The sequence below is a fragment of the Rhipicephalus microplus genome, chromosome 3, assembly GCF_043290135.1.
Source record: "Rhipicephalus microplus isolate Deutch F79 chromosome 3, USDA_Rmic, whole genome shotgun sequence".
Classification (NCBI taxonomy): Eukaryota; Metazoa; Arthropoda; class Arachnida; order Ixodida; family Ixodidae; genus Rhipicephalus; species Rhipicephalus microplus.
Window position 1 is genome coordinate 138,954,917 of NC_134702.1, and position 144,179 is coordinate 139,099,095.

At 47.0% G+C, this 144,179-nt stretch overlaps 1 protein-coding gene across 1 annotated transcript; it reads left to right on the plus strand.

Moving 5' to 3' along the window:
• Positions 1-2,489: 2,489 nt before the first annotated feature.
• LOC142802972 (uncharacterized) lies at positions 2,490-71,982 on the plus strand. Its single transcript, XM_075888062.1, has 22 exons — positions 2,490-2,590; positions 6,365-6,556; positions 7,762-7,886; positions 16,586-16,660; positions 18,793-18,981; positions 21,313-21,396; positions 23,752-23,915; positions 25,378-25,545; positions 28,430-28,489; positions 42,733-42,863; positions 46,050-46,290; positions 48,466-48,558; positions 51,660-51,752; positions 57,053-57,159; positions 58,706-58,767; positions 60,742-60,805; positions 63,177-63,244; positions 64,160-64,269; positions 64,597-64,665; positions 65,852-65,971; positions 66,373-66,449; positions 71,798-71,982. Exons 1-22 carry the CDS (start codon positions 2,490-2,492, stop codon positions 71,901-71,903), a joined length of 2,499 nt encoding a protein of 832 aa, XP_075744177.1. The 3' UTR covers positions 71,904-71,982.
• The last annotated feature ends 72,197 nt before the right edge of the window (positions 71,983-144,179 follow it).

The following is a 144,179-nucleotide window of genomic DNA, read 5'->3' on the forward strand; positions in this document are numbered from 1 at the left end:
CAACATACGGACAGACCTCCAATGCTGTCATCAAGGCTGTATTGGAGGTTAGTTTCCGTTCGTGGGCAAGGAATCGAGACATCCGTGGGCTTTGGCAGAGGGAAGTGGTAGCAAGGGAGCCCCTTGCCCCCCCCAAACCCCACGAAATCTCGCTTCCCGCACCATAATGTAACACGAGTTTGCCCTCCTCAAGACCAAATGCTGCCGACACCCTTGTATTGAGGTTGAACGCAGAGACAGTATTTTGCAGTTCTTGCGTGACGTCGTACTACTTCGAAGGCCTGCTAGACATCTCGCGAGGATTGTGTTGCAAGACAACTGGCACACAGGGTTGGCCTGGTTGTCGCCCGCAAAGTGCCAGGGTGTGTCTCGCTGAACCACAATAAATTTAAAGTGATTTCAATCAGTGAGTCAATCAATCAATCAAGCTGTACCTTAAATTTTAAAAATGCCATGTATAATGACATTTGTACACAAGCATAGGTGCTGGTGAACCCTGAAGAGCGTTGCTTGATTGCTGATTGTATGAACGTCGCCAATCATCTGAAAGCAATTGGATGGGCCGCCAGTTTATTCTTTTTTATATGTTGTTTGCTGGACCATATCAGATTGAGTGTTCAGGAAATAGAACCAGTATTCTACTCGTTTTCGGTATTTATTCTATCTAGATGCTTTTTACATAAAACATTTTAGAAAAATTGGCCGTGTATCTGCGTGCTTCACTGTAAATATCGAAACGCGATATTTGCCTGCGGGACTACTTTCGTGCATAGCGTCGCAATTGCAGTGGAGCTTAAGAAACACTAGGGCTTTTTGAATTACACATCTGTGTATTTTCTAGTTATGTATTGATGTTGTGCCTCGGATATGCATAATATTCGCCTTTTGATCGACAATGTTCACAAGTATGAACGCAGCCACCAGTTCGAGATGGCTGGGCACTCAGCAAGTGTTTAACTTCGACCAAGTGACTGAATCGTGTGGCAAACAGACAAACCAAAATCTCTCCGTTAAGAAAGACCATCGTCTTTATAAATTTAAAATATGCCTTATTTGTAGTCACCTGAGAGGGCAGGTTCCACCGTATTTACTGTCTCTGTTATTATCACCACCCCAACCATACAACCATAGCTGTTATCCAACTACTCATTTTTTGGCCACTTTACCAGAGTGGGTGTGAGCCATGCACTTAAGCCATCATCATCATCGTTCAGAGAAGAAGAATCTTGAATGGTGGCACGGACTGTTCTACTGCAGCTTCCAGAGAAGATTAATCGTTTTTCAGGTTAGTACCATGCCGAGACTGCAGAAAGCTACCGTTCAGGTGTTTTTCTGTTCGAAAATTTGCCAAATGAGCAGTATATTTAGTAGGTGCAGGGTACCTACTCGTCATTCGTAAGCATATATACTAGAACGAATGTGACACAGTGTTGCTAAAGTGTGTCTGAATGTAACAAGCGTCATGCATAGACCTCAGGGAAGCGGACTTCTTGTTCATTTCAAAGTGAGTTTCATTCGTAGAAGATATCTTTTCGTGCATAGCGAAAGGGTTGCCATCTGGAGGTTCTAATACATTGTAAATATCGTAGTAAAATGTGCCTATCACAAGCAGTTTATCGCGCCTAGCAAAGCATTGTCATCAGGAGGTTCCTGTATATCATGTCGCATAAAACTGTTGCCATCTGAACTTTATATTATGAGGCTAATAGATGTACATTGTCCTACTTTTCTGCTAAAACTTCAGGGCCTGTCTGTGTAAACACTTAAATAACCTTTATCTTCTAAAGGCAATGAAGTCGGTCATGGATATGGCTGTACTTAATGACTTCTCCCTGTGTATGGTGATCCTAATAATAAAGAAAATACCGCTAACGAGCACGTGCATTGTGACCAGCGTGCAGTATAGGTGGACAAGTTTGGTTATCCTACGGGGAGCGGGCCTTGATTCCACAGCTCTGCTATTGCCGTTCTTGGTGAGCAAGGGATTCGGAAATTTGGATGATGTGCCAAAAGACGTGAACATTACACTACACTTCGCATGGACATAGTGTGAAAGTGCCGGTAAAAAATACAGACGGGGTTTCCTGCTGAAACTGACAGCGCTTACAATTATAACATCTTGCGCGAGGTACATGGTTCAGTCGCGTAGGAGAATGTGACGGAACTGAACATTTTGGCTAAACGAAATGAACGCACGTCGTTCCAATTTAAAGAAATGATATACCGGCTTTCACAATTTCGTCTGGGAACGACCATAATGAAATCATCGTTTTGTCAGTCAATGCACGCAGTACCGAATCGAAAAACTACAGTGATTGGTGTACGCTAGTGTGTGTAGAGGTAGCACGACGCGTATACAATAGAAGCGTGCGTAGCGAAGTATTAAAATTCGTCAAATCTAGTGTTCATTCTACGGCTTGGTGCGACATTTAAGCTCGATACATTCGGAATTGTGGTCAGACAGAAGACCAAGGCGCACCCGGCCAACCATGAGCATCGCAACGAGCGCGTCCCGCAAGGGCATGCATTCAGGTCCGCCTGCCACGGCTCCACCGGGAAAGCTGTACGACGCAGCATTCGGAGAACGTGGGTGAGTGTTTCATTCTAAAGGCCTGACCACAGAACACCTACCACTTTGGCCTGACCACACGCACCCGCTGCAGCGCGTCGGTGCGTTGATTTTTGACTCGGCGTCAGGCCCTCTCTCTACGGAGAGTGAGGGCGGGTGGCTAATCGAAGCTGCTCGCCCTCTCTCTCTATCATAGAGGTCGCGGCACCGCGTAAAAAAAGAAAAACAATGCACTAACGCTCTACAACGGGTACATGGTCAGGTCTTAAATGGACACTAAAGGCAAGTATTAAGTCGACGTTGATTGTTGAAATAGTGGTCCAGATACCTTGTAATGTTACTTTAGTGCCAAAAAGGACCTATTTTGAAATAAAATTATTTTTTGGTTGTCCGCATCGGGTTAGTGCACTTCAAATTACCCGCCTCAAGAAGCGGACTGACCGGGCCAACTCGCATCACTGTTGCTGTACAAGAATCACTGTTTCCTACTGGAACATGCCAATAGCTGCAAATGGGCAATGAGAGACTGAAGACTCCGATTAGACACACGGGCCCACAGTCCGATTTCAGTTGACGCGCACACTGCGAATTTTTATTGTTCAACGACGAACAAGAGAAATCTCCCACTGACACTACTTTGGAGGTCAACACCCAGTGCATATATTTATGGGGGGGGGGGCAGTGAACAGTTGTGCAGCGTGAGCAGCAGGTTTTATTGCGATATCAAATATATGGAGACTCTCAGCTGGGTTTTGTCGCTGGCGTCAGTGTTGCCGTCAGCCACCGTATATGTATTGGTTTTTAAATATATATATGAAAACGCAAGAAAGAAAAATAATCCAGAAAAAGACTCCGGCGCGCCGAAACGAACGTCAGACCTCTTGCTTGTGAGTTTGAGGTGTTAGCCACTGAGCCTCGAAGGAGCACCTCCTTTAACGTTGAAACGTCAAGCTATTTATATCGACCACTTACCACAGGCAATTGCCTTCTCGGGAGAACCTGTTTTAGCATTACCAGCGAGATGGCGCTATGAGCGCGCGTCGCCAGATCACGACGCGGTGGCGTGCGCTCTCATCTCGCACGCGTACTTAGCCCCGCGGAGAAGAGGATGGACGCTCACGCGTGCGCGTGCTTATCTCGCCGTGGTAGTAATCGTATGCCTTGGGTTTTCACCAGAATCATTCTGTTGTAGTTACCGGGTGCACAAAGGTCACTGCACTGGCTGCACGGTCTCCGTTTACGGCGCGCTTTTCAGACACAGCAAAGTAACAACTGAAATGCTTTTTCGCGTTCATCTATACCTGTGAGTACGTTCTATGCCTCATTTGTGCGTGAGAAACGCTGGGCGCATTTCGATCTGCTTGCCATTCTTCGAGTCATCTTCCAATCTGTTGCTATCGCGTTTTTGCTTCACCTTTGCACCAAAGCTGTGACTTTCTTTCAACCAAGAAACTCGCTAGCAGACGCTGCCTGCGTCGGCGTTGTGAGGCGAGAGAAGGGGGAGCGTAGAAGACGAGGGAAAGAGGCACGCATGCGCAATGGTGGTGCAAGCGCCGCGGCGAGGGATGCTTAGAGGAGAGAGGGAGAGTGAGCGTAGACTAGCAGATGGTGGCTGCGTCGACGTTGCGAGGCGAGAGTAAGCGCATGCGTAGTGGAGTGTGGACGACACCGGATCAAGCTTGCTCATAAGATACTTCGCATCCTATAGATGCACCGAAGACAACGGAGCCGTATGAGCGAGTTCTATATCCAATACGCAGAATAGAAGATGGACTTCATTTTCCTGGGCCACTGAGGTGGCATAGATCACCACAGACTAAACACTACAAAAGTGCAGCTTTTGTGCGCTTGAGGCCACTCATATGTAATGAAAAAGCAGAGCTATACAATAACCACACAATATTCGAGGCAATAACACAATTTATGCAGACAAGGTTACGTTAAAAGAAAATAGCTTTTGAAGGAATAAAAGTTTACATCTCCAGCTTTAAAGAGTTCTAGCGTCTCAACATGGTAAAACAAGGTCCGAAATTTTCGCGCACATGTTGCAATAAATGAACTATTCAGGCTTTCTATCGTGAACAAAAAGGGCCACCTAAATACATGACAAAAATCTTTGCGATTCCCATAATCTGCAAGGTAAATATAAAGGCCCGTTTACATTGACCCGACGAGGGCGCGTTGAGTCGAAATAAACAGGTTTTCTGGACTCGCCCTCCCCATGTATAAGCGGACGCGTCGGGGCGGAGAGTCGTCGCGGCGAGTCCCGTCGACCCGGAGACAGGGGGTAGGTTCACCGAACTCGCCGCGCTCAGAAAGGGCATGTATAACCGGTCGCGCTGAGTTGACGGCTCGTGACCTCTCCCGCCCGTCGTGGTCTCCGCTTCCCCTGTCCCCATCACTTCGACGTTGCTCTTTCTCTGTCGGCCGGTACGCGCGCGCTAGGCACGATGACATCCTCGCGGACTCCACGCACCATGTGGACAGATGATGAAATAACGACGTTGCTAGCTTTAGTCAACGAGAAAAAAACTGAGTGATTTGCTCGATAGCAAGCGGCAAAAAAATAAGGACATATTCATGGAACTGGAAAGATGTTTGAAGGAACAGGGCCTGACGTGGACGTGGGAGAAAATAAGGACCTGTTGGAAGAATTAAAAGAAACGCTTATGTAAGCCGATAGAAATTTTACTCAAAAATGTATATTGCATTCCAATTGAAATTACAAGCCCTAAGTTTAAAAATTCATCGTGTAAGGATCTCACTGTCCAGTCCAAAAGCCACAGAAATCAGATTAGCCAAACAGGGTGAGCGTATGAGGCAAAAGGAACACGGTGCACTTAATTGTGGTGGAACTGTACACCTTGTTCCAACAATTGATGAGAGTCTTTAGTCATTTTCATTTAAAAACTGCTTATTGCTTTCAATTTAAAATTTTCAACGAGGTTCAGGGCACCGCCTAATTCGTATTAGCGACAAGCCACAACAAGCGACAAGACACCAACACAACCATAAAGTACAGCTAGTGCAAACTGAGAAAAAATACTAAGACAGCCATCGCAGTGGCGGAGCGACAACTGCGTAAACAACCGCAGCCCACAGCGGCGAGAGCGCAGGCTTGGAGGAGCGGAAACAGGTACCGGAAGACGGGCTTTCGGCTCGCCTCGACGCAAAACGTCGCTGCGATCACCGCTCACCTCAACTCGTTCGTGCGAGTTCATATAAACTCGGGCGCATCGAGGTAAGCTGAACCCGCCACTCAACTCAGCCCGCCCCCGTCGCGTCCATGTACACGGGCCTTAAGATACGTCCGTTTATTTAAACGAGTTTGACGGGTTCAGTAGCAAGAAATACAAAGATTTATTGCTGCTATTCATTCTCGTTCGAGGAACGGACCTGTCCTATTTCTGAGTATGATCATCGTATGAATAATTTAATGCTTCAAAGCATACGAAAGCAACCAGTTTGGAGGCATCTATTATTGTGTGTGGCGAAAATGTAGTGTTATAAAAAAACTGACATTCAAATGTACTGGAACCTAGTATAAGCGATATTACACAAAATCGAAAAAAGCATTCTACTCTTTTCTATAACCAATAACAGCAGTATGCTTAATCACCGATGCCCTGCAGCGTTAATAATCGTAAGACTATAGACACACCATAGGTCTCGCAGGTCTCCCAGGTTGCCATCGTTATATGTGCTTAGGAAACGGCAAAAGTTTACTGCGTATCGGACGACGCAATTCTAATTTACGTGCCTACAGCGACAACCGTATCATGCTTCCTTGAGCAGGGGCCAAGAGCTGAGACAGCGGCGCGTCAGCGGTGCTCCTAGCTCAGCGGACACTAGAAGTGGTGCCTCTAGCCCTTCAGAGCTCAGCGGTGCGGCCAGCCCCGTACGTGCCAGTGGTTCGCGAAGCGCAGCAGTGTTTGGCGATAGACGCAGTCCCGTCACTGAAGTCGAAGAGAAAGTCGTTGTGTCTGAGTGAGTATACGCAGTGTTCTACGCAGTGATCTTATATTATGCGTGAATACTACCCAAGGTGACGCATTGGTCTACCCCGCTGCGTTTGGCTTTGTTTTATTGTGGTAGTGAACTTAATTACGTCGTAAGGTTTTCTTTATTTCATAAAGATTTTTCTGAAAGAGATTATCCGTCAATATTATTTCTTGGCTGTTTATTATCTCTACCGTAAGAACTTTCGTAATTCGTCAGTTAGTGTATGAGTGTCACTAGATCACTGTCTGCATTGGCGTAACCAGGCACAGAAAGAGCTGTGCATATAAACAATGCCTAGCTTTTCCGCGGAATGACCAACAATGACATAATAATGTCATTCTACTGTTTTTGCGCTGTTTCTTGAAAAGGCGCAACAAAGAGCCCAACCAAACGCACCTTTAGATCCCCAAGGGTATTTTAAACACCCTCTAGAAAGTCTGCTCCACCAGCTTTCACTGCGACATGTAATTCTCTCCCTCTCTTTTTTAGAAGACACTTTACATGGGCGAGACGGCTAAAAATCAGTCATTTACTGCGTTAAATGAACACTAAAGTGAAACAACGACTTGTTTAGATTGACAAACTTCACACTGCCGAACTCAAAGGCCACATGCTTCACTATCATAAATTCATTATTAGCGGAGAACACACACACACACACACACACACACGCACGCACACGCACACACACACACACACACACACACACACACACACGCACGCGCACGCGCACGCACGCACACACACACACACACACACACGCACGCACACACACACACACACACGCGCGCGCGCACGCGCACGCACGCACACGCACACGCACGCGCACGCGCGCGGGGGGGGGGGTAGGGGCGGTACGAAAAATGCGGTTTGTTTTTGTAGCACATCGGCCACTGCACTGTATACCAGGAGCCGTTCAATCGACTGTAAAATGAGCAGATGACCTTGGCTGAAATAGCGGCAGCCCAAAAGAAAGAGAGTCGAGAAAGGAAAAGAGACTGCGACAAGAAGGATACTGATATGCTACCGACATAAATTATGCTGCTGGTATTTTCACCAAGACTATGTGCCAACTTGCCCAACAAGCCATCCTAACGAGCAAATCATGTTGGAATATGGGCAATTGAACTATTTTCTGTGCTGTGTAACCTTATAAGTGAATTTTACTCTGTGTCATGCATACCGTGCAGGGTTCGGTGCGAGATGAGCCGGCGTGTGTACGAGATGTGCATCTTCGTCTCATCAGCCGCCATCATCCTCGTGTTCATCGGAATGCTGCTCTTTGTGGTCGCCTTCAAAGAGGAGATCATCAAGGGTGCGCACTCTTTATGTAGCTTGTCAGGGTTTTCTGATGTAGGTCTCGTCTACATGATCTTCACAGGCAGCAGATAATAATGTTTGTCATCCGAAAATTCTTATTATTCAGGGGAAGCTTCAAAAAAAAAAAGAATATAAATGTCTGCGTACTCCGTGACAAGCTCAATAAAACATGTTCATGTGCCTTCCTAATCAATTGTCCCGCGCGGACTACCCCACTCCCCCTAATGACGAGAACTCCCTTGAGGTGATCCTCAGGAAGAAGTTCAAGCGTGCCCTCGATCTCCCAATAACAACGTCCAACCAGCGCCTTATACGCCTGGGGATGCTAAACACTTTCGCAGAGCTCCGGGAGGCACACTTGATTAACCAATACACGAGACTTTCGAACACTCTGTCGGGGCGCTGCCTATTAGCCCGACTACACATCCACCACCCAACAGAAACGGAAGAGCGTGTACGCATACTAGAAGTCCGGAGATGGGTGGATGGATGGATTGATATGGCTGTACCCTTTAGATCGGGCGGTGGCCAAGACCACCAAGGCTAATACTTTGTGAACCAAAAACTAGATTTATTATTTCCCTTTAAACAGCGAGGTTGAGGACTGGTATTTTGCAGTGAAGGGTTTAATTTTCAATCGTGCCTTGATTTCAGCCACCAATCAAATAACCTCCTTCTGGTTAATTCTACCCGCTTAAAGTCTATTTTCTCCTTCCTGTCCCTAAACCCCAGTGCTTTGAAAAACTCTGCGCCATCATTCTGGGCTATAGGGTGAAGCCCTTTACGGAACATTATCAAGTATTAGGCACTTTCCTCTTCCTCTCCACAGGCACTGCATACCGTGTCTGCCCTTTCGCATTTGACCCTATATGTCTTGGTTTGCAATACTCCCGTCCTGGCCTCAAACAGTAGAGAACTACCCAGAGTATTATCATTGATCCTTTCCTTGGCAATTACCTGCTTAAATATATCTCTAGTGCAGACTTCTTAATCAGGCCAATTCTCCAAATATCGGTCTCAGCTTCCTTCACCTTCTTAACCGACAATTCTTTTTGGTTTGGCTTCCTGCTGTTTTCTAAATATTTACCGGTCAATTTTCTGGTTTGATTCCGCCATTTTGTATCGACATTCTTCATGTACAAGTAGCTGAATACCTTCCTAGCACAACGATCCTCCCCCATTTCTCTCAATCGCTTCTCAAATTTTATCTTGCTGCTAGCTTCCCTGCACTCAATTGATGTCCATCCCATATCACCTTGTACTCCCTAATTTGGTGTATTCCCGTGAGCTCCTAAGGCAAGCCTACCGATTTCACGTTGCTTAATTTCTAATCTTGCTTCAACTTCTGATCTTATGCACAAGACCGCATTGCTGAACGTCAGACCAGGAACTGTGACACCTTTCCATATTCCTCTCACAACATTATACCTATTGTAATGCTACAGTGCCCTGTTTTTCATCACCGCTGCATTCCTGTTACTTTTATTCGTCACGTACATTTCGTGTTCCCTTAGGTACTCGGTCCCATTGCTTATCCATACGCCCAGATATTTATATTTATCTGTTACCTCTAGCGTGACCTCCTGTATTCTAAGCTCACTACCTTCATTACAATTAAAATCATGACTGCTGATTTTTCCTTACTGAATCTGCAAATCTTCTTTGTTCTCGGCCATCAGCACTAAATCATCTGCGTACATCAATGCTGGTAGTGCCTGTTCAATGAGTTTTCCTTGTTTGACGAAAGAGAGGTTGAAGTTCAGTCCACTTCCCTCTAATTTGGCCTCTAATCCTTGTAGGTACATCGTGAATAACAAGGGTGACAGAGGACACCCCTGCATAAGCCCCCGTTTAGCTCTGCAGGCTTGGATACCTGTTTTTCCCACTTTATAACAGTCTTGTTACCTTTATAGACATCCTTTAAAAGATTAGTGACTTCATCTTCTACACCTAGTGGCCCCGCCGCGGTGGTGTAGTGGCTAAGGTACTCGGCTGCTGACCCACAGGTCGCGGAATCGAATCCCGGCTGCGGCGGCTGCATTTCCGATGGAGGTGGAAATGGTGTAGGCCCGTGTGCTCAGATTTGGGTGCACGTTAAAGAACCCCAGATGGTCAAAATTTCCGGAGCCCTCCACTACGGCGTCTCTCATAATCATATGGTGGTTTTGGGACGTTAAACCCCACATATCAATCAATTAGTCCACACCTAGTGTGCCCAGTATTCCCCTCAAGTCCTCTTGAACCGCGCTATCGTACGCTCCCTTGATATTCAAAAATGCTAGCCACAGGTACCTGTGTTCCTTTTCTACTATTTCGATGCACTGGGTCAGTGAGAACAGATTGTCTTCCAACCTCTGTTTCCAAAACCCATTCTGCAGTTCCCCCAGCACCCCTTCATCCTCTATCCATGCCTACAGTCTTTCCTTTATATTCTGCATCGCCAACCTGTAGACCACTGATGTCACTGTTATAGGACGGTAGTTGTTTATGTCAGCTTTGTCTCCTTTCCTTTATAGATCATGCTCATCCTGCTAAGTTTCCATTCATCGTGGACTTCACCAGTGATTATTATTTTGCTCAGTGCCTCACTTAAAGCCTGCTTAGACTTTGGACCTTTGGTCTTTATCAGGGAGATCTGGGAGATCTTTAACGAGGAGATACGCCCTGCATGGGCGCCCTCTTTCGGCCAAAATGACACGTGACGACCACTGTGGCGGCGCCTTGCGCGGGCGGAAGCACTGGCCCGCCACTAGACACTTATAGAGGACTAACGAGCCCACGTAAGCAGCACGGCCACGGGAGAGAACTGCGCATGTGCAGTACGTATCACATCGATTCCAGAGATGCGCGCGTACGCCTGAAACAAGACGCAGCGTACATAACGCAACTGTTACTACGTTACGCTCTCGCGAGACCTCGAAGAAACCAAAACGAGAGTATATGGTGGCAGCAGTGGCGTTCGACGCAGACAGAAACAGCGGACCTGATGCTATAGGCATGTGTACTTCACAATAAAAGTCGATGTTTTTCATGTCAGACAAGGTAAATTCAAGTGGCGCGTTCCGGCATCCTGTTGGTTGAGAATAAATCGCTTGGCGTCTCACTGAAATCCACAAGAATCGCATTCGATAGGTTGTGTGCGGGAACACGTCCTTTTCTGCCAAGCCTCTCGGCGAATGAGCCTATAAGTAAAACGGCAGCTTGGTACGTACTATCCATGGTGCAACATAACACGCCTTGGACGTTCTGCGAGGTTTCACTCCCTAAATAGTCCGGTAGTAATCGTAAGACCATGAATACCTGGAACTTGACCACTTGCTTCAGGGTACGCTAAGCCTCATCCGCAGCAGCGCTGGATAGAACGCTGGGGTTAAACCAGTGTTACCGTGCCGGATCAGACGCATTGCGCAGCCAAGTTCAAAATAACAAAGGTGCACGTGCACATTCAATTAATCCATAGGAACGATGCCAAAAATCTACACAGCGAACGCCTTGACCTGGCTTGTACACTGGTGGCCCTTACCCTGGCCGTCAGGATGTCTTTCGCGCATATCACAGAGGTCATAGTACGTTATTACTGGGACCTATAGCATACTTCTAGCGTGGGTGGCGCTGATAAACATTCCAAACCCTTGCACCTCGAATCTGACTTATCTAGTTGAGTGAAATGCATCAAGGTACGTTAAACTGAAAGTGTCGTTTCACGACACTTTCAATTCGCTCCATGTTATTCCTCCATGTTATACCTTCTCCAATTCGCTCCATGTGTTCAATTCACTCCATGTTATACCTTCTTACATAGACGTAAGGTATGCGATGTAAGAAGGTATAACATGGAGCGAATTGAACCCGCTCTGAAAAACGGAGGAAGTGTCAAAGCATTGAAGAGGAAACTTGGGATAGGCAAAAGTCGGATGTATGCACTAAGGGACAAAGAAGGCAAAATAACTACCAATATGGATAGGATAGTTAAAATAGCGGAGGAGTTTTACAGAGATCTGTATAGTAGCCGAGACAACCACGACCTTAATACTATAAGAACCTGCAGTAACCCAGATTACACCCCACCAGTAATGATAGAAGAAGTCAGAAAAGCTTTGGAGAGCATGCAAAGGGGCAAAACTGCTGGTGAGGATCAGGTAAGATCAGATCAGCTGAAAGATGGAGGACAGATTCTGTTAGAAAAACTAGCCACCCTGTTCACGAGGTGTCTCCTGACGGGAAGAGTACCAGAGTCTTGGAAGAACGCTAACATCATCTTAATACATAAGAAAGGAGATGACAAGGACTTGAAGAATTACAGGCCGATCAGCTTGCTCTCTGTAGTATACAAGCTATTTACAAAGGTAATTGCTAACAGAGTAAAGAAAACATTAGAATTCAATCAACCAAAGGAACAAGCAGGATTTCGAACAGGCTACTCAACAATTGACCACATTCATACTATCAATCAGGTAATAGAGAAATGCTCAAAGTATAACCAACCACTATACATAGCCTTCATAGATTTCGAGAAGGCGTTTGATTCAGTAGAAATATCAGCCGTCATGCAAACACTGCGGAATCAGGGCGTAGATGAAGTATACATAAATATTCTGGAAGAAATCTACAGGGGATCAACTGCTACCATAGTGCTTCATAAAGAAAGCAACAGAATACCAATCAAGAAGGGTGTAAGGCAGGGGGACACAATTTCCCCAATGCTATTTACCGCGTGCTTACAGGAGGTTTTCAGAAGCCTAGAATGGGAACAGTTAGGGATAAGAGTCAATGGAGAATACCTTAGTAACCTGCGCTTCGCCGATGACATTGCATTGCTGAGTAACTCGGGGGACGAATTGCAACTCATGATTACGGAGTTAGACGAGGAGAGCAGAAAGGTGGGTCTTAAAGTTAATCTACAGAAAACGAAAGTAATGTACAACAACCTCGGCGAGGAGCAGCACTTCGAGATAGGTAATAGTGCACTTGAAGTTGTAAAAGACTATGTCTACTTAGGGCAGGTAATAACCGCAGAGCCGAACCACGAGATTGAAGTAACTGGAAGAATAAGAATGGGGTGGAGCACATTCGGCAAGCACTCTCAAATTATGACAGGTAGATTGCCACTATCCCTCAAGAGGAAGGTATATAACAGCTGTATCTTGCCGGTACTTAGCTACGGAGCAGAAACCTGGAGACTTACAAAGAGGGTTCAGCTTAAATTGAGGACGACGCAGCAAGCAATGGAAAGAAAAATGGTAGGCGTAACCTTAAGAGACAAGAAGAGAGCAGAGTGGATTAGGGAACAAACGGGGGTTAAGGATATCATAGCTGAAATCAAGAAGAAGAAATGGACATGGGCAGGGCATGTAGCGCGTAGACAGGATAACCGCTGGTCATTAAGGGTAACTGACTGGATTCCCAGAGAAGGGAAGCGGGTTAGGGGGAGACAGAAGGTTAGGTGCGCAGATGAGATTAAGAAGTTTGCGGGTTTAAATTGGCAGCAGCAAGCACAGGACCGGGTTAACTGGCGGAACATGGGAGAGGCCTTTGTCCTGCAGTGGACGTAGTCAGGCTGATAATGATGATGATGTCGTTTCACGCTTCACTAGCAGCGTACGCATCTTCCCCGTACACCCATCTAAAAGTGTCTACTACCGGAACAAACACGGCATCTTTTATGTGGATGCCTGCGGCCCTCACCGGGGGGGAGGGGGGGGTGGTACACGGCTGCAGTCGTCCACGAAAAGATTCCGGTAATAGTCTCACGTTCAGAGCACATGACATAACATGTCTGAATGAAGTAGCCATCGCGCTAGCTGTCGCAGAGCAGTACTCGCGCGTCATCATTACAGACTCGAGAAGGGCCTGCAGAAATATCCAACGCGGGCACGTCCCGTACATAGCATACCGCATCTTACACAATAGTAATTACGTCGGGGCCCCCGCGTCCCGTAGCATCATACGGGCTCCAGCTCACACGGGCCTCGAAGGCAATGAAACGGCTGACGCCTCAGCTCGCGCGCTCATTCTCCGGGTAACGCCTTCAGATCTATCCGAAATGGATTCCAAACCTATTTATATAATCCGGCCCAAAAATTTCGAGAAATTACTGAATTCTATCGATTCAGCTACGCAATTTATCATAAACACTGTAAGGGCCTTACAAAGCACGAGAAACGCTTACTCTTTCGCCTTTACGCCAAAACACTGCTGTGCCCGGCAGTTAAAAAGAAAGGCAGATCCCACGTACAGTGGAAATCGATGATATGTGAGGCACGAATGAGAAAGGTTGATATGTCACTTTAAAATAAGCACAACGTTACAAGGTAGAGGTAAATGATGGCGTACATGAATTCCGTGTCATGATTATCATGTTTGGATGTGTCGTTTATCTTCGTCATCTATTCACTTCACGTGATACCAAATTTTGTATATGTGGAGCTAACGAAACGCCCGCGAGCAGGCTATGAGCGATGTATGTTGTCGTGTTTTTACATGACACGCGTATCCGGACTATCATGTTTGCACCAGTCGTTTATTAAGTCATCCATTCATGTCACGTAACACCAAATTTGATTTATGTGGATCTAGCAAAACGGCCGCGAGCGCATCATGAAGGGCCCAATATACTCCAATGTAGTGCTTATGCGCGCGCACGCTGGGCACTGCGACGCTACGCTAGCAAAACGCGAGCACTATATATATATATAGGCTGACGCCAGGCGCAACCGGCGCGACCAGCGTCCGTCGCAACCAGCGCGACATGCGACATGCTGCACTTCGTGCCGATGCGTTACCCAGAAAACACGGCGTCTCCCTCTTTTCGTGACGGAGTGATGCCGGATGCGCTAACGCGCATGAGTCAAAGCATGCGCATCGCTGCGCGCGCCTGCGAGTATATCGCAGGACCAGCGCCTGGTTCGGCAACGCGGGCGTGACGCAACGAAATGAATACCGGCGAGCACGCGCAGCGTGTCATGTCGAGATGTATTGGTGCCTTGACTGTGGCATGTAGTCAAGTTCTCACATGACACGCGTCTCATGATTATCATGTTTGCACCAGTCACATACCTTCGTCATCCATTGACGTCACGTAATACCTAATTGGGCATATGTGAAGCTAGCGAAACGGCCGCGAGCGCATCATGATCATGGCATGTAGTGATGTTGTTACATGACACACATGCCATGATATTCATGTTAAGGTCTCTCGCTTGTGTTCGCCATGCAATCATGTCACACCATACCATTTTTGGAACATGCCATGAGAACGAAACCACCGCAAGAGCTGCAGGACCATGAAATGTAAATCGTGACATTCATGACATGTCATGATTTTCATTTTATGACTAGTCAAACATGTTCTTCATACAGTCATGTTATGTCATACCAAGTTTGGTATCGATATCATTATCGAAACGGCTAGGAGAGCTAAAAGACTTAGGCGGCTAGATAGATAGATAGATAGATAGATAGATAGATAGATAGATAGATAGATAGATAGATAGATAGATAGATAGATAGATAGATAGATAGATAGATAGATAGATAGATAGATAGATAGATAGATAGATGGATTCGCTAAGAAGTTATTCGCATTTAAACTCGATCCTGCCTGTGCAAGAAAATGCCCGCACTATGCGGAGAAGTCTTCCGACATCTTCCACATTGTCTGTGCACGCCAATAAACTCCGCGCCTTCTGGCTCGTCAGGTCGGAACAGCCCTGCTTGGCTGTCGCGACCTGGCTAGCCAGAAGACCCTGGTGTTGCCCTGGTAAACCGACCTCGTGTCGCGTTGGCTGCCAATGGGCTTCTGCAACGAGGTGCCCACCTAGTGTCTGGGAGGAGGGGGGGGGGGGCTGCACTGGGCCATCTTGCTCTCGCTCCATGTATATACACCAATAATAAAGCTTTTTTTCCTCTCTCCCTAATGAGAATTTCACTGCGCTGCAGCTGCAGACATTGGGTGGCTGTGAGTGCACAACACGTTGTTCGTGGGTCATCTATATTGAACGCTCTAGAAACACTATATAGCTAGCCCACTTGCGTATTTGAATCACTGATACCTGTAAGATAGTAGTAGACAGCATAACTTTTACCACAGCCGAAGGTTGTGGGTTCTGAACCCACTGTGGAGAGGGTTCTTTTTCATCCATGTTATGTCCTTTCAATGTAGGTCATACTCATTACACTGCCGCTAAAACAACAAAGGCTTTTCCTGACTCTCTCTCTCTCTCTCTCTCTCTCTATATATATATATATATATATATATATATATATATATATATAGAGAGAGAGAGAGAGAGAGAGAGAGAGTCAGGAAACGGCCACTGACTCTCTCTGACTCTCTCTCTCTCTCTCTCTCTCTCTCTCTCTCTCTCTCTCTCTCTCTCTCTCTATATATATATATATATATATATATATATATATATATATATATATATATATATATATATATATATATATAATATCCACAAGCAACTTCACGCGCTGAACCGAAAGTATAGCTGCAGGTACCTAATCTTGCCGCGAGCGTATCGTATATGCTATCAGATATTTTATAATTTTATTACTCTTTGCATGACGGGATTGTTGAAAGCGGATAAGAAGGAGTAATGGTCCTTAACAACTGAAGAAGTTCTTCACGATGTGCCAGTGAAGCACTTACTGCCAATTGTAAAGCGCATAACGGGCCTCTCTCTATTTCAGTGATCCAGACGCCGATCGATCTAAAGCCGATACTGAAGGACCTCTACTGCAAAACCAAGCTCTGCAGATCGTTCAGTAAGCGGTATACGTTTGGAACGTGTTGCCACACACCCTTGCATGTTTATGTTGCCAGTGCATTACACGTGTAGTGCTTATGCGCGCGCACGCTGGGCACTGCGACGCTACGCTAGCAAAACGCGAGCACTATATATATATAGTCTTACGCCAGGCGCAACCGGCGCGACCAGCGTCCGTCGCAACCAGCGCGACATGCGACATGCGACATGCACTGCCGTGCCAGAATGTCTGAGAGCATTCCACATAGTTTTCGGATCAGCTGTACGGCTTGAGCACTCAAACGCGAACAGCTGAGTTTATTCTGGAACAATCTATAAATGCCGACGTGCGTTGCCGCGGATCAGATTTTCGATAGTCGACGCTCTGTTTACCGTTATTAGTGTACAGCGCGTATTTCTTGCTGTAGCTTCAGTTTGATTTCCCGGCCACAAGTAGGGCCAAATAAGGAGTTTAATTTTGGACATGCCGTTGCACGCCGTCTCTGCTTTCGGCACTGTCCCGACGACGTGCCAGTATAGTTTTCGCGTATTTAATGCGGTGATTGTTTGTGAATTATGGGCAGTACTGGAAAGTTTTACTTGGCACAATGTGCGCTGAAGGCACAGTTGTATCAGAGGAAGCTAAAAACTAATATATCTTTTTAATTGCGTGGTCGCCAAAATAGTGCGGCAATAATGCAACATGATAGCGTTTAATGCACACAGCCCGGTGCCGATTCGCAGTGATATCGAACTTTGCTTAAACAAAGGGATTGACGAGAAGAACAAAACGACCCCGGTAGTGCGCTTTCAGTGTGTTCATACACCGATTTTCGGAACATCTCACATTTGAGCATGCGTTCTTCATTGGTTCCTTGATAGCGGTTCTAAGGGGCCATGACATCCAATTTTCAATCGTAATCTGTGTTACGTAGATTATTACTTGCGCGTTTACAAATAAAGCTGCCGAAGTTTCAGCTCATTCGGTCGAGGACTTCATTAAATATTGAATATTTTATAAGCACATGAGTGATTTGAGAGTCGGGCAACACTAACGGGTTCATGAGCCGTGACGTAACAAGTAGCTTGCTGTGCGTGCGTCTGAATTTCGGGGTCAGCTGGGCGTGAAATCAAGACGTTTTAGCTTTCTTCAGCTCGGAAGTGAAATTGAACGTCGACAGCGGCTTAAACTCTTTAGACGGCTCCGCACGATGCAGCGCATGATGTCACAGACGCCATGGAGAAGTGCCGTTCGCCGGTGGTAGGCGGTGTTTACTGCCAGCGACTTCTAGGGCTTGTATTGCACTAGAATATGCTTATACGGGCCAGTTTTCATACCTGTATAGGCAAATAGACCATCTGCTTCCATTTTCGCGGAAAACCACAAAATGTTGAGTGAGCATGTCATGGTCACATTAAATGCAGTTCCTTCTAGTGACAGCGACTCATAACATTTTAGTGTAATTTTAATGGATTGCCACTAGATTAATGAAGTAAGAGAGAAAGAACAAAAGATTCATGTCACCGCATGTGATGAGCTGATCTCTGCTTAAAGTGGTATACAGAGTTCGAAAGAAATTAGCACTGCTGAAGAATTGCGGAACAAGCACCAGTGCTAAAAATGCGAGCAAAGGATCTAGCCTTACATGCCTTTTGTTTCGCTTGTTGCACTGTCCAGTGACAAAATAATATCTATCTATCTATCTATCTATCTATCTCTCTATCTATCTATCTATCTATCTATCTATCTATCTATCTATCTATCTATCTATCTATCTATCTATCTATCTATCTATCTATCTATCTATCTATCTATCTATCTATCTATCTATCTATCTATCTATCTATCTATCTATCTATCTATCTATCTATCTATCTATCTATCTATCTATCTGTCTGTCTGTCTGTCTGTCTGTCTGTCTGTCTGTCTGTCTGTCTGTCTGTCTGTCTGTCTGTCTGTCTGTCTGTCTGTCTGTCCGTCCGTCCGTCCGTCTGTCTGTCTGTCTGTCTGTCTGTCTGTCTGTCTGTCTGACTGTCTGTCTGTCCGTCCGTCCGTCCGTCCGTCCGTCCGTCCGTCCGTCCGTCCGTCCGTCCGTCTGTCTGTTTGTCTAATCATTGGCCCCCAAATGTGTCTGCCCAACGGCCACGCAGCGCGCGAGGTGATCTCGTACATCAACTTCAGCCGGGACCCGTGCAATGAGTTTTACGAGTACGTCTGCGAAGGCTACTTGCAGGAGGCGCTGAACGACCGCTTCAAGTGGGCTGAACCAGGCTTCGATTATGCGCGCCTAAATAGCGTCCTCGACGGCATCTACCGACGCAACGTCTCCGACGGGCCCGGTGAGTATATATGGACTTCCACGATGGCTACGTATAAGCGTAGCCCGTGTGACATGTGCCTACCTTAAGACAGCAATTATGATAATTGTGTGTGTTTAACGTCCCAATACCAAGATATGATTATGACAGACGCCGCAGTGGCTCCGAATATTTCGACCACATTGCGTTCTTTAACATGCACCTAAATTCAAGCATACGGCCCTCAAGCATCTTCAGTCCATCGAAAATGCAGCCGCCGCTGCCGCGATTCGATCCTGCTACCTACGGGCCAGTAGACAAATGCCTTAGCCACCAGACCATCATGGCGCGTGTTCAGACCTCAACTGACCTCTTTTATATCGAACACAGGTGCGCGGGGCGTTACGTCGCGACACGTAGGTGACCGCGCGTTTGAACATTTGAAAGAGGCGCGCGTGCGTATATATATATTGGTTACTGGACCTACCGACGAGCGCGAAGCGCGGCAAAGTGTTCGCAGTGATTTTCCACAGCGACATCACATTGATGCTTAGGCGAACAATCACGCCATGTATTTTTATTGCTGTAAAAGATACGTATCTGGTCTTGAAACGTAATATTACAGAATTTATTAATAATGTAATTAGTGTGCATCATAACGGCAAGTCCACTACGGGCATTTAGGTGTACCTATTTTCTCACTTGTATTAAGGCGAAAACCTCAGATGCCTCGTTAAACGTGAAACATCGTCATCATGCGATGATGTCACCATATAAGATCATGATGACGTCACAAATGAGGGAAATATTTGACGCGACTCGCTGACGTCATCGCATGACACTTTATCATGATCAAAGCTGGTTAATCTTGGAGGTAATGCGAAACCAGCTGAGGATGCCTCCGATCTTGGAGGCAGTGCAAAACCATGGTAGCTGCAGAAAGCTTTCGAAGGGTTGCGGGGCAGCATCAGTACGTCAACTGAGAAGAAGAAGAATAAGCAGACGGCCTTGGCCTTCGAGGCGTCTTAAAAGGGACACTGAAGAAAAGCAATGAATTGGCTTAGATTGAAAAACTGCACTCTCAGGACTACAATAGTTCACTATTCGCAGAAACAATCAAGGTTGAAGTTTCATTTTAAACTTTTCCACCGAAATCTTCGCGCGTGACGTCAGAAGTTTCGAAATGTATTTTTCGTATTTTCACGACATTAGCTCAATGAAAATTTTTGAAACTTCCTAAGCTAGATCAATGGCACCCGCAGATGACAATGTACTTCATTTTCATTGATTTATAGCCATGAATGGCCTAGTAGACGCCTTCGAAATCGATGACACCTAGGTGTTTTGTGCGGGAATCGGAAGATGGCATCTCTACCAGCACTTACTTTCCACGCATTTTTTCACTTACCTTTTACCTCTTGTCGGGGTAAAAGAGGTGTTTTCGGAATCGTGGAATTGTACTTTCCCCGTAAGTGAAAAAAATAGTTTTGCTCTTTAGCCTCTTTTTAAGTGAATGTACGAAGGGACTGCAAGTTTTTTTTTGTATTTTATGCCTTGTAGTGCAGTGGCATTACTCCTGCCAGAAGGCAGCCCGCTGCCGCAAACCTTAAAAAAAACTTAGCGATCATTCCTGCAAAAAAAAAAAAAACTGTCATCATGTGCGTGGCATGCAATAAAAGCTTCATCGCTGATATCCATGAGAGAATATTAAAATCAGGTTTACACCCTTTCTCATGATACCCAAGAATGAGTAACTCTAAGTAGATTGAACGTGTTCGCCAGGAAGGTAAACTGAGTAGCGTGGTAATTGGTACAAAGAAGAGACAAATAAAAAATTAAACCAACCAACAAACAAATACGTCACTGCCTTTGCCAGATTCACACGTTTACTTTTCACATTCGTTGGCGTTGGGATACATCCTTTGGACTTGGGGTTGTGTTTTTGAAAGTAGACGTGTTTCTGAATGAGAAAGAGATGTTCCACATACAACAAAGCATAAAATTTCATTGTTAAATTTAAAAAAAATAATATAGTAGGTGCGTATACACTAAGATCTGCTGTCTGTTAGTGTTAATAAATTGTTAAAATAATCCAAATTTTCGCACTACAGTGGGACTTCAAACGAAACTATGGGTTTGGTACGTGAAGCTTAAGATACTTAAAAAATTCTTGTTTTTTATACTTCTTTTGGTGTAAGTCTATCTGGTGCGCACACACAAACACGCACAAACACACACGCACTACTACACACACACATACACCCTCACTCACTCACTCACTCACTCACTCACTCACTCACTCACTCACTCACTCACGCCTGTTGCCTCATTCAATAAAAACAGCCCGTCCTATAGTTTCTTTTTCGATTGCAGTGTGGGAACGGAAGTTGATGGCGAACAATCTGTGGGAACTGGCCTCTCCCTTGTACGAGCGGTGTATGCAGGGCGACGCCGCCGGTGAGTCGATCATTCGCCGCAATACGTTTTTGCATGCTAAAATATAAGTAGTGCCAACCAGCACTAGCCACCAAGCTGTTGCTTTGCATAGCTGCAGGGCAAATAATATAGAGGGGAGTAGATAGAAGCGAAACGGGTTACGCCAACAAACCCGAGGTAATAAAGCTAGACAATAAGTATACAACAATAAAATACACCAAGGTGTACGATGCTAGATATGACGTTCTCGAATAATTTTCAATTAGCCACGTGAAATGTCTATGTAGGAGGGCGATTCCCCTCATTGGAAGTACGTGGAACCCAAAGTTTAAGAGCGAATTCCGACCTTACGAAGATCATCGATAGTCGGGGTGATACACACAGAGGCGGAGAGGTGAGGGTGTCACGTAACAGTGAGTGATGAAAAACATGGAAAAAGGCACAAGGAAATGTTTTGAAATGTAATATCAGTGCAGGTAAGTTATGGCTAGATGTCATGGCACTGATGCTCACAATTCAGCTTTATCTATAGAAAGAACGAAATCAGCAGAGTTATTTTCAACCATTTCAAATGACTGCGTTAGGTTTAACTGACCTGGTTCACAGACTGACGCAGTTTACTCAAGTTTGGATTATGCGATGTGGAGCGCTGAAGACTGAAAATGCAAGAGCTTGAGAGATACGTCACAAAGTAATACTTTTTTTTTATTGCGTACTTGAGGCACTGAAAATATTTCTTTTTCAGTATGCTCGATAGCAATCGCCGTGGTCAGAAATCGAACCCTCGACCTCCGCGCTGATTTCTACATTTTGTTTATTTCTACAATCTGATGAAAAGTTGCGATAGTTGTAATACTGACGTGTTTCGTGTAGCGCTGAAAGAGGTGCAGAGTACAGGAATATCACTGTCTCGCTATTGGGTGATTTTCGATAAGACGGACAGAACACAAATTACGGCAGCTCCGCCCTATAGTGGTGCAAAACCTCAAGGAAAAAGTGGACCTAGGTGGCTTTCCTTGTTCTTTTTAATTTTTTTTTTATTTCTTCAATCTTTCTCTTCGTTTCTTGTGCGTGTTTTTCGTACCTGCTGTTTCGCATTACTTTCTTTCGAGATGTATTTTTTACAATTTCTCGCTTTTTGCCCCATTTCTTTCTGCCTCAGTTTGTTGATGTTATTTCTCTCTTTCTTTTCTTATCTGGCTCCCTGTTTTTTGTGTCTTTTTTTATTGTCTGTTTCTTTCTGTCATTGCTCTCATTTTCTGTTTGCCTTCGGTTATATTAATTTCTCTCTTTCTTTTTTTCTGACATTTTTCGATCGTTCCAACTGTTGTTTTTCCCCCTTTCTCTACTTACGTTCTTTTTTGTACGTCTATCCTTTTGCCTTCATTCTCGTTATTGCTGTCCATCTTTTCTTTCATCTTTTTATTTTTTTATCTCACTTTCTATTTGACGTGCTTCACGTGCTCATCTTCACCGAGTGCATTTTTCGATTAAGATAGTGTGGGGTAAAGTGCGGCGAAAAAGTTAAAGTAGTAAGTATTTGTTTGTCTTTCAGTTATTACAATGAAATGTCAACGACGAAAAAGTTTAAATAGTAACTATTTTTTGTCTTTGACTCATTACAATTAAACGTCAACGACGAAAAAGTTTAAATAGTAAGTATTTATGTCTTTCACTTATTACTGTAGCGGGCGATGACGCCGTAGATTGAGATAATTTTATTTGTGTGCACAAAGCAATTCGTATGCCGAGGCGCACGGCGCAGACGCGGCCAACATGCCTCACGTTATCTCCGGAGGGCCGCGGAAGATACGCAGTCACGCCCCTTTTGGTTGTCGTTTTCGGAGCCTGTTTTTCTTGGAAAATAAACTAGTCTTGTCCCAAACTTCAAGGAGTGTAGGTGCCTTCTTTTCGCGCCTCCGTGGGGCTAGTACGCTACATTACAATTAATCAAGAATGCAGACATTTTTCTTTAGGTACAAGGTATGCGCTACATAAATATTGTCATGTTGCTACCGTTCAAATGATGATGATGATATGTGGGGTTTAACGTCCCAAAACCACCACATGATTATGCTCATATTTTCGGACGCCCCTGCCAGAGTGCGTCCGCCTCTCACGCAGTGCCATATCTGACGCGGATGAGACTGGGTCTCATGCATAACGGCCGCAAGAAGACTTGTATTTTGACGACGTTTACAGTGAAGCGCGCAGATACGTGACCATTTTTTTTCAGGATAAATCTTAGAGTTGCGAGACAGCGCTCGTCTAGTACTTTCGGCTTCTTCGTCTTTCAGCGCTGCGTCTAACATGACGTTCATTTCTCGTCTCCTGGCCATTCGCGCTGGGCCTGATTCGTTATGCTTCATTTCACAGCCGTCGACTTGCCCAGGGACCTGGACGATTACTTTGAGTACGCCAACTCCACTCTGTCCGAGACTCTCGTGAAGGCGTACGAGCTCATTCCCCTCGTCGACCTCGTGGTGACCACGGCATTCCCTTGGTTAAGCGACGCCAACCGAAGCCTCCCAACGATGGAGGTGGGCATAGGCAGGGACGGGGGTAAGGGGGCGCAGAAAGGGTATGATCACTCTTCTAAATCACCTGAGGGGGGCGCGAAGTCTGCCCCATACTTTGACTCAAACTTGCCCCGCCATTGCTTAAAGAGCAGAGAGTTTTGGCCACGCAGTCCCTGGTGATGCATGGCAAGAACCACTTTTCTTAACTTTACTGCCGGAAAGCTAAGAATCTAAGAAAGGCAATTGTGAGGAGCAAGTCCTCGCTTCATTGTCATTTGTAATTCTATGGTAAAGTAACTGCTTCTATTATTATTATTATTATTATTATTATTATTATTATTATTATTATTATTATTATTATTAATATTATCATTATTATTATTATTATTATTATTATTATTATTATTATTATTATTATTATTATTATTATTATTATTATTATTATTATCTGGCGTTTTACGTCCCAAAACAAGGAGATGTTTACGAGAGATGCCGCGGGGAGAGCTCCGGATATTTTGACTATCTGATGTTTTTAAAGGCCAACTCAGGCAATTTTCGAGGTTAATATGTATCTCAATAAACATGACTGGGTACAATGCTTTGCTCATTTCTGTCATTCATGCCAAATTGCAGGCTTGAGAGATGCGCTGATTCTTTGCAAATGAATTTTAAAAGTTGCCTCGAAAAGCTGACGTCGCTTGCCAGAATTATTGACAACAATGTCTGTGTGACGTCATGTTTGACATGTAAACAGAAGTGACGCAACCGATGGTATCGCTATTTTGGCCGCTACAGTGTTTATTGTGCTGGTCACAAGGTGACAATAGCGGTGTTTGGCACGGGTATAGCACGGGAAAGCTTTCTTCCTTCCTCTGTGGTGTTTGGCCAGTGCTTCTCCGGTCTGACTTTCACAGTTTTCATACTTCGCGTCGGCGGAACCAGTATAGGGCCTCCGGTTCTTACCAAATAGTACGTCATACGCAGACAGGGCGCCCCATTGGGTTTCAGTTTCGGTATTGCACTTGTTTGTTTATTATAAATTGTTTTCAAATTTCCTGACCATTTCAGCTATTGGGCTCGTGACCAAAGTGTCTGTGGAACATAGAAACACCATTACCTTGGCATGGTAGAAAAATCGCCGGAGTTGGCCTTTAAACGTGCGCTGACATCGCACAGGCCTTCACTATTGCGCCTCCATTAAAATGGGAACGACGCGGCCGGGATCAAACCCGCGACTTTTGGGTCAGCAGCCCAGTGACGTAGCCACTGTTCCACCAACGCGGACCTTTCGTTCAGTGTTAGGCACGTTTTCTTTTGAGCTCCACCAATGAGGGATGAGTGGGGAAGATGAGATAAAACATGGCCGCCCAATGGGGAAGCCCATCAGGACGTGGGCGTGCCTGTATCGATGGCCGCCAATTCGCCCCTGCTAGAGTTCACTAATTGGTTCCTGTGGTAACGACCGTTTCTCCGCGGATCGCAGATTTCTCGGCTCAGGCCTCTCATGGATACTTCCTACGTGGGAGCGCCCTCGAGCTTGGCGTACATGTCTGGCCTCATTCGGGAGATCTGGAACGGCATCACTCCAAACAACAGCATCGGCAGAGACGATGCGACAAACCTGGCGTACATAGAAGCTAGCATCGCGGAGGTACCACATGCTTCTCACCCGATTATGGGCTCGTGTAGACAAGTCAGTAACGAACTACGATTTAGCGTTGTTCAGATATCCAAATTTTTGCGATTTGACAGAAAGAAATGATAGCACCTTCGCGCTTCTCTCTCTCACTTTCACTGTTTTGTTTGTTTCTCACTATTTTTCTCTTTCTTTTCCTGCCTTGCTGTCAGTCTTTTTTGTTTCCTTTTTCGCGACTGTTTCATTTCTATCGATGTTTCTGTCTTTTTGTGAACGCTTTTGTTTGTGTTCATTTTTTTCTTTTTTCTCTTCCTGTAGCTTTCTACCTCTCTCTCTCTCTCTTTCACGTGTTTCACGTGCTCAAATTCGATCGTGGAACGGAGTTACCATTGAACGCTTGCACCTGCTGTACTCGGTAGCGGGGCTCACCCAATGCTAGTGGTGCATAACCACCTGTATTTTTTTGCAACGCTGCGCAAACTACAGCAACCTTGCGATTAATATTGCAATCAATATGTGGCCACCTCAGCAGAACAAGTTTTCACGCATGTAACGTAGATGTTTCGGAGCACCAATAACGAACCAATCTTCATAAATTAAAATTCCCAAACACGTTACACTGTCTGGAACACAAAACCTGCTTCACACTTAGTACTTATACAATCGGCTATCAGTGTTCGTGTAAGACGTAAGGAACTACAGAGTAAGAGATTTACACAAAAATACCCTGCTTCTGCCTAGTTCTTATTTAGTGTCCCACCTGTTCTTGAATCGTACTGTTTGTAGCGTGAAGCTCGAAAAGCCCAAGTGGTATAGACAGGAGTGGAAACTACTGCTACACTCCTGCCTGCCTTCGCGCGGGAGTATCCACTAGAGTTACTCTATATGCTACCTTTAGATATGCTACCTAAAGGTAGCATATACAGTTACTTTAGTATCCACGGGCATGGAGCGCCGCCCTGTTGAGCGTGGCCGGAAACATTCGGACGTACAAACAATTGTTAGCGTGTACCATGGCACCGTGCGTGATGACCGGAGAAAGAAAAAAAAGCTTCGAGACCGGCGTTATCGTATTCATGAATGTCATAACCACAGAAAGTTTTTAGTAACAGGAAAAATAATCTGCATGCAGGCATACTTGACTCCCTCCAGCGTCGATTTCCACCAATGTACAGGGGTTAGTGCTCTCGAAAATATCACGAGTCTTTAAAAACTTGCCTTGGAAACGTTCAAGAAATCACACGAAAACTTGGGTTGCATAGGCTTCGTGTCGCATATTACACGCACCGTATTTATTAGATTGTAACACGACCACATTTCATTACGTCTAGGAAGAAAAAAAATACAATTTCGGTACTCGGTACCCGAGGGTTGACTTTAGCAGCAAAAATAAAAAATACCTCGTGTCACATTTGTGTAAATACGGTATTATATCTGACTGTCGCGAGCACAGTCCGAGACTGGTTAGAATACGATGACTGCTGGAAAAAGCGTGATGATATACGCATGTTGCATAACTGACCACACTCTGCATGTCAACCACAGAACCACTATGGAAGGTCATTTACAACCAGCTTGTTCAAAAGCATTCTTTTTAAGTATCAAGCTTAGACGATGACCGACGGCAAGCTTGCGAATGGTCTGCAGACGACTGCGAGTCGACTTCGTTAAAGTACGACCGTTGCGACATGTTTGCATTTCCGCTAACACCTCTAATCTCCACTTTACAGTGACCTTCTATGTGAAGGTTGCCATGGGCATTCTTTTCACGATTAACCGTCAGCCACGAAAACTTACTTTAAACACTGCGACACGAGCATTTTGTGGGCTCACGCTTGTCGTTGAACATACTATAAAAGAAAGCGCGTATGGCGAAACAACTTCTATAATACATAGTGCAAGAGCTGTGACTACCAACTACGTAAATGTGATGTTCTCACTCAAAACAGCTGTCAGGGCCGAATTCGGCTTCAGTGCTGCCTTAGAAACTACCAATTTTACTTCGAAGTGGGCGCATAACGAGCAACGTGCTTACTACGTCGAGCTTCGCAAGCGCTGTTTGAACACACTTATCTGTAAGTTTACGCCGTAAAATGCTTGGCACTACTTCGAAAGGTCACACTGTTTCTTCCGCGTCATAGACGTACTTCACTTCGGACAGCGTCCGCTCTTTTCGACAACACAGTCTGGCGAAAGTACCCGACTACCCACACCACATCGCTGAAACCGTGGTGGAGATTAATTGCTGGCATCGCTGTTCACCCGCTGCGTCGCTGTTTTCAGTGAAGTGTGCTATTCTTTGTTGTTCTTGCGCGTTCCAAAGTACCTACAGCACGACGCACATTGGGCAACGTGCGACGTGCACGAGGACACGTTAAAACATTCCCGTAGACCTCGCGATGGCCCAGTCCTACTAGCTTGTTTTATGCCAGCCCGCCAGGACGGCGCATCGTGTAAATTCTATGCCCTCATGGAGGAAGGGTATGCGCGCCGCCTGGGCAGCGCTGGCTTCCCTTGCAACCGCCTTGTACAAATTTAAAAAAATTTTAACGTTAGCGTTTGCTCTTTCGGATTGTGCGATACGTACGCAAACTTTCAAGCTCCATGGCCAGCAGAAGCATATGCTATAGACTGTAGACGACAAACGCTCGTTCATATTGAACAAATTTCTTACGATCTGCACGAATTAACCTGCTGAAAATTTTTGTAAGGAAATATTTCAGCCAATCATGACGTGACGTGTATCATCAGCTGATCAGCGGGTAAACACACTTGCGAAAGTCAAAATTTTGGAATTCGTCCCTTTTCTCTCTCTCTTTCTTTGAGAAAAGTGCCTCGCCCTGACCCGATTATACTCAATGCCTTTTCTCTTCTATACCCCCCCCCCCCCCCCTCGCAGCACGTTCCCCGTGTGATGCATAAGGTACCCTGGTCATTGCAGGAAGTAGCGGTGGGCACAGTAAGTGTTGTCTTTTCTTTTTCATTTAAAAACGGTTGTCAGTTACAACATAGAAGAAAAAGGTGGCCTCGCATCTGCATGTTCGACTGCAAATGTCGTAGAAATATGATAGTCTTCCGTCTGGAGAGAGTGAATAGAATAGAACATTTATTTTATTTTTGCGCGAAAAAATCGGTGAATGGAATTCTGCAGGCCCTATGTGCGACGTGAGTGCCATCTGACGGTAATCTCAAAAAACGAAAGGATGGCCTCCGTTATATAGCGAGCGTGCGCCGTGCGTGCACAATTTTGGAGGCCATATTTTGTAGATTTCAATGCACGTGGCAGCACCATATCGTTTTAGCTACAGTTACTGTGTATACTACCTTTAGATAGCAGAGAGCAAAAGGCGTTCATGTCATGCAGGAAAGCCACCCCTTCTGTCAGCAGCACTCGCATTCACACGGCTGAGTTCATCGGCAACATCTCGGCGTCCGTACAAGAAACGCCACACGAGCCGAGAGCGCGTCTGCTCTCTGTGGCCATGCAGTGTTGATTCGACTAACATTAAAAAATTGGCAGATCCCACGTACAGTGGGAATTGAAATGCGAAGCACACAAGAGGAATGTTGAAATGTCACTTAAAAATCAGCACAACGTTACGCGGTGGAGGGAAATGATGCCGTACATGACAGTGCGTGTCATGATTATCATGTCTGGATGTGTCGTTTAGCTTCGTCATCTATTCACGTCACATGATATCAAATGTATATGCGGAGCTAGCAAAATGGCCACGAGCACGCTATGAGCATGGTATGTTGTCATGTTCTTACATGACGAGCGTGTCAGGCTTTGTCATGTGTGCACCAGTCGTATATTTCGTCAACCATTGACGTCATGTAACACCTGATTTGATATATGTGGAGCTAGCAAAACGACCGCGAGCGCATCATGAAGGGCCCAATATATATATATACTCCAATGTAGCGTTGACGCGCGCGCATGCTGGGTACAGTGACGCTACGTTACCAAAACGTGAGCACTCTATAGTCTGACGCCAGGCGTGACCAGCGTCCGCCGGCGCGGCCCGACGGCAACCAGTGCGAAATGCGACGTGCTGCAGTTCGCGCCGATGCGTTACTCAAAAAACACTGCGTCTCCCTCTTTTCGTGACGGAGGGGTGCCGGACGCGCTGAAACGCGCACGCGTCAGAGCAACGCAGCGAGGCGCGCGCCTGCGAGTAAATGGCAGGCAGATCAGCGTCTGGCGTGGCAACACCGGCGTGACGCGACGAAATGAACGAGGGTGAGCACGCGCACCACGTCACGTTGAAATATGTTGGCGCCTTGACTGTGGCATGTAGTCATGTTCTCACATCACACACATCTCATGATTGTCATGTTTGCACCAGTCACATACCTTCGTCATCCATTGGCGTCACGTAATACTAAATTTGACATATGTGAAGCTAGCGAAATGGCCACGAGCGCATCATCAGTGTGGCATGTAGTCATGTTGTTACATGACAAGCATGTCATGATTATCGTGTTTGGATGTTTCATTTACCTATGTCGTCCGTTCGCGTCACTGAATAGCGAGTTTGGTACATGTGTAGCTAGTGAAACGGCCGCGAGCGCATGATGAACGTAGCATGCAGTCGTGTTGTTACATGACACGCATCTCATGTTTATTATGTTCGCACCAGCATCATATCTGCTTCATCCATTCACGTCCCGTAATACCGAATTTGGTATAAGCAAAGCTAGCAAAACGGCCACCAGCGCACCATGAGCGTGGCATGTAGTCATGTTGTTACATTACACGCATCTCATGATTATCATGTTTGCACCAGTCACATAACTTCGTCATCCATTCATGTACTGCGATACCGCATTTTGTACATGTGATGCTAGCGAAACGCCCGCGAGCGCATCATGAGCGTGGCATGTATTCATGCTGTTACATGACACGCATGTCATGATTTTCATGTTAGGGTCTGTCGCTTGTGTTCGTCATGCAATCATGCCACACACTACCAGTTTTGCATCATTTGCCATGTGAACGAAACCACCGCAAGAGCTGCAGGATCATGAAATGTAAATCATGACATTCATGACATGCATGACATGATTTTCATGTTCTGACTAGTCAATTATGTTCTTCATACAGTCATGTTATACCATACCAAGTTTGGTAATGATACCATTATCGAAACAGCCAGGAGAGCTAAGAGTCGTAGGCGGCTAGATAGATAGATAGATAGATAGATAGATAGATAGATAGATAGATAGATAGATAGATAGATAGATAGATAGATAGATAGATAGATAGATAGATAGATAGATAGATAGATAGATAGATGCGCTTAAAGTCGCCGACGTTGCTTAAGAAATGCGTCACAATTATTTGAGAGAGAAAAGCCCTCGCACTCGCAGCAGATGACCGTTCATGGCGGTGGCTTCCGGGACGCCAACCGCGCGTGCTCGAAGCGCCATGCAGCTCCCGCTAGTAGAGATCAGTGGCTTCAACGCGAGGCGTTTGTGACGCGACCGGCGTCCGTTGGCGCGTATAAGCGTCACCCCCGGAAGCTTTTCAGGCCTGCGCGTCACGTGACGTGACGTCGACGACGTCACATCGCGCCGGCCGGCCGGCCGCCCTTCGCTGGGTGGCTGCGCCAGCCGCGAGCGCCCTTCACGCCTACCGACTCGGGCGAGGTTCCTTGACAACATGTCCGCACGATTTATCAAGGTATCCATTGATTGTATGGTTTAACGCGCCGACGCAACGCAGGCGATGAAGCGCGCCGTAGGGGAGAGCTCAGGATCAAGTTTTAATACCTGGGAATCTTTATTGTGTGCCGAAATCTCGTACACACGGGCGTTTTTGCTTTTCGCCTCCATCAGAAATGCGGCCGCCGCAGCCGGGTATCGAAACTGCGCCCTAGTGCTCAGCAGCGCTACGCCTTAGCCACTGAGCCACCGTTGCGGGGGAACTTATCAAGGTATCAAGAAATAATGAATATCGTGAATGGAATAATGCGTATTTATTTATCACAGCCAGACGCCGTCTGTACAAATATCACAGTGCACATTGTTCTCGGTCCAGGCAGACGACAGGCAACACAAGATGTTGCCCTTAATGCTGAAAATATGCCAAAAGTACAAAACACAATATCTTGCCACATAAAACTCAGAAAACAAAACAGATTGTAACAGCAAAAACATCCCCGAGCTTTGGAACAGAAAAAGCACACTTTCATTTAAATTGTAGGTTAGAGGAAAACATACCATTCGTTTATCATAGTAGCAGTAGCAACACAAGGTATCAGGTTCAAACACTTGCCAAAAAATACAATACAAAAGAACACTGGTGACTAAATTGTGGTCCACAGCATGATAAATGACAGAAAGAAAAGTAATTGTACTGCCACAGGTAGGTGCATGTCCTAGGGAAAAAATCAAACAAAAATCTAAGAAAAAAACAAATCACAGTGCACAACATGTCTGTACACAGAGTGCACAAGGAAAGTGTACACAGCTTAGGTACCAAAACGGACTGTACAACTGCTACAGTGGGCACCGAGGCAGTTCGAGTTAAAAAAAAAAGAAAAAAGTACAGCACCTTTAAAAGCTAACAACTTGTAAAGAGATACAAAACTGGAAACAAGGCTCAAACAAGGGAATGTATTGCTTGAGCCAGGTGGCAATAAGTGCAGCGCTCCTCAGACAGCATCGACAGGTTGTTCAAAATTTCCAACAAGGAACTTACTTTTTGAACTGAGTCTGGTACAACAGCGCTACCAAGGTTCTTGATTGGTGAACCTTGATAGCAGGCAAAGACTTCAAGGTTTGCAAACACGGTCAATGACGCATTCAAACAAGGTTCACGATAGTCGATAATGTTCAAAAACATGGAGCACTCTTCTTTATGAATCACAGTCCACTTTGGAGACACTGACACCCCTTGCAGGCGAGCCCTTAGTTCTTCGAGGGACGAAAACCAGTCTCGTTTTTGCTCCGCTTCATATGACGCCAGCGACTTTTCTACAGCACGGGCGAGTTGGGAGGCTTCTTGTCGGCTCCTCTTGGCGTCAGGGGTTTCTCTCGTGCTCTGGTCTCGTACTGATAGGTAGGACGGACAGCCGGAAAATACCGTTGGGACAGATCCAGGACGCAACCGTGGTACTGGGAGTGCAACTTCAATAACTCTCCCTGTCCTTGGATCCGTCTACGATGTCGTCTTCTCAATGCATGAAGCGTCGAAATGATTCGCGCACACCTGCAAAAACGTTTCAAGAACGTCTGAGACGCCACTTCTCAAAAGAAAAAAATGTGCTCCCGTTTGCATGACCGCGTTTACAGTCCGTGTAGCTAAAACAAAGTCTACCTACGTTTCGCAAGCATCTAAATAAAAGCGCTGCGCTAAGCGGTACAAGCAACATGAAAGGAAACACGGGAGCGTGATGTCACCGCACTCCACGAAGCGCTTCCACCGAGAGCTTGCAAGAATGGACGACACCACGGCACTGTTAGTGAACAAAGCGCAGCTGACCATCCTTGCTGCGAACGCTGCTGGCGTCAGCGCTTCGCGAGGCCCGGCGGCCACACGCTCAAGTATTTCCCATCATAGGTGATTTCTACCCGAACAAGCAACGACAAGCTAAGAACAGGAGCATCTCAAATTCTTACCTTAGTGCACGAAGTCGGCACGAAGTCCTTCCTAGGAATGGCGCGTAGCCATTGTTTGAGAGCGTCGGCGTCTTTAGGGAAGGAAAACACTTGTATCTTCTTTCCTGTTTTGTAGTTGCCGGTGCATCCGGGTACACAACACTTATTCGGCATTGTCGCATCACTCCAGCATCACGCACGGAAACGAAATTGCCGCAAAACAACAACGGAAAGCAACAAACGTGAAACACCGTCAACACCACGCCGCCGAACCGTCACCACCTACGCCCGCGCTGCGCTCGCTGCCGCTGCGGCTTCCCCGAGAGTCGGCCGGCCGGAAATGACGTCAAATTGCTGGGCGCAGGCCTGAAAAGATTTTCCGGGGGTGACGGTATAAGGCTGGTGTTGTTTCAAGGCACGGGGCGTTTGCAACTTCCGGTCGAATCCACTGATTTTTGTGGGGCAGGAAAAGCTGCTCCATGTAGTAGATGTCGCGACGGTGCTGCTCTACATTTGTCAACGGAACATACAGGGAGCACTTTCAGTCCACTAATGTAATAGACTTGCTCTCCATGGAGCAGAAGAAAGTATTACCAGAAGTGCTTCGAATCTGCCTATGGATGGCACCATTACTTACCTAAACTGTTTTTATATGCTGAAACTAGGTACCTTTGCATGCCCTAAGCTTTGCTCCTTGGTTGCTTCCTTTTAAATGCGAATGCATTTCTTTGTTGGGCTATGTCAGGCATCCAGCGTTGTCCGCAGTGGTGTCAGGGCGCCGGCAGGTGTCATCACTTTGCTCTCACTCCCTCTCCCACGGCAACAGCTGTGGGTGCATGCTTATGCCCACCTTTAGCAATCGGAGGATGTAGTGCGAGAGAGTGTAAGAGAGGGCGGGTGCAGTGCTCAGGCGCTCCCTCTCTCGCCGTTCGCTCTCTGTCTTCCCTGCGCCCCACTCTCCCGCCCGCTCGCGCCTTACTCTCGACTGTTTTTTCCCTAGCTGTTTTCTTCCACACGCTGGGTATAGGACACTCAGCCCAGCTTCTGGGTTTTCGGGCCCCAAGCGTCCCGCAGGAGACATATACACCACGGTACCGTGCACAATGCCTTTCCAACCTCCGTTAACGAGGAACTAGAAATGTCAATCTACGTTTCTACGTCAATAGGTGACCAGTAAAAGAGCGAGGAATTGTGGGGTGCGTCATCTGCTACAGGCTTCCGGTTCGAGAAGAGTAGGCGACGGCGAACCGGTTCACCGCAAGCCTCCGAGTGTTCGGGATATGCGCACGTGGTCGCCCGTTTATCTTCGTTCCGATAAACCATGATCGGTTGTTCAGCCGTTTGCTGCTCCAACTCGTGCATGAAATGCCAACGGCGTGTATCGATTCCCATGGAACGAAGAAGGAAAATGAGGTAGGCCGCGGCTGTGAAGAGAGCCACAGTGACAGGTAGCCTTGGAATACGGAAAGTTGAAGCCACAGTGTTCAAAAACCATTTTATCACAGATACGTGTGTCATCATCATCATCAGCCTGACTACGTCCACTGCAGGACAAAGGCCTCTCCCATGTTCCGCCAGTTAACCCGGTCCTGTGCTTGCTGCTGCCAATTTATACCCGCAAACTTCTTAATCTCATCTGCCCACCTAACCTTCTGTCTCCCCCTAACCCGCTTCCCTTCTCTGGGAATCCAGTCAGTTACCTTTAATGACCAGCGGTTATCCTGTCTACGCGCTACATGCCCTGCCCATGTCCATTTCTTCTTCTTGATTTCAGCTATGATATCCTTAACCCCCGTTTGTTCCCTAATCCACTCTGCTCTCTTCTTGTCTCTTAAGGTTACACCTACCATTTTTCTTTCCATTGCTCGCTGCGTCGTCCTCAATTTAAGCTGAACCCTCTTTGTAAGTCTCCAGGTTTCTGCTCCGTAGCTAAGTACCGGCAAGATACAGCTGTTATATACCCTCCTCTTGAGGGATAGTGGCAATCTACCTGTCATAATTTGAGAGTGCTTGCCGAATGTGCTCCACCCCATTCTTATTCTTCTAGTTACTTCAATCTCGTGGTTCGGCTCTGTGGTTATTACCTGCCCTAAGTAGACGTAGTCTTTTACAACTTCAAGTGCACTATTACCTATCTCGAAGCGCTGCTCCTTGCCGAGGTTGTTGTACGTTACTTTCGTTTTCTGCAAATTAATTTTAAGACCCACCTTTCTGCTCTCCTTGTCTAACTCCGTAATCATGAGTTGCAATTCGTCCCCCGAGTTACTCAGCAATGCAATGTCATCGGCGAAGCGCAGGTTACTAAGGTATTCTCCATTGACTCTTATCCCTAACTGTTCCCATTCTAGACCTTTGAAAACCTCCTGTAAGCACGCGGTAAATAGCATTGGGGAAATTGTGTCCCCCTGCCTTACACCCTTCTTGATTGGTATTCTGTTGCTTTCTTTATGAAGCACTATGGTAGCAGTTGATCCGCTGTAGATTTCTTCGAGAATGTTTATGTATACTTCATCTACGCCCTGATTCCGCAGTGTTTGCATGACGGCTGATATTTCTACTGAATCAAATGCCTTCTCGTAATCTATGAAGGCTATGTATAGGGGTTGGTTATACTCTGAGCATTTCTCTATTACCTGATTGATAATATGAATGTGGTCAATTGTTGAGTAGCCTGTTCGAAATCCTGCTTGTTCCTTTGGTTGATTGAATTCTAATGTTTTCTTTACTCTGTTAGTAATTACCTTTGTAAATAGCTTGTATACTACAGAGAGCAAGCTGATCGGCCTGTAATTCTTCAAGTCCTTGTCATCTCCTCTCTTATGTATTAAGATGATGTTAGCGTTCTTCCAAGACTCTGGTACTTTTCCCGTCAGGAGACACCTCGTAAACAGGGTGGCTAGTTTTTCTAACACAATCTGTCCTCCATCTTTCAGCAGATCTGATGTTACCTGATCCTCACCAGTAGCTTTGCCCCTTTTCATGCTCTCCAAAGCTTTTCTGACTTCTTCTATCATTACTGGTGGGGTGTAATCTGGGTTACTGCTAGTTCTTATAGTATTAAGGTCGTGGTTGTCTCGACTACTGTACAGATCTCTGTAAAACTCCTCCGCTATTTTAACTATCCTATTCATATTGGTAGTTATTTTGCCTTCTTTGTCCCTTAGTGCATACATCCGACTTTTGCCTATCCCAAGTTTCCTCTTCAATGCTTTGACACTTCCTCCGTTTTTCAGAGCGTGTTCAATTCTCTCCATGTTATACCTTCTTACATCGCATACCTTACGTCTATTAATCAACTTCGAAAGCTCTGCCAGTTCTATTTTGTCTGTTGTACTTGACACTTTCATGATTTGACGCTTCTTAATTAGGTTCTTCGATACGTGTGTATTCCACACTAAAAAAAGCTTACGCATGAATTAGCTGCGAATATTATATTAAGAAATAAATTGTGACGCAAACGCCTAGCAAATATATTGTTGCGTACATGCACGAAGATAAAGAAGCGTATACGCTTAACGCACTTGTCGCCCAGAGCGAGAGACGAAGAAGAGGATCAGGAGGATCTTTAACCACTCGGCCGCTTCTGAGCTGCCCCTCACGACCTAATAAACGGCCCCTTTCAACGTCTACCAGTCTCTTTCAAACGTAACAGAGTGGTGGAGGAGCTGGGTAAGTGCTTCAACTACGGAACGATCACTGCCACAGCTTCGACGAAGCCGTCGACTTGCCGGTCTCCCACCATCTGCCGTGAGTGACTTCGACATGCCCGAAGAAGCAGCCGTTTCCAGGACGGCACCATCTGGCCCGCTTCCGTACTACCGAGTTCCACCGCCCTTCGGAGGAAAAGCCGAAGAAGGTGTCGACGCCTGGCTCACCAAGTACAAACGTGTGGGCAAGTCCAACAGTTGGGATACAGCCACTATGCTGCCAACGTAGTGTTCTTCCTGACAGACACCGCACTGGTATGGTACGAGAACCACTAGGACGCACTCACGACGTGGGATCTTTTTGTTGAAGAGCTCAGGGCATGTTTTGGCGACTCGGTTGCTAGAAAGAAGCGGGCTGAGCAAACACTGTCGCAACGGGCACAGCTATCAGGTGAGACATGCACCACTTACATAGAAGAAGTGTTAAGGCTGTACAAGGTGGTCTGTGCTACCATGTCGGAAGAGGACAAAGTTGGGCATCTGCTCAAAGGGATTGCTAAGGACGTGTATAATTTTTAATTGGAAAAGAAAGCCTCAGTTCTGTGTCCGACGTCATTCAGCATTGCCGAACGTTTGAAACGCTCCAGATGCATCGAATTGCGCCCAAGTTTGATCGGCTGGCTAACGTTACAACTGTCGCCAGTGTGGACACAAATCCTGGCCTCGACCTTTTTTCTACCATTCGACAGATTGTTCGTGAGGAACTGTCCCACCGAGAAACATCGTGTTCGACAGCTGACCATCGCGAGTTGTCTGCCACGTGAGGCTATGGATGTGTCTTCTTTGACCCCATGGCAACCGACGATGAGCGCGGCAACTGTGGAGTACAGCCCAGCCCCACAATCAAGGATGACAACCAGATTTCCCGCGTCGCAGTATGACCGACGCTCTCAGCGCATTCCTCCTCGACACCCGACGTCTCGGTACGACGCACCCGACCAGTACATCCGTCATACAAGAGCAAATGATGACGCTCTATTCATCGACGAGCGACCGACGTTTCGACCTCGGCTGGTGTGCTATTACTGCGGTGTGCCAGGCCACATATCGCGATTTTGCAACCGTCGGGTGACTCCTCGGTATACACAACCATCCGACTCTTCACGACCCTTCGAACAGCCTCATGGTGTCCGGCGGCCGGCCCACATACCACCTGATGACAACTATTAGCCCAGCAACTTCCGCAACCACTCCCCGGCATCTGACAGGAGTTTAACGCCCCAACCGCGACCTCGTGCTCATCGTTCTCCTTCACCGCTGCGTCGCAAAGTGCCCTCTTCGCCACCGGAAAACTAGCCAGCGCGGCCAATGGGGGTGAGGTCACTGGAAACGTGCTACTGAGAGAAATACCTCCTGTGTGTATGTTTAAAAACAAAGTGCGTGTTTTGGTGGATTATGTGCCTGTGATGGCCTTGGTGGACACAGGTGCAACGATTTACGTGATGAGTGCTTCCTTTAAAGACGTGTTAGGGCGGAAAGTTGTTTTTACCTGGGATGAAAGTTTGACGTTCTGTGGAGTGAGTGGAGAGCCATTGCGCCCTATTGGTGTGTGTAGTGCTGAGGTATTTTTGTTAGACCTTATGATAACGACATAGTTTGCGATTATTCTTAGGTCGACACATGATGTCATTCTCGGCATGAACTTCTTGCGAGAATGCGGTGCCACTGTAGACTGTCGCACGGGGAAAGTCTTTGTAAGTGGCCAGATGCCTTCAGAACTTCTGCAAACTCCAGCGAATGACCAAACTACGCTGTGCGTCTGTGGCGATACGTTCATACCTGCGTTGTTTACCGTACGTGTTCCTGTTGTTTGTCGCGACGCGGATTCTGACAGCTTCGATGCGAGCGTAGAATCAATGCACATAAACTGCGTGAAGAAGAATGTGTTGGTTCCCCATTGTGTGGTGTCGATTGATGGCGGACGAACTGGCTTATGGACTGTAAACTGTTCCTCTGAGCCCGTGACACTACCCAATGGTTTGAAATTAGCTTCGGTCAGCAAAGAACACGTGACATTATCAGTGGTTGAGCTCACAGACGTGCCGGAAGAACGTGACGGAACTGGTTGTCACAATTTGGACGGGGCGCTTATGGCAACGATAAATAAGTCGCTTAGCTCAAGCGAGCGCCGAACTTTAATGAATGTGCTGTTGAAGCACGTTTTGGTATTAGACTTTGCGCAGAAGGGCAAAGTAGTCCCTATCCCCCTGTCTTGAACGCGCCATACCATCAACACTGGTGCGGGAAGTCCGATTCGCCAAAAACCATATCGTGTTTCCCCGTCAGAAAGACAAATTATCAACGACCAAGTGCAGAAAATGATGCAAAAGGCAGTGGTACAAAAGTCAGCCAGTCCGTGGGCAGCACCGGTAATCCTTGTTAAGAAGAAAGATGGATCTTGGAAGATTTTTCGTCGACTATCGCCGACTGAATGCCGTTACTAAAAAAGACGTATACCCGCTGCCCCGTATAGAGGACGCAATAGACTGCTTACATTCGGCCTCTTATTTTTCCTCCGTAGACTTACGATCCAGTTATTGGCAAATTCCGATGCACCCAGAGGACAAGGAAAAGACTGCCTTTGTAACCCCTGATGGGCTCTTTGAATTCAACGTGATGCCATTTGGACTATGCAATGCACCGGCAACGTTCGAGAGGTTTATGGACACCATTCTGCGTGGCTTGAAGTGGAACATCTGCATGTGCTACCTCGACGACGTCGTCATCTTTGGCCGCACGTTCAGTGAACACAACTCTCGTCTGGATACTGTTTTCAACTGCATCCGAGACGCCGGCCTAATTTTAAACTCGAAGAAATGCCACTTCGGAGACCGCCAGACGCTTGTGCTCGGGCATCTCGTTGTCAAGGATGGCATCCACCCTGACCCCCAGAAGACAGCAGCAGTTGAGGCGTTCAATGCGCCGCGTTCCGTCAAGGAGCTTCGTAGTTTCCTGGTGCTTTGTTCGTACTTCCGCCGCTTTATTCCGAAGTTTGCCGACGTTGCGTATCCTCTCACATGCCTCTTTCGAAAGGACAATTCCTTTGAGAGGACTCCGGAATGCGATTCTTCATTCCGTCAATTGAAGTTTTCACTGACGTCATGACCCGTCCTTCAGCACTTCAGTCCTTCTGCTCCGACAGAGCTTCATACGAATGCTAGCGGCATAGGTATTGGAGCCGTCCTAGTACAACGTTACGGCGACCGCGAACACGTCATCGCATACGCAAGTCGCTCCCTAAGCAGGCCGGAACAAAACGTTACGGAACAAGAATGCCTGGTGGTATTATTTGCAATTCAGTGGTTTAGGTCTTACCTGTACGGACGCCCATTCCCAGTCGTAACAGACCACCACTCGTTGTGTTGGCTTGTCAACCTTCGTGACCCTTGTGGTCGCCTTGCGCGCTTGGCACTCCGGCTACAAGAATAACGTTTTACCGTCGCTTACAAGAGTGGTCGTCGACAGGCTGACGCGGACTGTCTTTCACGTATGCCACTTAGCACAACAGACTATGAATCCGATGACCTTGACCAGCTTGTAGTGTCTGTGTCGTCTACGTTCCCGGACAATCCCAGTTTCAGAGCAGAACAGCGGAAGGACGCTAAACTAGCACCACTATTCGCTGCTGCATCCGCTTCCACTAGTGCACGCCGTTTCAGTATGCGTGATGGACTGTCGTTCAAAAGGAACCTCTCCAGCAGTGGCGCGCGTTTCCTTCTAGTGTTCCCAGAGAGCCTGCGAACAGTTATTCTGAGTGTCATGCACGACGACCCTACATCTGGACATTTAGGTTTGGCGCGGACGCTTCACCGGACTAAAAAGTGCTTTTATTGGCCTGGTATGCAGAGGTCTGTTGAGAGTTATGTGGCAAGCTGCATGCAATTTCAGCGTCACAAACGCCCATCAACTGGTCCAGCTGGTCTTCTACAGCCGATTCCTACTCCAAGTGCACCTTTTGAACAAGTGGGCATTGACTTTCTGGGCCCCTTCCCAAAATCAGCTAAGGGCAACCGATGGATAATTGTTTGCGTCGACTACCACACACGCTACTGCAAGACGGCGGCCGTCCCCTCCGCAACTGCCAGTGAAGTCTCGTCGTTTTTGTTACAGTACGTCATCCTCCGACATGGCCCACCTCGCCTGATTATCGGTGATCGTGGTCGACAATTCACAGCGGATGTCGTGGAAGAGCTACTCCGTTTATGCGAATCCCGCCTGCGTCACTCGACACCATACCACCCCCAAACTAATGGGCTGACGGAGCGTACCAACCGCACCATTATCAACATGTTGTCTATGTATGTCTCATGAGACCACAAGAACTGGGATGACGTACTCCCGTTCATTACTTACGCTTTCAACACCGCGAAGCATGAGATTATAGTCTATAGCCCTTTCTTTTTGCTTTATGCATGTTCGCCCCGGCACACAATCGACACAATATTGCCTTTATGTGACCACGGCAACGTCACTGTCACCGAGACTCTCTGCCTTGCCGAAGAGGCGCGTCGCATAGCTCAAATACGAACATTGGCATCGCAAGACAAAGCGAAGGCACGCTATGACATTCACCATCGATCAGTGATTTATCGCCGTGGTGATCTGGTGTGGTTGTGGACTCCGATGCGCAAGCGCGGGTTATGCCAAAAGTTTTTGGCCACTTACGATGGACCTTTTGTCATTGCCGACAGACACTCAGAGGTCAACTATGTAATAGCTCGTTTCACGGCGAGTGGTCGACGAGCTGCCAAAACTCAAGTGGTTCATGTTGCCCGCCTGAAACTGTACACGCCACGACAACTCGACTGACTCGTCCGGTGGCCTTCGTCTGCGCGGAGAGGAATGTTGCGTACATGCACGAAGACAAAGCGCATACGCTGAACGCACTTGTCGACCAAAGCGAGAGAGGAAGAAGAGGATCAGGAGGATCTTTAACCAGTCGGCCGCTTCTGAGCTGCCCCTCACGACCTAATATACGGCCCCTTTCAACGTCGACCAGTCTCTTTCAAACGTAACAATATTATGGGAACGCGCGGGTGAAACCAACTTGTCATACGAGATGAGCGCCGGCCTTTGCACTCATATATATGACCAAAAACGCAAAATCTTCACTCAAGAATAAGTTTACACGAAGCGCTGGACGAGTTCACTTGCGTTATCTTGGTGAAACTGTGTGCCAGGGAAGCAAGTGCGTTAAAAAAGTGTAGGGTTTTGATTATTCCACGCCGTCTACGTCTGACTTTATTGTTTATGTGCCGCCGTGCCGCGCAGCTTGATCAAGATCACCGTTTAAATAAGCATCTAACTTCGGCTAAGAAATACATCTTATAGCGCACTGAAGGCTAGGAAAAAAAAGATATCTAAACGCACTCAATAAGTGCTGTGCTTCATGCCGACCGACTGACGATGTCGGCCGAAGCAGCAATCCCGAAATGAACTCTTAGCACACTGCTACAGTCATCCCCATCCCCTGAGATCTTTAAAATGGTGATTTTTTATCAGCAGTAACGTATCATACAATGAAAACTGTTTTCTGCATCGACTCATCTGCTAGCCAAACTGACAGTACCCCCGAACAGCATGAAGGCATTGCAGATCATTTTAGTGCGATAAAAGTTTCCTTGTCGTTCATGGCTTTCGTAGCTTGTCATCATCACAGTCAGGGTTAGCAAAAACAAAAAAAAACTTCTACAGCACTTAAATTGCACGGAGAGGTGTTTTTTTTCAACGGAGCTGCACAAAAATGCACGCGTGCCGCTGCTAACCCGCGTGGTGCGTCGAACTGGAAGCCGTCGTATCCCACAGTTCCCTGCGATTGCCCATTTTACCAGTCACCTATAGTCTCTTTGTGGAAGCACAGCCCGCAATCCATGTTTGCTTCCGCTTCCAGGAAGCCTTCGAATGGGAAATTGCTGCCTATTTACAAAACTACGGGCGCTACACTGATCAAGGAAAGGTGCGCGTCATGTTCCCGGATGGTCTGACAGCGCTGCAAAAGATCATCGGAAAGAACTCGAAGGAGTAAGTGAAGTATATGCATTCTTCCCGCACGCATCACTAGCTTACTCTAACGACGTGGTCTTGGTCCACCTTCGATTAACGGCTGTTCTCAGTGATCATTCATGTTGAAATTTTCATGAAGTGCGTGCGTGTGCTTGCATGTAAGAAAAAAAAAAAAGCATGACTGATACCTCCATCATAGGAATCGGTTTATCACGAATGCAAAGAGTGTATTTGCAAAAGTAGTTCATATTTATAAAAATTGATATATGCAGATTTCACAATGTCCTAATTTTTGAAAGATATAGCACCGCTTGGTGTAAACGCACCCACGTTTACGCCTAAAGGCACATCTGTATCCCGACGACTGATTTAGCTGTTGTAGTGGCTGAAGTTGTTAACATTACACGGACAATACATGTGGTGAATCCAGTGCGAAAATGGCATTGACACGCACATAATGAACACTGGTACTCGATATGCACGTTCTCGCAGCGTTGTAACACGCGAGGAGAGATGACATGCATCGTGTCCCTTCATTCCCGACCATTTTTTTCTCACTGGTTGAGTGCGGAACATGGTGCGACAGCCATTCGAGCGTCAGAGATACGTTTTTTTTTCATGATAAACAGGAGGGCGCGGACATTGGACATGAACCAACACTAACTAGCCCAACCTTTGTGCGGGTGCTATCACCCCTGTAAAGTTGTTTGCGCCTCGAGCACACGTGTTTCGCGCATAGAACGCATTTCAAGTTCACGACTACCGAGCGCTAGGTGGCGTTGTGCTCGCGAGCGTTTATCACCACCCCCATCGTCAAGATTGTTAGACCGTAGCGGTGGCGCTTGGCGGCAAGCTTTGGTGTTGGCAGAGGAGAGATGAGTGTCTCTGTGCCGGGTGGCAGTTTGCCCGAATGGTTGTCTCTTGCGGTGGGTTCCCGGAGCGCGGCACCGCGGGTTGCGCGCCGGGGGCCCTCGTGGTAAGTCGAGCGTTGGCGAAGTCGCCTTGAGTGTGTTCTTGGGTTTATGTTGCTGAGTGTTGTGTAAAATAGTGTAAGGTTGTTTAGCATGTGTATAAGAATTGATGTATAATAATTCCGCATGACGATATGGTCGTTTTAAAAACAGTTAAATACATGAGTGTTGTTTGGTTTGTTTTGACCACGTCTGCTGTGTCCGTTCACTTCAAGAGCGTGGTGACGCTCCCCACATCAAGACCGCATACCTTTAAATTTAATGATATATTTTACAGCGAAAGCTGTTATGAGATCAAAACTCGGGTCACGCGTGGCGCCATAGTTGTCCGCCGCCACCGGTAACTATAACCACGTTGCACGAAATAGAAAAAAAAAACTCCTAGTACACAAGACACAGTGGGGCCAGAACCCTGGTCCGCTGAGTGCCAGCCCAGTATTATACCACTGAGCCACGCCGGTGCTTGGGACTTGTTGGCAAGCTTGCCTTAGGCAGGCTTGATGTCGGGAAAGCAATCGTGTTAATACGACTTGTAAAGCATTTCAAAACAGCGAAACAACCTGTCGTCGCACAATACGAATAGATTAACGAGTGGGTGGTCCAACGCTCCAACTCAACACAAAAGTTTGTTTTTTTTCTCCCATTAACTGAGGCGCATACCTTCTTCCGGCATAATTCTTCGGGGTTGTCAGCCGCTGCACGAACAATTGACACCAAATTCTTTGCAAGTGATTAGCGCATACCACGCTTCTAAGTAGAATGACGAAAAATAGCATAACGAATACCGGCCTACTACCCTAAATCTTTTGTTTTTAATGCTGTAGAGGATGTCAAGCAAGTGTGATTGCTGCAGCTACCGTTTAAAGAACGCTCTGAAAGGCCGCTGTTCTAGCTTTCGCTGTAACTGTTGAGCGCATTCCGCGCGGGCCTGGCTTTTTTTTTGTTTTTGTAGCGTAAGCTGTACTGGCTGAGGTTGAGCAGTTTCGAGTAGCTTGTCGAGTGTCGTGCAGCGCATGGCCATGGAGTAGTGACGTCACACGGTGTACAGTTGGCGCACCGGAAGCATGTAAGATCCTGGATTGACGTGTCACTAGTGGGCTGGCGCGCGCACTTTACTACCGTGAGCTTGCCAGCTAGGCCGTCTGTCTGTCTGTCTGTCTGTCTGTCTGTCTGTCTGTCTGTCTGTCTGTCTGTCTGTCTGTCTGTCTGTCTGTCTGTCTGTCTGTCTGTCTGTCTGTCTGTCTGTCTGTCTGTCTGTCTGTCTGTCTGTCTGTCTGTCTGTCTGTCTGTCTGTCTGTCTGTCTGTCTGTCTGTCTGTCTGTCTGTCTGTCTGTCTGTCTGTCTGTCTGTCTGTCTGTCTGTCTGTCTGTCTGTCTGTCTGTCTGTCTGTCTGTCTGTCTGTCTGTCTGTCTGTCTGTCTGTCTGTCTGTCTGTCTGTCTGTCTGTCTGTATCCGTCCATCCATCTGTCTGTTTGTAGTGCGCGCTACACGTATATCCTGGCATAGCCAAGCTGAGCCACAGCTATTTTTTTTGTATGGACAGTTATTACACGTCAAATACATGAAGAAGAGCGCTGGAATAGGACGGACACGTGTTTGCGTCTTCTCGTCTCCGTCTTAAGCGTTGTTATTTCACTCAAACCCCGTCAGCAAACTTCTTTAACCATTTCCGAATATTTACTGTTATCCGATCTGTTTTATTCTCTCCTTATTCCTTCCGCGTGACGTGCAATTGGCTCCGTAATATGGTTTCTCACGTGTTTGACAGTGTCCTAATGGGTTAAATATCAATCAGTAGTCGTCGCGTATCAAAAGGTCGTTGGATCGACCCCTGCCAACGTAAGTTTTTCTTCTAGCCTTCTTATTTGCTACTTGATCGTATTCATGGGAGTCTCCGTGGATCCCGACATAAGGCATTGCCGTGTTAAAAAAAAAAAAAAAGACTGTTCGAACACCCCTCCCCTTTCCTAAGGTCAGGTGGATATGCAACCAACCTACGCCTCAAGAAGAAAGCGATGATGCTCACACAAACTCGCGCCTGGTCATTATGCATGTTTAGTTCTGCCCCCACCCCCCTCCACAAATTATCCTCGTGTCTCATGTGTATAAATGGCTACCCTTCTAAAGAAAGAGGACGCCCACTTCATTCGTACAAATACGTTTTCGCTAACCATGACATATTTTTGGGGTCGTTTCAAGAGTTACCGACGAGCCCATGCCATTAAATTTTCAGCCTCATGCTCGTGGAGAAAAATAAGCGAAGGCTCGAATGGCTGCGCGTGGCAGCTCGGCTCGCCCTGGCGTCGGGTTCTGAGCCTGCGGCCAGCGCGGCGGTGACCCTCATGACTGGAGTGCTGGGCAAGGCGCACAGCGAGCGTCGCTGCATGACGCTCTTCGACACAGAGGTGCGGCCCTTTGCCTTCGACCGCGTGCGAGCGATGGTTCACACAGACGAGACACCCGCACGGGTGAAGGTGAGTTTAGAGAAGGAAATTCAAAAGCCCTTCATGAGGGCCGAGAAAAGCGTGGCGGTGTGCGTGGCGCATATCTGCTCAATATGGGCCTCAAGAATTTTCACCTCTATCAGAAACTCAGCCGCCACGTCCGGGATTTCTCTTTCTTCCTTTCTTTCTTCCTTTCTTTCTTTACTTCTTTCTTTCTTTTTTTTCTTTCTTTCTTTCTTTCTTCCTTTCTTTCTTTCTTCCTTTCTTTTTTCTTTCTTTCTTTCTTTCTTGCTGTGATCAAGGGTCACATACATTTGCGTTTGCGGTCGCCAGGTCTCTCTCTGTCTCTTTCGCAATCTGGCCTTCAATGCCGCCAACCTTCGTAGGCACTGCGCCGTGCTCCCGACCGGGTTGCAGAAATTAGGTGCCTTTTTTCATCTTCTAACCACTACCACCACCACCCTCGTAAGCCCCTCTCCCCCCCCCCCCCTCCCCCAACGAAAGCGTTGCCTGAAAAAACAATTTTCGTAGTTTTTACTTGGTGAAAAAAGGACGACGTGATAATCACCGCAGTGTGGGCAACTTATATGCATTAAAACGACCACCCAAGTTTTTAAAACTATGCACACCTTCAGGGGCCTCATTGCGATTTTTCATTTTTTTAATAATACATGCGAGCGTTGACACTGGGATGGGGCACTGTTGAGTATTGTTGACATGTAACCGGGCTATCAATCAGGCGATGAGCCCCACACTAGTTTTCTCGACACGTGATTGCGTAGATAACGCTCATAGCCTGGATCTATGTATAACAAACAGCATAGCGGATGGTTGTCGCACGTGGTTCGGCTTCGTGCATTTGCGCATCCTATCAGATCTTGCTACTTATCGACATCTTTTGTAGGTGCTACCGTGTCTTTTATTTCCAATTATACTCCCATCAGAATGCGGTGGCCATGGCCGGAAATGGAACATGCGTCGTTGCGCTCACCAGCCAACTACCTCGAAATCCATCACGGAGAGAAAGTTCGGTGGTCGGCACGTAGTTTCGCACGGCGTCTGTATGCGCCACCAGGCTGGTGCTCACCACTATCGAAAAGATGCCAATGCATAGGTTCCCTTTTCGCCTAGTTTGAGGACTTAAAATTGAAAAAGAAAGAAATACATCAGAGGTGTTAGATGATGCAATTGAACCAGGACTCGCATCACATAATGCCCTATGTTGTAGACGTGATCAATGTAGCCTTAGTGGGCACGCTATGTCGCTCAGCCTGAAAAGCGAGGAAGTTTTTGTTCCTGCATTCCCGCAGCATCTAGTGCTTTGATGTGCTATATTCACTAAATTGCACTGTGTCACGAGGTTACGACCCTTTAGGAGGCGACAATCAGACTGCTGAAGGCAAAACCCTTCATTTCACGAACTTTTGCTTTGCAAAAATAACATTCCCTGTACAAGCGAGTAGCGCTTATGATACAGCCATTTTGGCCAATATGATCGTCCATCGTCCAACAATTTGAACTCATCGGCTGTTATACTTGCAAGATTCAAGACTTTAGCGTTATCGCTGGTGGGTGCATTAATTTTAGAATAATGTTGACCACTCACGTTGCGCACGCAATCTTATCAGAAAAGTCTAGAACAATCGAAAAGGTTCCGAGACATACCTGCCCAGCTTGCGCCGAGCGGAAACGATTGTTTCATGCAGGCGTCTATACCAAAACTTCAGTGACATATTTTCGCCTCAGAAATACGTCAAAAAATGCTCACGATCAGAAGAAAAAAAACAAACATTGCTTCTACCGCGTCCAAGGACCTGTCACCTGAGGCACCGCCTTCGTCATTGGTGAAGGGTGGGATTCGACATGGGTCTCTTTTCTCCGCCTCGCCGGAAGGTACTTTTAATAAAGTTTATTCATTCATCCAACAGGAAGTGAGCTACGGCCTCTCACTCGGCGGCAACAGATGCAGGCACACCATTCATGATGCCATAGTAACACACGTTGCGAGCGTTTTTATCGTTCTTCCAACGCATGAGGCTTTTGTGAATTCCAGCCAATTCTATATACGCACATCAGCAGCGCAGACCACTATAATTTATTTATACGACCTTTTCACTCTCCGATATATACGCATGTTCAACATCAACGCATAATGCGATTTCATCCAGCCTTCTTTAACCTTCATTATTTCCTTCATACCCGCAGAAACTGGACGCCCAGTTCCGGGAGTACGCCCGAAAGCTCGCTGACAACGCAACCTTCGGAGGCACCCCGCTACAAAAAAGGATCCAGACCAGGGTCTGTATACTGTTATGGGGTCGCGACGTACACAAAGACAACTGTCGACGTATGCAAGAAGAAACTCTTTATTTGGCCAAGCTTGTGCACACGAAATGGGAACTCATATTACAGCCAGCAGTGCACGCAGTACACTGATATCGGCGCACAAAGCGTCGGTCATCGGCAAAGCTGGTCATCGTTGGGGCACGCTGTCTTTTACGCATCATGCGTCGAACTTTCCAGCCTCATCTCTGGTGGTCGCGCAAGCTCTAGAATGAGCTGGAGCGTTCGCGTCTTGCACGCAATCTTGACGAAACAATCTTACGATCGTGAAGCTTTCTGAACGTTGAGGCACGGTTAGCGCCGAGCATTGCTGATAGGCTTTGTGGGCCTATCAAGCAACAAACGTATATGTTGTCATTATTCTTTGACAAGTTGCAAAAAGAAACTGTGTCACAAATATACTGACATTTGTGAAACCGAACCAGAACCTAAAAAAGCCCTTAAACCACCAGTGCTCTTCTCCGCGCCTCTCCGCTATCCGCTACGGCCGTGGTGACGTCACCTGCTCGATTAGGTGTTACTGTTGGACTTTGAGGAACGGCAATCTGAGGGGAGGACAGATGAGCCGATGAACTCAGCGTAACGATGGAAAGGACGAAACGAGGATTTAGAAAACGTGTGTACGGTCCGCTCCGATCCGTACAGTCCGCTCCGCTCCGTTCGCTCTAGACTCGTGCACAACTACGGCACCGCAACCAAACTTAGTATTAAGAAGGTATTGGTTCGAGCCCATCCGTGTCTGCTTTGTCAGTTGCCTATAAGCAATATTGCACAACAACTGGTTGATAAATGTAGACCCCTATGCATGGCTTAGGGGCCCTCTTAAGGTATCTTGCTTTTAGGAAGCTATTCTCACCATTAAAGAGCCCCTAAACAACCTCTGACTTTACTAAGAACGATTGCGTTATTCTTTTCTGTCCTTAGATTTTTCGCTTTTACTTGAGTACCAACAACTTACGTCTCTCTAGGCCCTCTCTCACTCACAGCTGTCATCAGCCACCATTTTCTTCTTAATTTACAAAATTCACACAGCCGCATACATCTAAGAATGGCCACATCTTTCAGCGGACAGTATGCTAACGCGACGGGCCTTTCTCCTCTTGTCAGTCACTTGTCATTAGTAAGTGGGAACGTCTATCACCGAGTACTGGAAAAGGGTTAGGAAGAATATGGCTGCTGAAAACGACAGTTAGCCAACGAGATTCGGCGGTGGCACGTCAATGCTTTTCGGTGCTTAAGAAAAAAGAAACATCTAGACACAAGGTGTTTCCAGCCTTTTAGGCACAATTCTTGACGCCACCAATCCGCCCCCGTGACGTCATAATCAAATAAGTACACATGCAATGTCAGTCGCCAATCGTCGCGTACCAAGCTTTGCAATGAAGTTGAATGACCATTTTGCCCTGTGCAGCACAAACTGTCGGGCGTGTTTAACTGATTTCTCTTAGTCTTGTGCTATCGACGGCGCCAGTGACATAGCATATCGTAGAGACGAAAAGTGCGGAATCCTGGTGAACTCGACTTCTAGAGTTGACACTGTCCACGTGTTCTTTAAAGAAAAAAGGGTGAAGGTAACAGATTCAGGAACACGCATAGTTGGCGAGTTGGTGAGGGTTCGTGGTTAAAAACGGCGCGAGAACATGTGACGCAAATGAAGCATACACAAGGACTGAATGAGTTGCGAGTCCGGTGTCCGTCTTTGTGTAGTCTTCGTTTGTGTCTCGTGTTCTTGCGCCATTTTTACCCACGAAGGTAACACAGCACCTGTAGGAAGCGTATCGTGAAGGCATGCAAGAAAGAAATCGCTCTCTCGTCTTTCAACTCTATGTGCATGGTTTAGGGTTTCTTAAATGAGTGAAGTGTTTGGAGACACGTGATTGATTAGAACGCAACTTCACAAGGCACACGGGGGCCCATCAAATCGATTGATTGATATGTGGGGTTTAACGTTCCAAAACCACCATATGATTATGAGAGACGCCGTAGTGGAGGGCTCCGGAAATTTCGACCACCTGGGGTTCTTTAACGTGCACCCAAATCTGAGCACACGGGCCTACAACATTTCCGCCTCCATCGGAAATGCAGCCGCCGCTGCCGAGATGGGCCCATCAAGATGACCGAATCACGGCCACCGATGGTGTGTATACACGACTGAAGAAATAGTCTCGCTATTGCCTGCGGCAATGTTCTCCGAAGGCAGGGTCCCCGGTCATCCAACTCGTGACGTCATTCTGGAGTGCGAACCTAACGGCATGGGCTCGAGTGCGCCAACCTTTGAGGTGGACACGCCGCGGACATTGAAAGCTCTACCCGAACGTAGATGCAGTGAAAATACTTAGGCACCATATGTTGCTTCACTGCAGAACGCTGTAGCGAGTGAGGCTGTTAACCAACATACATGTTAGTGGCAGTATTGGTGGTCATACACCGGACCTGTAGCTAGGAAGAGTGCCCTAGCCTCCACCCTCCCCCCTCCCCCCGGAATTCTTCATGAACGAGTGCGTTTTAAAGAAAATAAGAGTTGTTTTTCCAAGAGAGTTAAAGTACTCAATAAATGCGCCCCCCACCCACCCTCGAAAAAGATTTCTCGCTAAGGGTCTATCATACACATGAGCCAACACAGTGCTCATTGTTGTTAACGGATTGAGTGATTAAGTGCGAGGCGACAAAGGTGACCGAAAACGAAGAATGTCTTTTCCAAAGTGCTCGTTGTTCAATTAAAGACGCTCTAAGAAAAATATTCATTTCAAACGTGTTTCTTTGTGGAGTGACGCTAATTAGCTATGTGGTGAATAAACCCTAGCAAGTGAGCTCATACAGTATACGATGCGTTATCTGCAGTTTTATGTTCTTCAACAAATACGCTTCAAATGAAAAATTACACATGACTATTTTACTTTCCCTGCTTTCATTATATGGTGGCTTGATGTGGGCGTATGTGTCAGAACCTATATCCCGTCGATGTAATCTCTTACTTTTGTTCACGTGGTTAATTCCTACTTCGGTTTTTCGAACACGTAAATGACGACGTTGCCCGTTCTCTTGTGATCTGACAGGTGGACTCAATAACGGTGCTGTACATGTACCCGTTCAGCGACTACACAGACAGCGAGGTTGGCCAGTATCCTCTCACCAGACTGGTCTACACGGTGAGTGACCTGCTCATGAAACAGGGGGTGTTTCGGTATCTATACTGCCTAATGAAACACCATGAGTGGGCGGGATTTGATCGGATGTTTTGTGTGTTTCGTGCCGCTTGTGCTCGAGTCCGCGTCCCTTACGCGCAAGGCCATACCGACTAACGGCATACCAATAGGCCCATCGGTCGCCACGGTGGATCATCAGTCGCTATACGGTTCTCTGCTGCTGACTAGACTGTCGCAGGATTCATTCGGATTTTGGTGGAGACGAAATGATTGAAACCCGTGTGCTGCGCCATATCAGTGCACGTTGAAAAGCACCAAATTACAACCAGATGATGAAAATTTCCGAAGCTCTTCACTACGCCGTCTCTGATTATCACATCGAGGTTTTGGGACGTAAAATGCCAGATATTGTAATAATAATAATAATAATAATAATAATAATAATAATAATAATAATAATAATAATAATAATAATAATAATAATAATAATAATAATAATAATAATAATAATAATAATAATAATAATAATAATAATAATAATAATAATAATAATAATAATAATAATTCAGCGTTTCTTTGTCACGTGGCCCCGCCGCGGTGGTCTAGTGGCTAAGGTACTCGGCTGCTGACCCGCAGGTCGCAGGATCAAATCCCGGCTGCGGCGGCTGCATTTCCGATGGAGGCGGAAACGTTGTAGGCCCGTGGGCTCACATTTGGGTGCACGTTAAAGAACCCCAGGTGGTCAAAATTTTCGGAGCCCTCCATTATGGCGTCTCTCATAATTATATGGTGGTTTTGGGACGTTAAATTCTACATATCAATCAATCAATTCTTGATCACGTGCACTAATGAAGATAATCTATTTCGTGTAGTAAGTCGGAGCGCACCTTCAGACAATAATGCCAAGCCATATAAAGAGGAGGGGAGCGGGGGTTACAGTCCATCATGAACTAGCGCGGGACAAACTGGGACAAAGAGCATAAGTATACACAAGCGCCAACTTTCAACAGTGGTTGTGTTCGTCTTGTACTTTTTTTTGGTCCCACTGCATTTCTGTGCTATCCTAGAAGCTAGTTTAAGATGAAGCAAGAAACACACTTTGGTACCTATGCCGAATATATGATGGACTCGCTTTGCCTTCAACTGCCAAACAGGCTTATATCAGGATTCTTAGACGGGTACTGACACCAATATTTGAAGCTGAGTTTATGCCATACAAATTTGTATACATAGACGGCCGTGAATAAGTGGGATGCAATGTAAATGAGGATATTTTATTTTGACGCTGTGGCTGATTTTCTCATGAGGCGCCTGCTGACATAGACGTTATCGTGAGCTCCGGTTTAACTATTAATTCTAGTGACTACGCGAGCCGTTATGGTGGTAACGTTAATGACGTATTGATAACGAAAAAAAAAAACTGGCTTTAATCTGCATGTTACGCTGCAAATGTCATCCAAAGCCGTCTTGCGTTTGGAGAGAGTGAACAAAACGTTTACTTGATGTTCTGTGCAAGAAAATCGGTGAATGGTATTCTGTAGGCGCTGCATTAGAGTGCGTCGAGCGTGTAGCGGAGGCGAACGAGCGCATCGAGGCACGTCAGACACAAGTGCCATCTGGCAGTTATCTTCAAAAACGAAGGCGTGCGCGTCCGCGGAGAAAGATGCGCGCCAGTCTCGAAGGTGATAAGATGGGCAGGTGCAACCACCACGACGTCATAGCAAAGCGTTGAAAACACCCATTTTGAGCATCGCATTGCACTGTCAGCGCAGCGCGATAAACGCTACAGTGCTTAGAGCTACTTGTGTGTGCCTCTTCTAGCATAAAGGCAGACATAAACTTCGAAGTGTTGTTATGGCGCCTCAGATATGCGCAGTAATTGCTTTTTAATTGACAATTGCACAACTATGAACGCTAAACCTTGAGCATTATTGGTGGACGCTGCAGATGAGGTTGGCCGTTTGGTGCTGTTTAAGGTATCGTTAAGGGCGGACAAACAGACAAATGTACAGATAGATAGACTGAAAGACCAAAATTTTTTCTTCGAAGGTCCCAAGAAAGACTATCGTCTTTAGAAATACATACAAGGCGGTCATTTAAGGCAGGATTTGTACGCCGCAATTGTACTGCGTCTCCAAAAACGCCAAGAACGGCCTCTTGTGCGTCACCAACGCAACCATGAAGTGAAGCGGCTGCGGCAACGTCACGAAGCCTTGCGCGACACGTGGCAAGAAGCTCGTACGGTACCGAAAAGAAAACAACACAGAAAAAGGTGCACAAGAAGTACAAAAACACAAACAGCGCTGACACAGGAGTATTCGTCAGCACCACACGATGTATTGTGACCTAGTCATGGCGTAGACGAATCGAGGAGACTGCAAGGTCGAATATTGAATTGTGTATTTGGGCCGAATTCGTGGCCATGTAAAATGAAAGATTACAGCAAGACATTGGTACCTATAGCTGCGAGCAGAGCGTCGGCCGTCGATCAACTGACAAGCGATGAAGGGCTTCGGAAGCTTTACACGTGGCGCCGAACTAGTGTTATTGTTAGCGGCCGCGTAGGTTCCAGAATAATCTGTAATGTCTTCGAAGTGGGCGTAATCTTAAAACAATCTACTATAATCGGGAACCTTCTAAAACAATCAGGCGCAGTTTGCACGGAGCATTCTAGATAGGGTTTGTAGTCGAAAACTGAATGAAACTTGTGTAAATAAGTAACGACAGTGGCAATATGATTGCACAGTCTGAAAAGAAAGAAAGAAGAAACCACAATAAACGAATATGCTCTGAGCATCACCTTTGTAAACCATGCAGATCAAGTTGCTTGTGTAAGACTATTTTTTGTTATCTTTGTGCGTTTTTTTAGCTGTGGTATGCAAACACACCCAAGCTTCTACTTTAGGTCATACTGTGTCGTGACGTCAGGGTATAAGGAAACGAATCTAGTTGTCTGAAACGTGGAGTAATGAATTATTCAGGGGCATTTACGCTTGTCAGTACATTCCTTGGCCTATTTAGGGCATCCTTTTTTTTGATGCACTTTGTAAGTCGTGAGGAGTCATATCCAGGCTAAGTCGCTTAGCCCCCACTTCGGAGTGTCAAGATTGGCTTTATTCAATAACTGCCTGCCCATCTTTACTTATTATTGCACCTCATGTATTAGACGCTTGCATTTTAAAACTTACCCAAAAAACTTCCCACTTTTACAGCTGCCCAAAGTAAGTATAAGTTGCTTGTGTATTTTATTGCTGATATATTATATTGTACTATTGTGGTGCACCGAGTCGCCTAGAATGTCGTGGACGTGACGAAATGATCAATCATACACCGTGATCCCTGATGCCACTAGTCAAATTGTTCGCTTCTTTCAGTGCCTGCCTTGCTCACCGAAGGCGCTTTCCGGAACATTCACAGCGTATTCAAGACTCTTTGCGCACCAGTAATGTTGATCCTACGAACTTTTAAACCAAAAATGTCACAGTTTCGCCGCAAGGTCGAAGCGCAATGCCATAGCAGGAAATGTAAATGTTATACGTAGTAACTCCAACAGCTAATTCTACCAACAGCTAATTCTACAGGATTATTCACACTGGAGTAACTCAACGGAACACCGGATGAAAAGAACACGATCGCTCCTGCGAACGGGGTGACCTTTGTGCTGTCTTATCACTTCATCGGAAGTGGTAAGACCGGCACGCACAAACGTACAACTCGTCTGATAAGTCGTCTTTTGGAGTAGTAGTCTGCCTCGGTGGAACAGTGGCTAAGGTGCTCGGCTGCTGACCCGAAGGTCGCGGGTTCGATCCAGGCAGCGGCGGTCACGTTTCGGGTGAAAGCGGAGGCCTAACTAAGTATGCTGTGTGAAGCCAGTGCGCGTTGAAAAACACCAGGTGGTCGACATTTCTGGAGCCTTCCGCTATGCCGTCTCTCACAATCATATCTGGTTTTGCGACGTTAAGTCCCAGATATTAGTATTATAATAGTTGTCTTGCAAATGTAAGCGTGCGCGACGACGCCCGTCTGCGCAAAGGGCAGAGCCGTGCAACCGTATAACTCCGAGCCATTTGACCTTCGCGCGAGAAGAAAACGTCCGGCGCCTTATCTCTGCGTTAACAAGCGTTCATTGCCTGCGCTCGCGCATCAAAACATTCGACGCGCGTGGCGATGTTATCGATTTAGGCTTTATGGGGAACAATACGATGACCGCGACGACGACAATGCGCCTGGAGCGTCCATATATAAGTGTTATCACGATCAAACTTAGTATCATAATTCATCACGCAAGAAATTAGTGATGCTGCCTAGCACATCGAAGGAAACGGTAGCATAAAACAAAGGGCTAATCGTTTCTTTGATCAACAGGCTGTATAGAGCTTCGGTTAAGGCAAATTTAGCCGATGATACTAAAAATGACTTTGTTGAATGTTCTGGATAACTAAGCCGCTATTTTTCTGTTTCAATCTGCCTTCTTGTAATATTATATACCATATGGTGCACTCGGCTCACTAGCTCCATTTGGCTGCAGGCTTGCTCGCCGCTTCTCCTCGACCACGATACAAATAAGGAAAGATGTACCGCGTGCAGTTGACCTGGTTGCTAGCCAAAAGTTTTCAAGTGTACTTATTAACAATGCATAGGTATTCGGCCGAAAGCCGCATCCACGGGTACCTTTGGAATTTGTCATCATGTTCAGAACCTTTAACTCCGACTCTTTAACTCCCAAAAGTAGACCCTAAGAGACAAGACTGTTGAGAGACACCAAAATTTACAAAGTATTAACGCCTCTGCCATAAGACACCTAACGGGGGCTAGCAACGTCAGCCCCATACTATGACAAAATAGGGATGTGGCCGCAACGACTCGCCCCGCCGCGGTGGTCTAGTGGCTAAGGTACTCGGCTACTGACCCGCAGGGCGCGGGTTCGAATCCCGGCTGCGGCGGCTGCATTTCCGATGGAGGCGGAAATGTTGTAGGCCCGTGTGCTCAGATTTGGGTGCACGTTAAAGAACCCCAGGTGGTCTAAATTTCCGGAGCCCTCCACTACGGCGTCTCTCATAATCATATAGTGGTTTTGGGACGTTAAACCCCACATATCAATCAATGGCCGCAACGACTCAACAGGAGGGCTGTGCGCAAATCAGCCCCATACATTGAAATAATACTGAGAGTGATGCTGCCATGAACCTGCCCCTTCCCATGAAAGGCAACGCTGCGCACGCCGATTAACGTAATAACAAAGGAAATATTTCACTAAGTGAAGCAGTCAATAACATTTAGAGAATGTAATGATTGACACGCAGCCTGTGACCATGCCACTAACGGCATCGTTCTGGGAGCAGCTCCGCTTGGTCAAGGAGGCCATTTTCGATGTCGGGATGCGTGACAGCTTCGACAACACCAACCTCTCGTAAGTATGACGAGGACGACAAAACGTAGGGAAATTAAGCAGTGGACGTCCCGTAGACATCCCGCGAGCGAAGATAGCACTGTAGGCGTGATCAGCATGGCGGGAAGACCGGCTCGTTCAGATGACTTGACCTATTAATAACGTTTATAACCTGGTTCATGCATACAATGCTTCGTCCATCAGTACCAAAGAGAGGTTTTGTTTTTGGTTCAATTGCCTAATAGACACTGCGCGTAGGTTCAATACTTCTGAAAGCTAGCTCTGGGTTTTGAAAGTTGATCCTGTATACGAATCTATCAGACGCACGTCGACGCATAAAGAAGTAGGTCACTCATTGTAATGTGGCTTTGTAAGAAATTGCCTTCACGTAAGAATATTATTGTCACGGAGTCATGACGTTGACGAGGGCAGCAGTTGGCGTATCCAAGATGGAACTCTTTGTTTGGCCGCACTTGTGGCTGGTAAACGGAAGTGTAGAATACAGCAAGCGATGCACGCTCTATATACACTGACATCGGTGAACACAGCGTCGGCCTTCAAAAACATTAATATTTGTTAGGACGTGCTGCTTTTTATGCATCACGCATTATCACTCTTGGCTGCTCAAGCTCTAGAATAAGCTTCGCTGTTCGCGTCCTGTGTACAGTCTTAACAAAACAATCTGCTATCGCGAAAGCGCGGCTTACGCCGAGTGTTGCAGTCTTCGTGTGGGTAAACCAAATACAGCAAAACATGAAGCAAAGAAATACAAAAAAACGTGCGGGGGAAAATATTGCCTTCGCTTCGTCATAACAGGGGGTGAAGAGCAAAGGCGAAGTTATTTCAAAGCTTATATTTAAATAGTCCAAAAGTGTTATTAATGAACACGTGGTAGACGAAAACATCCTATTCGTGCTTTTGTTTGACAGCCTTTTCATCAGTTTTTCCTCAGTTGTATCGGTACACAGAACTGCTAGTATTTTCTTTCCAGCCGATGCATCAGGAAGCAGAGAGCACGAGCCGTGACTTCACGCGTGCCACTGATGACGCAAGCTCGCCGGCTTTGTTCGCCGCTTGAAAGAGAGCGTTAAAATGGCGTTATGTGGTGTTACGTAACAATATATGAGAACTTGGAAGCGCAAAATCGACCAGGGCAGGAAGGAACACGGACTTATAGAACATGACATTGCAAAAAATATGTGTACTGTAACGCCATGATAACGCCATGTGGTTATCTCATTACGTGTTGAAAATTTTTTGCATCATTCGCCCCCGACCCCGCGGGACGGTCGCCGCCAGCGGTGAAATTCTCTGTTTCTTAAGGCATCTAAGACTTTTGCCTTATTAAACTCACTCATATATATATAGTTCAAGCTCGTGCACAGTGCTACCCCCTTCAACTTCGGTCTTTCAAACATCAAATATGGTTCTCTCCATGGCAGTTCAGACTGATAACCTTCATAACACCGCGGGATGTGAGACTTGTAAGATGGTTGTTCCTCATTGCAGTGAGTTGTAATAAAACAAAAGCTATATTGCACCGTACGTTCGCTCTCTCTTTTTTCAGGTGGGTGCACTTCAGTCCCCTGGCTCGCGAGCCTTTCTTCGCTTGGGAGATTGGAGCTATTTGTGAGTACTCGGAGTACCTTAAGCGGGTGAAAGAGAAAGGCCGGGTGGCTCCGCTGTCTTCAGCTGACTGCCGACGTAGTTTAGTGGATAAGATGATGGGCAGATATGCTCGATGAAGCAAGTTCCATGCGTGGATACGGCTACTGCATCGTTATCGGGATCGAAGTCGGAAAATCGCCCGTGTGCAAAGATTTACTTTAGGCGTTTGGCAAGAAACGTCGAGTGATCTAAATTAAATGCGGAGACTACACGGATTTACTCATGCATGTCTCATAATCATAGCAGGATTCCTGCTCAATATATAAAAAAAGTCTCTTAAAACCACCGTTTCAGACATATTCCAATGATTGGAGCTGCGGGGTTGTCAGAACGAGCTCGACAACGACTGTAATATACCGCTCCATTTCGCCGGTGGCAAAAAAAAACTGTTAAATTCAATATCTGTGAAAGTTGAATAACTGTACGTATATTCTGTAAATTTTTATCTTTCAGTCGAGGTTCAAAAGTGTAGAAATATAGCATAAATGTGTATAAATATAGTATAATATATTTGTACACATGTATAGTTCGTAACTTTGACAAGTGCCAAGGTGATTGGAAGTTTTTCAACGAGAAGGTTGTGAAATGTGCTTTTAAGGAGGCCTCACACGTTTTGGCGTCTGCGTCAAGGTTTTCGTGCTGCTTGGATCTTCGCAATGACCGCTTCGCTTAGAAAAATTACGCTGGCCTGGCCCAAGAATACAAAAACACTTTTGTACATAGATCTTATGTACGCGTTGTAGAACGGTCACAATGAATACTTTGTCTTCTACTAAGGGGTGTCTCTCATTCATTGATTGATTTATTTATTCGTTCGTTCATTTATTCATTCGTTAAATAATTAATTCATTCATTCCTCTTGTTTACTTATACCCAAAGAAAATGGCCTTGGTTAAAGAGACTGAAGACAGATAATCGCTGCCTGAGTAAGGTCCCTCCACGTGCACCTGTTTTTTTGTTCCACTCCATCTGAGCAAATGCTCAGATAGAGTGGAACAAAAAAAAAGAAATAAGAAAACAATTTCATTTTCTTAACATAAAAGCAAATTAAAAAAAATTAGAAAGCATAACTGAAGCATACGTGTTAAATTTTCTGTTACGATCAGCACCAATCAGCTCATAGCAAGGTCAGAAAAAAATATAAGGTGTACAGAAATCAGGAAAATATCAAGTCAGAAAACTTAAGTACGTGCACCCAATTATACAAAAGTACGAAAAGCACCAAATAAATATTTATATTTGACAATATAATTATGTCATGGTACCATTGAACACCAAAAGTTGTTTATTTTTGCAGCAAAATATTCAAACTTTTCCTGCGGGAGGCAAACGCTGAAGGCGAAAAAGCCTGATGAGGTCTTGGCCTCCTGATAACTAATATAGTTAGCAGCAGTGACACAGTATGCACATTTACACCTCCGTAACGTGCACATATCCACATCGGTGTCACATTTTACACATATTATACACATTTCATTAGCACAATATACCTGCTTGGTTTTACATTCTTTCATATATTCGTCTTATCCATTCATTCAAGATGATCAATAACTTCAAAACATACTTATTTCAGCACACATACAGAAGAAAGTCACGCATTCTGAAACACGCTTTTTTCTACACATTTTACACTCATTGTACTCTGTACTAAAAAGAAAGCATTATTAAAAAAGCATTACTAAAGAGAAAGCAAATAATAATACTATGGTCAATTATAAATTACGTCGCGAAGTGGTCATGTTTCCGTATGCCCTTAACACATGCCACTGCTGTCCGAAGAATTCGAGTACCGGTTGTGACGACGCGTCCATTGAATTTTTCGTGTTATTCTCATCAGCTTGATTTCTTGAGGTTTTCTTTAGAACAAGGTCATACATTGCAGCAAGCAGGCGATCATAAGCATGCGTGATAATAATATTTTAATTGCTCGTGCAGACATACCGCCACTGTTCTACGAGAGGATACGGACCATGACTGACGTCAAGGACGACGAGGGCATGTAAGGCAGCGCTCGCAATTCGTGTCCTAGCGTTTGCGCAATGTATATGCCCCGCAATGAGAGGGCATTGCCGGAGTCCTTTATTATTTCTTCAGAGACATCAAGGCGAGAGCCTTATCACCTTCGTTGCCCCTCCAATGAAGCTATTCTTGAATGATATTTCTTCCTTCTTATACGACGAGGCACGCATGCCTCTTTGAGGCCGTGCGTCGGGAAAGCATTTGTTGATGCAGCGGCTGTCCCCCTCGAGGATATAGCGGCTAAGGTGTTCGGCTGCTGACCCGAAGGTCGTGGGTTCGATATCAGCTGCGGCAGTCACATTTCGATGGAGGCGAAATGGTAGAGGCCCGTGCACTGTGCCATGTCAGTGCCCGTTAGATATGGTCAAGATTTCCAGAGCCTTGCCTCGTAATGAAATCGTTTTTGGGGTGTTAAACACAAAATGTTAAAACGAAACTGAAACATATGCTGTGGCTTCTGATGAAGATGATAAATATAGCTCAGCCGTTTGTAACGGTGGCAGCTTTCAACTCCCATTCGTTAGACAAATCACGTGTTGTGACGTCGGGTGCAATTTCACACTTCTGCTTCGCAATATTACGCCTGTTAACGAGACTGCCCGATATGACTGATGACTGTGCAGGGTCATTTTGCAAAGTGGTTTGAAGAGGTGGCGTGGCTTCGTGCTATAATACAGGACCGCCACGCAGAATATATTGGGTTCGATTATGACTCGAATTCTTGACGTTTATTTACCTCAAGTACATGCCACCCCCAATATTGGATGAGGCACTCTGGGCTCTTATTGATGCGTGTGAAAAACGAGAATTTAAGAAAAAAAGAGTTAAAGTACAATTAGCGTTCTTAAACTGTGCTGTGACAGGCCAGGTCAATTCCTGGGGCAACACTTGAAAAATGGGAAGCCTTTTAGTGAATGTTAGGACATTAAAAGAAATCACAGTTTCACCGAAAATGTAATGCAACGAATGCGACTGTCACAAATTGAAGGGTTCCACGCATAAAGACAAGTAGATCATATCATTAGCGTGCCACCTGACGTAACTCAGCAAAACGCCAGCGTATAAGTGAAGGCGGCCGTGGTAGCTCGCGAAGTGACATTCGTGCTTGTCCAGGGCTTCAACGCGAACATTGCGATTAGAACGCAACGTGCACAAATGTATGAGCCGTCTGTTGATTCTTGTCAAGATGTGGCACGAGTGACTGCGGGTAACTACGCCCTGCCGGTCCGAATTCACAGTTTCTGCCGGAAAGCCCCACTGCGGTGGTCTAGTCATTATGACGCTCCATTGCTAACCTGAAGACGACGGGATTGAATCCCCATTGCGGCGGCTGCATTTCCGATGGAAGGGAAAATGTGCGAAGCCCGTGTGCCAAGCTTTAGGTGCACGTTAAAGAACCACTACATGAGTCTACGTAAGCTTAAGTTAGTTTCAGTTCATTAGCCACGCTCCTTTCAGCGGACCATTGCGTGTGAACACAACGCGCCTTTCACATCCTGGTAATTCATGATCATTAGTTCGTGACACTGCAAAATCGTGAAGAAGAATATGGCTGCCGAAAACAAGCGTTACCCAACGATATTCATTAACCAACGTGATACTTGGCAAGGAAGCGAAAAAAATTCTAAGCCTTGCCAGTAGTAAATAATTTTTGTTATCCGCAAATGCGCCTATACCTACGTGACATGTTCACCCAACTAATGACAGCACATGTCTTCCTTTAAGAAGAGACCCAGACTTAGTTCCACGTACCGGGGCTTGTCCACGTCAGGCGTTTGTGCCAGGAAAGCTGAGTCTATACATTTTTCGCACCATAGCCCAACCAAAGTGCGCTTGAACGCGCCGTCTTCAGCAAGTGCCAGCTGCCACCCTTAGTATAGGGCTGGCTGGATGACTGGAAAGCTATAGCTTTAGAATTATCAAAAAGTCTCTGCTGCGGCGGCTGCATTTTCCATGGCGGCGAAAATGTAAGCCCGTGTGCTCAGATTTGGGTGCACGTTAGAGAACCCCAGCTGGTTGAAATTTCTGGAGCTGAGCCTCCTTTACGGGGCCTCTCATAATCATATGGTGGTTTTGGGACGTTAAGCCGTATACATATCAATGAGTGAACAATTTTGAAAGGGGTCTAGCTAGCTGTATAAGGCTAGCCTGAAAAATTGAAAGGGGTGTAACAGTTACGGCCCAATGATACATGTGGTAAAGTTATTCTGCTTCGTCTGTTGTATATATGCTGTTTCCTGTAGCTGTATTCGGTAACACACATCGCATGCTGAGCACTGAACGTCCAGAAAACGAAAGCATATTTCTAAAATAACCTACCAAAGAGCTTACAAAGTGTCGTTTCACTGCAGTCCATTGGACTTGCCCCTATTCTGGTGGGCCGTGCTTCGGCAATTCGCTACAATCCTTTCACAGCGAGGTGAGTGAACATTAAGGAGTTGTTCTATGGATGATTGATTTTCTTCAAATTAAGAAGCGCACTTTGCCTTAGAAAAAGTCGTGGATGGGAGTCGTGCAGGTTGTGGTCATTATTACTACTCCGTCATACCATACCCCCTGGGCACTGGCGTAGTCAGGTAGGGCATACGAACGTCTCCTGCACACTTCATAAATCTTGCAATTTAGCATGCGTACGAAAAATTCAAAAGATTCATGCCTACCACTCCAAAAGTATTCAATTTTCCGCGTGTATATGTACGCACTCTTACAAACGCATGCGCGAACGCACTCAAATTGTATTTTACAAGTCCCCTGCCCACTGAAAAAAAAAACAAACAAAACGATGCCTAGCTACGCTCCTGTCCGGCCGCGTTTTGTTTGGTCCCTATTTTGTAGCCTTTCGAAAATCACACGTGATTCCGTCTTCATCAGCACGCATAGGTCAGCAAAAATTGTGGAGCTTGTTCGGACTCACTCGTGAACTATATTTTGAGCTTAGGACTCACTCGAACTCGGACTCAACAAAATTTTCCTCAACCGCACTCAGACTCACACTCACGAAACTTTTCTTCATCCGGACTCTCTCGAACTAAAGCTCACCCAAATATTACTCAGCCGGCTCACGGCTGAGTAATAGACTCGCGGCTTGATCCGAGTCTGAGTGAGTCGACTTAGAGTTCGTAAGCCTACAATTAACTTTTTCTATCGTGGTGTCAAGGCTCTTCAACACCAATATCTCACGTAATCCGTGCTCTACTTGGCCTCCTTTGATTAGTACCTCGGGTACGAGTTTCAAGTGCTAGCAAATCAGCAAGGACATTTCTCTTGAAATAGATGACAGCATAAGCCTGTGTATTATCGATTGGCTGACGCCGACAATATGCTTTGTTTTCAGGCTGCCTGTACGAAAAAAACGGCCAACATCGAGATACTCTCGGCTTCGATACCGACAATGCCTGGAGTATCAGTCGACCCTGCATTGACCTCGTGTTGAGCAACTTAGGGGTAAAGAACTTCCAGTTTTGCATCTGTGCGTTGAGATTTCCTACTGTTCTACTTCAGAGCTCGTCCAACGCCACCTAAAAAAGTGACTTCAGGTCTGCCCGCTGCCTACGCGACGTCAAGTGACGTCACGTAGGCACAATTATCCCCATCCATCCACAATGTTGTCTCTAAGTAGCCTGAATAACGTTGGAGCGTTAAACCAGCCAAAAAACGAAAACAAACAAATAGTTTCAGATTAGGTGAATAGCTCGAGTAATCCGGGGTAATTTTTCGCGTACTGTGAGCTTGTCTGCACTGTTTGACTCGATTTGGCCGTCTCCCACGCAGGCTAGTGCTGGCGCGGAAGAATACGATTATTTACATGCGGAACCGTACGTGCTGAAGTTCCTGCACAACGTGAGTTTTACTTTATCTTCTTCGCTCTTTGAAGTCATTCGCTGCTCTAATTCCCACTTATTTCGAGAATTGTGCAGCGCTCATGAATTTAAACAACTCAAATTAGTGCGAAGTAAGGAACATATACATTAATAACTGGTGATACTCTTGGCGCAAATCGAACGATGCACGCCCCACCTCGGTCGTCCAGCGATTATGGAACTCAACTGCTGACCCGAAGGTCACGGGATTGAATCCCGGCCATGGTGGCTGCATTTCCGATAAAGGCGAGAGGCCCGTCTGCTTAGATTTAGGCGCACGTTGAAGAAGCACCCGAGGTGGTCGAAATTTTTCAAGCCTTTACTCCGGCATCGCTTATAACGATATCGTGGTTTTTGGGTGTTAAACCCGAGACATTCTATAACGACGACAGATACCACAAAAGAACAGAATGGGCACCAAACTTACAACTAAGTTTATTCCACAGCGCAAACTTGTGCTTTGTGTCGCCGTTCAATCTGCGCTAAAAGCATCGTCAGTTTTGTACTAGTATGAACTATGCCTCAAACCAGGAACTAGTATACCTAATTTCTTGCCAGGCGTCTCCAGATTGTGCCATGTCAGCATAATTCTAACTTCAATGCGTATATTAGAGGTAGAATTATCTTTATAGACCAAATTCGTCATGGCATAACGTGGTTATCTCGACGAATGCGCAAGAACGTCGTTACTACAAAAACTTTGATGCCACGCTTGAATATGTGAGTAAACTGTACCTTCTCAAAAAAAAAAAAAAACAGATTGCATGTATCGTGTATACATACTTTCAAAGGAATGGAGCAATTCTGTTACGACCGGGGTTTGCAGGCACCGGAGGTTCGGGATAAAGTTGTCGAGGCAGGAAGAAGAGCTCGTCATGTACGAGAGCTCACCTTGCATATAATGTAAATAAACCCTCTTCAAGTCTCTCGTCTTCCTGCTTCTACAACTTCATCGCGGAACTCCGGTGCCAGCAAACCTCGGTCGTAACAATTTACTAAATTACCGACAATCGCACAGTGGCAGCCAAATTTCTTTATAGAACGTCACTGAAACATTGTATATCCTTCTAGGTCGGCTTGCTTAGCTGCGGCATAGCAATTTTCATAAATATATTCCACTTTATTTTGTAATCATGAACAAAAAGAAAAGCTTTCGTTCATTGCAGCTGTACGTGACCAAAGCCGAGATTTGGAAGAAGAAAGTCAAGCCGGACGCCGAGAAAGTACTTCTACACGACCACCCGGATCTTACTTTGGACAAGCTTTTCGCTATCGCTTTTGCAAGCGTGAGTTCTGACTTACGCTGTAATGCCGCTTTGCATGTGGGGGAGCGCCAAAACGAATGCATGTTCAACTGTATACATGCGTGTTGGGGTATGTGAAGTTCGCTTTGAGCAGATGAAGCGGTGCTTTGGTTTGACAGGGCACCGCGAAAGGTGTTAAAGGTCTTTATCCAGCCCTGTACGATTTTGTTTCCTCCGTTTCATGTAATGTCGTACCATAACTATAAATTCAAAGTGGACGGTTTCATGTCTTTATGTAGTGAATATTCCAGTACCATTTTTTTTGAGTTGGTACAACTTTAAGCAGTTGCAACGTTCTGATAATACTGCTGTAGTTACAGGAAATTGTGTATTTTTGTTAGATGTGGAAATAACGAGGTTTCTTTGGCTCTCTTCCTTTCAAGAATTTCTGCAGCAAAAAAGACGCCGATATACGGACATTTTGCTCGGAAAAGCCGCCAGTGTTGAACCGTAAACAATGGTGAGTGTGTGCACACGTATTGCCGTATTTCATTGCACTGCAGTATTTCACACCTGTATTGCAGTGTTTCATCAGTGCGATTAAACTGACCTACACGGTGGGCTAGTGGTTAACGTGCTCGAGTACGGACGCGCTGGTCGCGGGATCTAATCCCGGCCAGGGCGGCTGCATTTCCGATGGAGGTGAAAATGCTTGAGGTCCATGTGCTTAGATTTAGGCGCACGTTGAAAAACCCCAGGATGCCGAAATTTCCGGAGTCCTCGACTATGGCGTCTCTCTCATCATATCCTACCTCTCCTATCGTATGGACTTGAAGTGTTCAACCCCAACGATAAATACTAACATTAACGTGAATAAACTATTTCACAGTTAGACTTAAGCTACGACCTAAACAAACCAAGAAGAAGAGTGCTCGTAGGTGCTCATGACTTTGAAATTAGAGGCCATTATGAGCTCGCAACAACAGCTGACATCGGTGGCGTAGCTGTCCGCTGTTGCCGGTGTCTGTCGCCGCTATCACGCACGACAACAACAACAACAACAAAAAAGAAAAGGTTGGAGGGGTATACCTGTACCCAGGCACCATGTTTTATGGTCGAGTATTCTACAGTAGAGCCACACAGGTGCTTCCGACATTTTCTCAAAAATATCCTATACAGATATCGTGTCGAGTGAGGCATTGCGTGGGCAGATGAAATTTTGTGTGGTAGAAAAGGAAATTAATATTGTGTGTCACGCAATGTGAAATGCGTCAGAGTGGGTGGTTTGGAGCTTCTCAAGTGGGCCGGTTGTCTCCTTGACGCCATTACATGTCACGGCATCGACGAAGTGTGCAGTTACGTATAGATGCGCGTGTTTTGCAGCGATAGTAAGAGCGAACTGCGAGGTCGAAAAGTACGCGTACTCGCCGTAAATTCTCTACAAGTTAGCCGTGAAGCAGTCGGAAGGTGCATCTGTGCCGTCCAAACGCGTTTTTCGAGGTTTTCGAATCTTTGGCGTGAGTATACATATCAGAGTGTTATGGCATGCAAGGACCACCTTGACAAAAGTATCGCGAACTAATACGAAGGGTACCAGATAAAACGCCATTTATGGTGTGTCTTAAATATAGATGGGGTCAGTTAAATGAAATATGATTTCTTCCTAGATCGCCTTTTAATTATTCAAAAAAGACAGCTTTTATGTAAACGAGGCTTGTGGGTAATTAGATCGCCAGTTATACTGAACAGACTTTCTGTACTAATAACTTGATTGATGTGCCATAATTGAAGACTTTAAGAGAGTCTTTTGAGGAGCTCGTAAACCATTCTCACAAATCCAATACGTTCATGTGCCTAAGTTCTGTAGCATAAAATTTTTGGCTGATTTGACGCACAAACTAAGACGTGACTTGCCCAACGACGTGGTATATAACACCCACCTGTTTAGCACCGGCTGTCCTGCAGCTGAGACAAAATCGTGCCACACCAGGAAGAAAACGGTACAAAAACAAAAAAAAATTGGTGTAAATTTTTATTCATATTTTGTAGACGTCATTTCCGTGACGGAAATACGTCACTGAAGCTTTGGTTGACCCTGGGATGAAAAAAGTTTCGGGCTAAAAAAATTCACTCATCGCCGCTTCGCAGCAACTGGTGAAACGGCGAATGGGTGACGTTCTTTTTGTGACGCTAACGAATTTGTAGGTGTTGCAAGTACTTTAGATATATCGGCTCACAACTCTTCACTAAATGCTCTTTGGTAATCCTTGAGGCGGTAGTATTGCTTTATTGCAGCCACTCTTATACACATGTTTACATGGAAGCCTTCGCTTAAGATGCTCTAATATGTTGTATTACTGCTCTTTTAAATACTCCTTGTTAAGTGTTCAGATGGTAGTATAGCACCATATTTATAACCACAAAATGTTTCCACAGTCGTAGTGCATGTATGCACATTCTCATGCAGCGATCGCTATCGGCGCGTGTGCCTTGAAACCGTGTCATTCTACGTGCCTTCTTTTAAATTTACACGCGTTACACGAATAAATGTCTGAAGATAAGCTGATCCTCGACGTACATAAATACGGCCCTAGGAGGCGTTCGCGCTGATCACATGAGTATTTGTATAGTGATTCATGCTATCTCGATCAGTGGCATAAGGCAGGGCGTAACACATCGGGCATTTGCCCCCCCCCCCCATGTAAATGAGCATTTCAAGGGTGCACCCTCCTTCTCCCACCAAAAAAGGTCCCCCCCCCCCCCCGTCCGCAAGATATTTCTGCCTACTCCCCTGGTCTCTATCATGTCCTTGTCGGCTATCAGCCGTTTTTGATACGGGTCTGATTTCTCATCGTGGTCACTTGCCATAGAGCGTTGCAGCACTTCAATGATGTTTGTACAAGGGCGTCAACAGCACTTATTGCAGGGTGGTGCGTACCAAAGGGTGAAGTATGGGGTATCCAGCATAGGCAGCTTTCTTTTCATTGCCGCGGCATGACCGGCAGAAATAATAGACGGTGTGTGGAATGGGTGGGACACGCTGCCAATATAGCAGGGCGGGACCAGAGCGTGTTAGTCTGTGAAGTCTGCGAATCTGTCAGCATTATTGATATTGCAAAAAAATGGCTGATCCCACCTACAATGGGAATAGATATGCGAAGCACGAATGATAAATGTTGAAATGTCAGTTTAAAATCAGCACAAGGCTACGACGTGGAGGGAAATGATGCCTTACATGACTTCCGTGCCATGATTATCATGTTTGGATGTGTCGTTTAGCTTCGTCACCTATTCACGTCACGTGATACCAAATTTAGTATGTGTAAAGCTAGCGAAATGGCCGCGAGCAAGCTATGAGCGTGGTATGTTGTCATGATCTTACATGACAAGCGTGTCAGGATTATCATGTTTGCACCAGTCGTATATTTCGTCATCCATCGACGTCAAGTAACACCTGGTTTGGTATTTGTGAAGCCAGCAAAACGGCTGCGAGCGCATCATGAAGGACCCAATATACTCCAATGTAGCGATGACGCGCGCGCACGCTGGGCACAGCGACGCTACGTTAGCAAAACGCGAGCACTCCATAGTCTGACTCTAGGCGCGACCAGCGTCCGTCGGCACGGCCAGATGGCAACCAGCGCGAAATGCGACAGGCTGCATTTCGCACCGATGCGTTACCCAGACAACGCTGCGTCTCCCTCTTTTCATGACGGAAGGATGCCGGACTCACTGTAACACACATGCGTCAAAGCCACGCAGTGCGGCGCGCTCCTGCGAGTATATGGCAGGAACGGTGCCTGCGCACCGGCCGCCAGCGCACCATGAGCGTGGCCGCCAGTGGCCGCCAGCGTACTATGACGTGGCATGTAGTCAGTTTGTTACATGTCACGCACCTCATGATTATCATGTTTGCACCAGTCACATACCTTCGTGGTCTATGCACGTACTGTATTACCAAATTGGGTATATGTGACGCTAGCGAAACGGCCGCGAGCGCTTTATGAGCGTTGCATGTAGTCATGTTGTAACATGACACGCATGTCATGATTTTCATGTTAGGGTCTGTCACTTGTGTTCGCCATGTAATCATGCCATACCATACCAGTTTTGCAACATGCCATGTGAACGAAACCACCGCAAGAGTTGTAATACCATGAAATGTAAATCATGACATTCATGACAGATATGTCATAATTTTCATGTTATGACTAGTTAAATATGTTCTTCATACAGTTATGTGATGCCATACCAAGTTTGGTATCGATATCATTATCGAAACGGCCAGGAGAGCTAAAAGTGGTAGGCTTCTAGATAGATAGATAGATAGATAGATAGATAGATAGATAGATAGATAGATAGATAGATAGATAGATAGATAGATAGATAGATAGATAGATAGATAGATAGATAGATAGATAGATAGATAGATAGATAGATAGATAGATAGATAGATAGATAGATAGATAGATAGATAGATAGATAGATAGATAGATAGATAGATAGATAGATAGATAGATAGATAGATAGATAGATAGATAGATAGATAGATAGATAGATAGATAGATAGATAGATAGATAGATAGATAGATAGATAGATAGATAGATAGATAGATAGATAGATAGATAGATAGATAGATAGATAGATAGATAGATAGATAGATAGATAGATAGATAGATAGATAGATAGATAGATAGATAGATAGATAGGGCTCCCAGGTTGATTCCAAGGATGTCGTCAAAATCCTACTGCATATGAAAGCACTACGCAGCAAGCGGGGTCGGTATAAAGCAGGTGAGAACAACGGTCCATGTCGTAACGCCCCCTAAAAGGACAATACGTCATGGAACAAGTTGTTTAAATGAATGATCAGTTGTCCAGTACTAGATGCCAGACCCACAACAAACCCTCTGACACATGTAAATAATAAGTTGTAATTTTAGTCGATCATATTCCAACGACGAACCCTGGCTGCGTTGTTAGACCCTTTTGCACCCCACTGCCGACGCGCATGGAATGTTTGTCCTTTGTTGTTGCCTGTGGCAATTGAAGTGTTGCGCTGCTAAGCACGTTGACGAAGAATCAATTCTCAGCAGGCTTCATTATGCAATGCCAAAGAAAGAAAGGTGCAGAAAGAATAATATCTGGGGTTGTACATCTCAAAACCACGATCCGATTATGAGAGAAGCCGTAGTGGAGGCTTCCTGAAGTTTCAACCAACGCCTCCTAGAAAAGCTATGCCTGGAACGTCGCCCTCTTTTCAATTGGGAGCTTCCTGCCAGCATGTTATCTCGGAGGCCATGCATCCTGCCGCGTGTTGTGACCGGCCGCCGTGTGAGGCCGCTCGCCTCCGTACCACTCAGTCACGTGGCATTACCGTACCGCTCTTTCACGTGACATCACGGCTCCTCGGGGGCAACTGTGAGAGCTGTGTTCGCTGAGGGCGGCCGTCAGAGATGCTCGCCTCCGTAGGAGGGTAAAATTAGAGGATAAAAGAGGGTAAAATTGTATGACAAAGCAGCGCGATCGCGGCTCACGTTCCAGGCATAATTTTTTCAGGAGGCGTTGTTTCAACATCAGCTGTTCTTTTAAGGTGCACTGAAACTGCACGGGTCTCCACCACTTCGCCTTCATTTCAATGCAACCGCCGCGGCCAGCATGGAACCGGTGGCGTTCAGGTCAGCAGCAGAGTAATGTAGCCACTGTTCCACTGGTGCGGACGAAAATGAAAAAATGAAAGGCTGGAAAAAAGGTAGAAAAAATTTATTTCATAAGAGACGCAGGCGTAAAACTTCGCTAAGCCCTATTTTCCCGATGTATATGGCTATGGGTTCTTAGTTTTTTTTTTCATTTTTCTGCCAATGCAGGTTGATGTACCTTATTCAGACCTGGGAGAAATTCCGCGATATCTTCAACTGCACAGGTTCCGACAAGTACGTGATCGATCATTTTAAACCGTGTCACCCTTACTAGTCCAGTCGCTCGGCGCCAAAGCAGCACCACCTGGACATCTTCAATAAAACTATTTCGCATTATAGGCAAAAACTGAGAACGTTACTCTTATTGTGAAAACCATGCAACTTGCTTCCTCGTTTCGGAGAGCTGTGCGTCAGTTGTGTTGCGATTTCCTTTGCTTAGTGCTCCTGTAGTATGTTTCTCACTGCTATTTTCTAAAGGGCCAATAACTGCCCAGGTGATGGAATGAGATGACTGCACGGATGTAATGATTGTTCCTCAGAGTTACTCAAACCGATCCTGTTTTTCTCGTGAAAATAATTGAAGTTTTTGCCTGGTGGCAGAAACTTCGATTATTCGATGTGCCTTGTCACGTGACTGTAGATTAGTGTTCTAACAATTTCTTGTTAGTATTTAAATATTGTTCACTTTGTTCTAGTAAAAGATAGCACTCCATGAAACTGTAGATATAAGCCCGCGTTAGTAGTACGCGTTAAATAGGCGCTGCTTTCGCATGACGTAATGATCTCATGCTCGTCAGCGCGCGTCTTCAACAACTTTTCTGCGGGCTCATGGAACCAAGCGCGCAGTTCCCAGGTCGCCAAGATTTTGGAGCGACATTGTTTTTCTACCTACACTTTATCGCAGAAATGACGTGTGCCGCTACTTGGAACGGCCGCACATTTGCTACGTGACGTTTTCGGTGACTTGGCTTGATTCGTGTGTCGAGAGAGTAACGAGGACGGGACAAGCCGTCCACGAGTCCACGACACAGGCGCGCAACGTGGTACAAGTACGGAGAAGCTATATGAAGCTACATATATTATGAAGCCACATATATATAAAGCCACATATATGAAGCTCGTTATTTTGAGAAGTAGTTGTAAAGCTAAGAATAAGCATGGTTAGGCATAGATACAGGAACTCCTGCAAAAGCAGAATAACGACAGCATGCGCAAGTCACTAGAAAGGCTACCGGCATCGCTATCAGTTTTCTGCGTTGCGGGACAAAAAGGAACAACAATGTTCAGAGCCTTTCAGACAAACATTACTGCTTATAAGATAACTACAAGTTTTCGAAAGAAAGTACTGCAGCTACGAAGGGTAAAATTTCTGTAGCGCCGGAAAACTGGGTCGAAAAAAAAAATCAGTTGTCGATATTTTTTAAGTGACATCGACTGCACGTTAAAGAACCCTAGGTGGTCGAAGTTTCCGCAGTCCTCCACTATGGCATCTCTCATAATCATATGGTGGTTTTGGGATTTTAAACCCCGAATTTTATTTAAGAGAAATTGACTGAGAAGGAAATACGTTCTGCATGCGCTAAAGAAAGAGGGTGATTTCATTAGCGACCCCTGTCTTGTGCTGCACAGTAAGGAAGAACTGGTGTTAAAAGCTTGGCTGGGATACGGAATATATATTGCTCTGCCGATTCTGATTAACGTTGTAGAATGTGATACGCATTGCGCCTGCGTGCGAGACTTCTGAATGAAGCTGAGTTGCGTGTTAGCGCTCTGTCTGTATTTTTGTGTTTCTTCTTGTCCCCGTCGATCTTGCGCTGCCAAGCTTTGGGAAAAACAAAACTGTGTGTTTTCTTGTAGTACTTCTACTTAGGATACGCATAACACACACACACACACACACACACACACACACACACACACACACACACACACACGCACACACGCGCGCACACACACGCACACGCACACACTCACTCACTCACTCACTCACTCACTCACTCACTGAAATACAACGGTTCAGCTGACTTTTTATTCAAGCAACAGCAAGATGGCGCTGATGATGAAGAGGAACGGGTCGAAGACTGATGATGGTTATTGACAGATGAGGAAGATGACGTCCAATGAATTCTCACACTAATTTCCCCCGTCGACGGAAGCGGCCAGCCTGGCCGCGAACTACGCTGGGGAACGTATACTATAGGGCTTGAGACGCGAAACGTGCACAATCTCTGTCCCGCGGCAGCGTTGGTCAGCGGGGACATGAACAGGTGTGACAAGGTAGCTCACCGGTGAGGTCTGTTCGACAACATTGTAGGGGCCAAGATAGCGTGACTCAAGCTTCTCGCATAAGCCAGGCGTTCACGCAGGAGTCCACAGAAATACATCGTCGTCAGGGCGGTAGAGAAGGACGTGGTGAGTGGCATCGTAACAATGTTTGCGATCTTCTTGGCTAGCTTCGGTGTTCACACGGGCAAGACGACGGCATCGAGCAACACGGGACAGAAACTGGTCGGAAACGAATGGTGAAGAGTTGACGTGGCCAGAAAAGAATGAAATGTCGAGTGGTGATGTCGGTTGGCGTCCGTATACAAGGAAAAAATGGAGAATAGCCTGTGGTTCGTTGAACTGACGTATTATATGCATACTTGACAAAGGGAAGTATGGCATCCCTATTGCGATGGTCCGGTCGGATATACATGTACAGCATGTCACACAGCGTGCGATGAAATCTTTCCGTTAAACCATTGGTTTGCGGGTGATAGCTAGATGTTGTTTTATGAACTGTTTTTGATGCTTGAAGAACTTCACTGAGCGTGCTTGAAGGAAATGCCTTTTTCCGGTCGCTCAACAGAACACGAGAAGCTCCGTGACGTAGGTAAATAGCATTCAAGAAGAAAGTTGCTACTTCCGAAGCAGTTCCTGAAGTGATCGAGGCCGTCTCAGCACACCGGGTCAAATGATCAACGGCGGTGACGATCCATCTCTTGCCGCCTGATGTAGTTGGGAGGGGCCCGAAGAGGTCAATTCTGACGACAGAGAACGGCTCTGATGGACTAGGAAGTGGTTGTAGGGTCCCGACTGGAGCAGTTGTGGGCCACTTGCGGTGTTGGCAAAGTGCTCACGAGGCAATATATTTCGCTACCGTCGTGGAAAGACTTGGCCAGAAGAATCGACTGCGGATGCGCTCGTATGTTTTGTAGTAACCCAAGTTTCCTGACGTCGGGTCATCGTGGGAAGCGCGCAGAACTTCAGTGCGTAGTGTGCGTGGTACGACAGGAACCCATCGGTGGCCTTCCGGGTGGAAAATGTATCGATATATCACATCGTCCTCCAACTTGAATAGTCGGAGTTGTTTCCGCCGCCTGGCATTAGGGGAAGATGAAGCACCGGTAAGTCGACCGATGATGTCAGTGCAGTAAGAATCGGCTCGCTGGTGAGTAGTAAGTACTGACGGACGGTTGGATGAAGGGAGGGAAGAAATGGCTGATATCGACGAGGCGTCCTCCGTATAGCCAATTTGACAAGGGGATGTAACGTGCACCGAAAACTGCGGCAAAGGGCATCGTGACAAAGCGTCGGCATGTTGATGTTGTCTTCCGGTCTTGTAGATGATGTCAAAGTCATAAGATTGTAATCGGAGAATCCAGCGGCCAAGTCGTTCCGACAAGTTTTTGATTGTGGCCAACCAGCAAAGAGCATGGTGGTCTCTCACAAAAGTAAAATGTCGATCATGTAGGTACAGACGAAATTTTTGGATGGACCAGACAACAGCCAAGCATTCTTGTTCGGTTATCGAGTACCTCTTCTCTGCAGAGGTCAGAGTGCGGCTTGCATACGCGACAACGTTCTCGCGAAAGGCATGGTCACGCTGGAGGAATACGGCGCCGATTCCTTGTCCACTGGCGTCAGTGTGTATTATCGTAGGTGCCCTGTCATCGAAATAACCAAGCACCGGTGGGGATGTCAGTGCCTGCTTGAGTTCTTGAAATGAGGCTTCGCATTGATCATTCCAATCGAAGGAACCGGTACTGGCAAGGAGCTTGTGGAGAGGAGCGGCAATAATGGCAAAGTTGCGAATGAAGCGGCGAAAGTACGATGCGAGTCCAAGGGAACTGCGTAGTTCTTTTGAGCGAAAGGGTCGCGGAAAGTTGAGGACTGCGGAAATTTTGTCAGGATTGGGCTGGATGCCATCTTCACTAATGAGATGTCCTAGAACTTATATAGCTGTGTTGCCAAAATGGCACTTCTTTGTGTTTAGTTGAAGTCCAGCATTGGAGAGACATGTGAGCACTTGATCTAGGCGTTGCAGGTGATCAGCAAAAGTGGAAGAAAACACGACGATATCATCGAGGTAGCATAGACAATTTTTCTACTTGAGGCCACGAAGAACAGTGTCGATCATCCTTTCAAATGCGGCGGGAGCATTACATAGGCCAAATAGCATTACGTTAAACTCGTAAAGACCGTCCGGCGTAGAAAAGGCGGTCTTTTCTTTGTCTGCTTCGTCCATTGGTATTTGCCAATACCCGGACCGAAAGTCAAGGGTGGAGAAGTATTGGGTGCCTTGCAATGAGTCAAGTGCATCATCTATACGGGGCATCGGATATGCATCCTTTCGGGTAATCTTGTTCTGCGCGCGGTAATTAACACAAAATCGTACCGATCCATCTTTCTTTTGTACCAACACAACGGGTGATGATCAAGAACTGGTAGAGGATCGTATGATGTTTCTTTTTAGCATATCGGTCACGTTCTCCTCGATGATTTTGCACTCGGCCAAGGAGACTCGGTAGGGACGACGGCGTACAACAGTCTGACCGTCAGTGTCGATGCGATGATGCACAACTGTGGTCTGTCCTAGTGCCGAAACATTGGCGTCGAAGGAGGCCTGGTGTTTCGTTAGCAAATTTAGCAACACCTCACGTTGAGAAGCAGAAAGGTCAGGATTTATCCCGGGAGCAAAGGAGGAGGAAGTAACAGACTGGGCCTGTTGTGGCTGAGCTGTCAAAGCTTCAAGCGACCAAAGATACCGGTTGGGTATCCACATAACATGACACTGCAGAACCCTGGGGTAGGGGGACAGGCTCTGGGGTAGGGTTCAGGCCAAGGATTATTGCAGCACTGTCTTTGAACCGCACCAGGCTGGAGGGGACTACAACGCCGCGAGCTAGACAGCTGCTGGAAGGGGTGATAAGGACGTCACCATTGGCAATATTCGGAGAAGTGATGGTGATAAGTTGCTCCTGACCCGGGAGCAGTATGGATTCGGAAGCTGTAAAGAAACGCAATGGTTTTTCGTCGACGCGTTCGCTGCAGTGATCTGTCTCTGTCATTTTGATTACACGTTGACAGCAAGAAATTAATGCAGATAAGAGAAAGCCCCAACCTAAAATTAGCTCATGAGCACATGAAATTAAGACAGCGAAGGTGATGTGATGACGAATACCATCAATGAAGACACGCGCTGTACATTTGGCCGATGGTCTAATTATTGCTCCATTGGCCCCAATCAAAGATGATGCAAGGTAGGGTGTCTTCACTTTTCGCAATCGAGAACACAAGTCGGCACGCATAACTGAAATAGTTGCTCCCGTGTCCACCAAAGCCAACATCCACACACCTTGCACAGTTACCAATAACATGTTTGACGGTCGTTTAGGAGGACTTGGGTCATTTCGCCGTGATGCAGTTTTCCCTCCAAAAACTGCACTGTTTAATTTTCCAATCGCTGGGCAGCCAGTTGAGAGACAGGCCGAAGTGGTGAAACAGTGTGTCGGAGTGGCGATGGGGAGCATGGTCGGGATGCACGTGTATTGTTGGTCGTGTTGGAAATGCGCACAGGAGACGGTGATCGGTGGTTGGAACGACTGTCGGCATAACGGTAGTAACCTCGAGCACATGTGTCGTCTCGTTCAAAAGCGGCATAACCATGCCGTTCATCTTGCTGCCGACGTCGACAGACTCGGGAAATGTGTCCTCGAATTCCACAGTAGTAGCAAATAGGCCATGGGGCCCGCCAGGAAGAATGGTAGGTTGGGTTCGGTGGACGGGCGACTAGAGGTGCGAGATGTTCATGATCAGGCACAGGTGGTGGTACTTGAGACGACGAGGGTTGCATTGAAGTGATCTGTGCATACGAAGCGGGTTGGGGGCATGGTGGAGCACGGTTGGTGCTTTGAAACGCTGAAATTTCTTCCCTAATAATGCCACGCAGATCGCTAGAGGCGGGTTGAGCGGGAACGTTGTTAGAAGGAGGTAAACTGTAGGCTTGCAATTCCTCCCGAATTATGGCTCGAATGATGGATCGGAGCTCTATACTGTTTGCCAGGGGGTTCTCAGAGAATTCGGGTCGCAGGCGGATTGACTGCAAGGTATCAAGACGCTGGCATACAGAGACGACGTCGGAAATCATCGAAGGGTTGTGCGCGACGAGGGCGTTGAAAGCGGTAGGTCCGATACCCTTCAGAAGGTGCCGGACACCATCACCTTCTGACATGGTGTCGTCGATACGGCGGCAAAGTGCAAGCACATCCTCAATATAGGAAGTGTAGGACTCACCGCAATGTTGAACGCGTTCTGCCAGTTTCTTGCGAGCAACTTCTGAACGGACGGTCGGTGTGCCGAAAATGCGTCGGAGCTGGCCTTTGAAGGAAGGCCAATCGCGGAAGTCGCTCTCTAGATTTAGGAACCACGTCTTGGCAACCTGAGAGACGAAAAACTGGACGCGTGCTAATTTCGATACCTCGTTCCAGTTGTTGTAGACACCTACACGGTCATAGTTGTCGAGCCAGTCTTCGACATCTTCGCTAGGCAGACCGGAGAAGATTGGAGGCTCTCGAGGGGGGTCGTTGACCGGGTTAGGGTTGGCGGCTGGTGGTTGCGCCGGCGGGTGGTTCGGTCGGGCTTGCTCTTGTGCCATGGTGTTCTGCTGGCGTAAGCGACGTCCCAAACGGAGCTTCAGGAGCTGGCTTTGGATGGAGAGAGGTCGAAGAGATCGGGAAGCACCTTCCACCACTTGAAATACAACGGTTCAGCTGACGATTTATTCAAGCAACAGCAAGATGGCGCCGATGATGAAGAGGAACGGGGCGAAGACTGATGATGGTTATTGACAGAACAGGAAGATGACGTCCAATGGATTCTCACAATATATATATATATACACACACACACACACACACACACACACACACATATATATATATATATATATATATATATATATATATATATATATATATATATATATATTAAGCAGCATGTCCTGGTGAAGAACAGCCACTTGCAATTTCCTGAATATTCAGACGATATGAAACCAATGGTGTAGCTGCATGGTCAAAGCTGCAGTGGATGCATATGATATGGAAGCATAACTGAATGTAGGGGCCAATCAATTGTCTCAAAATTAATGAAGATCAGTCGAATGAGTTCATTGAAAAAGTAGAAGGTTTTATTGGGAGCAGCCGACGTCTATAGGAACCTGGTGGAGGGAATCTCAACAAAGCGCTCCTTTCTATGTGAACTCCAAGAACAACTGGGTAAGTGTTATGAAAAAATTAACCCAAGGAGTACACCAGGGCACGGAAAGACATAGGTTCTAGTTTAACCGCGAGTGCCGCTGCCAGGCACCCCAGCCAAGGAATAGAATCACCTGCAAACGTTTGGGGTTGCCACCATTTTACAACTGGCCAACACGAGGCGAACAGAAGGACGACGGCTGTAAAAGCATCTTGCATCAGACTGGTGAAGTCGTTGTACTTGCACTGAAAGCCGGAGGGCTTCAGGGCTCTGGCAAAAAGGAAACGTGTCAAACAGGTCACCAAGAGACCAGCTGTTGCCTTAGTCGAAGCAAATGCACTGTTTCATAATAGACAACTATACGAGGAAAATCAAAAATAGACAATTACCAGGCCTGTGTGGAAAGTACAATTCTCAGCGAAAGCTGAAAGAGTGGCATTTCTAGGACTCGTTGCAAACTTGGTTGGGGATACAATGTCTGGCGAAAGCATTTTTATGCATTGAAGCGAAGACTACAGAGCAAAATCGCGTGCATCTTACCGCCAGTACGAGAATGTAATTCCAGTGTAGCGCCCGAATTTTCAACGTGAAATATGAAAGTTACATCTTTATTTTCGACGTGCTGCTATTTGAGGCGTGACGCAGCTCACACCACTAAGATATTGCAACGCACATTTGAAAGGACACTTATAATAAACGAGCGTCGGTACTGGGAACTTGTACATAAAACAACTAGAACGAAATTACCCAGCAGTCCCAAGAACTTCTTTTCCCTCTAGGACCTTCTGTATCCTGCAAGGGTCACGCGCACATGGATCCAGCTGGCACGCGTGCCGCAAATCATACGGAGGGCATATGGATGAGCCAGTGCACTTAACTTGAAGTAACATTACGTCATGGCCCCCCTTTCGAAAGTGCATCGTCCCGATTCTCATTTCCAACTGGAAACTGGTTGCATGGCGGCCATTTATAACACCTCTTTGTGGATGCAGTTACCGTCGAACACTGTTGTGTCTTCGATGATTTATTGCCTGTCGTAATTCAGTTTCATTCTGCGACATGCACAGGTTGTGTGATACCACCGTCATAATCAACTATTTTGTCCCTCTGCAATGACTTCGTAGTTCAGTGAGCTGACGTGGCGGAGCACTCTGTAGTACTGTACAGCGACATAGCGGTGAAGCAGTTTTTCTGATAGGTTACGCATCCGTACAGGAATCCACACCCATACTCTGTCTCCTGGTGCGTACTGGACGTCCCTTCGTCACAGATTGTATCGATGCGTATCGGTTTTCCGCCGCCGGAGAATACGGAATCGTGCCAGCTGTTCTGATTCTTCTGCTGATGGTATATAGTTGCTGACGTCATAGTCACTTTCAGACATCTCGTCAATAGGTGACATTGCGTTTAAAGGTGTGCTTAACATCCGGCCAAAAACAGGTTCGATTGGCGTCATCTGGGTTGTATCTTGCATCGCAGTATTATAGGCAAATGTTGCTCAGGGTAATATTTTATCCCATGTATGGTTTTCTATACATACGTACATCGACAAAATATCAGCCAGAGTTTTGTTCAGTCGTTCGGTAAGACGATTCGCTTCTAAATGATATGCCGTGGCTTTCCCATGACTCGTGTGCGTCAATTTCATAATAGACTTCGTTAGGTCAGCCGTAAATGCAGCTCTTCGGTCAGTGATCAACACTATTGGAGCTCTATATCACAGCACGATGCTGTAAATGAAGCTTTCGGCTACTTCAACGGCTGATCCTCTAACAAGAAACACTGTCTTGGCATATCATGTTAGATAGTCGGTCGTAACTATTATTCACCGCTTCCCCCTTGAAGATGTAGGAAATGGTCCCATTAAGTCCGTTCCCACTTGTATGAATGGGGCATCTGGTGGTTCCATCGGTTGAAGGAGACCTGCTGGTTCTAACAGTGGGGTTTCACGTCTTTGGCAGTCCTGGCAAGTTCTAACATAGTGTCGTACAGACCTGAGCAACTTCGGCCAGTGCGGATGCGTACTAACGTTCTCCATACTCCTAAATGTCCAGCTTATGGGTCTTCATGGCAACCCTCCAAAATCCCTGGTCACCGAAGTGAGGGGACAACAATCATGAATGTCGCTGTATAGTTGTCAAAGCTCCTTTTATACAGGACGTTGTTTCGTAGGACGAACGCAGACAAGCCGCGGGCAAAAGCTCAAGCGTGGAACATCGACAATCTGCCCTTGTAAGTAGGTACTTGATCAGCAGGGTGGGATTGCTGATGATGGGCCATCTTTGATGTTGTCACACCTTGCAAGAAAGCAAAATCCTTTCCGTTCTCGATTGAAGTAGAAGCAGCTAGTCTAATCGGAGCGCGTGACAAGCATAATCATTGTGCGTGCGACTACACTCATACACAAGCGTGGTAACATACTCCAGTAATCGCAGGCTCCATCTTGCAAGCCGTGTACAAGGGTGACGGGTCCTTCAGATTAAACAGCCAGCATAGCGAATGATGGTCGCTCATAGCTCGAAAAGGCCTACAATATAAATATGGTAAAAAATTCCCAAGCATGTCCCCGAGGGTGAACATGGTTAAGTGCGAATGCACGGGGGGATGCTATGAGGGGTATTTATTAGTTCGCACTATAATATTTATTAATCACACAGGTGCCTTTATGGTGTAATGGTTCCTGGGAATCGCAGTTTGATCACATGGGGGAGTTTACGTTAACTCACTGGCGAATGCTAACGGATTTTAACTTTACTCCCCCTCATAGCATCACCCCGTGCCTTCGCACTTAACCGTGTTCACCCTCGGGGAAATGCTTGGAAGTTTTATTACTGATGATGATGATTAAAGTGTAATTAATGAATTTAAGTGTTGTTTGTCATGAAGCATTTGTACAGATACATTATATACGAAGTATTATTTATTTACACTTCACGACGCGTCCGGACGAGCAATGTCCAGGGCTCGCATCCTCTCCCGCGCGGCACGTTCACAGGCTGGAACGGCTTTCGGGAACGTCCACTCGCCGTTGACGATTGCGAGCGGCGTCTTGACGCCGGCCTTCATCGCCTTTCTCCGCCTGACGCTTGCGTTGTCGTTCCGCTTCTTGGGCCGCGTTCGCGGCTCGATGCTGACGCCTCATCTCGGCCTCGCGAGCGCGCAGTTCACCATCCGCTGCGCGCTTCGCCCGCTTGTCCTCGGCATCGCGAGCGCGAAGTTCGGCATCCTCTGCACGCTTCGCCCGCTTGTCCTCGGCCTCGCGAGCACGCAGTTCGGCATCCGCTGCACGCTTCGCCCGCTTACGTTCGGTATCCCGAGCCCTTCGCAGCGCCGCCTTGTCTTCCAACGTCGGCGAAACCACCGCGGTACCGTCACCTCCAACGATGGGTGCAGTGCTGGCATTCGGTTGTACTGCATTCGTTATTGATGGTAGCGTTGCCTCCGGGACATCCATCGCACAACCCGCTCTCGACGGGAGACTGAGAGAGAAGGCGGGCGCGCGAGAGAGAGGGGTGCGCGTGCAGCTGCAGCGAGCGAGGAGAGTGGAGGAGCGAGCGAAGGGGACGGGGTATGATACCCCTGTCGCACGGCCACCACTAAACTCCGTTGAACACCGTCAACGTAAATCTCCCCTAGGTGGTTCGACGGAGAAGGAGTTGTGGCAGTGCTACACGGCAATGAAAAAGTTGTAACAGTTGGCGCGAGGGGGCTCAGCTAGCGCTGTTTGATTTTTGGAAAAGTATTCTAATTTTATCTCTATTGATTTTTTTTGAATCCTCGTTATGGGGTTTTTACAAAAAAACGCTATTAAGGAGCTAAGAGGCTAACAAACCATAAAAATATATTCAAATAAAAACGAATTTGCTAATTGTAGCGATGCTGCTAGTGACGCTGGCCACATTGTGCTTTTAGTTGTTTTGTTGGCTGTGTTCATGCCCGTGTGTGAAAGTTCTTGTGCTTCCTTGCCTCGTGAGCGCACATTTTGTGTTCTTCAGCCATGAGTGACACAGCGACGACCACAACAACACGCATGGACGAAATATTTTTCAATGGCGCCGGCTGACCCAACTCGCGAGGCACCACGTGCGAGGCGCGGAGTGTAGAGCATCGGTGTTGAGAGTAAGTGAATTCTGGCGGGCGTAAATATATTGTCACGTTACTCTCGACAAACTTGATAAAAATGGGCTCGTTTAGTCGACTACTCAAGCAGCGGCTCAGAGAGATTGTCTTTGTGTTCTTCCACTCTTCGATCTCACCCAAGCAAACCATGTGGCAATAGTCCCCCCCCCCCTTTGAAAGCATCGACTTGATGCTCGTAAATAAAAAAATGAAGGTATACACACGCAGATATAGAGAACCAAAAGAGGGAGAGTGCCACTACTCACAGCGCAAATGAGGAAGTTTCACCGACGCTTGCGCCAAGCGCAAAAAAGAAAAGGCATAACAACACAGGAGAACACAAACAACAGCAGCAACGCAATGTCACGGCATGTCGTAACACGTGAAACCACAAGGGATACTGTGTGAAGTAATGCTTCAGCCGAACGACATGCACGGTTTCGGGCCGAAGCTGTCGACGAGAAGACGCTGCGCCGTCCGGAAATACCTCGTAGGTAAGTTCTGTGATTCGTCTAAAAACCTTGTACAGTCCAAAATAACGACTTAGGAGCTTTTCGGATAAGCCTGGTCGCCGGACAGGGATCCACACCCACACTCGGTCCCCAGGGTGGTAGGTGACATTTCGATGGCGGAGGTTGTAACGTCGTGCGTCTGCATCTTGTTGGTGACTGGTGTTTATGCGAGCTAGCTGACGAGCTTCTTCGGCGTATTGAGTGTATTGCTCAGCATCTTGAGCAAGTTCATTGCTTTGGTCGCACGGAAGCATAGCATCGAGCATGGTTCGCACGTTGCGTACGTAAACAAGTCGGAAAGGCGGAAATCGCGTTGTTTCTTGCGTTGCCGTATTATAAGCGAACGTGATGTATGGAAGAATCTCGTCCCAGGTTTTATGTTGTACGTCCACGTACATTGAAAGCATGTCCGCTATGGTCTTGTTAAGCCTCTCTGTCAGTCCATTGGATTGCGGATGATAAGCCGTTGTATTTCGATGACTTGTGCAGCTCAGTTTAAAAATGTCCTCCATCATTCGTGCTCTAAACGACGTCCCTCTGTCCGTAATCACGCATGACGGGGCACCATGCCGTAGGACGATTTGGTGCACGAACAACTGCGCGACTTCAGAGGCCGTGCCACGGGGTAACGCTTTTGTTTCAGCATAATGCGTAAGATAATCTGTCGCAACTATAATCCATTTGTTCCCAGAGGACGACAAAGGGAAGGGCCCGAGAAGGTCCATTCCCACGAGGTCAAATGGTGTCCGTGGTGGTGCGATCGGCTGGAGCAGGCCCGCGGGTCTCACAGGCGGAGTCTTGCGGCGCTGGCACTCACGGCAGCCTTTCACATATCGATGTACACTAGTTGATAGTCGCGGCCAGTAATACTGTTGGCGTACTCGGGCGAGAGTTCGCGAATAGCCCAAATGTCCTGACGTGGGCTCGTCGTGGCACGCAAGGAGGATTTCATCACGCATGTCGGTAGGAACAACGAGTAGGAAGGCTTTGTCGCTACCACGGGCGTTTTTCTTGCAAAGAATGCCTCTTCTTAGACAAAAAGAAGGCAGTTCGATAGCAATGTGTTGAGGGACCTGAGAGTTGCGGCCTTCCAGGAAATCAATTACTGGGCGTAATTCATCGTCTGCCCGCTGCTTTGACATAAATTCGGAGTCACTAACTGCTCCGAGAAAGGCATCTTCATCTTCGGAGCCCCTGACAGCGTTCCCCACAGGTGCTCGAGAAAGCGCGTCGGCGTCTTCGTGTTTGCGCCCTGACCTGTACACAATTGTAATATCAAACTCCTGCAAACGCAAACTCCACCGTGCGAGACGGCCGGATTGATCTCTGAGATTTGCCAGCCAGCAGAGCGAGTGGTGGTCAGTCACCACTTTGAAGGGACGACCGTAGAGGTAAGGCCGAAATTTGGTCGTCGCCCACAAGACTGCGAGGCATTCTTTTTCTGACGTAGAATAGTTGGTCTCAGCTCAAGAAAGAGTACGACTGGCGTAAGCTATGACATGCTCAACGCCGCCGTGTCGTTACAAGGATAGCGCCAAGTCTGACGTTGCTGGCATCTGTATGAATTTCTGTAGCAGCGTCCTCATCAAAATGGGCAAGAACAGGGGCTGTTTGCATTCTCTGTCGTAACTCTGTGAACGCTGTATATTGTTCTGCGCCCCAAGTAAAGCGTACGTCATCTCGGGTGAGTCGCGTAAGAGGTTCAGCTATCTTAGAGAAGTTGGTGATAAATCGGCGATAATACGCGCACAAGCCGAGAAAACGGCGTACTGCTCTTTTATCTGATGGGACAGGGAAGGTGGCGACAGCAGCAGTGTTGTCTGGATCAGGTCGCACTCCATCCGCACTAATGACATGTCCCAGAAATTTCAGCTCTTCATAGCTGAAATGGCATTTTTGGGGTTTCAGCGCGAGTTCAGCTGTACAAATGGCTTCCAGAACCTTTCTCAGATGCTTCAGTTGTTCTTCAAAGCTCTCGGAAATGATGACCACATCATCGAGGTAGACAAGGCAGCTTTGCCACTTCAAGCCAGTGAGAACTGTGTCCATCATCCTCTGAAAAGTGGCTGGTGCAGAACACAGGCCGAAGGGAAGAACTCGGAATTCGTAAAGTCCGTCTGGAGTCACAAAAGCGGTTTTTTCTCGGTCTCTTTCATCCACTTGAATTTGCCAATAGCCACTCTTTAGATCGATGGACGAAAAATACTTCACACGTCGTAACCTGTCGAGGGAGTCGTCGACCCGTGGAAGCGGGTAGACGTCCTTTTTTGTGACGCTATTAAGCTTCCTGTAGTCAATACAGAATCGCAGCGTTCCGTCTTTTTTCTTCACTAGAACGACTGGCGAGGACCAAGTGCTGCTGGATGGTTGAATAATACCGTCATCGAGCATCTCTTTTACTTGTGTCTGAATAGCCTCGCGTTCTTTGGCAGAAACGCGATAAGGCTGCTGCCGGATGGGGCGGACGTCATCGTCGGTAATAATTCGATGCTTCGTGAGGTGTGTTTGACGGACTTTAGAAGAAGAGGCGAAGCAAGATCTAAACTCCCTTAAAAGGTCGTGAAGTGCAGCCGTTCTCTCGTCTGACAGCGTCGAATTAATGTCCATGCGGTCTCAAATTCCTCATCCTCATGCGCTTCCTCGGACGCGAAGCACTCCGTGGCGTCGGCAACAGGTTATCCATAAGCTAGGGTGGTTCCGCGGAAAAGATGCCGGTGCTCGTAATTGAAGTTCGTAGCTAGTATCGTTGACTGTCCGTCACGGACGCGCACAACACTTCGGGCGGCGCATACACCTTGGAGCAGCAGAAGTGATAAGTTGCTTTCAGCCACCACGTCGCCGTCTTGGAAGTCTTCACAAGTGACTTCGATGGGAACAGTTGCTCGAGGTGGCAGTGTCACACTATCGTCAGCAACGCGCAGCGCAAGTCTACGGCAGTTATCAGCGTCTCGATCTGTTGCGCCTTGAATCGAGAAGGTCACGATGCGCTCACGGAGATTTATGATGGCACCGTATTCCCGAAGGAAGTCCATGCCGATAATCAGCTGACGCGAACAGTCGCGAAGAACGAGGCAGCTGAGCACAAACGTTGACGCACGAATTTTCACTCTTGCGGTACAGCGACCCAGCGGTGTTACAGCGTGTTCTCCGGCTGTTCGAATTCACGTTCCATTCCACGGCGTGATCACTTTCCTGAGATCTTTCGCTAGCCTCCCGCTGATGTTCGAATAGTCTGCACCAGTGTCTACCAATGCACTGACCTGAAGACCGTCAACCAGCACAGGTATGTCGAGTGACACGCGGTCACTAGGTTCAGATGCGGATGTCGGTGTTTCTTCGGCACTGCGATTATTCTCTGACGAAATGCCTTCGGCGTTGCGTGCAAGCGTCGATGGGAGGTCTTCCGCACTTTGAGTCCCAGCGACTTTGCCCCCGATGGCCGCTGCCTTCAGTTTTCCCGACGAGGGCTCGGGGAGCGTTCCCGTGCCGTCACCCCGAAACGTGGCCCAGTGGCTGCGGGTCTCCTCGGAGATGGTGACCGCGATTGCCGTCGTGTAAAGGGTGCACGCTGTTGCGCGAGGTACTCTTCGATATCCCTTGGCCTTTGACCCATTCGGGGACGAGGGGAATTGACGGAAAATCCGCGCAGTCCAAGTTGCCGGTATGGGCATTCGCGGTAAATGTGACCAGCCTCACCGCAATGATAGCAGAGGGGTCGTCTGTCTGGCGTACGCCAGAGATCAGACTTGCGCGTCGGTGCACGGCGACTATCGATGTCCAAATCAGCGCGCGCTGACTGAATCGCGACTGAAGGATCATTGTCTGAATCGGAACGTATGGCATTGTCTGGATCGGGACTTGCGGCACTGTCTGGATCGGGACGTGTGGCACTGGCTGTATCGGGACTCCTTGGCCCGAAAGAGGAGTGGCAGATCGCAAGGCTTCCGCGTACGTACGACGGCGACTGTCAGTAGACACAGGAGCCGTTTCCGGATCAACCGAGGTGGGCGGAAAACGATGGGCGTGCAGCACCTGCTGGACCTCGTCGCGTATGACACTGGTGATAGAACCAACATCGATTTGCCTTGTCCCGTACATCTTTTCCATTTCTTCCCGGACGACAGATCGAATGATCTCGCGAATCCATTCGGAGCTCTTGCTCCCAGGGATGGCGAAAATTTCGGGAGTTGAGGCAGCCTTCACTTGACGGTCAAACTGGGCAGACCGTTGGTGCAGTGCTCGCTCCATTGTTGCCGTTTCAGTGAGGAACTCAGCAACACTTTTGGGGGGACTACGCACCAAACCAGCAAAAAGTTGTTCCTTCACACCACGCATGAGGTGGCGCAACTTTTTTTCTTTTGCCATAGCAGGATCCGCTCGCTTGAAAAGCCGTGTCATGTCCTCGACGTACATCGAGACGGTCTCGTTGGGCATCTGGATGCGTGATTGTAGTGCACGCTCCGCCCGTTCACGGCGGTCGGGACTCTATAGGTTTCCAGGAGGCGACGCTGGAACTCGCGCCAAGATGTCAGAACATCATCCCTGTTCAAAAACCACGTCTTGGTACCGTCATTTAGGCAAGTGTACACGTTCCGGAGCTTCACGGCATCACCCCAGTAATTGATCGCTGCGACGCGTTCGAACTCACTCAGCCAGTCGTCAACATCTTCATGCTGCTCTCCGCGAAAGGGGCTAGGCATGAGCGGGTTCTGGGCGGTGCAGTAGATCGGCGTGGAAGGTGTCGGAGCTTGCATGGGATCTTGTGTCGAAGTCATAGTCGCTGCGTCAGTGGTTGGTGTCTCAGGCGGTAGGCCTCGTTGGCGGCGGCTTACTCTATGAACAGGAGTGTCCACGGGTGCAGGTCTTGTGTTCCGGCTGCTGGACGGGGTCTCTGGCATCGGATGGATTGCGAGACGTTGTACCCAGCAACTCCACCAGTCTTGTCACGTTACTCTCGACAAACTTGATAAAAATGGGCTCGTTTAGTCGACTACTCAAGCAGCGGCTCAGAGAGATTGTCTTTGTCTTCTTCCACTCTTCGATCTCACTCAAGCAAACCATGTGGCAATATGTAAACAAACACGCGTTGTGAATGAGTAGTACAACGAAAGAACGTTTAAGGTTGCCAAAATGTATTATTCTTTCACTGTGGCCACTTAGTGCTCGAAATTTTTCTCTGACCTCGAGACTGCTGGGGACGAGAGTACCTCGTTTCGCTTCGAAGGGAGATCGTTGAACGTCCTTTGCGAAACGCTCCGTTTACCTTCGTTTTCGTAAGGGTGGCCGTGTGACACGGACCGCATCTTCGTTTTCGTAAGGACGAGGGAGTTAATCAGTCTTCGAGGGTGCCCGTGTGACAGGGGTATAAAGGCGCGTTACTGACACCGATATCAGCGTCGCGTCCGTGGCTTATTCGGTAGAGCGTCGCGCTGCGGCCCGCCAAGTCCTCTTTCTTTTAAAGATAGAGAGAAGACTGCGGACGCCGCCGACGGCGGTGGATGGTTTGGGGTCGCCTATAAAGTGTATTCACACTTAAAACTTGCTGATAGCCCCTATCACGGCAAAAGATTCTATCTCGCTGGGTAGTTCACCTCGGCTTTCGAAAGAGTGCGACTGGCATAGGCAATGACTCGTTCTTGTCCGTTTTGCCATTGGATGAGTACGGCCCCAAGAGATAAACTCCCAAGTGGTAATGGGTTTCCGCTTCCTCTTAAAAATATGCCATAACGGGGTGGCGTAGAAGAGACTTCTGTCATTAAAGGCATCCTATTATTCATCAAGCCATACGAAGCGCATGCCCTTTTTCGTCAGCCGCGTTTGCGGTTCAGTGATTCGTGGAAAAAAAATTGCGAACGATCAGCAATAGACGCATAGTCGTCAATATTGCCTAACAGCCCTTTTGTCCATTCATTCATTCATTCATTCACAAAACTTTATTTGTGTCCTGAAGCGCGGTCCTTTCAGACCGAGGCGGGCCACGTCCACGTCAGTACCGTAAGGCCGAACCTTGTGGCGTCATCGTGGACCTTCTGGACTGCCCGTAGTTGGCCTTGATAAGACGCGCTTCGCACCATCGTCTGCCAGTAAAACCATTGTTCTTCGGGGTCAGCAAGAGTCGCGGGACAACCCGCCAGCATGTATATGATCCCAATGATGCCATCGCACGTGTCAGACTTGTCTTGAATTTCACTGTCAGGGAGAATTTTAGAATTTTATGTAGAAAATACGGATGGGAGTAAGTTCCGATTTGCAGTAAACGTAGCGTGACTGCCTGAGCCCTGTTCAATTTTGCGTGTGGCAGTGGGAATTGCCTACGCCCCAAAAATAATATTTTGTGATGTCGTTGTAAGTGATTAAGTTATCTTTATAGCCCCCGGAGTGGTAGTGGGCGGCGGATCTGGTCTGACCAGCATGGCAAGCGAGTCCGTCGTGCCAGGTCATTCGTCGCCTCATGAAGGTTGACCCGAGTTTCATCCACTTGTCCCATATGCGCGGGAATCCATCGAATTTCAGTATCGATAGGATTGACTTTGTTCAAAAGTTTAACCACAGTTTCAGTGACATAGGGCTTGTCGAAGCTCGTAATTGCTGCTTCGGAGTCGCTATAGATGTATGAACATTTTCTGTTCCTAATAGCTAAAGCAATTGCGGCTTGTTCCGCAACCCTGGAATCCCTAGTGAGTATAGTCAGGGCGTCCCGTACCTCTCCCTGGCTGTGCACCACCACAGCCTTGTAGGCCTCTTGGCCTTTAACCCAGGCTGCGTCCACGACGGCCGCCTGTTGTCCTACCTGTTCGATTTCTTTCAATAAAGCTTTCGCTCTTGCTCTTCGCCTGCTGACATTGTCTTCCGGAGGCATGTTTCTCGGCAGGGGAGTGGTTCTGATCACGTCTCTAAGCTTCGCGTTCAGTTCGACGTCGACTTCCTTCGGGTTCTTCGATCTATTGGGGACTGACCCGATTGCCTGGAGTATCAGCCTATTCGCACGTGTCCTCGTTAGTCTTTCCTGCTGTGCCATCTGTTGCACTTCAGCCATTTCTTGCATGGTATTGTGCCCGCCTAAGCTCATGAGTTTCTCGTTCGACACACTGTTGGGTATACCTAGGGCAGCCTTGACTAACTTTCTGATAATGGTGTTGAGCTTGTTCAGCTTGGCCTGCAACCATTGGAGGAGACCTGCCACGTAGGTGAAGTGACAGAGAGCGAAAGCGTGTAGTAGCCTTAGAGCGCTTTCCTCACTAAGACCCCTGTGTCGGTTGGTGATTCTCTTTAGAAGCCTGAGTACTTGGTCAGTTTTTTTTTGGAAATATGCTGAATAGCAGCGAGGTTGCCACCTCCCGCTTCTATGTAGAAGCCTAGAACTTTAATTTTTTCGACCTGCTTGATCGCGGATTCATCATGACGGCGCGAGATAATGTTGGGTTCCTCACCTGGGACATAGCTCTTGGGTCTTTGACCCCTACCTCAATTTTTTATAACCAAAAGTTTTGACTTTGCCACCCAACAATTCAGCCCCATTTCGCCGAGAGTGCTTTCCGCGATTTCTACGCTCTCCTGAAGTCTAGTCTCCGTTTGGCCTATGTTTCCGTTGGCGCTCCATATGGTTATATCGTCGGCATATCATCATCATATCATCATCATCATATTTTATTTCCTTAAAGACCCCACAAGGGGGTATTACATAAGGGGTGGATGTACAGGATATAAAAAAATGGCAGCATATCCACGGAGTGAATGATGAAGAGTGGGGCGAAGCATTCGTCCGTTCATGCGTGCGTCTGTGTGACCATCCATGCGTCTGTTTGTGCGCCCGTCCCTGCGTTCTTTTATGCATCCGCCCCTGCGTCCGTTCATGCGTCCATCCATGCATCTGTTTGTGTGTCCGTTCGTTCATCTATTCAACACTCCAAGTCCAACCATCTCGCATTTTTTTATCATATATTCCCCATATAGAAGCACCGCCATCCAGCGGACATTCCAAGGACTAAACGAGAGGTGGCACACGCACACTTTCTTACGGCCTGCGCTTTGGGTCCACTTCCCACCTTTAACCACCTCGAGTTCATGGTATATTCTAGTTCACTGTATTTATGGCACTGCGACCAAACGCTCGCTGGACCTTTTGAAAACCAAGAAGGTTACGCCCAGCGAGTATAACGTAGCAACCTTTCCCTGTCAGGTAGGGCACAATTTACATGCCAATGGCTGCTAATGTGAAATGAGAGACAGGAGGATTCAGCTTTTAATTTCTTAGGGCTTGCGCTTCGTATCTACTTCTCATTTTTAACCACCTTGAGTTCATTCATGGTATATACAAGTTCATTGTATTCATGGCATTGCGGCTCAACGCTCGCTAAACCTTTCTAAAGCTAAGGAGGTTACACCCAGCGAGTATAATGTAGCATCCCTTTCTTGTCCGATAGTGCTCAATGTACATGCCAATGGCTGCTAATGGGGATCGCAGCGTGCGCGTTGACTAAAAGCCGAATGCTCATGTCTCTCATTCCCCATTAGCAGCCATTGGCATGTACATTGAGCACCATTTTTTTTATTGTTAAACAACGCACAGAAGAAATCTCTCACTGGCACCACCTTGGAGGTCAAGTGTTATACCTATTTCGGGTATGTGCCACTGGTGGTTACATACGAGGGACGCCCAAGCCACGCCATAAGGAGCTTCGCCCCTAAAACATTTGCCACATAAGGGGTTGGCATACAGGATATAAAACTTTTGCAACATTCAAAGTATAAAATATTGCTACATAGGTGTGGGTATATACATTGCTATAAAGTTTCACTGACAGAGATGAGTTGTTACATTTTTTGCGAAAGTTGATGGGCAGGTGATTGTGACGACGTGGTTTGGGAGGTCGTTCCAGTCCTTCACAGCACGCGGAAAGAAGGATGCGGAGAAGGTAGCAGTCCTAGTGCGGTAACGGGAGACTTGGAGGGGGTGGCTGGTGCGGTGCGAAATGTAAGTCGGAGGGATGACGTATGGAGGATGGTTGAGGGGCGAATGAAACAGCTTATGAAACAGGGAAAGAGTGGCTATGCGGCGTCGAAGGGCAAGTGGCTGCAATCCAGATTGGGCTTTTAAGGATGAAACACTGATGTCATAAGAATATGACGAATGTATGAATCGGACTGAGCGATTTTGAATTGATTCAAGGTCATTGATTAGGTAAGTTTGAGGTGGATTCCATATTGCAGAGGCGTATTCCAGTTTTGGTCTGATGAGGGATGTGTATGCGAGAAGTTTTACGTGTTGAGGTGCGCAACGCAGATGACGTTTCACGAATCCCAATATTTTGTTTGCAGATGAGATAATGTTTGTGACATGCGCATTCCAAGTTAGGTCGGCGGACAGTGTGACACCTAGATATTTGAAACACTATTATTTCTAGAGGGGCCTTAGTGATTTGGTATGGGAATAGGAAAGGATTTTTGCGGCGAGTGAATGAGACAACCTTACACTTGTTGGGGTTAAGTTTGAGAAGCGAATTGTCACATCATTCTTGAATGTTGTTCAGATCATGTTGTAGCGTTAGTTGATCGGAAGCATTAGTTATTGTATGGTACATCACGCAATCGTCGGTGAACATGCGGATTTTGCAAGACACAGTTAGTGGTAGGTCATTAATGTAGATTAGAAATAGCAAGGGGCCTAGGACGCACCCTTGCGGCACTCCTGACGTTACTTCGAGAGGTTCAGAGGATTCATTATTTACGTGCACGAATTGAGAACGATTAGCTAAAAAAGATTTAATCCATCTTAACACGTTAGGGTCAAGATTTAGCCCGGATAACTTCTGTATTAGTTTGTTGTGTGGAACTGTATCAAATGCTTTTGCGTAGTCAAGGAAAATGGCGTCAGTCTGAAAGTTGGTGTCAAGATTTGTATGTATGTCGTGAAGAAAGAGTGCTAATTGTGTTTCACAGGAAAGTTCCTTGTGGAAGCCATGCGGACAGGTGTGAAAGAAACTATTGGAATCGAGGAAGTTGATAAATGGGAATATATGACATGTTCCATGATTTTGCATGGGATGCTTGTTAATGAAATGGGACAATAATTGAGTGGGGAGTTGCTGTCGCCTGCTTTGTAGACTGGAATGACATTACCAATTTTCCAGTCTTTCGGAAGGTCAGCGGTGCTGAGTGACTGAGAATATGAGGTGCAAGTATGGTACAATTGTATCGGTAATGTTCTTTAACAGTTTAGAATTAATGTCGTCAATGCCACATGACGAGGAAAGTTTAATGTTTTTTATTAGGGAAGAAATGCCGTCCGCGGAAAATGCTAGCGCAGGCATGCTCGAACCTATCAGGGTGGTTGTGGGAACGGAAGGCATACTAGGTTCTCTGGTGAACACCGACGAGAATGCAATGTTAAAAATATGAGCACACTCGGCATTTGTGGTCACTTCACCGGATTCGTTAGTAAGGGAGATAGTGCGAGATGGTTTTGGATTGACGGTCTGCCAAATTTTTTTTACGTTATCACTTAGCATGTTGGGTAGGTTTGTGTTAAAAAATGCGTGCTTGGCGTTGCGAATTGCTGTAAGATAGTCATTTTCGGCGGAGTAGTATTCATCTCATGCGCATGGCGTTCCTTTAGATTTTGCCTGGCGGAAAAGGCGTTTTTTCTTGTGGCTTAGTCGGTTTAATGTTTTAGTATACCAGGGCTTTTGCTGCTAGGCACGAAATGTGGTCTTCGGAATAAACCTATTTTTTAGTTCAATAAGTTTTTGTTTAAGAACTACCCAATTTTCATTGACGGATCGGCTACGGAAGTTGACTTCAAAATCTGGGAAGAAGCTACTGAGTTCATTGTTAATTTCTTGATAGTTACCTTTATCATATAAACATATTGTTTTGTTTAGCATTTCACGGCGCTCTGGGGAAAATGCGAAATCTGCATGGATAACTTTATGGTCGCTAATTTCATCGAGATAGGTAATCGACGATAAGCTAGAAGGATGGGTGGTTAGAATGAGATCAAGGATGTTTGCGGAATTGGCGGCAACACGTGTTGGCTCTGATACAAGTTGTGATAAGTTAAAGTTGAAACAAGCATCTAGAAATTTTCTCGAGTCTCTGGTTCCCTTGTGCGGTTGTTCCGGTTTGCCAGTTAATATTAGGAAGGTTAAAGTCACCAAACAGCAAAATATGGGCATTCGGGTGGGCTTTGGTGAGCGCATTTAGTATATCGTTAAATTTGTTTGCGAAGTCTGGATTTGCATTCGGTGGTCTGTAGCAGACACCAAGGAGTATTATGCGGGGTGGAGCCCGGCAATGTAGCCATAAGATTTCTATGTCACATGCTATGTTGATTACGGAACATGATAATTCCGGGCCGACGGCGATCAGTACGCCTCCTCCGTGAGTGCATTCGCGATCTTTTCGGTATAAGTGAAAGTTAGGAAGATCTGCAAGAACTTCAGTGTCCGTCACGTCATTGGTAAGCCACGTTTCTGTTAATACAACAAGATTGGCATTGAATGACGTCACAAGGCTAGATACTTTTTCTCGTTTCGGTAGAAAGCTGCGTATGTTAGTAAAGATTACAGATAAGGAAAGATTGTTTTGTGCTAGATTTCGGGGGCGGTTCGTTACTTTCTTCGTTCGAGGGATTCGCTATGCGATTTCTTTTACAGTTTGTGAAGCATTGTCGAAAATGTAACGTTTTGAGCCCATATGAAGGGTTTTATAACGTATCTGAAACTTTGCTGATTTTGCTTTCGCGAAATTAACTAAGTGTCGGCGAGCGGTTTGGACAGACTGGGAGAAGTCTTCGCCGATGCTGAAGTCGGTTTCTCTCAGCATGGGTGCATTTGTAAGTACGGCCTCTTTGGTTTTATGGAAGGTGAACTTTGCTATCATAGGGCGGTTGCGATTAGTGGCATGGCGTCCGAGGCGATGTGCGCGATCTATTTCTTTTGGGTCGATGACTACTTGGAAGTGTTCACGGCAGTGTCTGATAATAAGCCCTTCTGCTTCTGCATTTGTTTCGGCTGGGTTAAGTTCAGGAAGGTTGTAGAATATTAAGTTATTACGTCGTGAGCGGTTTTCTGCGTCTTCTAATTTAGCCTCCAGTTTGGAGACCAAACGGTTCGTTTCAGTTGCGTCCGTACGGATCACTTCAAGATCTGCATGTAGAGGCGACAGGTTCTGGTAGTGGTTTTCTACTTCAGTCATGCGTTTACTTAGGTCAGTTATGGTTTGGTTGGTTGTCGATAGCTGGTTTTTAAGTTCTTGCACCTCAGTGAGAAGTGTAGCTTGCCCAGCGGAAATCTTTTGTAGTTCGGTGAGGGTTTCTTGCATTTCTGGGCCAGGATTAGTCTCGACATCACCGGACAATAATAACAGTAGAGAGGAGGTGGTGTGGGCGCACTCAAGGATGATTTCACAAAGGCACTGTGGGCTCGGCAGCTGTACCAAGTAGTAGTTACTTGTCTTTTTAGCAAATAGGCTATTGTACCCACTAACCTGCATGACCAGGGTGAAGCGGTAAGTGCGCTGCGACGTGGCACAGGTGCCTAGCCCACGAAGTGCTGCCGATGGGCGTTGCTCTTTTATAGCGGGGGGGAGCGATGATGTTGGCTGCGATGATGCTGTCCAGGTTGAAGTGAGGGTTGGGGGGTCCGGTAGTATTGTTGCCAGCAGTGGTGCAGCCGCGATGATTGCGTATTGGCGAGCACCTGCCTCACTTTCGCAAGGTGGCAGCGTCCCATTCCAAGAAAAACCCAACGAAGGATTCACCAGGGCGGGAAGCAGTAGGTGCAGGACCATTGCCAGGGATACCTGCATGACCAGGGCGAAGCGGTAAGTGCACTGCGACGTGGCACAGCTGCCTAGCCCACGAAGTGCTGCCGACGGGCGTTGCTCTTTTATAGCTGGGGGGGAGCGATGATGTTGGCTGCGATGGTGCTGTCCAGGTTGTAGTGAGGGTTGGGGGGTCCGGTAGTGTTGTTGCCAGCAGTAGTGCAGCCGCGATGATTGCGTATTGGCGAGCACCTGCCTCGCTTTCGCAAGGTGGCAGCGTCCCATTCCAAGAAAAATCCAACGAAGGATTCACCATGGCGGGAAGCAGTAGGTGCAGGACCATTGCCAGGGATACCTGCATGACCAGGGCGAAGTGGTAAGTGCGCTGCGACGTGGCACAGCTGCCTAGCCCACATATCGCGAAGTCTATACCTTCTATCCGCTACAAATCCCTCACAACTCTGGTCATTGCTTAATTATATAACATGGGTAAGAGCACAACTCCTTGTGGGGTGCCTCTGTTGTCCAGTGCCCCCAATTTAGATTTTAGTTCTCCTAGTGTGAGGCTCGCTTGTCTACCACTAAGAAACGACTTGACTGCGGAAAAGCCTCTCGCCCAGACCAAGTGTGAATAGGACCTCGAGGATAGCCTTACGCTCCATGCGCTCAAAGATTTTTCGACGTTGAGACCTGGGAGCGCTCTCGTATGCACTGGGCTAACCTGTATGAATTGGTGCTTGATCAGGAGCATGGCGTCCTGAGTCGACAGCCCTGGACGGAATCCGATCATGTTATATGGGAGTATGTCATGTTGTTCGACATAGCGCGTGAGTCTGTTGAGAATGACGTGTTCCATAGCTTTACCTAGGCATGACGTAAGTGAGATTGGATGGAGGTTATCTAGGCTGACTGGTTTTCCTGGTTTGGGTATGAGAATAGCATTGGCTTGCTTCCATTCCTCCGGATATTCTCCTTTTTCCATAAGTCGGTGAAGTTATCCGTCAAGTAAATGATAGAGTTATCGTCCAGATTCATTAACAGTTTGTTAGTAATGCCATTGGGCCCGGCTGCCGATCTGCTAAAAAGAGCATGGAGGGCAGCTCGCACTTCACCCTCAGTGAAATCACGGTCCATATCCTCGCATGGTGGTCCAGAGTACTCTATGTGTTCATCGGTATCCCCCCGTTGTTTCAGCGGGAGATATTTTTCCGCAAGCCCCTGCATGATTACCTCTTAAGACTGGACTGGCTCGCCTGAAGTAATAGTTTCGCAATGGCCGTTCGCTTGTTAGACTTCGTTTTGTTTTCGTTCAATGGGTGTTTGAGGAGGTTCCAACTGCCCCCACGTTTGACTCTACCGTCTGCCTGGTGGCAAGCTTCGTCCCACTGTTGTTTTGTGAGGGTTTGTGAGTGCTCCTCTATCTGTCTATTCAGCAACGCTATCTTTTTCCTGAGCTTTTGGTCAAGTGTTTGTTTTTATCCATTTTTGCAGGATGGATTGCATGGCCTCTATCAGATGTGCAAGCCTACTATTTATGATCTCTATGCTGTCTTCCGTCGTAATATTTCTAGTGGCCTCCTGCAGGTTCTCTGCGAACTGGTTGATCCAGGTCTGGAAGGACTGCCTGCCAGTTTCTGTGGATTCTACCTCAAGTCGTTTTGCTCTCACTTTCCTAAAAAAATGGCAGCATATCCACGGAGTGAATGATGGAGAGTGGGGCGAAGAATTCGTCCGTCCATTCGTTCTTGCTTCCGTCCGTCCATGCGTCCGTCAGTGTGACCGTCCATGCGTCCCTCAGCCCGTACGTGCGTGCGTCTGTTCGTGCGTCCGTTCATGCGTCCATCCATGCATCTGTCTATGTGTCCATTTGTCCATCTATTCAGCACTCCAAGTACCACCATCTCGCATCTTTTCATCATATATTCCCCATATGGAAGCACCGCCATCCAGCGGACATTCCAAGGACTAAACGAGAGGTGGCACACGCACACTTTCTTATGGCTTGCGCTTCGGGTCCACTTCCCACCTTAACCACCTCGAGTTCATGGTATATACTAGTTCACTGTATTCATGGCACTGCGGCCGAACGCTCGCTAAACCTTTCGAAAACCAAGGAGGTTACGCCCAGCGAGTATGACGTAGCAAACTTTTTTCAGTCAGATAGTGCTCAATGTACATGCCAGTGGCTGCTAATGTGAAATGAGAGACAGGAGGATTCAGCTTTTAATTTCTTACGCCTTGCGCTTCGTATCTGCTTCCCCCCTTTAACCACCTCGAGTTCATTCATGGTATATACAAGTTCATTGTATTCATGGCACTGCGGCTCGACGCTCGCTAAACATTTCTAAAGCTAAGGAGGTTACACCCAGAGAGCATAACGTAGCAACCCTTTCTTGTCAGATAGTGCTCAATGTACATGCCAATGGCTGCTAATGGTGATCATAGCCTGCGCGTTAACTAAAAGCCGAATGCTCCTGTCTCTCATTCCCCATTAGCAGCCATTGACATGTACATTGAGCACTATTTTTTATTCAACAACGCCCAGAAGAAGTCTCTCACCGGCACCACCTTGGACGTCAAAATGTTATACTTGTTACATACTACGGGGGACGAACGGGTGCCGCTATAAGGAGCTTCGCCCCTAAAAGGTCCCAGTTGGTGCACCGAAAGATTCTAGCCTGTTGTTTTGGCATTCCTATACTAATGTGTATGATATAGTGGTCGCTACCTAGATCTGTGCCTGAATATTCCCAGCTAGCTTCGTTTAAGTTCTTTACAAAATTGAGGTCTGGTGTAGAGTCTCTGCACGTGGACGTACCACAGCGGGTGGAAAAAGCCAGATCGGTGATCAGGTTCAGTCCGAGATCTGTGGCAAGGTCCCATAGCCCTTTTCCTTTTTTTCAGTACTATGTGTGTGCTGGTCAAGGCAAAAGGTATTCACAACTGCTCGTAATATTGCTAGGACGCGATATTGACTTCATAAGAAAGTGAGGCATTGACATTGGTGAGTCCAATCCGCCCCTTCCCGATGCGGCAGCGCATGCTCCCTTCCTGTGCGGAAAGCTCACAAGTCGCTTCTTTATATAGGATACTTCTATCCTGGAGACGGCAGTTTTCGTGACCCTTAACAAATTCCTGCCAGAAAAGGGCATGGGGCAGCACAGAAAAATGAAGGCGGCTTCCACCGTCATATTCCGGAGCCACGGAACACCACCGGCTCGCTGCACACAACCGAAGCGGATTCTAGCAATACAAAACTTTGCACAAGGAGACAGTCCATATTTTCATGGTATACCATCCCCCCCCCCCCCCACCCCACCGTCCTCTTCCGCGCCGTGCCGCCGCCGATCCAATGAGCCCGCGCCGGTCTCGCGCCGCCGCCCGCAATTTTGGTACCGGCGCACAGGTCTAGTCACAGCCAAGACGCGCCGCAGTTCGAGTTGAAAGCGACGCTTTCCGCTGTTCGTGTTTCTTTCAATCGCAATAGTGCGTACCTGATGAAGCTGCTTCCGTAGTCTGCAATGCACGTGCTGCAGTCATTCCGGACTGTCGAGGAATGTCTTATCGACGTTTCACACGAAATCAGCATAAAATTCCAGCACAGGAACAGCTCGAAGCATACTTACAGCCGTATTCGAGTTGTGAAGTTTCGCGTTTGATTTGTAGAGCGTCTGCTCGCCTTGCAGTTGACAGTGTTGCTTCGCTGCACTTGCAACAGACGGCGCCACGTGCTTTTCGATATAGTAGCAAGAACTGAGCTCGCTGTGTTCTGGTGTCGCGACCAGCGTCCGTCTGCGCGTACCTGACGGCAACCGGTGCGAAATTCCACATGCCGCTTTTCGCGCCGATGCGTTACCTAGACAACACTGCGTCTCCCTGTATTCGTGACGGAGGGACGCCGGACGCGCTCAAAGGCCCATGCGTCAAAGCAACGGCTCCTCGATTTCCCGTGCCTGCCGGATGAGCACGAAACTCCGGTCATCTATAGCGGCGCTGCCTACGTAGGGGTAAGGGTCTTGGTACTTAGCCTTTGAGATAAGCAATTTTGGCGTTTGCTACTAATTTCAGAGGATGCCTTGTATTAAAAGAGTTGTTTGCTGAATGACGGCGTCACTTACGTAGGAATAATTAAAGTTACGTTTACGCCTTTTTGAAACATTCCTACGTTATTTTTGTCGCATATAAGCTCCGAAAACGCAAAAAAAAAACTATTTGAAGACACCCCTACTTGAGTAGCGCCACCACCATATATAGTTCCAACGACCGCCGCTTCCCAAGTGACCGTCGATAATCCGGCAGGCACGGGAAATCTAGGAGGTGTTCATCAAAGCAACGCAGCGCGGCGCGCGCCTGCGAGTATATGGCAAGACCGGCGCCTGGCGTGGCAAAGCCGGCGTCACGCGATGAAATGAATGCGTGCGAGCACACGCACCGCGTCACGTCAAAATGTATTGGCGCCTTGACTGTGGAATGTAGTAATGTTCTCACATGACACGCATCTCGTGATTATCATGTTTGCACCAGTCACATACCTTCGTCATCCATTGGCGTCACGTAATACCAAATTTGGCACATGTGAAGCTAGCGAGACAGCCGCGAGCGCATCATCAGTGTGGCATGTAGTCATGTTACATGACGCGCATGTCGTGATTATCATGTTTGGATGTGTCAATTACCTATGTCGTCCATTCGCGTCACGTAATACCGAGTTCGGTACGCGTGATGCTAGCGAAACCATAGAATTTCCCACAATACTTACTAGAGGGAACTCTGGCGCTAGTGTCTATGGGAGTTGCAACACACGGTGCTTCAGCGAGCATGGGAATGATGGGTAGTACACACATTTGTCTAATTTTCGTACTTCTGGCCTGCTTCTGGCTCCGTGTGTGTACGTGTGGCTTGGAGCTGTTTTTTCACGAAACAAATATTAGCAAATTTTCAACGGCTGCGCTTAACAACCTAATTTATTTAAGCTTACCATTTCAAATCAAGTCCCCAAGTTCAAAAGGGTTTGTTCTTTCTGTCAAAATAAAACCGTAACCAGCAATAAACAAAGCCGCAAGTACGATCCGCCACCCGCAAGTACGAAGACTAGACAAATGTGTGTACGAGTCATCATTCCCATGGTCGCTGAACGATGTCAGCGCCAGAGTGCGCTCTAGTTAATTTTGGGAAACTCTATGAGCGAAACGGCTGCGAGCACATCATGAGCGTGGCATGTAGTCATGTTGTTACACGACACGCATGTCATGATTTTCATGTTAGGGTCTGTCGCTTGTGTTCGTCATGCAATCTATACCAGTTTTGAAACATGCCATGTGAACGAAACCACAAGAGCTGCAGGACCATGGAATGTAAACCATGACATTCATAACATACATGTCATGATTTTCATTTTATGACTAGTCCAATATGTTCTTCATACAGTCATATTATGCCATGCCAAGCTTGGTATCGATAGCATTATCGAAACGGCCAGGAAAGCTAAAAAGTTGTAGGTGGCTAGACAGACAGACAGACAGACAGACAGACAGACAGACAGACAGACAGACAGACAGACAGATAGATAGATAGATAGATAGATAGATAGATAGATAGATAGATAGATAGATAGATAGATAGATAGATAGATAGATAGATAGATAGATAGATAGATAGATAGATAGATAGATAGATAGATAGATACGCTCAAACTCGCTGAAGTTCGCAAAAAAATGCTTCGCACTTAAAACACGACGCGAAAGCGGCTGCGGGCTGCGCGCGGGAGGGCGGCGGAGCAATCCATAGAGTTTAGTGCAATATACAATAATACTTTGGAGCAATCCAACCACGGACGTCATAGGTATACCTCCGCATAGTGGCGCCACGGTATGTCTGCGCACAACCAATAGTTAAAGCATGGCCTTCGAGACTGCCCACCGGACCGAAATCTTGGAGGCCATGGTTAAAGCCTGTGAGAAAACCCTTACAGAGTGAGCATCAGAGAGTCACTGACGCAGTGATGTTCTTCGCCTTTCGCTTCGTGTTAGCGCATTTTTTCCCATGCACAAACGATGTTTCACCGCCGACTACTTCGAGGGTGATAACATCGACATCTTTAATAGAACTGCTGCAGTGAGCCCTGCAGCAAGGCGACGATGGTATGGTATGGTATGAATAACATTATTAAGGTCCTGAGGATCAGTCCAGGACTGATTCTGTCTGATCAGACGTCGGGACAGCGAGGCCAAGCTCATCTGCTGCCGCACGGCCCCTCGGACATCCCTGAGTTGGTCCGCTGGCGCGTCACTGTGCAGCATTCACTGCCATTACTGTTCCACGTGAGAAGCCGCACCAGCCACTGCCTAGCAGTGCCAAAGCATGTGTTCAAAATCGAGCAAGCCTCCACACTTACCACAATAAATCGAAAACCCGCAGTCTGGATTAAACTTATTCATGATGACCAAGTTGGGGTGCGTCTGCGTCTGCAGAAGTCTTAATGTTACCGCCTGTGACCTGTTAAGTCTATAATGTGGCAAGGGGAATTTCCTGCGCACCAATTAATAATGTTTTGTTATATCGTCGTACGTTAAAAGCTGGTCCCTAAACTCCAGGGGCGGGAGATTCAGCTGCCTCAGGGATTGCACGGCACACTAGTCCTCGTGCCTCCCTGTGCGCCATCTTGTTGTGGTTGCGCAGAGCTCTCTCCACTGACCCCATGTGCGCCGGATACCAAGTAATGGCATGCGGAGTGATTTCCTTATCCTGCAGTAGTCTGCAAGCCGGTTCGCTAATATCTATCCTCAAGGAAGCTTCATTTGCAGAGCGTACTAAAACTTTTCCCGAATCAATAATTTCGCGTACGATTCCTTAGCTATATGCTCGAAGGCATCCCGGAATCGCATACTCTTTACACGGAGACAGCCTGAACCCCCGAAGGTTACACCTCGGTAGGGTTAGATGGCACCGATTTCCTGCAGGACTCAACTGCAATGCTTGGGACACATGCCGCTCACGGCGAAATTCTTGGAGTCGCTCTAGCGATACGATACGCTATACGTGTTCACAGTGACGTCTACATATTGACAGACTCGCAACAGGCATGTCGGGCTCCATATATCAGGACATGGCATCCCAGGAGTGGCCCACCAAATTCTTAATCAAATTCCACTAACTGAGTCAAACAGTAGTTTTCGCATCCACTTACCCTGGACTCCTGGTCAAGCCTCTCTACCTGGCAATGAACGTGCACACGCTGTTGCCCGCAAAAATTTATCTCCAGGCAGCCCGGCAAGGCGAGACGACCATTTCGGAGTGGGGGGATCTTCTTCTCACTTACAAAGACATTCTTCGTCCCTACAGGAACATCCGTTGCACTCAAAGCGCCCCACTGCCATCTTTCTTGCGAGGAGGCAGTAGCGTTACGCCAGCTACAGACTGATACATTTCCTAATTTACTATCCCTTCATACATTCTAGCCGCAGTGCTATGAGGACCGTTGCCCCGGCTGTGGAAACTCGCCCACGACCTTCCATGTCTCGATCGAGTGCACTGCGAACATCTTTCCTCTGTTACCTGCTTTCCTTCACCCTTTACGTAACGAGGAGCTGTGGGATGATGCTCTCCGCGATGGACCTCCCGAGGTCCTTCGAGCTCTGATAGAGTGGGCCCGGCTCATCGCTGGAGTAGTCCTAGAAACCGCGTACTGTGGGTTCCTCCCATGCCCTCCTTCTCCATGCTTTTGTGAATAAAGACCTTTCTTTCTCTCTCTCTCCCGAATAAATGAGTGTTAGGGCAATAGCCACCGGCTCATCAAGCCCCGGATCTTTCGTATAAAACGGAAGCGGCACTTCGAACGCACCCTTTCCCATCTACCGCCACCACCACCGAGCAAGCATCTTTCCCGTTAATCTATGCTGTGTGAACAAACGCAGTCTATTTTTCCTGATCCTTTGCTTCGCGCAACAAAGCCCTAGCTTTTGCCATTCGCCTACCAACATTAAGTACAGGGTGCACAATTTGCGGAAACGGACGAACCATGTTGTTAGCCCCGGCGTTCATGGTTAACTCGTAAATGGCGATCATGCCGACGGGCACATGTCGTGCCTTGGTGGAGCGAAACTGAGGCCAGCAGAACGAGGAACGCCTGCGCGAGTTCGCCGCTCAAGTTGGTACCTCTGTGTCGCGCCTTGCTGAAGCGCAGCATTCGTGGGCGCACGCGTTTATTTTCAGGAGCGCATATGGTGCTAATTCTCTCCACAACTCACGGCCGTTGAAGACGGGCATGTCAAGTAGCAGTGTTTAGTGTGTGCTTGTTTATATCATATTTGTGCGCGAATAACGATATGGTGTATTTTAAAGTGTGTATTACAATTTGAGTTGTCGTAGCGGTTAAATGATGATCGTGGGTGGTAGTTATTAACACGGAGACGTGCCACTAGGCGTCGACGTGGCTGTGTCCGATTCAAAATGTACTATAGCTGTGAAACGCCAATCCAATTTGTAGAAGCTGTCATATACGACTACAGAATAAGCACTACTTTTATGAAAAGAAGTTGTACTTCCGTGTAATACCAATTCCTACGCCAGAGGGATCAGCCATGTCTTTTTTTTTGCGCTCCATAATCCAAATTCAAATGTTGGTGTCACATCGGGGACAGGAGACGTAAATGTATTTAAGCAACTGTGAAAGGCCGTCGCCGCCAAACCACAATGGTCGCCTCATGCAGATTGCTACAAAGCAACTGGCTCCCAAACCGCAAGCGAAAACACGACTCTATTCTGTGGTCATGGCGAACTATCTGTTTTGCCGTCCCTCGCGAGCTCTCTGTCCTCGGCTTTCTCTTCTTTTCTCCCAGTGTCGCGCGTTCTAGTTGGTTCGTTAGTGTTCATTTTTTTTCAACACAGATAACGACATTTCGGAAAACAATTCATGGGCAAGTTCTTGTACGGACAAAGAAAAGTGAAGGCCAAGTGGAAAGACTATACAGTGTCTCTAAAAATCTAAGTTACTATGTTACACTTTCTTAAAGGGGTCCTGCAACACTTTTTGAGCTGAGTCAGAAAACGTCGCCGGTTGGTAGTCGAAGCTCCCGAGAACACGCGAGCCAAATTTTACAGCGCATTGGGTAGCCTGCAATTCGCAATAAATTATGAGAAGTCAACTTAAAAGGGCTTTCCCTTCTTTCGACAAATAAAGGAGGAAGCTCAAAAATCACCCGTAGAAGACATTCTATCAGTTATTAGCTGATTTGAACATGGCACTCTCAGGTGGGATTTCCACGGAAAGCCGAGACTTTCCCGTGTGTGCACGCCTGATCACGCTGAAAAGGGCACGTATTCACAAAAAAAGAAAGGAAACAGGTGTTCAAGGTCACGAGGTGCGCTTGACGTGTTTTCTTGGTCCATGCCACTCCCCCTCCCCCACTGCTTGGCATCCAGCGCTTTCATCGGGTCGAGAGAAGAGAGAATGCGATCGCAGCATGCGACAAATTTTAGTAACTCCGCTAGAGCAGGACGAATTCTTAAAACTTTTGCAGTGTTTAATTCATGAGGCAATTTGAGAGAACACTTTTCTTGGTTGCTGGAAGAAGTTTTTCAGGGCCCTTTAAAAAGAATTGACTGACACATGTCAAGATATGGGTTGAAAAAAAGTTTGAGTTACTGTTTATGAGTCTGAGTAGTTGGCTTACTTTCAAGCACCTTGAGGAACACAAAAATCGACACAAATGACAGACCTGCTGTGTGCCATCTGTGCAAATAAGTCATAATACAGATACCATATTTATATAACAGTATTTTATTTGAACAACTCTTGGTAACTTGATGAACTAGCACACTACATCATGGAAAAGTGTTTCGGACGAAACGTTTTCCTAAAACCACACTTGCCGTTGTGAAAAACCCAAGTATGTGGGTAAAGGCATACAAAGAACACCAAGGCCGAAAAATTCGCACTTCCATCTTCTCATTCATCCCGTACGTCAGAAACCGTAAGGAACTGTGCGATTGCTTGCCAGCAGTAATCATTCAGCGCGTCCACCTGCGTTTGCGCGCTCGGGTGGCACTTCACCGAAAACTGGACAACACCAGTGATGTAGAGGTAGTGCGAGCGTATGTACCGGTTGGCTGTTGCAATGGCTGTAAGGGCTTCTTGCTCGGTCTTTCCGGTGACATGAGACAACTGAGACACCAATGAAGGAGCGCTGCGCACTGCCTCAAACGCCTGAGCGGCACGCTTTGTCAGGTTTGTGCGCATCACAAACTTTACCGCCAGGTGGAGGAAGCCGAGGTTTCGTGCGATCACTTCCCGAATACGGAGCGAGGCCCGATTCCTGGACAAGCGGTATGATTCCAAGGACGTCACGGTCTTGTTCTGGAAGAGTCCCCGAGATATAATCTCCCCTCGCTTGGCTTTCAAAAGATCGGAGTCAAGTGTAAGCCACGTCAGGGTCCTGTTCCGGCCCAGCATTTCGGCAAACAGCTTCGAAGTTCTAATGTCTATGACTTCCGAAAGTAGGCTCAGCTGGAACACCGTTGCATTGACGAGGAGGGCTTTGCAGACATCGAAAATGAAGAGGCTTGAAGGCGAAATTCTGCCACTTTCCAATCGCAGAACTTTGATTGACCGATTGTACATCAACGCATTGCGCAGTGCATACCCCAGGTGACAATCATAGTGCCCATGCTTTAACTTTAGGGTTCTTACCATGGTGTTGCTGGCTAGAGCGTCAAAAAGCGAGCACAAGAGAGTGTCGGAGTGTTGAAGCAGATCCAGGTCAAGTTCTTGGAGAGACAGAGCATCTGCTTTCAGTGCCGTCGTCAGGGGCGCCAGGTCCTCATCCTCCCACCGCAACACAATGCGGTCATGGCAGTTGTGCTGGCTCATTTCATGAGACAACACGATCCTGAAAATCGAAACTGCTATAAGAATAGCTGAAGGCATGCAAACACACAAGCTATCATGATGTTGAATAAAACATAGAACAACACAGCAAGACAGAGCAAGACAGTCACGGTGGTGATGACGGTGAAAAAGCCAGCGCCCTGGAAGCACTCGAATTGAGACCGCGCGGCTGCTCCTCTGCTTCTGGAAGCCCCGACCATGACCCTCCACTACACAAACCATCTGGGCCATCGTGGTTGATAGCTCTAAGCCACACTGCTCTCTACTGTGGCTCGCTGGGCAGCTTGTGAAAGCGATGGTTGTTAGCACTTTGATAAGTTGTGCGGCACTGTCTGACGACGCACACCAACACACATAACGGCACACATCAACAAAATGGGGATTCATGGTATTCAATGATCACGAAGACCAGGTGGTCTCAATGCAGGGCTAAAAAATACCGAGGGAAAGCGAGTACCTCGGAGTATGGGTAAATGAGGGAGTAATATATGTGGAAGTACAGGAAAGAAACATCGGTAGCAAAGGGAAAGAGGAATGCTGCAATAGTGAATTACATATCTATACGGAGATGCAAAGGGTACGAATTGCTTCGAGGTTCGTGAAAATGCGTAATGGTTCAAGGGCTTACATTTCGGAGCTCAGTGGTGTGCATGAAGTCAGAGGTGCAGTCAGAGATAGATGTAAATCAAAGGACTGTGGGACGCCTCGCGTTGGGCACTCACGGGAAGACGACGAGTGAGGATGTAAAGCGGAATATGGGATGTACAGTCTTTGACGTAAGGGAAGCTCAGAGCAAAATGAGATTTGAAGAGTGAAAGGAAAATGAAGGCGAGTAGATGGGCAGAGGAAGTGTTGAAGTGTTTGTATAAGAAGATCTAAATCTACTCCGCTCGGTCTCGGGGCGAATAGGGAGGTTCACGAACGGCGGGGACGCTATGCACTATGGGTAAGTAGGCATTTTTTTTACAAAGGTGGCCGGGAAGTGCAACAGCGCAGTCATGTACGCGAGCGTTGGCGTAGCTTGCAGGTATGATGGAGTGCGAGTGCAACGCAAATTTAAACCCAAGGAACGTCGTGCACAATGCCAGCGTCACTAGTGGACTACACTGCAACGCTGTACCAAAAGGACCTCGAGCGGTTCGAAGAAGAGGTGATATATTGCTAAGTGGGCCCATTCACGCTTCGTGCGGGCGACTTTGTGAGTGTCGTGGACTTGTGGCCGCGCATCGACAGCTCCGATGGTCCCGATTTTTTTTTTGTTCTGAGAACGAGTTTTAATACGCGGGAGCAGTATAAGTCGAGAAAGGCCTTCGAGAGCCACAAATTCGTGACGAGTGACTGAGCGTGGGAGCTGTAGGTGAAGAAAGTCGCCGCCGACACTGTGGTCGTCATCACTCAAGTAAAACGTGTTAAACTGAGGAGCGATCTTCTCGTGCACGTACGCCGTACTCCACGTGGAATAACAGGGAAAGGCGAGCAGGCAAAGAGCTCGCCACCAGTCTTGCCCATGAACAAGACGTCGACGGGGGGCTCGTTAACGCACTGAGAGTGGTTAACCTGGACGAAAACAAACACTCGGATCTACGGCAAAAAAAAAGTAATTTGCGCGTCTTACTTGAGGGACGACGATAACTTTCTTCACTGAACGTTCCCGCACACAGCCCCTTGTCACGATGTTGTGGCGCTCGAGGGCGCCTTTTCTAACTTGAACTGCTCCCGGATAATCAAACTCGTCCTCGTAACGAGAAGTTTGTGAATATCGGGACTGTCGATGCGCGTCCACAAGTCCACGTACGTCATTTACACGTGGGCGACTGTGTTAAGCCTGTTTCACATGCAAGCGTACGAGCGGCGGCGGCCGCGGCGATGAGCGGCGGAAGGACGTGCGGACGCGCGTTCGTTTCACATGCGCCGCTGCTGTTGCGTGATGCCTGCCGCTCTAGCGGGCAGTGTTGTCCGCGGAAGGCACCGGTCAACCGCTGTTTTCAGTGGTATCTGAAAGCCGTGCTCTCCTCCAAGTGTCCTTCATTTGGCGCCCCTGAGCTAGGAGGTTCATCATCAATAGCCGCTCGACTTTTACCCGTCTCTACACTGATTGAACTAGTTTTAATATGTATCTTACAACAAATAAGCAACGTTTGCAGTTGCTTTTTGTTTTGTACGGGCTTTTTGACGTATGATTCTTGTTGTGCGCTCATATAACCAATATACGTGACCATAGAGAAGCAAAAAAAAAAAAAATTAGAGTTTGCTTGTATGGTATTAAACAGCTGTTCCAGCTAGGTGAATGCTTAAGAAATGCGAGCGTGTTTTGCGTAGGACTTCCCATGTTTCTCCGATTCATTGCTTTTGCTTTCAGCGATTTAACATTGGGACGCTGAACGAGGTTTCTGTCAGCCAAGTATACACAACTCGCAAAATTTATACCTAAATTTTTGTACCTGGTCGCTCGAGTCAACATAAGAGTTTTTATAAATACTCTAAGTAGTAAGCTTCGGCAATGCTTGTGGTCACCTTTTTGCTCATGCGAACACATCCTTCATTGGGATTTTATGAATGGTCTACATCTCTTCTAGCGCTCGAATTCGTATGGTTCCACCCTAAACAACAAGCCTCTTAGATTTTTCAATGATTCAGTAAAGCACTCCAGGAAGAGTTTCATCAACGGCAGGTAGCATAATATATACGTGATAACCTCGCTGTCCCGGTTCTTTGACTGCTGTATATACACTTGTGTGCGGCGCAGGTAAGGGACTACGCAGAAATTCTTGCTTTAGCTTGCATTTGCGTCCATAAATCCTGCGGTGGGGAGCAGGAAAGCCGAAGTATCATCTCATTTTACACAACACACCCTTGCCGTCGGCACATAGTGACAATCAATTGGTAGCATTCAACCGTGTAATTTAGATGCATGTTTCTAGGCATGTGTTACTGCACTGGTGTCTGAAATCAACAGCTGTTCTTCGTTATCTACGCAGTGTATGTTGTGCTCGCGACCGAACATCTATGTTTGCCTAGCCCACCGCCCATTGCTGCACTGAGTGTCACGGAGAGCAGCTGGCCAGTGTGGCAGGACCTGTCGACAGCCTGCAAACTTGAGCGCTCTGCGGTGCAATTGCTCATTGCGAGAAAAGCGTCGCAGAGGACGCGGACAAGTCAGCCAAGGTTTTAGTGAGAAATCGATGTGTTGTTGAAGGAGGAACAAAAAAAAAAAAAATGGCAGCATATCCACGGAGTGAATGATGGAGAGTGGGGCGAAGCATTCGTCCGTCCATGCGTCCGTCTGTGTGACCGTCCCTGCGTTCGTTCATGCATCCGCCCCTGCGTCCGTTCATGCGTCCATCCATGCATCTGTCTGTGTGTACGTTCGTCCATATATTCAACACTCCAAGTCCCACCATCTTGCATCTTTTTATCATATATTCCCCATATAGAAGCACCGCCATTCAGTGAACATTCCGAGGACTAAACGAGAGGTGGCACACGCACACTTTCTTACGGCTTGCGCTTCGGGTCTACTTCCCACCTTCAACCACCTTGAGTTCATGGTATATACTAGTTCACTGTATTCATGGCACTGCGGCCCAATGCTCGCTAATCCTTTCTAAAACCAAGGAGGTTACGCCCAGCGAGTATAACGTAGCAACCTTTTCCTGTCAGATAGGGCTCAATGTACATGCCAGTGGCTGCTAATGTGAGATGAGAGACAGGAGGATTCAGCTTTTAATTTCTTATGGCTTGCGCTTCGTATCTGCTTCCCCCTTTAACCACCTCGAATTCATTCATGGTATATACTAGTTCATTGTATTCATGGCCCTGCGGCTCAACGCTCGCTAAACCTTTCTAAAACTAAGGAGGTTACACCCAGCGAGTATAATGTAGCAACCCTTTTTTGTCCGATAGTGCACAATGTACATGTCAATTGCTGCTAATGGGAATGGCAGCGTGCACGTTGACTAAAAGCCGAATGCTCCTGCCTCTAATTTCCCCTTAGCAGCCATTGACATGTACATTGAGCACTATTTTTATTGTTAAACAACGCACAGAAGAAATCTCTCACCGGCACCACCTTGGAGGTCAAATGTTATACCTATTTCGGGTATGTGCCACTGGTGGTTACGTACTACGAGGGACGCACAAGCCACGCCATAAGGAGCTTCGCCCCTAAAATAAAGGCCTCTGATGAGTGCCTTAATTCCCCGAACCATGACAGCAAGCTTCGCGCCCCTTCTGTTTTGATTCACATCGCGAAATTCATTTTCAGTGACCTGTGTGGAATGCTACTTCTCAAGTCGACTACTGTAGAAGCCGCCCTTGCTCTCTCGTTCATGTGAAGCTTTTCATCTATTCCCCGCGACACCAAATGTCATTATTTGTTAAAGCAGCAACAATTGCTGCGACATAGAAGTATGGCGTGCCATGCGGCTCCTCTACGTGGGAATAACATTCGATGAAAACGCAAAAACTGAAAAAAGAAAGTTATAAGAATGTTATTGAAATAAAAAAGGCACCGCACGGGATTGTCACTACGGCGAAAACATCGTCGAGAGCAACGAAAGGAAAACAGCTGCACTTCGACTTCACCAGTGAACATGGCCTGTTCAAGTGACAACGTTTACTTTATGGAAGTGTGCGACTTCGGCAATTTCTTCACGAAGAATGCTCTTCTTATGGGTCTTGCGGAAATCCTCCGTCTTGACGTCCCAAAGAAGAGATAGTTTCACAACTTCTATCAGTGACTTGTTGAAAGCAGCGCGAAACATTTGTGAGCCGGGGAGAGGACGGACGTCGTCTGCTACTCAGTCGGAGCGAGTTGTTCTGTGGAACCAGTTCCTCGCAGCGCGCGCGTCAACTTCTTGACTCCACCCCCGTCATCACGTGTCAAAAGATGTCACTGGTCGCTCTGCCGCTTTTGCCGCTAGCGAATTTTTCCAACTCTGGCGAATTTCACAAGGGCATGACGATAGTTGTAGCGCGAGAACAAAACGATCCTGTTTTGGCCTCGCGCGGCGACTGCCGCTCCGCTCTTGGAGCGAAGTCGCTCGCACGTGAAACAGGCTACAATGTCGCCCGCGAGAAGCGTGAATGGCTTCACTCAGCAAATTTTCGTCTTCTCTTCGTACCAGGTCTTTTCGGCACAGCGTTGCGGCGTATATTCTTCCAGTGATGCTGACATCGTGCACGACACTCCTCGGAATTAAATTTGAGTCACGCTATCACTCGATCACACCTGCAATCTACGCCAACGCTCGCAAACACGACACGACAAAAAAAAAAATGGCTGCCTACCCAGAGAGCATAACGTTGCCGCAGTTCGTTCAAGCAAACAAATATCGCATTTCCTCACTTGCAACGCACCAAGAGGAGGCTCACCAGTAAATATGCGGCTGGCAGTGCGGGCGATACGGCAACAATAAGTATTAAGCTAAAAATGACAGATGCGGAGAGATTTATTGGATGACAGTGATGGAAAACAAGCCGGCTCTCAGTAACTACCGAAAGAGCAAGAATGAAATAAGGTGGGAGAAATTTTATGATAATTCAAGGGGAAGCGCTTTACTGTTCGATGCGAGGTCAAGTTGGCTTAGAACACGTAGTCTTAAAGCGAGATTCAAAAAGAAGAACAAATGTACACACTGTGTGGGAGCTGAGGAAACGATGGAACATGTTACGTTTGAATGCGGCGATATCCACCCACGTATACACGCGGGGACAAACCTACAGGAGGCTTTGGGTTGCAGGGGCAAACATGGAAAGCTGAACACGTCCGCAGTAGAAGCAAGTAACAGAAAAATAGAAATATTTGTGACACAAAAGTAGAGGTAAAAGGAAGAAATAGTGGGAAAACGAGATGATTCTGCCTGAAAAGCTAGGGAAACGGCACATAAACTGATATTTTTTGGTATAATAAGATCAATTTATGGAAGTAGATGAGGCATTACGCCAACATAAAGAAAAGCATTCTTTTCATTTTTTTTTTATTTTGCGAGCCTAGTGGCACACATGGGACCATCCCGTTATAAAAGGGATGCTCATAGCATCCATCTATCCACCCATTCATCCATCCACGGTTGACATATAGCGAGGAGTTAACCACCCAGAGCACGCAGTACAAAACAGCATTACGCAACAAGTGAGGGAAACATGGACCCTGCACTGCTCGCATTGATTGAGCCAATGAAGGCAACCGGTGGGAAGGCAAGGATACACATGGGACAGAACCAGAATGTATTTGAAAGCGTAACCAAGCAGATTATTGGCTCTAATTGCACACCATGCACTCAGGAGCACAAAAACTGCTGTGTTGTTTTTTTAAGGTTCCTATTATTCTACTACTTCAGAAAAAAAAATAAAACAAGCTCTGCTTGTTACTTCTCTTATTCTGACGTTTCATCGATGTTACATGTTATTGCCTATAGCGGCAAATTGTCCCGCATGGTCGCCAGCGAGCTCCTCCTCCCTTCTTCCTAAAAAAAAAAAAAACTGATTTCAAAGAGGTTATTTCTCTAAGCCACACTGCTTCGAGATATCTAGTGAAATCGGTATGTCTAATCCTTATTGAAGCAGAGAAAATGGCCACCAGGAAGTTTCGTTCTCGTTTCACGACCCGTTTGCAGTGGCACTGACAGAAAATTTTGCATCTGAGATAGCCTACAGCCCCGCCGCGGTGGTCTATTGGCTAAGGTACTCGGCTGCTGACCCGCAGGTCACGGTATCCAATCCCGGCTGCAGCGGCTGCATTTCCGATGGAGGCGGATATGTAGGCCCGTGTGCTCAGATTTGGGTGCACGTTACAGAACCCCAGGTGGTCGAAATTTCTGGAGTCCTCCACTACGGCGTCTCTCATATTCATCTGGTGGTTTTGGGACGTTAACCCCCCCCCCCCCCCCCCCTATCAATCTTCGAGATAGCCTACAGGACTGATTTTCGTGAACATGCGTATACCATCTGCAAAATACCAACAGCAAATATAGTCTGAAATTCTATGAATTCACTTGAAATTAATACATAAGTGTGAGGCAGGCCGTCTGGATTAACCTTTTGGCATCTGGCTTATTTAGGTGATTTCAATTCTATGCACATGGATGTGTTTGTATAAATATCGCCCAATGTATACATTGTACATGACGACTCAAGATTAATCACCTCCACAACAGGTCATTTTCTAATCTCTTTAAGGGACAATTTGTGTACCAAAGTTTCAGAATTTACAAGGAGAAATATTTCGCTATAGTTGGACCAGGACCGTACTACAAATGGTTATCTCAGGAACTAGTAAAGCTCGTCCGATAGGTAACAGCACTGCAGTTAGATACCTAAAAACAATGCAAAACGCTTTGTACCACTGAGTCACTAGAAAAACCGCATTCACAAAATATTCAATATTCCAAATGGTTCGCATTCACACAATAAACCACATTCACACAAAATTCAATATTCCAAATATTCCAATGTATTCCAAATGCACCTACACCGCCATGATCCTGGTGAACGGAGCAGCGCAGGACAACAATACACAGCTCTCACGGCAAGTGCCCGAACTGATCCTATTGCAGTGCATATACAGCCGAACAAGGCCAAATGTGTCTGTAGATCGTGCTAGGCAAACCTACAAGCAGTTAACCTTGCTCTTTAAACGGTGTCACACAAGAACTTTTAATCGCTATCAGTGTCGATCCGGATTAACCACGATCGAGATTAGGTGCTGCTACATGGTCACTTTTAATCACCATCAGGCGTGATCGAGATAAAGACGATCGCGATCTGCCTGAAAGATCGTGATTTTGGTATTGTCTGCATCCCCTAGCTCAGCTTGTTGAAAGCAAATAAACAAGAAATTCGAGCATAGTTAAATAAAAACGCTCTGAAACAGCTAGATTTTTATAAAAAAAAGCAAATTCTAAACTGTTTATATTGATACAATATCTAAAGTATGGCATATTTTAGGATTCGCATAGACCGCATGTAGTTACGGGAGAAACAGAAGGCAAGCAGATGACACGCAGTCGACAGTTGCCTTCAGCGCTTATTTCAACTCTCGCTCCGTCGGAGCTGCTGGAGCAGCCAGAAGCAAACTGATTCTGAGTGTCACAAACCTTTCGACTACGTCGCAACGTAAGCGCACTTCGTGGTCGAATGAAGAGATCTTTACAACAATTGACCGCTAGCAGGAGCGACTGAAGCAGACTTGAGGTGCCATGGCGCATACAACGAGATTGACGCTTCGCTGCGACCACACGACTACGAGCGGGGGCCATAAGAAATAAACTCGAAGGTTAAGAATCTCACACAGCCGTACAGGTAAGTGCTAGGAGAATTTAATCGAGTGATGGATTTCTGAAATGACTATCGTAGTGGCATGCAAAGTTTTTGACGTTCGAGCGGTTCGTGCACGAATAACATTGCTAATAAAGGGCTCTATATAGATATACTGTGTATACGTCGATTTTTGTCAGTGGCATGTTTTACGGCGCAGAAATGCCACCTGGGACGTTTCATCTGACCCAATCTCAAACCGGATTAACTTAGGCCGTGTAGCAGCGGTTTTACATACCTTTCCTCATAAGTCGCATAGAGTGGATGAAGGGCGACACTCCTCGGGATGTGAGTATTCTTCAGTGATTGGCAGAAAACCATGACAGCTTGATGGCTGCACCAGTAGCCTGACAGGTCCAGTTTCTCGAGGGTGGTATTTATAGCAATTGCATTGGCAAGTATTGCGATGCCCTCTTTTGCCAAATTGCACTCCTTTAACTTCACCGTCCTCAGGCTCTGGTTGAGTGAGAGGGCTGTAGCAAAGCACAATACTTCGTTCAAGTTCATTTTGCAGTACTTTAGATCCAATAGTTTCAACGTCGTGTTGGTATGCAGTGCCTCGAAGAGCAGTGCTACCTGAGAACGGCAGCATTGCAAACTCAGTTCCTCGAGTGACGCGTTGCTCTCAAGGGCCTTCGCGAGTACACCGAAAGGTGCATTTGAGTAGATGCTGAGGTCAAGGCTCAGTTTTTTCAGGTTCCGGAGCGAGCGTACAATCACGGCCATGATCTCGATATTGCTCTTGTTCAGACGGTTGAGGTCAAACGAGAGTTCAGAGAGATGTTGGCACTGAGAAAGCTCTCTCAGAATTACTGCTGCGTTACGCTGCGAGAGCTCGTTGCCAGAGAAGCGCACTGTGACGAGGTGTCTCCGGCTTTTCCGCAGGAGGGTGGCGATGACCCGCGCTAGATTGCGGGATGCGATACCAACTTCTAAGAGCTCGAAGGTCTCCAACATCTGCAGCGCCGCCATGCCGTCGCACAGGTATCGCTCGCTGTCCGGCGTCATCTTGAAGAGGCCCCCGCCGAGACTGAAATGACGCAAGTGGACGCTTGATCGGAGTGCCCTCTTGAGCTCCAACACCGGGAATTCGAATATAGAAATTTCTTCACAGAGGCATATCGAGTGCACGCATGCGTGCTGTTTTGGCAACCACGTGAAAAGGTACGCACCTCTGCGCAGCGCATCCACTCCTGTGTTTCTTTTGGGGAGAAGGTCATTGAAACGGAGACAAAGGGTCGCAGACTGAAGCTCGACCACCTCGAGGCCCAATGGTGAAAGGATCTTGTTAAACGGTCCCAGTGAACCAGCCAGCCAGCAATCGCCGTCGACGGGGAAGGTGCAGGGTCTGTCGAAGTCAACGCCTTTGCGGGCAAGAAATTTGCAAATGTATTGGACCCGATCGTCCATGTGGGCGCCTTTCTCGGGCAACAGCTCCTCGTGGCCATCGCTGTCCATTTCGACTCTCGGCATTTCCACGACCGCCTCCGAATCGCAGCAGAGCGGAGTCAGTACTGTTGTCGGCCAACAACTTCCTACGATCTTCCCGCGTCTGGTCTCCTGCCCATTCCTCTCCCGAACAAAAGAGCACACATGGAAAGAAAAGTTGGCTGACAGGCAAAGATGAAAGGCGAAGGTGATGCGTTTCAGCGAGGCGACTGAAAAAAATTTTTTGCAGTGACTCGAGAGAGTTCGTCACCCCTGCACACGTGCCTGGCACGAACGTGAAATCCCCCTAACCCTCCCTATTTTCTGACAACCGTGTTGTGCTCTCGTGTGGTCAGCATAGAATGCCTTTCTTTCTGAACCGATGTTTGGTTTAAAACTGCGATCTCTTTATCAAAAAGCAGCCAAGGCCACACTTGGTAAACTAGCTTGGAGATCTAAACAGTTGGCAGGAAAACATGCTCACGTTTTCTCGGAAATCACTTTTCCGCAAAGTTCGCTTGTGAAATCTTGCAGCTATGTACATTTGAGTGACAAATCTTGCGTATCTCAGGCGATTCGCAAATAATGATATCTGATAACTGTGCTATTATATTATCCCCCCATGTACGTACAGAAATGAATGCGTTACAACGCACTAACAAACCCACACAGCACCTTTGTTAAATAAAGTATGCATTGGAGCTCGGCTATTCCATTGCTGTAGAAGTCGGAATCAGTACATCCAAATCACCTACCATCAAATTACTAATGAAATGCTGTGTTACTATGCGAGATATTCAGCCAAACGAGAATCAGGCACTTCGTGTATGCCTCAGTCGGATGACATAGACCCACCTCTTGCATCTCATTGAACACATCTATTAGAAATCATTCATATTTGACAGAACTAACTGCTGGGATGGTTGGTCGTGCATAAATCACTTAGACGCTTTAACGCAAGGATATTAGGCACTGCCTCAATAAGTACGTAGCACCAACTAACAGCATGCATTTCCTGCATATAGTATATACGCGGCATATTTTGCCTTATAAACCGCGATTTAAAAAAAGAAAAACGCCAGGCCTGCACGGAAAACGCAGCATGGTCACAGCGAAAGTTAAAAGAGCGGCCTTTTTAGATCTTTTTCTAAACACTCTTCGGGTAACTGCTACAAGCACACTTGCCGTGTACCCACTTTCACATAAATAATCATAGTTTTTGTGTAGTAGGCCAGCATTCTCAATGCTTTTTTTCTTCGTTATTCTTCTCAGAAGCGTGTTATCCGCTACACAATTGTAAGAAATTTTGCGCAATTTTTTATGCAGTGGCTGACGACAATGAAGAACTGTGCCTGAAATGGGCATGCTACACAGGTGATCAAGAATTGTTATAGATGGTTGGAGCATTGGACAACCTACTGGCTACGCAATTCGCATTGTGTGACGCCTGGTTGTTTCTTTGATGTTCTGAAACGCTTTATTATTCATATTAACGTGATTCCTTTCCCGACATTAAGCCTACATAAGGACAGTTTAGGAACGAATTCCGAACACTGGTGTGGCTCAGTGGTAGAATACTGGGCTGGCAAGCAGCAATCCAGAGTTTGAATCCCAATGTGTCCTTGGTGTTTTTATTTCGAGTTTGTATTTCTTGTACTGGTTACTACACCGGTGGCGGCGGACAACTACGGCGCCGCGCGTGACCCATGCATGTTGTGATTTCATAACTGCTTGCACTGAAAAAAAAACAAAAAAACAAAGGTAAGCTTTACTCAGAACAAGCGAACATGCAAAGAATGATTCCAGGTGCGGGGCATTTTCTTTATGTTTTTTCTTACTCTAAGGATTTACACAATTACTCACACTGGGGACAAATCCTCGGGAGGATAAAGGCAGAGCATCCTGGCTTCAGCTCGTGGGAGAGAATTCCCAGAAGTATCTTTGGTTTTCCCCGCTTCTTGCGATGAAGACACCGGCGCACCTCGAGAGAGCAGAAAGCAGCGGGAATCACATTCCTAGAAATAAACATTTCGACCGAAATCTGTCTGGCTCTGTAGATGACGTCAGACGTGGACAGCTTTCTCCGACAACGACCACGTGACGGTGGAGCGACACGGGACGCTTCCGTTTCTCGATGTTGCAGTCGGAAGGCAGGGCGAGCACTTGATCTTCTCGTTGTACAGAAAGCCAACACACACCGGCAGGAACTTGGCGTCCAGTCATCCGGCTACCCACTCAGCTACGGTTGCTTTGGCTTTCCTTTCGCGTGCAACAGGAATTTGCACATCAGAAGAGGGAAGAAAGAGAGAAAAGGAGAGGATGGTCACCGAGTTACTAAAGAATGGATACACAGAAGCGTTCATCCACCGGCTGTGATGACCCCAGTACCATGGAGGGACACCTGTGAAAGACGCACCCTGCTCCGTGACACTGACATCTCTCTTTCTCTCTGTCCAGCCACCCTACAGCCACAATAGAGTTTAGCAGAGCAGAGCGCATTGTCATCCCATATCGGCCGGGCATCCATGATTTTCGGAAAAAAAGGGGCTCACGGTGATTCACTAGCCTGTGTTGACTTTCTCTGGCTTGTCACAGCACCCCGAAAAATCGACCTTCTATTTATTATACAAAGTTGGCGACGTCAAGAAGTGCAACGCAGCGCTCTTGCAGAGCCCTGTGCCAAACATGACCATAACACCGACTTACACTGTGCTTCTGTTCCATAAATAGAAAGGAATCTGGGAAGGAGGCTTCTGGCACGTAAACAACACACCTGCAAATATGGATCGGTCTGTAGTATTTTTCAAGAGCTCTGAAATATGAGGGAAAGGCGAAGCGGTAGCTGTCGTGAAACCAGACGGGGAAATGCATCTACGGCCAACGCAGGTGTCACCCTTTGAGTCCTGAAACGTCAAGCTCTCTACGAACTTCGCCGGAGTTCTTTCAACCTTGTTGTTGTTGTTGTTGTTGTTCTCCTATTGTTAGTGGCGCATACCCACTGTGGGGGATTGGCCAAGAATCGAGTAGTTTCAAAATTTACTGTTCAGATTTGGAATGACCGAGGTTTAACAGAAGGATTACCGATAGCCTAGGAAAGTGTGGTGCTTAATGTAATGCATACAAATATTTACATGAACGAATTTATTCTTAGAATAGAGCAATGATCTGATTTTATACGCATATAATTATGTGGACCTGTTAGGATAATGAAACTGGTTAATTAGTCAACCTATTAGTTTCATCAATATAGTCCCGCATGGCCCCGCATATTGTCCTATTAGAGAAACGAAAAATGGAAGCTCCTCGGTATTACTCCGCGTGGCTGCAGATTGGACACCCTTTGCCGCTCATGCTGGAGCTAGTGCAACAATGCGGCCAATCACTTGCGAAATGTTATCGGTAGGCGAGTTTGGAAGCAGTGTTGTACGCGTTGCCAAAAATACCGAAAACAAATGACTAAATAAGTAACTTGTTAGTTTAAATATGTAACAACAAGAACGTGTTCCCTACATTACCTTCAATAACAAGTAACACTTTAAAATTACCGAGATAAAGCAACGGGCTTACCGGTGGTGTCCCTCAGCAATGATAATTTTTTAACAATGTGTTTTTTATTTTTGTAAAAACCAACAATCACAATTTTTTTTTTTCAAATCTTACACATAAGTTTCACACAAAACAACTAACCCAATGAAAGATTACACCCAAATGCTCAGTTAACGATAATAATTCGTACTAAATTTATTTCACCCGACCCAACCTACTGACGTCGTCCCTGTGGGACGCTAGCGGCATCTGTCGCCATGTCGGTACTCAGTGGTGGTGCAGATATTCTCTGGTGGCGCGCTTCATCAGTTTTGGCGAAACGACGAGTGGCGACGAGGCTGCGTGCGTGACAGTGGCCATGGCGCTGCGGTAGCGCTGCGGTGGATAGAGGGACTCGCTTGCTGGATTCCGTGCCGACCGGTTGTGCACCCGCGCGCTCCGCGCGCTTGCGATCTTCGGCGTCAGCGTAGCTCTGGCCGACTGGGCTCGCCCTACGTCACCTCCGGCCGCCGACGACCTTCGACGACAGTGTAGCTCTGACTTACTGGACTTGCTCTACGCCATCTACAGACGCCGACAAGAGCTCTCGCAAGTGTGCCCCGTTCTCAGACTCCAGTGACCGTGCTTCCGTTTTTCCAGTCTCTCCTATCCCCTCAGTTTGTAGTTGCTGCTTCTTCCTCTTTTCTACACCTTTACTCCTACCCTTTTTATCTCTCCTCACCCCCATCCCTTGTGAGCTACTGTGGCGGTGTCACTCACTGAAGCAGACAATAACGGGGCTCACTTTTCTCTTCCTTTCTCTTTCTTAAGAATCACTCAGCGGTGGATGGAATGACGCGGAAAGCACCAAGCACTGCCGTTCCGACGCTGGCGCCATCTCCCATAAGCTTGAAGATTACTGTATACAGTAACATGTTATGGTTTCAGATCCTGCTGCACATGGGGAAGCCATTTCCCCCTGTGTGACTATACTACACAATATGAGATTCAATCCTCTAGGCTATCCGCAAAGAAAGCATCACTGAACCTGAAATAATTTAAAGTAATCAATATTTTCCGGAGTCGAAGAGCACTTCCCGTGGAGATCACCGAAATTGAAACTGGTAATCATTGGCCTCAGAAATTTTCCGCAGCGCGCCAGTACGCGATCGCCGAGACCTGCATTTGTCGTCATTATCATCATCATCATCATCATCAGCCCGACTACGTCCACTGCAGGACAAAAGCCTCTCCCATGTTCCGCCAGTCAACGCGGTCCTGTGCTTGCTGCTGCCAATTTATACCCGCAAACTTCTTAATCTCATCTGCCCACCTAACCTTCTGTCTCCCCCTAACCCGCTTCCCTTCTCTGAGAATCCAGTTAAATACCCTTAATGACCAGCGGTTATCCTGTCTACGCGCTACATGCCCGGCCCATGTCCATTTCCTCTTCTTTATTTCAACTATGATATCTTTAACCCCCGTTTGTCCCCTAATCCACTCTGCTCTCTTCTTGTATCTTAAGGTTACACCTACCATTTTTCTTTCCATTGCTCGCTGCGTCGTTCTCAATTTAAGCTGAACCGTCTCTGTAAGTCTCCAGGTTTCTGCTCCATAGCTAAGTACCGGCAAGATGCAGCTGTTATATACCTTCCTATTGAGGGATAGTGGCAATCTACCTGTCATGATGTGAGAGTGGTTGCCAAATGTGCTTAGCCCCGTTCTTATTCTTCTAGTTACTTCAGTCTCGTGGTTTCTCTCCGCGGTTATTACCTGCCTTAAGTAGGCATAGTCTTTTACAACTTGAAGTGCATTATTACCTATATCGAAGCGCTGCTCTCTTCCGAGCTTGTTGCACATTACTTTCGTTTTCTGCAAATTAATTTTAATACCCACCTTTCTGCTCTTCTTGTCTAACTCTGTAATCATGAGTTGCAATTCGTCCCCTGAGTTACTCAGCAGAGGCCTGCATAAGCATCTTTTTATTTACGAATAATTTATCTGCGTACTGCAGGACCTTTAAGCGTCTATCTACGTATCTATCTATCTAGCAGAATACGTCTTGTTGCTCTCGTAATGACCCCCTTAGCTTGTGGTGAAGTAAAGTAGTATGGGAGCATATGATGATTGCACGAATGTTACGCGCTTGTAATCATATGAAGAATGTCACAATCCCGTATCGTACGTCGTCAAACCCTTTCCGTAACGTGTGGCACATACCCGTCGGTGGGTGTGTGCCATGGGTATGCGGCTGTGTATCACATGTAATTGACAGTTCATATCTGGCCAGGAGGGGCGAAACATACACGGGTAATTTCAATCCTTTTCCCCATGGAGTTCTAATTTTTGTCCTAGACTTCTCCAGTACCTATTTTTTTAATAGTTAGCGCCGTGCAGAGAAGACCACAAACAAATAGTTGAGAGAGTGGTGTAATTATTTACGGATATACAGACGTGGCCTCAAAGTAGGTCATCAGGGCTGAGTTGTCATGAAATGAGAAACATGGCTTTTTATAGGTGCAGATCACTAGAGTACGCAAAATCTGAACAAACCACGTATTCAGACGTCGAAGTCATCGAACCAACTTCAGGACCTCGTCAAGGGTGTGACATGTTCATAGAGGCAGGGGGGAGAAAATTTGGACGCGAATATAACGCCGTCTGGTTTCTGTCAGTAAACGTAAAAAGACTGAAAAACTACTATTTTAGTGATAAGTGAAACAGCTTTTATTATCTTCTACACACAAATATGTTTCTTGAACCATTAATAACCGAGAATATCGTTTGTAACTGCGTATAAAAATAAACGGGTTTCAAAAGCACCAGGGCGTTTTGATATAGAAGCAGACGACATCGTCGTCGTCTGCTTCTGCGTCAGGGCTGGCTGCCGCTCGTTCAACGTTTCGCTCGTTGCACTCGTTGTAGTGGCCCCCTTTAACAATTTCTCTCGTTTCTATATAGGAGACCAGCGCTGAATAGGTGGCACGCCGAAAAAGAGCACCTGCCCCGCCATGGTGGTCTAGTGGCTAAGGTATTCGGCTGCTGACCCGCAAGTCGCGGTATCGAACCCCGGCTGCGGCGGCTGCATTTTCGATGGAGGCGAAATTGCTGTAGGACCGTGTGCTCTGATTCGAGCGCACGTTAAAGAACCCCAGGTTGTCGAAATTTCCGGGGTCCTCCACTACGGCGTCTCTCGAAATCATATGGTGGTTTTGGAACGTCAAACCCCACATATCAATCAAACAATCAATCAATCAATGAATCAATCAATCAAAAAGAGCACCTGGCGGAGAGTCGCGACACAACTCAGATGCTCGCGCCCAGATGACCGGAGGCAGTGTACCACTCTGAAAGCACGTGCAATCGCCGCTGCCATGCTTCATTTTGGAACAAATAGCTCGAAAAACCATCGCGCCAGTAATACTGCACTGTGGCTTAGAAAAATAACTTTGCCCGGAGGCTACTCTCACATAAAAAGCACTAAAAAAAGGAAAGACGCCCTGCAAAGCGGACTGAGTCTAATTATATAGCATCGAAGCGAAAGTGCTGTGCCGTCATGGCAGCTCACTCGGCCTCATTTTCTGGTTGCGTGATGAGTTTTAGGCTAATGCTAGTGCTGGCTGACACGCCCCCTTTTATAAGTCCGTGCTGCGGCGATACCACGCTGCAAACATCTGCAGTAAAACAAAACAAAAGCAGAGTAAGTGGTAGCTGCGTGAATCTTTTTTTTTTCTGGTATCGTTTTTGGGCCCTGTCCGCGATATGTATGCACGGGGACGTTGATCAAGCAAACCACCGTGACAGCATCGCACGTGTAGTCTTACGCCGCTACTCTTGAGGGCGTGGGATGTAATAGCGACCACACCGACCGCAGTTCGATGGGGGTGAAAAATAAAAAAAAAGTACCCGTGAACCAAGATGTATGTGCGCATCAGAGAACCCCAAGCGGCCATAATCTCGATACGCACACTACAGCCTCCCTCAAAATGGTATCTTGTTTGGCACTTGAACGCCTAGCAATTATAGATGTTGAACAGACACCTTCATTTTAAGCCGACACGGGCAAGCGGGAAAACTGAAACTGTGTGTTAGGCGATCTAAGCAACGAGTAAAAATTGAAGACAACTGATACTCCTCTAGCAAGGCATAAATTCCGACGTTACTTTGCCACGGCAGCCAGTGAGAAAAACGCTTAACGCATCGGCTGACTCCAAAAAGCTAAGCTTCGAGTAGTCCGCTGCTTGTTCGTAACAATAAGCCTGTCTTTTGCACAAACTAAGTTAACCGAGTGCTCACCGCGATAATATATCTTAAAACAGCTTAGAGCCGTATCTGAACGTGGCCCCGCACAAGTCTTGTGGGCAAGGTAGCTTCTCTTAACACGTGGCTGTTTACAAAAAAAAAAAAAAAGTTATCCACCTGCCTATCGTATCATTCACTTCACGCGGTGGCATCTGATAGAGTTCGGTGGTGGTGGTCAGATGGATGGACGCATGGAAACTTGGTTAGTCTTGAAGTGCACGGCTCAATGTTCAGTGGCCCAGATAAAACGAAAAAAGTTTACTTATGCCGTATGTTGCATGATACGCTCGTTTTTGTTCCGGCAAAGCGCCGTTTAAACTCGACTGATTGGCCCTAGTTTTTACTGGTGGCTATCTTCACTTTCGAATAAATGTAGCCGACACGCCCCATTTGGTTTAAAAACGAGCCCGACAGCACTTGACTGGAAAGCGAGAGCAGAGTTTTGCTCACCTGACCGCTTGGATGCAACGCCGCCTTCTCTTTCTGCGTTCTTCCTTTCCTCTATACGTCCTATCTCTTTTTATATATTGTTGCACTTGAATACGCAATAGTGCTGCCAGCACCCTTTGGTTTTGTTACGGTGAGGCGATTATACGCATCGCCTCTACCAGCCGCCACTCTCGTCTGTGGGAGCAGCTGAGAAGTGCGTGCTCTCACCGCCACGGTGTTCGTGGAAACTCCAGCGCTAGTTCCCTATAGTATATTGCAGTAAACTAGTTACTAGAAGCTCATAAGTACCTTGCAAACTTACCTTAGTAAGTTTTGACACCACATACAGACCGAGCGAAATGACAACGCTGATCAATCTTGCAGCAATAAATCGTTTTATTGCGAGTCAATCGATCGATGTTTAGATTAAAAACATAGCAGATCCCACGCACAGTGGGAAACGATGATATGTGAAGCACGAATGAGGAAGGTTGATATGTCAGTTTAAAATCAGACCAACGTTACGAGGTGGAAGTAAATGATGCCGTACATGAACTCCATGTCATGATTATCATGTTTAGATGTGCCGTTTACCTTCGTCATCCGTTCACGTCACGTGATACCAAATTTAGTATACGTGGAACTAGCGAAACAGCCGCAAGCACGCTGTGGGCGTGGTATATTGTCATGTTCTTATATGACATGCGCGTCAGTATTATCATGTTTGCACCAGTCATATCTTTCGTCATCCATTCACGTCACGTAACAAGAAATTCGGTAAATGGGGAGCTAGCAGAACGGCCGCCAGCGCATAATGAAGGGCCCAATATACTCCAACGTAGCGCTGACGCACGCGCACGCTGAGCACAGCGACACTATGTTAGCAAAACGCGAATACTCTATAGTCTGACGCTAGGCGCGACTAGCGTCCGTCGGCGCGGCCTGAAGGCAACCGCTGCGCGAAATGTGAGAGGCTGCATTTGTCGCCGATGGGTTACTCAGACCATATAGAGTTTCCTAATATACACTAGGGGGTACTCTGGTGCTTGTGTTTATGGGAGCTGCAACACATGGCGCTTCAGCGAGCATGGGAATGATGGGTAGTACACACATTTGTCTACTATTCGTACTTGTGGCCTGCTTCTGGCTCCGTGTGTGTTCGTGTCGCTTAATGTTGTTTTCTCACGAAACAAGTATTAGCAAATGATCAGTGGTTCTGCTTCACCATCTAATTTTTTAGACCTACTTTTCGAAATCTGGTCATGAAGTTCAAAAGCATTGAATCTTTATTTCAAAACAAAACCGAAACACAGTAGTAAACGAAGCCGCAAGTACGATTTGCCATCCGCAAGTACGAAGACTAAGCAAATGTGTGTACTACCCATCATTCCCATGGTCGCTGAACGATCGCAGCGCCATAGTGCCCTATAGTTAATGTTAGGAAACTCTATGACTCAGACAACACTGTGTCTCCCTCTTTTTGTGACGGAGGTACGCCGGATGCGCTGAAACGCGCATGCGTCAAAGCAACGCAGCGTCCGCGGCCCGCGCCTTCGAGTATACGGCAGGACCGGTGCTGGCATGGCACTGCCAGCATGACGCGACGAAATGAACTCCGGCGAGCACGCGCACTGTGTCACGTCGAAATGTATTGGCGCCTTGACTGTGGCATGTAGTCATGTTCTCACACGACATGCATCTCATGATTATCATGCTCACCAGTCACATACCTTCATCATTCATTGGAGTCACGTAGTACCGAGTTTGGTACATGCGAATCTAGCGAAACGGCCACGAGCGCATCATGAGTGTAGCATGTAGTCATGTTGTTGCATGACATGCATCTTATATTTACACCCATATCATAGCTTCGTCATTCATTCACGTCCCGTAATACCAGATTTGGTATAAATGAAACTAGCGAAATGGCCGCAAGCGCATCATGAGCGTGAAATGTAGTCATATTGTCAGATGACATGCATATCGTGATTATCATGTTTGCAACAGTCACATACGTTCGTCATCCATTCATGTATCGTAATACCAAATTTGGTGTATGTGACGCTAGCGAAACGGCCACGAGCGTGTTATGAGCGTGGCATTTAGTCACGTTATTACATGACACGCATATCATGATTTTCATGTTAGGGTCTTTCGCTTGTGTTCGCCATGCAATCGTGTCATACATTGCAACATGCCATGTGAACGAAACCACCGCAAGAGCTGCAGGTCCATGAAGTGTAAATAATGACAATAATGACATATATAACGGGATTTCGACGTTATGGCTAGTCAAATATGTTCTTCCTATAGTCATGTTATGCCATACCAAGTTTAGTATCAATATCACTATCAAAACGGCCAGGAGAGCTGAAAGTCGTAGGCGGATAAATAGATAGATAGATAGATAGATAGATAGATAGATAGATAGATAGATAGATAGATAGATAGATAGATAGATAGATAGATAGATAGATAGATAGATAGATAGATAGATAGATAGATAGCTAGATAGATAGATAGATAGATAGATAGATAGATAGATAGATAGATAGATAGATAGATAGATAGATAGATAGATAGATAGATACGCTCAAAATCGCCGAAGCTCGCTAAGAAATGCTTCGCATTTAATAAAGGCCATGTGTGTAATATTTTAGCCCGTACAGCAGTGAACAATATGCATGCATCAGCGTTCATGTGAAAACAAGGTACAGTACGTACTATAGCAGGACTGATAGTTACAGTACGTACTATATACGCATAACCCCAACGCAGATGCCCGAAGCACTGAACCTGTCCAGCGCTGGCTGATATATCCATCGCACTCCACGAAACCTTCGCTGGCATAAGTAAAAGCATACCGCTTACGTCCCTGTATTTGTGCAGCTCAAGATTTTACAACACCTCGTTGACAGTAAACTTTCTGTAATTGGTATCAACAAGATTGCGTACCTTTCACGTGCTGTGCGGTGAGACTGTTTGTTTCCTGGTCCGCGCTGCTGCCATCTAAAGTGCGTCACTTTCCTATTTTCTACGCGTTCACACTATGCATCCTTCGGAGCGCGTAAAATAAGTTAGAAACGGTTTTTTTGCTTACCACTCCTAAGTCTTACAAATGCACGCCTTCTTCGACAATACTCAAAGATCAAAACAATAAATGTGTGGTTCCTCGCTTTGGAAGCCAGAATAACATTTTAGTAAACCTCGTATTTATATTTCACATGTTATAAAACATTCGTTAAGCATGGTACCAGTGCCATAATTAATCTTGCTAAGCTAAACGTGAGACCAAGTGTTCGTTTCACAAGGCACAAAGAAATGTGGATTGTATACCTACACCGAGGACTGTTTATGATGAAAAATCATTGTCACAGGTTTCCCTAAGATTTTCATCCTTCGGGTAATCATTACATTAAGCGCTTTGCCCCACTCATTTATTTTCTCCAATAGTACATCTTCGCGAATGTCGGTCACTCTTCTTATTGATTGTTGCTTTTTCTGTCAGTGCTACGTCAAGACTTTACATATATATCCACTCACTTTTTATTTGTGGCACTTTGTTTCATAATTTTTGTATTACTTGATGTCACGTTATACTTCTAAAGTTTATTTTGTATTCTATACGTGTATAAATGTCTGTCATACCACTGCTTTGCCAGCTTGTAACAGGGTCGGTACCTCGTCAATCTCTCGAGCTTTTAGTTCCGTGCTCCTCCTGTTGAAAGAAAGAAAACAAATAATCTGGAAAAGCAAATATTGTAGGGTAATTACTTATCTAACGAGGAAACTTTGCACAAGATGCCACACGTATATTACAGGGGCTTAATTTGCGCAGGAGAGTTGCATGCGACGGCGTATAAGGTCATGTCACATGTTAAATACGTTTCTCATTGTCACACAAAGCAGAAAATAATATTTCATAATAGTCATTATCATCAGCCTGACTACGTCCACTGCAGGACAAATGCCTCTCCCATGATCCGCCAGTCAACTCGCGTCTGTGCTTGCTGTTGCCAATTCATACCCCCAAACTTCCTAATATAATCTGCCCACCTACTTTTGTGTCTCCCCCTAACCCGCTTGCCTTCTCTGTGAATTCAGTCCGTTATCCTTAAAGACCAGCGGTTATCCTGCGTACGCGCTACATTTCCAGCCCATGTACATTTCGTCTTCTTTGTTTGAACTATATCATAATCAACCCTGTACAAAAACAAACTTTCACTGATCTCTCAACACATCTACGGTGATTCTGACAGCGTGCATCTATTAGCGGACAAGAGATAAGCCCACGTTTCGTACGAATAAATAAATCGTTGAATTATTTAGCCCCACGGAAAAAGATGTACGCAGCGTAGGTAACTTTTCCACAGGAGCCGCGATCATTGCAACTGTCTATGCGAGGGCGTTCTCGCTTTCCCAGGTATTCAACAGATGTTCTGTGACATAGAAGGCAGCCGAAGCAAAATTTATACTAAAAACAGGACTGACAAACAGCGATACTGTGCTGCAGGGACGACTTGCTGACAACTGCAACTCTCAGAACTTAAGCAACAGCTCTATGTCTACATGATAACGAGTACGTTAATTACTAAATTACCGTAAAAACGTTACGTGCTATGCCAGTAACGCTGTTATTTGAAACAGGTTACCGCCAACTTTGGAAACAAGACAGGCGTTCTTGCACTCATCACGATTATTACAATGTACAAGATGCCCTCGCAATATAGCTTGCCATATAATATAGATATTTGGATTTTAACGTCCTAAAACCACCATATGATTATGAGAGACGCCGTAGTGGGGGACTCCAGAAATTTCGACCACCTGTGGTTCTGTAACGTGCGCCCAAATCTGAGCACACGGGCATACAACATTTTCGCCTCCATCGGAAATGCAGCCGCCGCAGCCGGGATTTGAACCCGCGACATGCGGGTCAGCAGCTGAGTACCTTAGCCACTAGACCACCGTGGCGGGGCGACTGTCGGGCATCTACTTTGGGCGACGAAATGGTCAAGCGACATTGAACTACAGTTAAAAACCGCGTGACTTTGAGTCACCAAAGTGAAAACGCCTTCACCATTGTGAAAATCTCGGAAGTACTTTGGTTTGGGCTAGTTGGTTCATAGTGCTCACATAGAAAGGGCTCTGTCTCTACTGCCCTTTCTTTTTCCCGAGTTTTTGCACTCCCCTTTCTATGGAAGATCTCGGAGCCATAAGACAACGCATAACTACAGCGAGAACCAAACGAAAAAGGATGTGCTGCTGGTCTGCTTCGATTTTTGAAGGCGGGACTGATTTAGCGTCTATGAAATCGAGCGCGGGATATATTTACTACTTGCGTGGCAGTGACCTCCCTCTTATCAAGCATCTTTCACCAGTGTAGGGTAACCAACCAGAATCAAACCAAGTCAGTTTATAGTTACATTGCAGTAATCCGGCTTCGTTAATCAACCTGCCCTAATTTTATCCTTCTCTCTCTGTCTCTCTCTGTGGTCCTAATTTTGTTAATTATGTTTTTACTTCTAAATCAATCACGCTTGTCATTTCGTCGCACATTTGCTATCGCATCTCCGAAATAAAGCATACAGTATAATCCTCAGGACGAATTCGTTACAAAATCTAGGGACAAATAGAAATTTTTTGCAGTGGTATGAACCATCGATGAAAAAGAAGGGTGTGAAAGGTGGCAACTTATGAAAGAAATGTTTGTTTGTTTACATTTTGCTGTGTACCCCAAATTTCTCCTATATTTTGTAGTTTTCTACTCCTAATTACTATATTATTAAGTTTTATCCACACGTTGGTCAATCCCCGTAGCGGGTGTGAGCCGCAATTCTCGAGTGAACAAAAAACGAGGACGCACCGTTCTGGGCATTCATTTTAGTGTTTATGACTAATTAAAAAAAAGCTATAGTAAATTTTTAGATTTCATCGAGCCTCCATATTTTCTATAAAGTTATTATGTTCCCTTTTCTAGCCTCCCTTATTCTAATGTATCATAGTAATTTATAGAAGCACTCGAGTCTTGGCCAATCCCCCACAGAGGGCGTGGGCCACAGTCAGAGGTGAACACGAACATGTCCCGACAGACGGCAGCCGTCCTGTGGAGAACGCTGGTGGTGCAGAGCATCAGACGGCAGTACGTTTGGCTCTTCGTCGAGTTGGTCTTCGTTGTAGTCCTGGCCACCCTGTCCCTATCGAAAAGTAACACCGGCAGCCGATCGCAACGAGCGCCTAGTTTCAGCGCCGTCACGACGCTCGGGCAGCAGCTGAGCGGCTTCAGCGGCGACTACCGACAAACAGGGGACTCGGTCGACGACAGCGAGCACGACACGGTGCTCTACAGCCCGAACAGCGACTACGCCGGGCGCCTCATGAACGCGGCGTTCCCGAAGGACGGTATGTTACGCGACTTGAATCGTATACTTATCAAGGAAACTGCGCATAAAACTTGGACAAAAAGAGGGGAGAACAGCGCAAGCGCCTTCGTCCACATTTCTCGCGCAGTTGATGGAATGCCAATACGTCCAACATTCTCTTCTAGAATCACTACCAATCGAATCCAACAGACTGTTACCTTAGCTAAACGAAAGGGGACACTAATTATTTCATTCGGCAGCAGTGTAGTATGTTCGGGTAAACATGCAGCGCTACTTATACCAAGGACAGAGAAACGGTAACGGTAATGCTGCAATTTTGACTAAAACTGAGACGAGGAAAAGGTGCATAAAAAGTCATTCTTTCCGATGGCGGGATCCTAGCCCTCAGTCTTCGGATGAAGCGCCCGATGTTCTACCAATTGAACTTCATCAGATGGCGCTACCTCGTGCGCTTCTTACCTTCGTGTGATTCCTGGGAGTGCTATATAATAGCGAGCGCCATTCGCAGACAAGGCGGCGAGTGTGGAACACTGCCAAAGGGTCTGGCGAGGCACGGGGTCATTGGACGAGGCGGCATCGGAACGATAGACCCCCACATGCTAATCTGAGGCATCAAGTTTGCCGGGCAGAGGCCCTCGCTATGAATTGATGAGGTAAACAAGGGAGCCTTTCGAAGGGCTCGTTAATTGGTTGTGTACAACCAAATGAATTCAACAGACTCTTATACCAGGGAAACACAGGGCATATAAATGTTTGTTTTTAACAATTGCAGTAAGTATTGCCTTAATTGAAAGTAATTAAACTGAACGAAAAATTATGCTTTGGCGTCAAGGGGTTCGGGACACGTAGCCTTTAACTGTAGATCGATTGGCGGGGCATCGGACGCGTAGATCTAATGTTACAAGTGTACAGATCCCGCCGACGTGATGGATGATGGTTTTTCGTCTACATTTTTCAGCCACACTCAACGGAGAGGAAGTTTTTTTTTATTATTTTTTGCTGTGGATTTTGTATGTAAAGCAGGGGTGTAAAAAATTTAGTTTTACCGCATGCAAGGGCGAAATAAAAAAAATTAGATTGCGAGAAAATTTAATGTCATATCATGTAATAACAATAATGTATGGGTTTTTCCGCCCCGAACCAATGATATGCTTATGCGTGACACCATATTAGAGGACATTCACTGACATCGCATTGTACGTGGGCCTGTTATCATTTCTCCTCTGTCGAAATGCGGCCGCCGGGGCCTGTATTAAAACCACCACCTTTGGGCCAGTAGCCGGGCACCATAGTGACCGATCCACCACGACTTGCAGTCCCTCCTGGAGGCTGGCTTACCGGTGATGGCAGAAAGAGAGCACGGCTGAGAGTTTTCAAAAACACATCCTGCAGGGTGAGTGCAATATAGCACCATATCGGTTGTAAATCGTTGTCACCTACCAAAACTTCCGACCTTCCATATATCGTCATAATGCTAGGTGGCGTAATATTAGGCATACATTCGGGTCACGTCAGTTCACTATGCGATATCCTGTGTACTTTTTACGAACACTCTCCTTCCGTTTCCTCCGACGTTACCAAGTGACATTTTTATACTTTCCGTGCGATCAATTCGAACATTTCTCACTGCTTATAAATTGAATTATTTATAGGCGTTCGCGTGAGGGTACATCTAAAGAAAGCACTTGGCGATTTGAAATAACTCAGTAACCTCTTTTTGTAGCTGCATGCTCTCTAAGCTAAAAGACTCCCCATGGTGCGTCGGTCGCTATAGGGTGTTCGGCTTCTCACGTGAAGGTTGCGTGTTTGATCCCACCGTCGGTGGTCGCGCAATGGTTTAGGCTTGATGGTAGAGGCCCGGGTAGTGGGTGACCTCAGTGCACATTTAAGCACATCATAAGGTCGACATTTTCGGAGCCATCCACTGTACAGCGTCCCTCGCAATCATATTGTTGTTCTGGGACGTTCCAGGTTAAATGATAGTATTGTCATTATTAGGCTATATTTCTACAGCCATTTTCGATGGCCTGGTAGCTTTGAAAGCATGTTTAACTGCTAAAGCTGCAGAAGCCCTCAATGTTTGCCGTTGGAGGGATACACATTTTCAAAGCCATATGCATGTAGCTATGTATATTACCCGCTACGGTGGTGCAGTGGCTAGTGCACTCGGCTGCTGACCCGCAGGTCGCGGTATCGAATCTCGGCAGCTGCATTTTCGATGGAAATGGGATACACATGTGCTTATATTTAGGTGTACGTTAAAGAACTCCAAGTGGTCGAAATCGACCTCCACTACGGCATCTCTTAAGGTGGTTTCGGGATGTTAAAACGCAACAAAGTATTATTTTATAGGTATTCATCTTTTAAAGCCACACCGGCGGCGACGCAGATCTCACTGCATACGAGGACGAGTCGAGCCTCGTGAGCGCTTGCTCGTCCGTCTACTTCACCGTGTGCGTGCACGTGCAAGACACCAACGATACGGGACGCGCCCACGACCCAGTGCTAAGGTACACGCTACACTACTTCGACAGCCAGAACCCGGGCAAGCAGGGCCTGGACATCGGGTTCCGCTACCCCACAACATTCTACGACGAACACGAGACGGACCATGAAGCGTGGGGTGAGCAACAACATTGTGTGCAGCAGTTTTTGACACGAAGAACGTTATTTTCCTTTATCTGCGTCAACACTTGGCAGAAAAAGTCCATCACGTCCGTTCCGATTGCACTTATACGAAAGGGATTGTGTAAAACATTTTTCAAGCATCTATTATTTCTATATACACCCTTAAAAAAGTTAGTAAAAAGGTAGCAACTTCAAGCAAATAGGTATTAACTGCAGCGGTTACTACCTTCCTTGGACCGTTACTACCCTTTTTCTTATCTATTTACTACTTACGTTAGTAAACAGTTACTAGCTGCAACCGTTACTAACTTTTTGTGACCTGTTTACTAAGTGCGTTAGTAAACAGTAACTGAAATGAAACAGGTAGTAACTGCAGCCATTACTACATTTCTTGTCCCGTTACTACCTTTTTTCTACCCGCCTGTAAGCTATTTAACCCAAAGTAGTGTGTGATTCCGATTCTGATAATTTATGAGAGGAATCGTTTGGTCGTATCATCCTTAAACGAAAAAATGACGTAGAATATATCCATAGACCAAGAAATTACATTTTATTTTGAATTACGCAACTGAGATATGTAAACGTCGTTCTGATATTGTCGAAAGGGAGAAGTATAGGTTCACGAACCATATCAGCAAGTGCTACACGCGTTGTAATAGTCAATCACAGCAAACTTGGTAAATTACAGCAAATTAACAAGACCGGTGGATCAAAATAGCCAGACGATCACAATTAGCCCCGAGGACGGCCACAATTATTCCACTGCAGCGTATCTACAAATATCATTGTTTTGGCGCGTCCAGCCACAAAGACAATTATTACCTTTTAACCACTGATATATTAGCCGTGTGAAGCATTAAAATGCGCTGAGAAATAGCTCAGTACCTTGTTTCGGGCACCATACATAATGTTTTTTTGTGGCCCCTTTATAAAAAATGATTATGTTATGTAGATTTTTATAGATAGGGCAAATTAAAAGTCTTGTGCTATGGCCCAAAAGACACGTAACCAAGTGAAACAGTACAGCGGTATAAGTTTACATTTGTTATAATTCATCCTGAAACACAAGTGCTCTCCTGTGCAGACATGTACCTGCATAATAGTGGATGTATGCTCCACGCTTACTTGGCACGGTGCGCTAAACATAGGTAACGTGTTCGGTTTGCTGTATTGCACTTTAGTACCATTAAGGGTTTAGGGACGGCTTTACGCTCTCCTCTAGTAGAGTACCTCGTACTATGAATCGTTAAAAACTTTTACATGCGGAGCATGCTATACTAGGGCCTAGCCATGCGCCGTCGCCGTCCGCAGCCTTCCCTCCTGCTCCGTCAGCCACTTGTGCATCCATTCCTCCTCTCAACACAGCACGCACTGCGCTCGCTTCTCTCCTCCGCGTGCCGCGCGACCTTTAGTTTTACGTGCGCCAGCTGTATGCTAACGCGCGCATGCGCAGGCCGGGGCCAGCGTTCGCTATAAATTACCGAATGTCGGGGCGCGCCGCCCTTTGTCGGTTGGTTTGTGCGGTCGCTTCATCTCCGATGTCGCCGGTGAAAATGTATACTAACGAATCTGCAAACACACTTACTGACGTCCCTTCCAATAGCGTCAGCGAATGTGTTGGCGGACCACGTCTTTGCAAATTTCGACCTTCGACCGCTGCAACCAGACCCACTCAACCTTCACTTTACGGACCATAAAGCCATCTTGCTCAAAATACCCAGAGCGTCTCATTAATAAACATCGTGTTTCGCAGCTTACGTGCTTGCGTGTTCACTCGTGTTCACTCATAACACACACGCATGTCGCAAATCACACACAACATTTACCACAGTTCAACATATATGCTCCGCATGCTAACCAGTGTTCCCACTCGGGAAACTGCGGTCATTTTTTTAAACACATGGCACACCACGCTTCATCATTCGCAGTTATGTAGTTATGAGACATTGGTTTATCAACAATAGCAGGGGAGAAATAATATGCCAAATGAATGAACAAGGCAGTATTGGTTACTACATTTTTCGTGAAACAATTAAAAGTTATTACACATGAGGGGTAACCGCTAGGGTAGTAACAGTTACTAAATGTTGGTAGTAACAGCATAGGTAGTAACTGTTACTACCCTCACCGTTACTAACTGCGCTTACTAACAGGGTTGTTGCTTATGTGACAAACCATTACTAACCCAAAGTTAGGAAGTATACTACTACCTTTTTTCTAAGAGTGTCAGGGTGTTTGAAAAAATGTGTCTGATATTGCTTAAAAATCAGCAAAAGACGCCATTTGCTCTCTGTCTTCCTAGTGGCCTTTTCTGTAGCGGAAGACATTTTGAGAGGCTTGAAGATATCGTTTAAAACAGTGGTTAGGAAAGTTGAAATAATTCACTTTTTAATTTGTGAAGTTTGGCAGTTAAGTGAAAAGAGAGAATTGAAGTCCTTCGTGCGAAGAACCGTTTGCCGCTTTGAGATTTTGGAAAAGCGGCCTCTAGTAAGAACTGCAAATTATTGAAATTCTCCCCAATTCTGGCCTTCAAGTACACAGTAACTCCCGGTTAATGTGTACTTGAAAATGTTATAATCGTCCATCGCTTGCGCTGTTAACGATAATACCCTTTTCAAGCACACAATAACCGGGTGTTAACGTGCGCCGCTGAGCGATCATCGCGTACTGAATCAATCACGTATAGCATGGCCACCCATCGTTTGAGGCCGCCACTCCCGCAAGTGAGGGGAGGGCCCACCAAGACGACCGCAGCACGGCAGCCGATCACCTCAGCGACTAAATGAAAGGTCCTGCTCTTGCTCTCAGCAATTTTCTATGCAGGCGGTGTCAACGGCCGGCCGGCTCACGACATCAGTTTGGAGTACGCACCCATCGGTGCAGGCTTGTGTGCATCCGCCTTTGAGAAGGAAATTTTTCTGACTTCTGAAGCTGTAACCGACTCCAGCAGCATAGACCTTTACGTTGAAAGATGAGAGGGAAACTGCTGAAGGTTGTGGAGCGCGTCGACGTTACTTTTGCGGCCGTGTTACCGATGGGACCACTTGTGAGGCCACGTGTCTCCGCATGCTAAACAGCGGAACTTCCGGGGGCAGTCGCACGTGGAAGGGTCAAGTGATATGAGTATAATTCTTGCTTGCGACGTCATATTTACGCCGAAGTTTGAATGAAAATGTCCCTCACAAAGTCGCATACGTATCGCTGTGTTTTTCCAGTTATAGTGGTTGCCTGTGTCTCTGGGCTGTCATGAACCTACGCCGTGCTTCTTCGTTGTTCTCATTATTTTGACAGAACTCCACTGCTATAGAAAGGAATTAAGTGCGACGCGACCCTCTATGATGATGTTAGACTTGACGTTTCTGCTCAGGTTGCGTGTATGACGTGACTGACAAACAGAGTTTACGAGTATGCTGCAGTTCAGTGTTGTGTGAAAATTTAGACGCTGCAAAGCGCTTTTCTGTATACTGCAGAGCCACATGGGAAACGAGAAAGGCGTTATATTTGACTGTTTATCTCGTCTGTGGCCAACAAAAAAGTTTAATTACTTTTCGGGTTTGTGTGGCAGCCACGTTTGTTCGCATCATCTTGCCGGGGTGTTTACACTGCCGGAAGGCGCTTACGAATGTGCATTTTCCTAACCAGTAAAACGATAAATATATAGTTTGTGCTCCATAAGCCCAACAGCTACGTTTCTTTCAGGTAATGCATACTTTGCCCAAGCTGCCATTAACAGCGCTCACATCAAGCTTCTGACTTCAAACAATGAAACCGAAAGCAAGGCAAGTAACAGATGCCATTTCCCAATCTGGCAAATCAATTCTGCGTAAGGTTAAAAAGGCATGCCGAATAAAAAAATATACAGTTCTCTTTTGACTCTCAATGTTTCTCGTATAAAAGAAAAAAGGTAGTCAGTGTTTTTAATTTGCCTGCTGCTTGCAGCTGGAACTTAGGTGGGAAAAAGAGGTTAACAGGGCATAAATATGTATGAATGTGCAAGGGCACTACGAAAGTAAGTTGAGACACTTTAACGTGTTTATCTCCTTTAAAAAACTGAATTTTTAGTAATCTCGCGGAATTTGGTCAATGAAGGTTGTTGTGCATGTGACCATGGTCATATTAGCCGGAGAGAAAACAGTGTGACAAACACACGCGATGGTTTCTTACCGACCACGGTATGAAATACCGGATAAGGCGTAGCGCCTCGAAGTTCAAGAAAGGAAGTAGATTCCCCGGGGGGCGCAATACGATAGGGGCGAGATGTAAAAGTACCCGTACATTTCTTTTAAATTGCAGTTCACATATAACGTCTACAAATGTGATATCAATTCACTCAACAAGCAATAAAATCTTTTCGGTAGATTTTCCTCATAAACATCTAGTAAACAACCTCGAGGTTCACAGATTGTTGTGAAGAGAAATATGCACAATTTTGCTATATGAACATGCTTCTGTAAGGATTTTGGTAATTCGTGCTGTAATGAGGAACTTGAAGGGGTTAGAACATGCTTCAGCTGGTTTCAAATTTTCGCGCGGCCTCGCCACCTTCCCGCCCTAGAGAAGGGGAAGACGTAGTCTGATGTCATGACTTAACCCACTTCGGCAACGTCACATCACGTCACTGGTACGTTATCAGCGCGCAGTCAACGACCGAACAAGGCTTCTCCCATATGACCACGTGTCATATAGCTGTGCGGAAACGAAGCGTGCTTTAGCCAATGCCACCTAGATTCTTCGAGGTGGCGGTGGTTTAGCGTGGTTTGAGGAGCACCCTTCCACTAGCGGTAAAGCAGCGAGACGCCTATTTGTCTCGGATGCTTTTGGTCCGCCGCTTCTCCCGTATTGTCTCAGGCTCTACGAAACATCAGAGGGCAGCACTGGAAAATGAAAATGTGGACAGCGTGGCCGAAACTGCATTACCCTGCAGAACCAAGGCGCCATTTGTTGGGCCAAAGGACCAATCAATAAGCTCAGGGGTGTGTCACGTCCCACATAGTCAAGTTTGCGTCACAGCGTGCACAAGAACGATTGGTCAGAAGGAAAGAGGCCCATGATCGCCGAGGTGTACTGTATGAATGGGTGAGCTTGTTTGGGGGTTTAAAAAGAAGTCGTAGCAGGTTTACGGTCCCTGAAAAGTAATAAAGAAACGAACCATCTGCCAAACCACCCAAAGCAATTCAGCCAGGACAGTTCACTTTTACTTGGTAATCCACTACAAACGCTATCAAACGTCGAGAAGAAATTGGTTACCACCCAAAAAGGTGGAATAAAAAAAAACAACTATAGCTTTTAATCTATCGACTTTCTGAGTGCTTCTAGAACTGTAGAAAAGGTCGAATACCAGCCCTCAGTTATCACAGTTTCTCGGCACAGGCCTTTTTTTTTTTTTTTGCAAATAAGCCTGCAGCGCTTCCCTACCATAGGCAATAACATAAAAAGCTTAAGCAGGTACTGGCAGAAATTTCATGGCCGAGTATCCCACGCGATAGATTCCCGGGAACATGTACATATCGTCTATGAAATATCAACAGCGAACATAGCCTGGGAGATGTTTTACGTGATTTTTGAAGGTATCAATACCATGAAAAAAGTACCCCATGGCGGCCCTCTCAATTCTCTCACGTCACCACGCTGCAGTCAGTTCAGCAAGTTATGATCAGGTTATGCTCAGCAAGTCATGATCGGTTACTTTCCTGGCCTGCCTGAGGCGGGCTCGAAATGAATGCGGCGTACTCAGCAGAGTATTGGCATCATCGTAACGTCATAGGCGCCAAAGCCTGAGAAGCCATTATGATGTAACTGTCATAAAGAACCGCGTGTCGATATATGATGACGTCATCACAAGCCATAGTCGCCTAATCAAAGGCGGGTCAATCACGTAGACCCTGCAACACCACGTCAGATGCGGAAAGCTTTCGGAAGGGGGGTGGGGGTGGCGTGTTACTCGTGTATTGCAGTTGACTGAGAAGCAAAAAAAAAGAGAGGTGGCTTTCGAGACAGCTTATGAAAATTCATCAGAAATCGTGTTAATTTTTTGTGGCTTCAAAGAAATGTGTTACCGAATAGGCGCTGCGTTCGGCGTATACAATGCTAACTGTGTATCGATCAGATTTCGACCAGGCCGATCCCCCTTCCTGATTTTCCGAAGAACATCAAGCAGTACCGGACCGGTGCCATCTGGCTACTCGGTCTGGCTCTCCTGTCTCCCGTACTGAGGCTTTTCCAGCGGCTGTGCGACGAGAACACCAGCGGACTTAAGGTAATGTGTACAGATGCCATGCATTCATTGCCTCCAGTACTTCCTCTTAACCTACATATACATTACTAACCTGCACGAAGGAAAAAAAAAAGAACGATGGACAACGCAATGGTAACAGAAAGGATGGGACGCTAAATGTGAACTGATAATTTACTTGCAGAAAAAAATCACAAGCTCCGTTTACGCTAAAATTATTTAAGGAGATTTCGCAGCTTCCTGCGCAGCTTGCGATTTTTTTTCCCTGCAAGTATACATTCCCCTCCTCATCTTTTCCATCTCTTGCTCCTCCACATATTCTGAACGACGTCCTGACCTACCGTTCTTTTCCTCACACTACCATCCCGGCGAGTGCGTGAATTTGTTCAGACTGCATGCTTCTTTCGGCTGACCGCGCGGTAGAAGAGGCGGGCATCTTGGGCTTTTGCGCACGTGTAGGTATGACGTGTCAATGCTTCTCCCAAACGTACACCTGCGCCACCACTGCGCCTGCGTTGTGTGGCGTTCTGATTGACTGCAGCAAAGCGGCGAGCCTCGCCAGGCGGCAAAAAAATTGCTCCGAGAGTGATCGCCCTTGCCGCCTGGTTTTTATCCCGCTTTCGCCGCCTGGAGAGGAGGTTTATCCCGCTTTCCGCGTTGCCGCCTCGCCGTTTTGGCCGCCCCGCCTTCGGTGTGAACGAGCCTTAAGTGGTATTCGCCAAATAAGGGCAAACATTCGCTAGTGTTTGTTAAGGTTCGCAGAGATGGTGATGCTTCTTGTGCATCTATAATGTGATCGTTGTCTATTGCTGTCGTGGACTTCAAAAGCAGCGTCGATCGGCGCCATTGCTCTTGTAACTGAGATCCACAGCGCGTCTGCTCTCGCCACACTTACACCGCACCCGCTCGTGGCGGACACCTACACCGGATACGACCCCCACAGCATGATGTGGACTACCATCTCTACCTCGGACAGCAGGCCGGAGCTGCCCCAAACATTTAAGAGCACCGCGCTTGCTGCCGCGGTGGCAAGACGCGAGCGAGCGAGCGAGCGACGCGGCAGTGGCGGCGTCCGCCATCGCGGCCTCCCCGACCACGGCTGTCGACGAGGCAGACCGCTCCTCCTCCACACTTCCGCCGCCTGCGCCGCGCTCCGCGGGCCCGCAACAGGAGAGGAGGCGGCCATCGTGGCAGCCTCGGCCTCTGCCGAAGCCGAAGGAAACTGATTTTGTTGTTGTTCTGAAAGCACGGACACAACTATTCCTCACCGCCGTTTTCCCCGAGAACGGAGCCAGCAGCGCGCTCATCGCCCACCTCGGAGCGAACGCGAACCGGCTGGTCACAGTCGTGATGGTGTAGGACCAAAACCTCATTCTGGCCTACACCCCACATCCGCTTATTGCGGACAAACTAATTGGTGAACTGACAGTTCCTTCATCCGTCGGACCGGTGCCCCTGTTCGGGTATCTCCGCGCGGACACCCAGGACACCTGCTACGGAGTGGTGACTGTGCGCAGCTCTGACTCTGAAGCCGAACTTCGCCAACGCTTCTACTGGCCGGAAGGCGAAATACTGCACATCCGGCGTTTGGGCACCTCCAACAAGGTGCGGCTCACTTTTGCAGGAAAGGTGAAGCCCAGGTACGTCACCTATGACGCCCTGCTGATCCCGGTGCAGCCATACAGAAAAACTGTACCAGCCTGCAACCAGTGCGGCTCAGTTGGGCATCGACCCGACGCTTGCCCTGGCCTTAAACCGGACCTTTGTGGTACCTGTGGCAACACAGTGCCATTCATAGATGGTGCTCGCGCACCTCACGAATGCACGCCGAAGTGTGCTCTATGCGCCGGACGCCACGTCACCGGGGACCGGTGCTGTAAGGAACGTTACAGGGCACCACCACCAAAACCATCCATCCTTCTACCGAAGAACCAAACCGGCTCCAAGAAACGCCAACGCCGGCGAACACGGAAGCCAAGCAGGCCGACCACCGGGACTTCACCGCAGGGGGCCCAGCCTCCCGCCACCAAACCTTCTCCTCCACCCCCGCATCCCGGCGCGGGGGCTCCCGGGTCCTCCAAGCGAGGCCCCACCCCGGCCGGACCTCCCGCCGCGAGGTCCACCTCGAGCCAGGGCCCACCTGCCTCCCCTACACCGCACCCGCCGTCACCCGGAATCCAGCCTGCTGCCCAAGGGAATGCCACATGGGTCGCTCGCGTCCGACAAGGACCCGAGGTGAGCGACTCGGGCGGGGTAGCCTCCCTATCCGGAACCCCCTCGAACCCACCCAAACCTCAAACCTCTTCCGCCCCCACACGGCAACAACTCGAAATTAAACAGCTCCGGGCCCAAGTGGCCTCGTTGACCCGTGCAATGGAGGCACTCGCAAACCGCCCGCCTCCATCTAACTCGACACCTTCCGGGCAGGCGCCGGAAGCGATGGATAGTGCCCCCTCGGAACAAAGGGACACCACGGCACTCCTCGCTCCTATTGAGGCGCGTCTAAATAGCCTGGAGGGCCAGGTGGCCTCCATAGTAACTACTATCGAGGATCGCTTGGCTGCCGCCCTCCAAACCGTATTCGCTAGAATCCCGGGCATGATAGTGGCCCAGTTGCCCCAACTCGCTTCCAGCACCCGTCGTCCCATCCCAAAACTTAAGCGCGTTAATAAACCTCAGACGCCCCGGCCACTTCCCCAAAGGGCTGAGGCTGACAGGCAGCCTACCATATTGACTGCAACATCAGCAGCAAGCCCCGGACCGAGCGGTGGAGCACCTCTGGATCTCTCTGCTCTCCTGGAGGCTACCCAAAATTCTAATACCCATGATGGTGGGCAACGCCTCTAGATCGCGCCACGCCCGCGTTAATTCGGACCCTTTCACAATCCTCCAATGGAACTGCCGGGGATTTCGGGCTCGCACTAAGCGGGCTGCTCTCCGGCTCCACTTAGAAACCTATCCCCAATTACCCGCGGTAGTGGCCCTACAGGAACCGGGCGAACACGCCGCCCTTACAAACTATACCGTGTATCAAAGGGACGCGCAAACGGCACTTTGCGTGCATCGAGATTACACCGCCAGTTTGGTGGATCTCGAATGCAACCCGGCTTACTCGTATGCTATGGTGACTCTCCTCCCTCTTAGGAAGCAGGACCCATCCATACACATTCTTAACATCTACAGTTCACCCAAACTGCCCAACATAACATACGCCGACATCTTTAGCAAAGCTCACGCGGTGGCAGGCAAAGAACCACTAGTCATAGTAGGCGATTTCAATGCCCCCAGCCCTCACTGGGGTTATCGTCGGGAGGAACGACGTGGTCGAAAATTGGCGGAACTCATTTCCACCATGGGCCTAACCATCCTGACCGAACCCACACACCCAACCCGCATTGGAAACTCTGTTACCCGAGACACATGTCCCGATCTCACACTCACCAAAAACATCAAACACGCAGATTGGCTCAATACCGAGGAAACCCTCGGTAGTGAGCACTGCATTGTCATT

Excerpts from the sequence above, each read along its gene's own strand:
- LOC142802972 (XM_075888062.1), top strand. The coding sequence starts at position 2,490 with ATGAGCATCGCAACGAGCGCGTCCCGCAAGGGCATGCATTCAGGTCCG. Across the intron at positions 7,887-16,585 it reads CAAAGAGGAGATCATCAAGG|TGATCCAGACGCCGATCGAT; the intron begins GTGCGCACTCTT and ends TCTCTATTTCAG. Across the intron at positions 21,397-23,751 it reads TATGCAGGGCGACGCCGCCG|CCGTCGACTTGCCCAGGGAC; the intron begins GTGAGTCGATCA and ends TTCATTTCACAG.